The sequence below is a fragment of the Lepus europaeus genome, chromosome 3 (genome assembly GCF_033115175.1).
Source record: "Lepus europaeus isolate LE1 chromosome 3, mLepTim1.pri, whole genome shotgun sequence".
NCBI lineage: Eukaryota > Metazoa > Chordata > Mammalia > Lagomorpha > Leporidae > Lepus > Lepus europaeus.
The window spans coordinates 134,810,179-134,954,357 of NC_084829.1; positions in this window are offsets into that span (position 1 = coordinate 134,810,179).

Below are 144,179 nucleotides of genomic sequence, written 5' to 3' on the forward strand. Positions count from 1 at the left end.
GAGCACTACAAAACTTAGATCTTCATAGAAAGATGACAATAGGATTAAAATATTACTTTTCCATACCCTACTCCTTTGAACACATAATGGTGTGCCTGAAAAAGTCAGTGGCACAATTATTCTCAATGAATTGACTGCAGTAAAAGACCAAAGATGCTCATATTTAAGGTTTGTTAATCCCTGTCCCTATGCAACATTTAACACTGGCGTGAAATTTGAAAATTTTGCAAAATGATGAAATATTTAAAATAGTTTCCGTAGTTATTTGGATGCATTGCTTTTATAATTTCTTTCATATAATGGAAATGTGTCCTTTTCCAGGGCCATGGAAGCACCTGAAGAAAGGTCAATGTCAGGTTAACAGATTGTGGCATTTAGATTGGCCACCTAAACTATTTGAGGTCAGCATTCACACTAATCTTGAGTGTTTGCATCTGCTGTGGGGTAAGTCCACGTCCTCGGGCACTTTACAAGGTGTAGTTTGTGCACAGTTGGGAAGAAGGAGACTAGCTGGGTGACTCTTACCAACACAGTGAGCTTCTTCTCCATCTCCCTCAAGGGATGCTGTCCACCCACGATATTTTGTTTACATCAATAATAAAGACATGTGAGTCACCTTCTGCTTTTTAGCTTTGAATGAAGTGACCTCTGATGCCCTCTGACTGGGACTTATAAGCTGACACTATACACCAGGCTCTCAGAGTCCGCTCCACATTTCATACCGCTACTGAGTTTGGGAATCTTCTTCCCTATGGTCTTTCTCCATGTTAGATACCACCTCTTGACTTTCAGTTTTCCTTTTTTAGCAATGGTGGTTGCTAGCTCTGTTAAGAATCCTGTCACTGGGGTCACTGTTGTGGAGTAGTGTTGGTTTGTGTCCCAGCTGCTCCACTCCCGATCCAGCTCTCTACTAATAACCTGGGAAAAGCAGCAGAACATGGCACAAGTCTTTGGCACCCTGCCACCCGTGTGGGAGACCTGGATGAAGCTCCTGGTCCTGGCTCTTCGCTTCAGCCACGCCCAGCCCTAGCCATTGCAGCCATCTGGTGAATGAACCAGCTATGGAAGATCTCTCTCGATCTCTCTCTCTCTCTCTCTCTCTCTCTCTCTGTAAATCTGACTTTCTAACTAAATAAATCTTAAAAAAAAAAAAAAGGAATCCCATCATTGTTGGAAATCCAAGAATAAAAGTAATACATTTAAAGCTTTTCTTTCTTATATTTATGTCACGAGGTAGCTTCAAATTAGAATAACCATATAGCCCTAAGAGGGATAACGAGGAAAAGAGGGGTGAAGGGGAACAAAAAGGACAACGGAGACAAATCTTTATAAGAAAAGAACATGAATAGGAAATGGCACAAGAAAGGATTACACCCCATTACAGTTGGAACCTGATTTGCTCCCAAATCCAAGCAGGACATTTAAAACCCAGATCTGTAAGTTAACGGCATTAAGAGGGTGGAGACTTATTCCAGTCCTGGTGTTCAGGGATGGTCCTTGTGGGACATCTCGGGTTACTGGGGGCGTGCACTCAGAAGGTTGTTCTCATGAGAGCACTGGTTATAAAAGCCTGAGTCAGGCCCAGCTGCTCCGTCTCCTGCCCACTGTGTGATCCTGTCTCTGTGCGCATTCATCATCCACTGCCCTCCGAGGATGCCAGATCAATGGGCCACTCAATCCTGGCGCGTGAACCTCCACAGCCACGCGCTAAATGAACCTCTCTCAATAACCCTCTCTGTCCTTCATAAGTTGCTTATCTCAGGTGTTTTGTTATAGCTATTAAAGCTGACTAATGCCCTTCGATAAAAGAGCTTGCTGGTCACCTTGAGAGGATTATACAAATGTTAGACTTCATAAAAGGTACAAGTTACTCTCAAAATAAATGAAATACCAGTTAATAAGGAAACTTGCATCCTTCACCTAATTACTGGGTTATTGCTAGTCACTGTGGCGGGAACTAGGGATCTCGAGAGAGAGAGAATTGATTCCTGCAGTTCTAACCTCCTAGAATGACTGTTTAGCCTTAGAAGCAAAAGAGGAGTACTCACTGGCTTAGCCTATGTTTGTAAAAAGTGGACAAGTCATGGTCTCCAAAGAAGCTGACACCATGAGCAAATTTTATTTAAAAATGAGAAAAGTATAGCTGATTAATTCACTGTTTATTTCTCTTCAACTGTATCCTTTTATGGTTATAATTCTAGAGTGAAAACCAGGTCTGCCTAATACTGCTAGTTATGACACCAGTCTGGTAAGACATTGTGAATTATTTCCCTGTTTTCCTAACTGGTTAACAGTGTGTGTCCACTTTCTAATTTGTAATGTTAGACTTGGAAATCCTTTCAATCCTTCTGTGTAAAGTCTGCACTGAAGCATAAAATGCTCTCGTATTTTGGAATGCATGCTGCAGGTGCCAAAGGGGAATTAATAAAGGGTGGTGATTAATGCATCCCAAAATATTCTGGGAACTAGTCTTGTCTGGTTATTTCATCATACGTTAGCAGAATCACAATTAAGAGAGTTAGCCAAGAGAAGGAAGAATTAAGAAGGAATTTGGGTAGTGAGGGAAATAGGATCAAGGTAACAAGTTAACAGACCACATCAGGTCCTCTGTGGTTATTATCACTTGAAAAAGGCTCAAGTTCTCTGAAACTTCACCAAAGATTGCTATGGTTTGTGTAGGAAATGGCTCCCCAGATCATGCAGATGTTCAGTGCCCCAAATCTCATGTTTATGATACCAAGAGCATGGGAATGGAATCTAATTGTGGTGTTAGGAGGTGAGCCTAGAGCGAGGTCCTTAGGTCAAGGAGTTGTGGCTTCAGAAGAGTTCTCATGAGAAGGCTGATTGAGTGGGGCCCAGCCTCTGCCTGCCTCCCGACTCACCACCTGGCCCTTCCTCTGCACAGCTTCTACCACTGCCACCCTCTATGCTCTTCAGATAGCTGAACCAATGTGACCCACCAGTGAACCTCCAAAACTCTGAGCCGAAATAAAGCTCCTTCCATCATAAGCAGCTTTTCTCAGGCGTTGTATTACTGTGAGGAGAAGCTGATTCCTACAAGGATTTCCTCAGGTTTGCCAAATAAGAAATTGTTGAATACCACTTGAGAAAAATGAGCAAAGTAAGCAAATGTCTATCTAACTCACCCTTTGTGATTGTATAGTTCAAGATACTTTGAAAATCACAGTAAGTGCATCAAACTGACAATGAATTGCTTGATATTAAATTAAGAACATGAAATTATGGGCATTCAGAACATTTTAAAGTGACGTAAGGGCTTTACTTGGGAGCAGTAACAGTGCAATGGGACAAAACAGTCATGGGACAAAGACTGGAAGAGGAAGGAGAGCAGAGTATTGAGCGTGGTACTCCGGGGCCACTTTTCCCTATAAAATGATTGTCAGTTCCAATGCCAGACACGCCTTCACAGAGAATGAATTCCGTCTTTGAATCTTCTTAATCCCTGACTGATGTACAGTGATTTCAGAGAGCTAGTAACTCAAGCCTAGCCACTTGCTAAAAGCTAGCGGAGATCATCCTTAGAGAAAGATGAGCTCATAAGAGCTTAGAATTACTTTTAAAATTCTTCATATATAATGTCCATCACTCAGTCAGAAATACCTATGCATAAAAGTAAGCAAGTAAATTGCAAAAGCAAAGTAAATGATAGTTCATAGAACTAGACATGTATGGATCTTGAGTATGAACCTATCAGGCATTTATTTTTATATTTTTGGGTTTTTAATAGGTTCTGTATAGTTCATAGATATGACTCTAATAAAATAATGATATTCCTTTCCTCCATCTCTCTCTCCCATGCTCCCTCCCTCTCCCATTCTCCCTCCTTCTCCCTCTCTCTTTCATTGTAGAGATCTTTCTGGGTTAAATTTATTCCTAAGTATTTGATTATTTTTGTAGTATTGTGAATGGGATTTCTTTCTTGATTTCTCTTTCAGTGAGTTCATCATTAGCATATAAAAAACTGCTGACCTTTGTGTGTTTATTTTGTAACCTGCAAATTTCTGAAATGTTTTATCAGTTGTGAGAGGTTTTTGGTGGCCTGTTAAGGTTTTCTCATGCACATCAGGTCGTTTGCCAACACGGATATTTTTACTTCCTGTTTTCCAATTTTGATGCCATTCATTGCTTTCTCCTCCCTAATTATCCTTACTAGCACTTTCAGTACTATATTGAATTAGTTGTTCCAGTTCTGAGGGAGACATTTTATCAGCTTTTCTCGATTCAGTGTGGCTGTTGGTTTGTCATATGTAGCCTTTATACTTTTGAGGCATGATTCCTTGTATTCCTAATTTGTGGAGGGTTTTTATCATGAAAAGGTGTTGAATCTTATGAAATACTTTCTCTGCATCTGTTGAGATGACCATATGGTTTTTATTCTTCATTCTGTTGATTGTATTTATGATGCATATTGATTTGCATATATTGAACTGCCCTTGCATTTCTGGGATAAATCCCACTTGATCATGAGGTATGATTGTTGTGATGTGGTTTTGGATTCAGTTTGCTAAAATTTTGCTGAGGTTCTTTGCATCTATATTCATCAAGGATATAGGTCTTTAGTTTTCTTTTCATGCTGTGTCTTTATTCGGTTTTGGTATCAGAGTGATGCTGGCCTCATAAAAAGAGTTGAGCAGGTTTCCATTTGGTTCAATACTTTGGACTAGGTTGAAATGTATTGCAGTTAGTTCCTCTTCAATGTTTTGTATAATTCAGTAGTAAAGTCATCAGATCCTGGACTTTACCTTGATGGAAGGCTTTTGGTTATTACTTTAATCTCAAGCTTGTTATGGGTATATTTAGATTGTCTAAATAAATCTTCTTGATTTAACCTTGGCAGGTAATATGTATCCAGCAATTTATCCATTTCTTTGAGGTTTTCCAGTTTACTAGCATAAAGTTTTTCAGAGTAATTTCTTATTATCCATGGTATTTCAGTGGTGTCACTTTTAATGTCACCTTTCACCTTTAATTTTATTTATTTGATTTTTTTCTCACTTCTTAGTATGGCTAAACATTTATTTTATTTATCTTCTCGAAAAAATAACTTTTGCTTTGTTGTTTTTCTGTATATTTTAAGTTTCAGTTTAATTTATTTCTCTTGTGATCTTTATTATTTCTTGTCTCATGCTGATTTGGGGTTTTGTTTTTTTTCTCATTTTTCTAAGTCTTCAAGATGCATCATTAGATATTTTATTTGAGACATTTTTCTGTTTCATGTAAGCACTTAATGCCATAAACATCCCTCAATACTGCTTTTGCTATATCCCACAGGATTTTATGTATTATGTTTTCATTCTTATTTATTTCCAGAAAGTTTTTGATTTTCTTTTAATTTGTTCAATAACCCATTGTTCATTCAACATTGTGTTGTTTAATTTCCATGTATTTATGAGTGTTCTGTTGATCTTGTTATTGATTTCTAGTTTCATTCCTTTGTGGATACATGGTATGATGTTAATTTTTTTTTTATATTTACTGAGACTTGATTTGTGGCTTAATGTATGATCTATCCCAGAAAATGCTCCATATGCTCATGAGAAGACTATGTTCTGTAGCTGTTGGGTGAAATATTCTGTAAATGTCTGTTTGCTACACTTTCTTGATTGTATGTTTCAACTCTGATGTATTTTTATTGATGTTCTGATGATAATTTGTTTATTGATGAAGAGTGGGTTATCGAAGCCACCCACTATTATAGCATTGGTGCGTATCTCTCCCTTTAGGTCTGACAACATTTACTGTATATATCTGGGTAGTTTTGTGTTGTATGCATATTTATTTTTGATTACTCTGCTTTCTTGCTGAATTGAACTTTTTATCAAAAAGAAGGACAATTATATTGTCCTTCCAAATTATATTGTCCTTCTTTGTCTCTTTTTACAGTTTTTTTTTTTTAAGTAGACACTTATTTTTTAAAAAAGTTTTACTTATTTATTTTAGAGGTAGAATTACAAACACTGAGAGGGAGAGACAGAGAGAAAGTCTTCCACCCACTGGCTCACTCCCCAAATGACTGCAATGGCCAGAGCTGAGCTGATCTGAAGCCAGGAGCCAGGAGCTTCTTCCGGGTCTCCTACATGCATGCTGGGGCCCAAGCACTTGGTCCATCTTCCCCTCTTTCCCAGGCCACAGCAGAGAGCTGGATTGGAAAAGGAGCAGCCGGGACTAGAAAGGGCACCCATATGGGATGGTGACATCGAGGCGGATGATTAACCTACTTTGCTACAGTGCCAACACTTATTATTAAATACTACACTTATTAGGCTTAAAAAATTAAAGGACAAGCATAGAACTATGGAAGAGAACTGAACAGAAATTTTATAAATGAAGAAACATAGTACTCAAGATTAGAAATTAATGGATGAGTATAAATAAATTTTCCAGGTTTACTTGAGGAAAAAGCTGGTCCCAACACTTTATTATAATTATGATTCCATGTCAAAAACCATATAGAAAAATGTGCATACAGAAATATAGTTATCATTCAGTACTCATGAGGTTGTGGTGTCAGGAACCCCCTGGGTACCAAAATTCACAGATGTTTAAGTACTTTATACAAAATGCCATGGTATTTGCATATAGCCCATGAACTTTCTCCTGTTTATTTTAAATCTTTTCTAGATTACTTTTAATACCTCATACAATGTAAATATGTAAACACTTGATAGATTACACTGTTAGGGGAGTAATAACATTGAAAAAACATTTGTGATGTTAAGTATACATGCAAAATTTTTTCCTGAATATTTTCAATTTGTGGTTCATTGAAGATTCAGATGCAGAACCCATGGATATGGAAGGCAGACTTTATTGGACCTTAGCTGTTTTATAGCCAAATGAATAAATAATACATGCATTCAACTATGTAATTTAAACAAAGCTATTTAAATATTTCCAGGTAAATCCAGAAGCTATTGATTAAAACATATCTCTCTCTCTAAACAGTCATTCTAAGTTAATGAATAATTTGCATTATTTTTATTCTCTTACCTCAAAGTTAATGAATTCTTTTTCTTTCCCAGAGCCCAAAATTTATCAAATTTTTAAACTTAAATTTGTTTCTTTCCTCTTTCACAAAATGTTCCAGGGAAAATAACTTGAATCTGGGCTTTAATCTTATCTTTGACTATCTCTGACTGACTTGTCTAAATGGACCTTCATTTCTTTTGTTTTGTTTTTCATTTTTAAAGAATAGAAAGGTAACATAAGTATCTAATGTGTACAAAATATTTTGAAAACCATATGCATTGTGGAATAATTCTCATTAGTTATCATACGTACCAGTTCACATGGTTTATCATCTTTGTGATGAGAACACTTAACATCCAATGTTTTTGCATTTTTTAAGACTACAGTACATTGTCATTAACTGTGTCACCATGCTGTACGATAGATCTCTTGATCTTTTTCCTTCTACCTACTGCCATTATGTATTCTTTGACCAATACCTCCCCATTTCTAACTCAGCTCAGATTTCCCTGACCTCTGGTGAAAACAGGCATGTGCTCTCTGCTTCTATGAGATCAACTCTTTTAGGCCCCACATAGGAGTAAGAACGTACAATATTTGTCTTTCTGTGTCTAGCTTATTACACTTTGCATGATGTCTTCCAAGTTCATTGATCTTGTCGCAAAAGACAGAATTTCGTTCATTTTTATGACTAAATGTGTATGTGTACCTCAGTTTCTTTATCCATCCATTCAATGATGGACACCTAGGTTGATTCGGTATCTTGGCTATTGTGAATAAACTGTGGGAGTATAGATGATGACTCTTGGATTAGTTTGGAGATGATTTCATTTACTTGGAATATATAGACCCAGTAGTGAGATCGCTGGATCAGTCTCATCATTTGGAAAATGAAGAGATGTCTGTATGAGATCAAGTAATAACGGTTATTAGGTTTTGGTAGAAGGAAGGATGTTGGGCGGGGCGGGGGGGGGGGCAGAGGATTACACAGAAAGAAAAAAAAGCAAGAAAATCAAAAAGACTCCAGGGGAAAAAAAAGCAAAATATAATGCTTGCCATGAAAGGGCATTATAATTCACTCAGGTTAACCATGAGAAAACAAAACAGACAGACACTGACCAATTTTAATGTTTTCTAACAGGACAAATACACCTTTTCACACTGTGAGCTGGTTGCTTGCTGACCCTGAGGATTTTTGAGTGTGCAACAATAATTCTATTACTTAACACCTGCCCAGTGTTTTGAGTTCACAGATTCTCCATAGAGTACATGCATTTTGATCTTCCTAACAAGCCAATCTGGTATAAGTTGGGGTTTAGGAAAAGTGTAAGAATGACAAAAAGAGTCTGCTTTTTGTTCAGGATTGTGTTTAGGGTTGTGTTCTCATTTTGAGAGTGGCTTTCTGTTGAACTTACTTTCTCACTTATCTCTCTTGTGACTGAGATATTTAAAAGTTTTTAATGGTCAGGAATGCATCATGGGACAATACTTTTTAGGCCATATTGGAAGCCAACTGCGTTGTCCTATCTTGGATTAAAAGCTACACTTTGGCTCAAAAAGTATTCTCAGCATAACTTTAGTGTTTGAAAAGGAAGGATTTTTTAAAAAAAAATTTTTCTGTAGTATGTGTAATGCTATGCCCAGGATCTTGTATAGAAAAGATGCTCAGTTACCATTCACTGAAATTGACTCTTGAGTGAAACTAGCTTTCTGTGAGCATCATATCAATCTCTAGGATTTACTAGGTGAGTTGAAGACAAATTTATTATCTACATGTCCCTAGATGCAAGTATCTGAACTCATTCATATTTGGATTTGCCTATATGTTTTGTATAGATAAGGTTAGTTCGCAGTGGTCCTCCACATCTAAACTATTGGCTTAGTTTTGCTGCATGTAATTTAAACGGAATTCCTATTCTCTTTTTGGCTTGTCACACTGAATTATAGGGATTGATAACAGAAGAAAAGCAATCAACCAAATCAGAGGTGTTTCTGATCCTACACAGAACTTATTAAATACACATGATAGAATGATTGGTATGTCTTCTCCAAGAATTAGCATTTAAGAGGAGAATGGGGAGAAATTTTTTTATTGGTAAAAGGAATTTTTTATTAGAGAGAGAAAGAGACCAGACAAGAATGAGAATTTAAGATAAAGATGCCAAAGCCATTTTTGATAGAAACAGGATATCTGAATTTTTTTGATGTTGAAAGTTCAAATTTACTGATTTTTGTTTCATACTTTAATCACTCAATAATTTCATTGAAAATAACACTTCTTTGCATTTTATGACATTTTAATGAATAAAATAATAATAATAAAAATAATTATGTTTGTACTATTTTGCGTGACATATATAAGTAAGTAAATTTCTTGTTGTATAGACTCAGCACAACATTCCCTATTTTGCACCACTGTGTAGTGTGGAGTTTCTCCCTAGAATTGTATAATGTTCTTAATACAATGAATTTCTTTTCATTAAGAATCTTTACTTCTTTCTTTTTTTAAAAGATTTATTTATTTATTTGAAAGTCAGAGTTACACAGAGAGAGGAGAGGCAGAGAGAGAGAGAGGTCTTCCATCCGATGGTTCAGTTCCCAATTGGCTGCAACAGCTGGATCTGCACCAGTCTGAAGCCAGGAGCCAGGAGCTTCTTCCAGGTCTCCCACGCAGATGCAGGGGTCCAAGGACTTGGGCCATCTTCTTCTGCTTTCCCAGGCCATAGCAGAGAGTTGGATGGGAAGTGGAGCAGCCGGGTCTCAAACTGGCGTCCATATGGGATGCCGGCGCTTCAGGCCAGAGCGTTAACCTGCTGTGCCACAGGGCTGTCCCCAAGAACCTTTACATCTAAAAACATAAATACTTGGTGGCCAGCGACAAACAGAACGAGTGCACCTGTGCATTGGCATTAAGGGCCATCTGTCTTCTTTTCCCCAAACTCTTAGCAGAAGTGGTTTCTACTAGAAAAAGGAAGAAATTATAATAAGGTCACAGGAAAATGAAACATATTCTGCAAGAACCTAGCTACATGTCCTGAACACAGAAGATGCTCAGCCACTACTATTGACTCGAACTGCAAATTGATTCAGTATTTTTGACCAAATGAGAGTATCTCTCTATAAACTTGTCCACTTTGAGACTAATCAGTTTGGTTTTGGTTTGCTTGTGATGGGTTCTAACTGTTCCAGTTCTTTTATAAGCAGATACTTTCCCCATTATCTTTCCTCTCTTCTTTGTATTAACTTTCCTAGGACATACATAATCAATACATCTTATCACTTACACTAGAGACTGATTTTTAAAAACTGATGATGTTATTTTTCCTATCTGGGCACCAACTCCTCGGAGTCCGATGGAACCACAGCTACAGTCTTGACCTGCGGCCTCAGATCTACTGGGTCAGAGAACAGCTGAGTGCAGTGGTGTTTGGATTTTATGTTCATGCTTTATTTCTTGGCTTTATTTCGGATTCATTGGATCAGGATTTCTGGGGATGAATTTCAGACTTCTTTTTTAAACAACCCCTGGAAAGATTTGAGGACCAACAAATTATAGGATCCATTAGCCCAGAAAGTCCCTTCCAGTTTTCCTAGACTGTGATTGCTCTGACCAGAGTTGCTGACCAGTCTTTCTGTGAATGGTAACCAAGGTTGACGAAAGAGCAATTCTTGAAGGTTTTCAAGGCTTATGAATTTTTAAAGCACCTATATTTCACGTCATATGAGAAGGCACTGTAAAAATCTTAGATTTTGGAATAGATACAACTCTTCTAAAATGAGAAAAAGGGAAGGAAGCTAAGATAGATGACTTCATGGAGTTGGAAGAGAAACTAAGGAAAATACATGGCACTGTAACTGTATCTGTCCCTTGAAATCTTAGCTGCCATTAAGTTCACAGCCACGCAGAGGTGTTAGGCGTGCTTGTCTGAGACCGTGAGGCTTAATGGACCAAATGTGGCCAGAAGATCAAGAAACCTAATTTTAACTACAAATCATGAAATGGATATATATAATGATTTAAGCACTATTCTGCAAGTGAATAAACTTTCAAGCTAGAGCAGCTGGGTTTTTTTGGAGTAATTATGTGATCTTGTGCAGTTTTTATTTTAAAATTTGTTTTATCAAATGCAACTCTAATAAGGGCAACTTCTTCCTGACCAAAAACCCACATAGGAATGCCAATTAGGAATATACTTGGCTTCAAATAATAGAAAATGTGACATCATTAAGAGGGGGTTCTTTTTCTTAGATTTTTCTCTGGATCTCAATACCCTAAAGATGTTGGGATGATCATCTCCTGATTCCCTGGGCCTTAGCTTCCTGTTGGATGTCAGCTGTTGCAGCCTCTGAGATAATGCTCTTGTCTTTCCAGGCAGGAGTGAGAAAAGTCAGGGCTGACTGCCTTGCAATAGCCAAACCTGCTCACTCTGATGCCCAGCAAAATTCTGCTGACTTCTGGGCTGGAAAGATGGCCACCTTTAACTAAAAGAGATCTGTTGAATAGATGAGTTTTAAGTTTCAAATTACACTGCCTAGACTTTTTACTTTGTGTTCTTTGCCTTTCGTGCTCCCTCAACACCTCAAAAGGCTTTCTTTCTCTGCTTTGCCAAACTAAATTTTATAGTTCCTGGTGGCCTGCCTAGTAATTAACCCTGTAATGAAGTCTTCTCTGATTGTCTCCACATAATGAATTTCTCCTTTGCTAATCATTTGCATGCACATTCTGCACCAAATTAGCATGTATTTATACATCCACTGCAGTATCGGAGGCCTCTTTCTTTTTCATGGCTTATCTCCAAAAATAATTTATTCTTGTAACCCCTCAGTTTCTAGGACAGTTCTGTGCCTAATAACACGTGCTGAGCGGAAATGAGATAAATGGAGACTGTGTCGCTAATTCTCCAGTTTGCAGAGCACAACGTGCAAAGCTCTGCTGGCAGCCCAAAGCCTGCATGGCATTGCTGCCTTTGTGTGTGCAACAAACGTTTTCTGATGTTTTGCATGCTTTATATTCACATGAATTGCAAGGACCACAAATATGAATCACAATTGTAGGCTCTATGGATTTCAGTTATCTCCAGTGAAAGATTGGATTTGAGTGATCTGTACAGCATCCAAGAAATTTTCCTAAGGAAACTTGTGGTTAGCATGCAATGACAACAATTTACCTCTTAAAGAGCTGCAGGAAAGGAACATGCTAGAGGCATGAGAGTCGTGGGTACTGGTGGGCATGGATCCTGGAGACATGTGGCCTGCAGCCGCACTGGTGGAAGCCTATAGTACAGGCACTGGACGAACCCCTGAGCAGAAAGTGAATGACATGAGGGTTCATTTATGAGGGAAAGAATCAGCGAACACTTACTATGGGTCTTGCTCTCCCTCCCGCTCATCCTTCTGCTTCAAGCTATTTCTGTGCTCATCTCACACTTTCTGTCTTTTTCAGATGTGCGTTGACAAATTAGTGAGACAATTTTTACTGGCACTTGCGTATTTCTCCTGATGGAGATAGCCCTGAAACGTATGTGCAAAATACATTGGTTTGAAAACAACCACAAATGGTAAAATGGTGATTCAGGAAGCGTGGGGTCAAAAAATGAAGACAAGAAGGAAGAGTAAGGAGACAGAATTGAAAGCACAGTAAAAAGCTATGCAGATGCACATGGGAAGTGAGAAGAAACATGTTACACCGGGCAAATTGAAAAGTCAAAAATAAATCCTGTCTCTGTCTTCATGGCACAATTTATCAGTGTGGCACATCTTTATTCTTCAAGTCATAGCTATGTCTCCAATCATGGTTGAATCTGAGGGGGGGAAACACTACCAAAAATAACTCTGGGCCCATATGACTTAATTTTCACTTTTAACTACTTGGTGTCAAGTCAGGGGAGCTTATCACATGGATGAAAACATGATGTAGCCTTCCTCACGTGAATTATGTATTTCCCCACTCTTCATTGTCATTCATAAGAGACAAAGGGTCTTCTTGGTGGAAAAAGTGTTCACCATACCTGGTAAGTTGCCACGATCATCTCCCAAGGCAATGGGTTATTTTGGTCTTCAAGGCCTCATGGTCCTAGGAAGTGATTTGTAGTCCAACGAGAGGGCATTGCGATGTTTCCACTTTGACTACTGCAGATTTTTTTTTTTAGCTCTTTACAAGGAAGGATACATAAATGCAAATTTTGTTTCAGAAAAGTACTCCATAGGGAATAATCAGGGGAGGGCATCATTTTCATTTTTATAAAAAAGAGATCTGTTCAGATCTTTTCAATAACCAACAGTTTTTTATGGGTTGTAGGACTTTTTGCTAAAAGAGAGAGCAGATTATCCAAATTCCACACTTGTAGCCTAAGACTTCTTGATGCATTGTGGAAACCCAAGATTTTGTTTAACATTTAAATGCCAACTTGCATTTTTAAGATTTTAAAAGACACAAAATTATATACTCATGACCCAGAAATTTTACTACTAGTTATGTACCCAAGAGACATAACATGTCCACACAAAAATCGTGTGGGTATTCATAGTACCGTTATTCATAATTACCAAAAAGTGTACACAACTCAAGTGTCTGCCAACCAATAAGTGGATAAAAATGTGGCACATCCATATGATGGAATATCACACAGCATGGAATATCACGCAGCATAGAAAGAAATGAAGGAAGGGTTCAGACCACAGTGAAAACTGGCACCAGACAGGGATGCCCACTCTCACCATTGCTGTTCAATATAGTCCTAGAAGTGTTAGCCAGGGCCATCAGGCAAGAAAACGAAATTAAAGGGATACAAATGGGAAAGGAGGAAGTTAAACTATCCTTATTTGCAGATGACATGATACTATATATAGGGGACCTGATAAACTCCTATAAGAGACTATTGGAACTCATAGAAGAGTTTGGTAAAGTAGCAGGATACAAAGTCAGCGCTCAGAAATCAACAGCCTTTGTATACACAGATAATGCCAGGGCTGAGGAAGAACTTCTAAGATCAATCCCATTCACAATAGCCACAAAAACAATAAAGTATCTTGGAATAAACTTAACCAAGGACGTTAAAGATCTCTACTATGAAAATTACAAAACCTTAAAGAAAGAAATAGAAGAGGATACCAAAAAATGGAAAAATCTTCCATGCTCATGGATTGGAAGAATCAATATCATCAAAATGTCCATTCTCCAGAAAGCAATTTACAAGTTCAATGCAATACCAATCAAAATACCAAAGTCATTCTTCAAAGACCTAGAAAAAACGATGCTGAAATTCATATGGAGAAACAGGAGACCGAGAATAGCTAAAGCAATCGTTTACAACAAAAATAAGGCCGGAGGCATCACAATTCCAGACTTCAAGACATACTACAGGGCAGTTATAATCAAAACAGCCTGGTACTGGTACAAAAACAGAGGGATAGACCAATGGAATAGAATAGAAACACCGGAGATCAATCCAAACATCTATAACCAACTCATATTCGACAAAGGACCTAAAACCAACCCCTGGAATAAGGACAGCCTCTTCAACAAATGGTGCTGGGAAAACTGGATGTCCACATGTTGAAGTATGAAGCAAGACCCCTATCTTACACCTTATACAAAAATCCACTCAACATGGATCAAAGAACTAGAGATTCGCCGCGACACCATGAAACTAATTGAGAGCATAGGGGAAACCCTTCAAGATATTGGAACAGGCAAAGAATTCTTGGAGAAGACCCCAGAGGCACAGGTAATCAGAGATAAAATAAACAAATGGGATTACCTCAAATTGAAGAGTTTCTTTACAGCGAAGGAAACAGTCAGGAAAGTGAAGAGGCAAACATTATTCGCAAATTACACAACAGATAAAGGATTAACAACTAGAATCTACAAAATGATCAAAAAACACCACAGAATCAAAACAAACAACCCAATAAAAAGATGGGCCAAGGACCTTAGCAGACATTTTTCAAAAGAGGAAATCCAAATGGCCAACAGACACATGAGAAAATGCTTAGGATCCCTAGCCATCAGGGAAATGCAGATCAAAACCACAATGAGGTTTCACCTCACCCCGGTTAGATTGGCTTACATACAGAAATCAACCAACAACAGATGCTGGCGAGGATGTGGGGAAAAAGGGACACTAATCCACTGTTGGTGGGAATGCAAACTGGTAAAGCCACTATGGAAGACAGTTTGGAGAGTCCTCAGAAACCTGAATATAGCACTACCACAGGACCCAGCCATCCCACTCCTTGGAATTTACCCAAATGGAATTAAAGGGGAGAAAAAAAGAGCCATTTGCACCTTGATATTTGTTGCAGCTCAATTCACAATAGCTAAGACATGGAATCAACCTAAATGTCCATCAGCGGATGACTGGATAAAGAAACTATGGGATATGTACTCTATGGAACACTATACAGCAGTAAAAAACAATGAAATCCGGGCATTTACAACAAAATGGAGGAAGCTGGAAAACATCATGCTGAGTGAAATAAGCCAGTCCAAAAGGGACAAATATCATATGTTCTCCCTGATCGACGACAACTAAACAAGCATCTAAAATGATACCCATTGAAGTGAAATGGACACTATGAGAGACAATGACATGATCAGCCCTTGTCTAGACTGTTGAGGAACAACTTACTATTTTATTCCTTTTAGCATTTTTGTTGTTGTGATTGTGGTTGTTGTTGTTCTGTTTGTTCTACATAAGACCACTGGTTGAACTCTGTAATCAATGCACAACCATTCTTAGGCATTTAAAATTAACAGAAAAGTGATCTATATTAAACATAGGAGTGGGAATAAGAGAGGGAGGAGATATATAGGTTGGCACATGCTCACTCGGACTTACCTCCAATGGTGGCACTAGAAATGTGCCAGGGGATTTAAAATCAATCTTACCAAGGAGGCAGGTACCAATGCCAGCGCACTTGGTAAAGTGATAAGTATAAATACACAACCGATCAAAAAGATAAGGTATGTGTCAAAGAGATTTCACAAATAAGACCAGTGTAAGCAAATAATGAAGGATAGAATTAAAAGGGAGAGAATGATCCTGTGGGGGAAGCAGGACACACAGCAGACTCATAGAATGGCAAATGCCCAAAACAGAACTCCTGCCTCAGAATCAACCCTTGGGACATTCGGATCTGGCTAAAAGGTCCATGAGAGTCTCACAGGCATGGAAAGCCATGACACGATGGCAAAAAAACAATCTAAATGAAAGACCCTGGTGAACAAGACCCCAGCAGAAGGAACAGGCCATCAAGGAGAGAGGCGCCTTTCTCTGAAGGGAGGAAGGAACCTCCACTGTGACACAGCCTTGACTAAACAAGTTCAGAGTTGGTGACCTCAAGGGACTTCTGTAGCCTAGACAGCTCATAGCAAGAGTCTCGGGTGATTGCTGACGTCATAAATAAGAGTGCCAATTGTTAAATCAACAACGGGAATCACTGGGTACATGCTCCCCACGTAGGATCTCTGTCCTTAATGTGTTTTACTATGAAACTTAAAGACACTACTAGTCGAACAATACCCTATACCTTGTGCGGTTGTGTGAATGCAGCCTGATGAAATCCTTGCTTAGTATATACTAAGTTGCTCTTCAGTATATGAAGGTAATTGAAAATGAAACTTGATAAAGGGCGGGATGGGAGAGGGAGAGGGGAGGGCCACGGGAGGGAGGAAGGTTGGGGGGGAAGCCACAACAATACTAAAGGTGCACTTTGTAAATTCACATTTATGAAATAAAAATTTTAAAATTTAAAAAAAAACAATGATATATACAGAAAACTGTACAGAAAAAAAAGAAAGAATCCTGAAGACATTATTCTAAGTGAAATAAGTCAGACACAAAAGAACATGTGCTGTGTGATTCCATTTATATGAAATGTACAGGTTATACAAATCTATAGAGACATAAAGTAGATTAGTGGTTTCCAGAGGCTGAGAGGACATGGAGAATGGAGGCTGGAGTTTGACGGATGGTGAGGCTTTTTTTGAGGATGGTAGAAAAGTTCAATATCAGATAGTGGTTATGATTGCACAAGTTTGTGAGTATACTAAAGACTATTGAATTATACTCCTTAATGGTATTTGAACGTATCACAACAAAAAAAAAAACACACACACAAAAAGGTATTCTATTAGTATCAACTGACTTTTAACATAAAAGTTAGATTCCACATACATGAATTGAGATCAATTTCCCAAAGGTTACACAAGTTTTTAAAGGATAGATACCACAAAAGATCCTATTTCAATAGGGTAAAAATTTTTAATTAGGAAAAAAGCATTTGAATTTGTTGTTCTTTCAATATAGAGAGCTTCATTGTTTAGCTACTTAAAGCAACTAAAAGTAAATCAAAACTAAACAGATTCTCAGGACATATCTGTGGTTGGGAGCTGGTTGTCTCAACCTCTCCAGTCTCATTTCTGAAATTCCCTTCCCTTTTGCACACCTTGCAGGTACCCCATGGTTTTTTTTGTTTTTGTTTTTGTTTTTTTTGTTTTTTTTTTTTTTGACAGGCAGAGTGGACAGTGAGAGAGAGAGAGACAGAGATAAAGGTCTTCCTTTGGTTCACCCTCCAATGGCTGCCGCGGCCAGCGCACCACGCTGATCCGAAGGCAGGAGCCAGGTGCTTCTCCTGGTCTCCCATGGGGTGCAGGGCCCAAGCACTTGGGCCATCCTCCATTGCACTCCCGGGCTACAGCAGAGAGCTGGCCTGGAAGAAGGGCAACCAGGACAGAATCCGGCACCCCAACCAGGACTAGAACCCGGTGTGCCGGTGCCGCAAGGCGGAGGATTAGCCTATTGAGCCACGGCACCGACCTAATAAAGTTCTTAACTTTTCTTTCTCCATGCCTATGTCTGCCTCCACACTGCTCAACTTTGCCCATTTGAAATGTGGGATCCCCTGTTTCAGCTGCATCTGTTCACCCAAAGAATGACTGCCTGCAGGTGCAGCTTGAGGCCTCAGGTAGAGCCAAGCAGAGCCACCCAGAGACAGCAGGAAGACTCCTTGTGCTTATCAATGGAAGCACAGTGGGGACCACTGCCGGAGGACCCATTCTTAGTCCTCAGCATGGTTCCTGCTCTGTCTGGCAGCCTCCCTTAGCCATATCGCATGGTTATAAAGCTAGGTATTTGCTCCCTTTCTTGGAGAAATCTCCAGAAAGCTGAATTATAGGTGAAAGTCCTGGAAATTTTGGATTGATCAGTGAAAATTTCCTATGTTAAATCAGATACTATCCACTAAATTTTAGCTTCGAGTTGGCTGAGCTTCACATCATTATAAATGATAAAGTTAAGGGATGGACTCTATGCTGTCTTCACAATTCTCTGTTTAGCCAGAGAATGAGACTGCATTATGGAGTCAAGTTTCTCTCATCCTCCATTTAGATGTTTTCTGCTTAAGAGGCCGCTCAGTCCTTTGTGCGTATGGTTTCTCGCTAAAGATCCAGCTCTCACATCTAACATCAAATGGGCAAAAACCCAAATGGAAGCCCTCACTCTCCCCGTCCATGGTCTGCCCTTGCTGCTCTCCAGCCCTTCAACTTGAGGATCCTGCTGTTCACACATGTGTAAGTGGATATTGCAGCTCAAACACAGGCATGGAGTCAAGCCTTGTAAACCTACACAGTTTTTCTTGCAATATAGGACACATTTTTCAACCAAACTGTGATGCATGCAAATAGGTAAGAGGATCTCAAGTAATTCTCTTGTAAGAATAGGGCAGGAAATTCTCCACATCCAGGGTAAACCAGGTTTAGGTCTAGAAGAGACTTCTGTAGCCCATGCCCCTGCCCCTGTTCCACATGTGAGCAATTACTGGGCTCCTACAAGCTCTCACCAAGACACTCAGCAGGACTCAGGCATTAATGGATTTTTCTCACTTCTATTGTGCTGTAAAATTGAGTTTGTATTTATTAAAAACTTAAAGGGGTTTTTAATTCTGTGGGTGTAATTTAGAAATTGCTGTGAAGTGTAGTTGATTTTTATAAACATGCCTATAATATGCTTGCATTATTAAGCGTTTGTACAGTGATTTGCTTGTGTATGTGTGCCTGATATCTTTAAGATGGCTAATGAACAAAATGTGACAGTGTGTCTTCTAAAAAGCAGGATTTACTGCTTTCAATTTTTGCAAAATTGCCCCTTTTCTCAAAATGAAAACCACAGGAAGCTGCTGGAAAGATTTTTCAGAAAGAAAGATAAATTCAGCTCTTTCTTTATTCATGTCTCTTTCTTCCCAATATTACTTATCAGAAGTCAAAGAACTTGTTTGCTGCATGGCCACTGCTTTCTCTAATTAGTTCTATACATACATACAGAGAGAGGGAGAGAGAGAGAGAGAGATTTAGAGTGATCCTACTACGTATAATTAAGCAGGGCTGTGTCCTGGTCTCCAATCACCAGAAACTCCCTTTAGAGAAAAAGCTCCTGATATAACCACACAATTTATTCTACACTGTAATGCCCCCAGCGATACACCCTTCATTGGTAGAATAGTTTTCTCAGACAGACCAGAACAAATTATCAAGGAAAGAGTTTTTTTCTCGTAAGTCCCTCCTTTACCTTCTGTATGTCCATCAATTCCTCCTTTGTGTCTGCATCCAGACTGACTCCATCACTGACAGGACCAGGGTAAAAAAAAAAAAAAAAAAAAAAAAGAGGAATTAAAATAAATTAAAAATAATAATAAAAAACCCACATCAGAGTCTCTTGTTCAAAAAACAAGAAAGAATTCTTCCCTTTCTTTCTGTCTCTGCCTTGACCTGCCACAGTGATTTTTGTTTGCTATTTAACATGAAGCTCCCTCAGATACAAGGGTACTTGCGGGCTGAGTGCACACTCTCCCAGGTACCCCCAGGCCTGCTCAGCCACTTGGTGTCCAGGTAAGTACCAGCCTGCAACCCTCCCTGCACCTGTGCCCAAGTTCCCACCTGGCCAAATGGCTGTGGGGGTGGGGGTGGGAGGTTGCGGTGGGTGGATGAGCAAGCTGCTCTCACCCCTGTGCACCAAGCTGCCTTTGTATTTTGCTCCAAAACAAAAGCAGTTAGAGGATTAACACTTTTTTTTTTTTTTTTGACAGGCAGACTGGATAGTGAGAGAGAGAGAGAGACAGAGAGAAAGGTCTTCCTTTTGCCGTTGGTTCACCCTCCAATGGCCGCTGCGGCCAGCACATCGCGCCGATCCGAAGCCAGGAGCCAGGCGCTTATCCTGGTCTCTCATGTGGGTGCAGTGCCCAAGTACTTGGGCCATCCTCCACTGCCTTCCCGGGCCATAGCAGAGAGCTGGCCTGGAAGAGGGGCAACCGGGACTAGAACCCGGTGTGCCGGCGCCGCAAGGCGGAGGATTAGCCTGTTAAGCCACTGCGCTGGCTGGATTAACACTTTCAAGAGGTAGCTACATAGCATAGAACCCTAAGCATGGGGTACTCCATCTGAGCCTTTGCTGTACTGGGGGCAAACTCACTCTTTACCTCTTCTGTTTTCTCTAACACCCAGCTTGGAGATGAACCAGGGTAGACAGCCCGGAGTTATCAAAAGCTGCTGGACTCAAAATCACTGCTGTGGTCCCTTGGTGTAGGGGAGCATTGCCCATTAGATTATCCCTTGTCATATCCTTAACTGCCCTTCTGTAGGGGAAACACGGGGGCCGGCTGCCAGAGAAGGCTGTGTAATGTTGGCCCCAGGTTCAGGTGGCTCTGGTATCCATTATTCCTGTCCTTGGTGATCACTGGAGAGAAGAGGGACCAGCACAGGGTCACCTGCGTGCCCACTGCATGGCTTCCTTTGTCCTTGTAGTGCTGGGCAGAGCTGGGGAAGGGGAGGAGAGAAGGGATAGTTTCCAGGGTCATCCTGCATTCCTTAAGCAGGTGTAAACGTTAACCCTTTAGAGACACAAGCGCATCTGATTTACTGTTTGTGTTTTGATTTTATTTGTTTTATTTTCTCCATTTCATGGTCATACGAGCCTGCATCAGCTTTCTATCCTCAGACATAAAGTATGAAATTCTATTCCTCAGTTCAATGGCACAGCCTCTGTCATGTGATTTTTGAAATAACATCACTTTTTCCCCCAATGGAAAAGTTATGCACATTACAGAAAATGTGAAAAATTTAGAAGAGAAGTAAATGAACAATCACGAGAATTGTCATCTTGCCAACCAGAAATCATACTTAGCATGTTAGCAAGCGCCTTTTTGTTCTTTTTACATTTGTAGCTATGAGGCACATGTTATTCAGTCATTGTAAATACCCAACTTCCTTTATAACATATTTTATTAAAATATTTATTTTATGAAGACAGGGTGACAGAGAGAGAGAGGGAGAGACAGAAAGAGCTGGTTCACTCACCAACAGTCCACAACCGTGGGAGCTGAGGCAGACTGAAGCCAGGAGCCAGGAACTCCATCCACATCTCCCACGTAGGTGGCAGGGACCCAAGAACTTGAGCCATGAATGGCTGCTTCAAGGTTGTGCATCAGTGGTAAGCTGGAATTGGAACCAGGACTGGAACCCAGCACTCTGATCTGGGGTATGGGACTCCCAAGTGGCATCTTACCCTCGAGTATCAAACACCCACCCTACAATCTGTATTTCTATCAGGTTTCCCAGGGATGCTTACTCTGCTGACCCAGGGTCATCCTTTGCAAAGCATTCTGCTGAACATTGATCTGAGTGTTTCAAGTAAGTGACTGGAATTTTATAGCCATCTTTTACCGTAGAGGACTGACATTCAGAGGGTCCAAAGTCATGAAGCTAAAAATGGCAATGCTAGCATTTGAGTCGAAGTATGATTATTCAAACCCTGAAGAGTTTTCCGCAGGCGACCTGGTCTCTGTATTTTACTGCCCACAGATAAAACATTTTGACATCTTTAACAAATGCAAAAAGTTTCAATGCCATGCTCGTCCCACCCCCATCTAAAGGGGCCCATGAAGGAGGAGAGAGGCGAGAGCAGGTCAGGCTGAGAATCGTCCCAGGAGGAACTGGCTCCAGGGGCTGCATCTACTATTCAGAGCAATAGGTGCAGGTGTAATGGCACAGCAGGTTAAGCCTCCACTTAGGGTACCTGCTTCTGATCCCAGTACCCTGCTTCTGATCCAGTTTCCTGCTAATGTACCTGGGAGACAGTAGATGAAGGCTCAAGTATTTGAGTCCCTGTCACCTACATGAGAGACCCAGATGGAGTTCCAGGTTCCCGGCTTTGGACTGGCGTAGCCCTAGTGGTTGTAGGCATTTGGGGAGTGAATCAGGGTTTGGAAGATCTCTCTCTCTCTCTCTCTCTCTCTCTCTCTCTCTCTCTCTCTCGCATTTGCTTTGCATTTCAAGTAGATGGAAATAAGTAAACTTTTTTTTTAACTTAAAAAAAAGAGCAGTGGGCATGAAGGCCTCCCTCCCGGTCACCATGTGCGTCACTGAGCTGTGGAGGTGGAGAAGTTTTCACATCAGTTACTGCAGCCGCATAATAACGCTTCCCTGAAGACAGCTCAGCCTTCTCCAAAACCAGCCTCCTCCACACCATGGCCCAAACTCCACGTGTGCTCAGGCACCACAGAAAACAAATTGCGTCAGGCTCCAACACAAAGCACTCCTGTCTAACCGGTTGGTTCATGGTGCCCAGCAGAGCAAACACCCAGGGCTTGGCAGACCATGAGGCCAGGCTGGCTTCTACCCAACCCAGATGAAGAGGTGAACGTTTGCTCACCTGCACCCACGGTCACCGAATGAGTCAGACAGCTTTCACAACTGAAGAAACTCCAAGATCTCACGATGCCAACTGAAGCTGTTTGCTATCCTGGCTCTTGCCACTCGGCTCTCTTTCAGTGTGTTGATGGTTGTGTGTGTAGACTACTTATGCATGTGTTTCCCCGTTTGTTCATTCTGTGACCTGACGACTCCAGGGACAAATGGAGCACCATCCAAGTATGTATTTTTGGTACCGTCTGGTATAGTTCCATCGGACATAAATACCTCTGAATAATCCACTCTTCAACGGTTCAACTCCAGAATGGAAAATGCATCACTTCCATCCATGTTAAAGATAATTTCAGTCTGGGCTGTGTTCTCACATAAGACAAGGTGATGCATTCTAAGACTTGTTTTGCCCAGAGGTTATCAGGAACCTGGTACAGTCGGCTGCTTCATCATTCGCGGTAACTGCCTGATCGGGTAAGGAGAGGACTTGGGGAGAGGAGACCGGGGAAATCTGCTGTGGAAGAAAGAGTGAGTGGTCCTAATCTGAGTTCTCCAGGCCCCAAAACTGACACGAGGAAGTGGCTGCTTTGGTGGCAGAAGGATTTTGGTATTCAGAATTGTCGGACGAAGGAAGGGAGAACCCAAGGCAGAAGGGATTCCCTGTTATAGAAAGAATTAACATTCAGGCTGGGTTGTTACGTCAGCAAGTCTTTCAAAAACATCCCTTTGCTAGGTAAGATATTTGATTAGGTAGCTCTTTTAAAAATTATTCATATATTTATTCCACTTATTTGAAAGGCAGAGACAGAGATAGACAGAAACAGAGATTTCCCACCTGCTGGTCCACTCCCCAGATGCCTTCAACTTCCATGGCTGGTCCAGGCCAGGAGGTAGGAAATCAATCCGGGGCTCCCAGTTGGCAAGGACCCAACTGTTTGAGCTGTCGCTTGCTGCCTCCAACGGTGCCCATTAGAAGTAAAGTGCATTGGGAATAGAGCCAGGATTCCAACCCAGACACTCTGATAAGGATGCAGGCGTCCCAAGCAGCGTCTTCACTGGGATTAGCTGATTCTTAGGGATCTTCTTCTCCCCTTCCTGCTCCTCAGCCACCTTCTCCCTCTCCCTCTGTAGATGAGTGGGGATCGGGGAGACCAGAATCACACCTCCAAGGTAGTATCAGACTAGGGAGTGGGAGAGGGCTCAGGCTGTCAGGGAATGCTTATTTTATAAAAACCAGAGCATCTTCCTTTTACCAACAGTACATTCAGTTATTCAGTTTTATACTACACCTGATATCTTTCATTGTAGAGCCATTTCTCAAGCCCAACAAGTCACAAGTTATACATTTGTGGAATTTTTTGAACTATTAGTATGTAGTCAAATGTTATTAACTGGACTCCAATTAGCCAGAAGCACTTTGAAAATTCTGTATTTTAGAAAACTTTGGAAAATCACCTAAAACAAATCCATATTAATGACACTGGAAACATTTTCATGATATAGCAGCTTCAGTCCAACATATTTCTAGACAATGACCCTAGATAACTATAATGAATCTATAAGAAATGTTAACAACAAAAAACTGGCTTACCATTTTACTAAGAAAATGTGTACTAATATATTTCAGAAATATTTTCAGTAATAAAGATGAAAAAAGGAGTTTTCTAATTAGTATTGACATAGCCAGGAAATTTAATTAACAAATATACTCTGGTTTTATGGCATATGGAAAACACAACTCATTAAGTAGTAATCATATTATGAATGCTAAATACTGCTGACCAAATTAATATTAGGTAAATAAAAAATACAGCTGTTTACCTTTATCCAGTTTTGCTTTCTTTTTTTTTGGGGGGGGGAATTCCTGATTACTTTACTTTAGAAGATTTATTTATTTATTTTGTAAGTCAGAGTTCCAGACAGAGAGGGAGAAAGAGAGAGAGAGAGAGAGAGAGAGAGAGAGAGAGAGAGAGAGAGAAAGGTCTTCTATCTGCTGGTTTACTCTCCAGATGGCCACAATGGCCAACACTGGGTCAGGCCAAAGCCAGGAGCCAGGAGCCAGGAGCTTTATCTGGGGCTCCCACAGGGGTGGCAGGGACCCAAAACCTTGAATCATCTTCCACTGCTTTTCCTAGGCCATCATCAGAGAGCTGGACCAGAAGTGGAGCAGCCGGGACACAAACCAGTGCCCATATATGATGTCCATGTTGTAGGTGGTGGCTTTACCCACTGTACCACAGTGACAACCACCTAGCTGTACTTTCTGCAGTTTCAGTTGCTTGTGGTCGTCTGTGGTCTGAAAATGGTCACATGGAATATGAGAGAGTTGGTGTGGGGAGATCAAAGAGAGAACATTCACATAACATGTATTACGTATGTTATAATTGTTATATTTTATTATTCATTTTTGTTGTAAATGTCTTACTGTGCTTAACATAAAAATGAAACTTTATCATAGTTATGTATGCAGGGGCTTAAAAAATTTGTAGAAAAATAGAATTGGGGCCAGCACTGTGATGTAGCAGGTAAAGCCGCCTCCTGGGCGCTGGCATCTCATATGGGTGCCAGTTCGTGTCCTGGCTGCTCCACTTCCAGTTCACCTCCCTGTTAATGGCTTGGGAAAAGCAGCAGAAGATGACCTACGTGCTTGGGCCCCTGACATCCACATGGGAGACCTGGAAGAAGCTCCTGGCTCCTGGCATTGGCCTGGTCCAGTCCCAGCCATTATGGCCATATGGGGAGTGAACCAGTGGATGGAAGATCTGTTTTCTGTCTCTCTCTCTCTCTCTCTCTGTAACTTTGACTTTCAAATAAATCAGCCTTTAAAGAAAAAAAGGAAAGAACCATAGAATTAAAAATAATTCAGGGCAGGTATTTGGTCTAGTGGTTAAGACGCCTGAGTCACTCACATCGGAGTGTTTGGGTTCCCACCGCCAGAGTACGAGCTCCCAACTCCAGCTTCCTGCTAATGTAGACCCTGGGAATCAGCAGTGATGGTCATGGTGTTGGGTTACTGCCACCCACATGAGAGACTTGGATTGAATTCCCAGCTCATGGCTTTGGCCTTAGCCATAGCTGGAGTTTGGAGACTGAACCTGTGAATGGGAGCTTTCCCTTTATCTCCTTGTCCTCTCTCTCTCTCTCTCTCAAAAAAAAAAAAAAAAAGTACAATGTGAAATTTTCATTAACTATAGAAGCTCCCTAGTACATGTAGGAAACATAATATGTAAGGTTCAGTACTAGTCGCTACTTCAGGCTTCCACTGGAGATCTTGCAACATATTCCCCTTGCATGAAGAGGACTACTATATAGGCCTAAAAGTCCCAAATACAAGTGTTGAGCAATTTTTAGTGCATGTAAGCATCACATTTCACTACATATGTGTAAAGAGGACTGGATTAAATTCTTCTGGGGATGTCATAGCAATGTTTCTAGGAGTTAAAGTTATTTGGATTTGGGAAGCCGTGAAAAGCAATGCTGAAGATGTGGGCTCCTCTGTCTGGGCTCAGAATCTCTGCACTCCCGTACTTTTAGCTCTTTCCAGCTCCATGACTTTTGGGCAACTCATTTCTCAACCACCACCACCCCCACCCTTCCCCCACCCCGCACTTTGGAATTCTCTAAAGTAGTCAGGACAAGCACCAGGGGTGTATAGATGTGAAGATTTAGGGAGAGAACATGAATGAAAAGTGTTACATAGAGCCTGACAACGGAGAAAGCACCAGGAGTCTAAGCTATGATTTTACATTGCTCTTCCATTGCTTATGTATGAAGGTATAGCACTGCGGCTTTTTAAAAAATGTTTTTATTTATCTTCATTTATTTGAAAGGTAGAGAGGCAGACAGACAGGGAGAGATAACTTGCATCTGCTTGTTCACCACCCCCAAATGCCTGCAACAGCCAAGATTGGGCCAAGCTGAAGCCAGGGGCCTTGAACCTTGAGTGGGAGGGACCCTAGTCCTCACGTCACACAGCTGCTGCACCACGGTGTGCATTAGCAGGAAGCTGGAGTCAGGAGCGGAGCCAGCCTCAAACCCAGGCTCTCTGACCTGAGACAGGGCATCCCACGTGGCTTCTTAACGGCTGCACCAAATGCCCACCCCAGGTCTGTGCGTTTTTTTTCTTTAATTTAAAGAGAAACTATTATCATTTATAGCAATATCTATGTATTATTATTATTACTATGTAGTGCAGCATAAATATGAAAAAGAGAATGAGGCTAATAAAATATTGAAAACACAACAAGATAAAGTTATATGCACCTCATGATTCTAAAATGAAGTGTATAAAGTGCTAAAATAACTTCTTAAAAGGCTCAATAATATTTTACACACACCAAACTTATTGAAAACTCTCATTTTAAATATGTAAAAAAGCTATTTATATACAAGGGAGAAGACAGAAGCATACAAAAAAGATAAGATACAAATTAAAAGGTAAAAGTCCTCCTTACTTTTTCCAAGGCCCTTTGAGAAATTTTCATGCATCTGCAAGCATATGGATCTGTTTGTATGTATTTGCAATGAGAATCACATTGTACCCACTATTATCAATCTAGATATTTTTTGGCTAAAAAAATGCATCTCAAAGATATTCTCTTACTTTTGTCGAGTGCAAGACATCCTGTTTTATAGATATTTTATAATTACTAATGGTGATATCAGATTTCCCTTTTTTTCTCCTTACAAAGAGAACTAGCAAATGCGCCTTGTACATATATGTGAGTTTGTGTAGATAAATAAAGACAAATTCCTGACAAGGAAGACCTAGCAGGCCACCTTCACGGTACTTGAAAAGCAAGGTTGATCAGCTGTGCTGATCTGAAGCCAGGAGCCAGGTGCTTCTTCCTGGTCTCTCATGCGGTACAGGGGTCCAAGGACTTGGGCCATCCTCCACTGCTTTCGTGGGCCATAGCAAAGAGCTGGATTGGAAGAGGAGCAGCCGGGACTCAAACCAGCACCCACATGGAATGCTGGCGTTGCAAGTGGAAGATTAACCTACTGCGCCACAGCACCAGCCCTGAGATACACATTTAATAAGAGTACTCAGGGTGAGTCCTCCCAAGTCCTCCCCTTCTTCTCCTTGCTTGACATCATGCTTTGATAAAGATTAAGTTGGGGCTTGGTGCCTTGCAGCTCAGGTTTAAGACATTGAATCCTCACCATTTGCTAGTTAGTGAAGGGGCTTAAACTCTCCAGCTTGGTCATGCCTTCTGGGATTACTATGAGAAGCATACAAGAAGTGGAAAATAAATGCTGAGCTCAGTAGCATTTAACACGTGTGTCTTTGTCCATTCAGGGTGCTACACAACAAAAATGCCAAGACTGAGTGGCTTGTAAACAACAGAAATGCATTTCTCACAGGTCTGGAAGCCGGGTACTCCAAGGTCAAGGTGCTGGCAAATTCAGTGGCTAGACAGGGCCTGCTTGCTCCTCAGTGACACCTTCTCACTGTCCCTACACGCAGGAGGGGCAGGAGATTTCTCTGCACCTCTTTGATAGGGGCACTAATCCCATTCATGAGGACACTGCCATCATGACCTAATCACCACAATACCCCAATGTACCTCCTAACACCATCACTTTGGGTTTAGGATTTTAATATATGAACTGTAGGGTGGACATTCAGTCCATCGTCATTGGGAACCACTCAATAAACTATAGTAAAAAAGTACTTTCTAATCCTTATCTAGTGTTAATGATTTTGTTTTTAATGCATCAATTCGAAAGAGAGAGGAAGACAGACAGACAGAGATCCTATCCTCTGGTTCACTCCCCAAATGCCCACAACAACTAGGACACAACTGGGCTGAAGCTGAGAGCAGGGAACTCCACCCAGGTCTCCCGTGTGGGTGGCAGGAACTCAGTCACTTGAGCCCTCACTGTTACCTCCCAGGGTCTGCATTGACAGGAAGCTGAAGTCAGAAGCTGGAGCCAAGATTGAGTCGAGGCCCTGTGATACAGGGTGTGAGCATGTCAGCCAGCATCTTAGCCACTAGGCCAAATGCCTGCCCAATTTTTCCTAAGGAACTCCAGACCAGGGTTTCTCAAATTTCCACATTTTTAAAAAGATTTATTTATTTATTTGAAAGTCAGAGTTACACACAGAGAAAGAAGGAGAGGTAGAGAGAGAGAGAGTCTTCCATCTGCTGGTTCACTCCCCAGTTGGCTGCAATTGCCTGAGCTGTGCTGATCGGAAGCCAGGAGCCAGGAGCTTCTTCTGGGTCTCCCATTCAGGTGCAGGGGCCCAAGGACTTGGGCCATCTTCTATTACTTTCCCCGGCCATAGCAGAGAGCTGGATCAGAAGTATAGCAGCTGGGTTTCAAACCGGCGCCCCTTTGGGATGCCGGTGCCTCAGGCCAGGGCGTTAACCTGCTGCACCACAGCACTAGTTCCAAATTTCTACATTTTTAATAGTGACCTAAGTAATTTTAGTTATCTGTCATTTACTGGATATATGTTTCCCTCTATGCTTTGAGACTATTATTAATTTGTTTCTTGAAATTTTTTGATCTCTAGGTTTCAAACATCCTGTCATTTTCTCACAGAACTGTTTCTCAAACAGGAAGTAGTTTTCATGACCCTGGTTCATGGCTTTACCCCTTTGGGCATAAGATGGGATACACATTCCAGAAGAAACCTGATCTAGAACATGAAGACAGAGACAAAGAAAAGCAAATCCATTTTTTTGAACATCACATTGTTCACTACGTACTCACAAGTGGAGCACAGATCGCAGTCTGTCTGAAGATTCCTCCCATTTGGGGTGCTCCCAGCCTTTGGAGCAGCCTTTTGGGGCCTAGCTCTCCCAGTCTCTAGGCTCCTCTGCAGCCCGCTGCACACCGCCTGTCAGCTGTCGCAGGTGGGAAGAGGGAAGTGAAACGCAGGAGCTGTGTGAAATCCTTTATTTATTTATATTTTCTCAGGAGCTTCTGGCAGCAGGAGCAGAGGCTCCAGTGTCTGGTATCCGGTGTCTGGACTCGGGCCTGGACTTGAGCTGTCTCTGCCCAGCACCATGGCCATGGCAAGGGAAAAGGCCATGGGGACTTCCCTGGGGCAGTGCTGTGTGCTGCGTGGGCGGTGCTCTTGGCTGCGGTGCCTCCGAGGCTGCCTCGCTGGCACTCCTGCCACAGCCTCCAATGCTGCCACATACCTTCGCGGCTCGGATAGGCAGAATGAGCTGTTATTTATGACCAAGGGCCCCAAATCCTAATCTTCCCCAATGTCCTTCTCCTCCTATGTCTTCATGTTGGTGTGTGTGTCCTGCCAGTGGCTCAGGCCTAGCTAGGTCTCCACTGTTTTCTCTCAAAGGGAGCCACGTACTTGGTCTTCATGCTCTGTTTCCAGGTGTGTTGTTACACAGGTGCGTTGTTAGCACGCTGTTCTGATCTTCCAAAAAGTCAGCCAAATAAAGCTGCCCCTCTCCTTTCAAATCCTCTGATGGTCCTCAACTTCCTCCGGGTAAAGCTGATCCCACAGTGGCCTACAAGGCCCTGAGAGGGCTGCTCTTATGCTATCCTTCTTTGACTTTATCAAATAATCCCTCCCTCTTCACTCACTGCCCTCCACACACACTGGCTCCCAATGATCAGACTCCTCACTACGACCCCCGGCCTACTGCCCCTTTGTAAGTGTCTGAATGCCCCCATCTCCCAAGCACACATCACCACCACCACCTCAGGGCCTTCCCAATGGATCCCCTGTACCTGGAATCCCTTCCCTCCAAGGTATACATTCCCCATTCCTGCAAATGCCCTTTCCTAATCTACCTTGGCCACCCTGCCCAGCTCCTTACCTCTCCGACTGTGCTCTATTTCTTTCCATAACACTTCTTGTCTCCAAAATACATCTTTATTTGTTCATTCTTTTACTGTCTGTCCCTCTCCCCTCTAGAATATCAGCTCCATGAAGGCAGGGACTGTCTGATTCCCCAGGGTCTAGGATGTTATCTCACTCACAGTAAGTCCTCAAGGTTTATGTGTTGAATCATTAGATGAATGGGTGAATGAATATGGGTGAATATGCCATTCTCTATGCTTTGAGAGCTGATGAGCAAGTTATTATCAGTCACTCTAAGGAAAATTGTAAAGGCAGCAACATTGAAGCCTTGAAGGCAATGACTGATTTCATTGACATTCTTCATTTTAGTGAAAAACAAAAAGCAGCCGGTAAGATTTACTAAGGTCTGGTCAAAGACTTTTATAAGTTCAGAGATGTCTATTGTATGATTTAAGGAGTATTTTATGGAATCACCTGTCCAAACCCAAATCTTTGGTCTATCATAGTGTCAATGGAGTACAGACTTCTTCATATTCATTCTAAAAATATGTCAAGCCTTGTTCTAAAAAGTCTGGATGCAGCAGTCAACAAGTCAAAATGCTATCCTCAGGGAACTCATGATTCAGTCGGAAGCTAGCCATAAAGAATCATGTAGAAAGCAAGTGTCAGGCGGTGATCTGTGCTACAAGGAAAACGAGGACAATGAGGCAGAGACCGAGGGGGTACACATGGATGTGTGTGACTTTTTATACAGAGCAATTAGGGAAGTCAGTGAGTTGATATTTAAGGAGGGCTGGAATGAGGCATGGGAGGAAGCCATGCTGATGGTGTTCTTGTCCTTTTAAAGACATCTCAATGGGAAGAAAGCAAAGGTGACTTTTGGCTGCCTAGAAGACACAGGGTAGGCACCTGCATTACTCTTTTCTTAAGATTTATTTATTTACTTGAAAGAGTTACACAAAGAGAAGGAGAGGCAGAGAGAGAGAGAGAGAGAGAGAGAGAGAGAGAGAGAGAGAGGTTTTCTATCTGCTGGTTCACTCCCCAATTGGCTGCAACAGCCAGAGCTGAGCTGATCCAAAGCCAGGAGCCAGGAGCTTCCTCCAGGTCTCCCTCATGGGCACAGGGACCCAAGGATTTCCACCATCTTCTACTGCTTTCCCAGGCCATAGCAGAGAGCTGGAGTGGAAGTGGAACACCCAGGACTCGAACCAGCACCCGTATGGGATGCCGGCACTGCAGGCGGCAGCTTTGCCTGCTACACAACAGCGCTGGCCCCACGTGCAGTACTCTTAGTGTTTGTGTTTTAGTCTAAATTCTATGCACACTATTTACTGTAATGTATATGTTTTACTTTAAAAATAATTTGTGATGGCTGTGTAGAGCATGTAGAAACTGCGAGATGTTTCTTCAAATATCTCAAAACAATGCAGTTGTATTCTGCCTTCCTATATTGGTCTGTTTGTCTTTAGCCATGACAGAATAGCTGGAACTCATTTCTTTATAAAGAAAAAATATTCTGTTTACAGTTCTGGAGGCTGAAAGTCCAAGATTTGGTAGCCCGTCTGTTTGAGCTCTAGTGAGGGCCCCCTGGCTGTATCATAACCTGGCAAAGAAGTAGAAACAGAAAGGTCATATGCAGAAGCAGGCACACATATGGAGTAGCCTCACTTAAAACCACCTCTCTCTAGAGCTAACTCACTTGGCACAATCAGCATTAATCCTTTCCAAGGGTAGTGATCCCATGACCTAGGTACCTCTTAACATCTCCACACTGAAGACCAAGCTTCCAGTACCTGAATCTTGGGGGGCACACAATCGAACCATATTCAACTCATAGCACATGCCAATCATGGGTCAGGTGCCAGCCTCCAAGGGGAAGGCGCAGAGGGGTGCGCCAGAGACAATAGTTGGCAGCTACACTTTTTGTTGCTGTTAAAATGAATGTCAAAATGAAAAGCAGAGGTGCCAGAGTAAATAGCTAGAATTTATATTTCTCTCTACCTCCAGTGTTTCAAGTGCTAATTGTGGATTATAGCATTTTAGTTTATTGTAAAGATCCCTGGCTTCAGTTATGGTTATCCACTGATGTCTTTTTTTTTTAGGATGTTTGGATTTCTCTCCTGCCAACATTTGGCTGATTGGATGAATGTTATTATTTTGTACCAAAAAAGAATGTTTGGAAGTTAAAACTATCCAATGTCTTCATGGTAAATTTTTCCATCCACCAATTTGTGTGACTTTAAACAAGGAGCCCTAACCTAACCTGTGTTTCATTTATGCGACCTGTGAGAGAAGATAACAGCTGATGTGTATCTCTCTTAGAGCATAGCCCAGGTTCTCAGAGGGAAAATGACACATTGCATTTCAAATTTTATTAATCCAGTCACCTGAGCGTAATTTATTGTCAAAAGCTTTCCTGGGGGACTAAGATTATGGAAAAATGAGGAATGAGGAACTGTTGTGGTCTGCTGTGGGAAGAGACATTTGAGGGAACAGGTTCATCCTTGTTTTGATCTTTCTACATCGGCACTGAACATAGACAATATCACTGGAGCCATCTTTCCAGGAGGAGACATACTGAGGAAGAGAACAGCATAGCTGGAAGGTTCTAGATTCCAGACACTGGCTGTTTGCTATGCTTTCCCTCTACTGCCTCCTTCAAGTTTTCTCTCATGTGAGAAATAGAATTATTGTGTAAGCTATTATCATGTCAGTTTTTTCTACTATTGGTAGCCAAAACTAACCTTAAATAATGCATGCCTGTGGTTCGAAAATATTTTTGTGGGACTGGTGTTGTAGCATAGCAGGTTAACTGCCAACTGCAATGCCAGCATCCCACATGGATGCTGGTTTGATTCTCAGCTGCTCGACTTCTGATCCAGCTCTGTGCTAATGAGCCTGGGAAAGCATTGGAAGATGGTCACAAGCAAGACTTGGAAGAAGCTCCTGGTTCCTGGCTTCAGCCTGGCCCAGCCTTGGTGTTGTGCCCATCTGGGATGTGAGTCAGCTAATGGAAGACTCTCTCTCCCTCTCTCTGTAACTCTGCCTTTCAAATAAATAAATATTTTTTTTTAAAAAGTGTTTTCTGCTTTCAAAAACACAAATTATATTTTCTTACTTCACTTCTTTGACTAGTCCTAGGAAATACAACAAACAAGATTTGTCATTTCCATTGTTTAGTCAAACGCACTGATCTTTTAGTAAGTTAAAGGACTTGCATGGTCAGATAACAAGTAGGGCATCCACACCAAATAAAGGCTGAGTATCGCTGTGTGGCAAATCACATGTGTGCGCCTGTGCAGATCCACAAACACACTGCACAGATTTTGGAGTCGGACCTGATTTAGAATTCTGCTTGTTTTTTATTGCCTTGGGCCCATGACCTGTCATTTCTGATCCTCATCCCTGATGTTCAAGGTGAGTAAGCAATGTCTGTAGAGCAAATAGAGCTTTTGTGTTTGTCCTTCTCAATGTTCTTGAGGTGGGAGAATACAGAAATTGAAGGTGGAAGAAACGCTAGGGAGCCTGCTCTGGCTTCAAGTTTTATGTGGCTATAAAGAATTTGAAATATTTTGATTTATTTCTTGTTTAAAAGACAAGTGCCTGGGGTAACAAAGTTATTTGAGTCCTCTGAATATCCTTCAAGTATTTCTCCATATCCCTATTTGGGAGGAAATACCACAGGGAGAAAAAACTGAACTGTGTTTTTCTCTTTAGTTCCACATGACAATCAAGAGGATGGAGAAGCAGCCATTCCTATCTGATTTTTAAATTTCCTTGGAAGACATAGAGTAGCTTATTAAATTTTGTTCCTCAAGTATTGCTTAAATATGCTCTGCAAAATGTAGTGTTAGCAGGTAGTGATGGGATGGGATCTGAATATCTGTGAACTTCTAGAAGGGCCTGTTTGCACATTTCTTGAGTGGGCATGGTAGTCAGAAACAATAAGGCCTTGAGAGTTGAAACTTCCACAAGTGCAGTGAATATGCAAGGTGTTATGTGATCCAGGTTCTATATTAACTTAGATTCTATCCAGACTGCAAACTTGTTGGAGGGTCAGAGTAATAATGACACGAATCACCCTATGCTGCCAGATACTTGAAGTTTTCTGAACCCAACAGCAATAATAAGTGTTTTTCCTTGTTTTCTCGTTTTCAGACTCCACTTGGTAAGTTGATGTTTGCTTCCTTCTCATTCAGAGTCATTGCCTAGATCAAGAAATCACACCCTTTCTTTACTCCAGTATTACACAGAAATTAGATTACACAGGATTCTGACCATTCAATTTAATGTGTGCCACAGGCATCCCACCATGACACAGCAAGAGAGTCCAGAGAGCCTGCACTCTTCCTGCCCAAGTCTGATATTTCCAAAGTAGGATGAGTGCTAGCAACATGGAATTACGGGCATGGGGATGAGGTGCAGAGACGAGCAAATGCTGAGAAATAAATAACAAGGCAGAGAGGCAGCTTGCAGTACAATCCCTTCTCAAGTTATGGGAAGAAGGTAAAAGATCCTGCTGGAAGTGCCTTCTTGCACATGGGGTAGAAAAAGCACTTTCAAGCCTCCATCAGATTAGGATCCTTCATTGTATAGACATCTGCCTGTGTGGTTACCCTAAAGGGCCCAGCATCTCAGGAGACTCAAATTAACTACCAGAAATTTTCTGAGAAAACAGAATGAGAAATTCTATACTTACTTTTCTGCCATTTTGGATTCGAGTCATTTATTTCTTCCCCAACTTCAATCATGTTTCAGCAGTGACTCAAAGTGTAGCATACTCTAAGTTTCATATTCTCTTTGAAAAGAATTATTTATTTCTGCATATATTCTTTTTCTTTGTTTCTTTTCCTTGTAATTCATCACAAATCTGTAGCCATCTTTTTTTCCCTCAGATTCTTTCTCTTATGTAGGCTTAATGTCTATGAAAAGCTAAGCAATAGCAATAATAATATGTGCACATAATAACATGCATGAATATGTGTACTCTTTTGTAACCTACAAAGAACTTTCATGTGCATGATCTCATTTAATCCTGAGGACAGTAATAACATCCAAACATCTATCTCTTTCTCCTGGTTACCGTGAGTTCGGTGCAGTGTTAAGAGTTTCTGGTGCCATATCTCTAGAGAAGAAAGCGCTAAGGAAGACAAGCAATTAGGGGATGTATTTTGTTATATATAGGGAATCCTGACAGGTATTTGAATAAATGCTGTACTAGATATGATTACTTTCAGGAAGAATGGCAGCTCTGTCCTTATTTCTAGTGTCTGGCATTGAGCAAGTGAGCACCACTTCAGATTTTTGATCACACATATGCAAGATTAGATTAACATACACAGGCCCTGACTCCCTCAGAGAGTTACTGTAAGAATCAAACTAGGATTGCATTAAAATGGCAGAGTAGGGAGGGAGCTTACTGCTCCAGTCTAGGAGAAAATAGTTAAAAAACAGTGGAAAGAGTGCAATCTCAGGGAAGAGCTAGGGAGAAAACAACAGAGGAAACTACTTGAGGGACAAAGTGGACCTGTGTGTAAGACGAGGACACACACAACTCAAGACCCCAACAGCCAAGAACCTCCATACCAGCATTGGAGAGTGAGGTGAGCTCAGACTGCAGCAGCCCAAGCCACCGGCAAAAAAGCTGCAGGAAGAACCTAGAAGGAATCTGGCTTGGAGCCCTGTGTGGGGTAGTGTACCTGCCAAACTAGAGGAGAAAAAACAAAGTTGAGGGGAAACATCTTCTCTCCCCATGATCATCCTGCAACAATGTCCTGTAACAAGCTGAAAGAAGGCACCGATTTGGACATATGTAACAGCTGCACCAGCTTGTGTCCACACCCAGCAACCAGCCAAGTAGAGATTCTTGAGTTTGGTGGGGAGAACAGACAGGGGGCTGGGTGCTCATGACTGTTGGAGGCTTGTGTGCCAGGACTGTGAAAACACTGGGGCCGAGTGAGAGGACTCAGGGTATGGCTGGGACGGGCAGTCACTATGGGAGGCTCAACATGATCAGGGCTTCCTGGTTATCTGACAAGAGACACTGCTGGGGAATCTGACCCTCTACTGAGGACAGCACAGACCCTCTGTGTGGTCCCTGTGGCAGAGTGGAAGAATAATACACTCACTGGGACTAATGCCCAGGCACTGGTCTCTTGAGGAGAGGAGATCAGCTGAGTCTATACCAACAGACAAGAACAAACCTTCCCTCTGATAAAAAAAAAAGAGATTTACCACAAAAACCTGGGTATATCACCTCAGACACATCCTTCACCCTGGAGCACTGAACAGAGCTCTTTGGCCACACCCACCACACTCTTCTAGGTATTCCCTGAAAGCAGACACTCCATTAATCCACTCAGACATAATCCAAAGATAAAAGCCACCACAGCAAAGAAACAAAGAAGAAACCAACAAGTATCTCCACAAATGCCAATTAACAAGCACACCAACTCAAGAAACAAGAATAAGGAAGAGAACATGATGCCTTCAAAGGAACACAAACTTCAATACTATATTGTGAAGATGATAAGATTGAAAAAATGCCAGAAACGGAATTCAAAAAATGGATCATAGGATTACTTAGAAGTAATCAGAAGCAAATGTATGAACTACTGAAATCCATACATGACAAGAAAGAAAATTTCTCCCATGAAATTGAGGTCTTAAAGAGAAAGCAACATGAAATCTTGGAAATGAACAATTCAATAGAACAAATTAAAATATGCAGTGGAAAGCCTAAACAACATAATTAGTGAAGCAGAAGAAAGAATATACAGCTTAGAAGACAAAATGCAGGAAATTATACAGTCAGACCAAACACAAGAAGAGGAAATTAGAAAACTAAAAAACCCGGTTGGTAATCTATAGGATACTATCAAATGATTCAGTATATGGGTTATAGGAGTTCCTGAAGGTGTGGAAAGAGAGAAAGGATTAGAAGGCCTTTTTAGTGAAATAATAACAGAAAATTCCCCTAATTTGGAGAAAGGGACATCCAATACAGGAAGCACATAGAACTCCTAATAGACATGACTAGAAAAGATCTTCACCATGGCACACTGTAATCAAACTCTCCACAGTAAAACATAAAGAAAATATTGTAAAATGTGCACAAGAGAAACACCAGATTACTTTCAGAGAATCTCCAATTAGACTCACAGTGGACTTCTTATCAGAAACTCTACAGGCTAGGAGAGAATAGTGAGATATATTCCAAGTCTTAAGTGAAAAGAACTGTCAACCCAGAATACTTTACCCTGCAAAGCTCTCATTTATTAATGAAGCTCAAGTAAAGACCTGCCATGAAAAACATAAATTGAAAGAATTTGTCACCACCAATCCAGCCCTGCAGAAGGATGAGCTGCACACAGAAACACAGAAACATGGTCATTGCTACAAAAGAAGGTAAAGGAAGAAAATCTCCCAGTAAAAGTACAAAGGAAATCCAAAGTAAACAATAGGAACATTTATGGGAAAACAGCAGGGCCAAGTTGTTACTTACCAATAGTCACCTTGATTGTAAATGGCCTCAACTCTCCATTAAAAGATACAAAGTGGCTTAATGGATTAAAAAAACAAAACCCATCTATTTGCTGCCTGCAAGAAACACATTTCACCAACAAAGAAGCATGCAGACTGAAAGTGAAAGGATGGAAAAAGATATTCCATGCTAACAGAAACCAAAAAAGAGCTGGTGTAGCCATCCTAGTATCACACAAAATAGACTTTATTACAAACCTTTAAAAGAGATAAAGAAGGGCACTATGTAATGATTAAGGGATCAATTCAACAGTAAGATGTAACTATTATAAATGTATATGCACCTAATTACAGGGCACCTGGCTATTTAAAACAAATGATAATGGATGATTGAAAGGGAGACATAGAGTCAAATACAAAAGTAATGGGGGATTTCATACCCCACTTTCAGCAATGGGCAGATCAAACAGACAGAAAATCAGCAAGGAAATAGCAGAGTTAATCAATACTGTAGACCAAATGGACCTAACAAATATTTACAGAACATTTCATCCTACAGTTGCAGAATACACATTCTTCTTAGAAGTGCACAGAACTTTCTCTAGGATTGACCACAGGCTAGGCCATAAAAAAAGTCTCAGAAAATTCAAAAAACTCGAAATCATACCATGCATCTTCTTGGACCACAATGGAATGAAGCTGGAAATTAGCAACTCAGGAATCCCTAGAGCACATGCAAACACATGGAAAATGAAAAACGTGCTCCTGAATGAAAAGTATGTCATAGAAGAAATCAAAAAAGAAATAAAAATTCTGGAAACAAATGAAGATGACAATACACATATCAAAACTTATGGGATACAGCAAAAGCAGTGTTAAGAGAAATGTTTATAGCAATAGGTGCCTACATCAAAAAATTGGAAAGGAAAAAAATGAGATATCAATGCATCTCATGGAAATAAAAACAACAACAACAAACCAAAACCAAAACTACTAGGAGAAAATAAATAATTAAAATTAGAGAAGAAAACAACAAAATTGAAAAAATGCAAAAATCAGCAAAACAAAGAGCTGGCTTTTGGAAAAAAATAAATAAAATTGAGACAGCATTGGCCCAACTAACCAAAAAAAGGAGAGAGAAGACCCATGTCAATAAAAAAGGAAATTCAACAACAGACACCACAAAAATAAAAAGAATCATCAGAAATTATCAACAAGCTGAAAAATCTAGAAGAGATGGATGGATTCCTGGACACATACAACCTACCTAAATTGAGCCATGAAGACATAGAACCTAAACAGACCCATAACCAAGACAGAAATTGAATCTGTAATAAAGACCTTCCCAACAAAGAAGTATCCGGGACTGGGTGGCTTTACTGCTGAATTCTACCAGACATTTAAAGAAGAACTAACTCAAATTTTTTCAAGTTATTCAAAACAATTGAAATGGAGGGAATCATCCCAAATTCTTTCTATGAAGCTGGCATCATTTCATTCCTAAACCAGGAAAAGATGCAACAGAGAAAAACTACAGACCAAAGTCCCTGATGAACATAGATGCAAAAATTCTCAACAAAATTCTAGCCAATCAAAACTAGCAATATATAAGAAAGATCATTCACCCAGATCAAGTTGGATTTATCCCTGGTATGCAGGGATGGCTCAACATCCACAAATCAATCAATGTGATACATCACATTAATAAACTGAAAAACAAAACAACAAAAACATATGATTATCTCAATAAATGCAGAGAAAGCATTTGATAAAATACAACAACACTTCATGATAAAAAACTCTAAGCAAATTGGGTATGGAAGGAACATTCCTCAATACAATCAAAGCAGTCTATGACAAACCCATGGCCAGCATCCTATTGAATGGGGAAAAGCTGGAAGCATTCCTACTGATATCTAAACCAGACAAGGATGCTCACTCTCACTATTGCTATTCAATATTTTGCTGGAAGTTTTAGCCAGAACCATTAAGTAAGAAAAAGAAATCAAAGGGATACAAATTGGGAAAGAGGAAGTCAAACTATCCCTATTTGCAGATGTCATGATTCTATATATAGGGGATCTAAAGAACTCTACTAAGAGACTATTGGAACTCATAGAAGAGTTTGGTAAAGTTGCAGGACATAAAATCAGTACACAAAAGTCAACAGCCTTTTTACACACAGAAGAACCTTCTAAGATCAATCACATTCACAATAGCCACACAAAAATAAAATACCTTGGAATAAATTTATCCAATGATGTCAAAGATCTCTATGATGAGAATTACAAAACATTAAAGAAAAAAATAGAGGAAGATACAAAAAAATGGAAAAATCTTTCATGTTCATGGATTGAAAGAATTAATATCATCAAAATGTTCATACTAACAAAAGCAATTTACAGATTCAATGTGATACCAATCAAAATACCAAAGAAATTCTCCTCAGGTCTATAAAAATGATGCTGAAATTCAGATGCAAAGACAGGAGACCTTGAATAATTAAAGCAATCTTATACAACAAAAACAAAGCTCGAGACATTAAAATACCAGAATTCAAGTCATACTAAAGGCAGTTATAATCAAAACAGCTTGGTACTGGTACAAAAACAGATGGATAGACCAATGGAACAGAATAGAAATGCCAGAAATCAATCCAAGCATCTACAACCAACTTATATTTGACCAAGGAGCTAAAATCAATCATTGGAGCAAGGACAGTCTCTTCAAAAAATGGTGCCAGGAAAACTGGTTTTCCAAATGCAGAAGTATGAAGCAGAACCCCTACCTTCCACCTTACACAAAATTCCATTCAAAATGGATTAAAGACCTAAATCTATGACCTGATAACATCAAATTATTAAAAAACATTGGGAAAACTCTGCAAGATATTGGCATAGGCAGAGACTTCTTAGTAAGACTCCAGAAGCACAGGCAGTCAAAGCCAAAATTAACAATTGGGATTACATCAAATTGAGAAGCTTCTGTACTGCAAAAGAAATAGTCAGGAAAGTGAAGAGGCAACTGACAGCATGGGAGAAATTATTTGCAAACTATGCAACTGATAAAGGATTCATAACCAGAATATATAAAGAGATCAAGAAACTCCACAACAACAAAACAAACAACCCATTCAAGAAATGGGCAAAGAACTTAAACAGACGTTTTTCAAAAGAGGAAATCCAAATGGCCAACAGAAACATGAAAAAATGTTCAGGATCACTAGCCATCAGGGAAATGCAAATCAAAATCACAGTGAGATTCCCCGTCACCCCAGTTAGAATAGCTTTCATACAGAAATCAACAAATAAGTGCTGGTGAGGAGGTGAGGATAAAGGTATCCTAATCCACTGTTGGTGAGAATATAAACTGGTAAAACCACTATGGGGGCCAGCACTGTGGTATAGCAGGTAAAGCTGCTGCTTACAGTGCCGGCATCCCATATGGGTGCTGGTTCATGTCCTGGCTGCTCCATTTCTGATCCAGCTCTCTGCTATGGGCTGGGAAAGCAGTAGAAGATGGTCCAGCTCCTTGGGCCCCTGCACCCACATGGGAAGACTCGGAAGAAGCTCCTGGTTCCTAGCTTTGGGTCAGCTCAGTTCTGGCCATTGCAGCCAATTGGGGAGTGAACCAATGGATGGAAGACCTCTCTCTTTGCCTCTCTCTCTGCCTCTCCTTCTCTCTCTGTGTAACTCTGACTTTCAAATAAATAAATTAATTTAAAAAAACACTATGGAAGATATTTGGAGATACCCTAAAAATCTGAGTATAGACCTGCCATATGTCCTGGCCATCCTACTCCTGGGAATTTACTCAAGGGATATAAATTCAGCAAGTAAAATATTATATGCACCCCAATGTTTATTGCAGCTCAATTCACTTTAGCTAAGACATGGAATCAACCCAAATGAAGATTGGATAGAGAAATTATGGGATATATACTCTGTGGAATACTACACAATGGTTAAAAAAACCATGAAATCTCATCATTTTCAACAAAATGGAGTCACCTGGGAAACATCAAACTTAGTGAAATATACCAGTCCCAAGGGGACAAATATCATATGTTCTCTCTGATTTGTGATAACTAATAGGGCACCTAAAAGGAAATCTGTAAAAATGACATTGACACTTTGAGTATAAATGACTTGAACTGCACTTGTCTTGACTGTCAAAGAACAGTTTTTTTTCTTCTTCATACTATTTTTGAACTCTTTACTTAACATGGAGTTAATCATATGTGTATAAAGTCGATTGAAAATAGATCTCACAAAAAAATAAGAGTGAGAATAGGAGAGGGAGGAAGTTTTTAACTGTAAAGCTATATAGTTCTGCAAACATTCCTACAGACTTACTTCTAAGAGTATATTTTAAAAATTTGCCATAGGACCCCAAACCCCCTTAAGTTGGTTGGTAATAATACCATCTTTTTTTTTAACTTTTATTTAATAAATATAAATTTCCAAAGTACAGCTTTTGGATTGCAGTGGCTTTTTCCCCCATATAACTTCCCTCCCACCTGCTCCCACCTCCCACTCCCTCTCCCATTCCATTCACATCAAGATTCATTTTCAATATCTTTATATACAGAAGATCAATTTAGTATATATTAAGTAAAGATTTCAACAGTTTGCACCCACACAGAAACACAAAGTGTAAAGTACTGTTTGAGTACTAGTTATAGCATTAATTCACATTGTTCAACACATTAAGGACAGAGATTCTACATGGGGAGTAACTGCACAGTGACTCCTGTTGTTGATTTAACAATTGACACGCTTGTTTATGGCATCAGTAATCACCCTAGGCTCTTGTCATGAGTTCCCAAGGCTATGAAAGCCTTTTGAGTTTGCCAACTTCAATCTTACTTAGACAAGGCCATTGTCAAAGTGAACTCTTTAATTAACACACAATTAATCTTAGGTGTTTAAATTTAACTGAAGAGTGATCCCTGTTAAATATAAGAGTGGGAATAAGAGAGAGAGGGGCTGTACAGTTTGGCACATGCTCAGTCAGACTTGCCCCAAACGGTAGAGTTAGAAACATTCCAGGGAATTCCAATTCAATCCCATCAAGGTGGCATGTACCAATGCCATCTCACTAGTCAAAGTGGTCAGTTTCCCGTTCACAATTGATCATAATGATAGGATTAAGAGCCAAAGGGATCACATAAACAAGACTAGTGTATGAAAATACTAACTGATAGAATTAAAACATGGGAAGTGGGATACACAGCAGACTCATAGAATGGCAGATATCTTAAACAGCACTCTGGCCTCAGAATCAGCACTTAAGGCATTCGGATCTGGCTAAAAAGCCCACGACAGTATTTCAGGCATGGAAAGCGAAGACACTCCGGCAAAAAGAAAAAAAAAAAAACATAAATGAAAGATCTCTGTGAGTGAGATCCCAGTGGAAAGAATGGGCCATCAAGTAATGCCATCTTAAGTGTTAAAGTTTTCATATGGATAGGATTAAGTGTTAAAGTGATCATATAAATAGGATTAAGTGTTAAAGGGATCATATAAATAAGATCTAGTGTCTGGTATTAATGATAGATAGAATTAAAAAGGAGAGAATGTTCCAACATGGAAAGCAGTCCACAAAGCAGACTCATAGAATGGCAATTGCTTTAAGTAGCACTCTGACCTCAGAATCAGTCCTTAAGTCATTCCAGTCTGGCCGGAAAGTCCAGGGGGAGCATTTCATGCATGGAAAGCCAAGACACTGTGCCAAAAAAAAATGTCCTATATGAAGGATCTCTGTGAGAGAGCTCCCAGTGGAAAGAAGTGTCCATCAAAGAAGGATGTACTTCTCTCTGAAAGGAATAGAGAACTTCCATTTTGTTTATAGCCTTGTCTAAATACTGATGGAGATTGTGGATTCAAAAGCCTTCCATAGCCTTGGCAGCTCATGTCAAGAGCCTCAGGTGATCACTGATGTCATACCTAAGAATGTTAACTGTTAAATTAACAACAGGAGTCATTGTGCACTTAAGCTTCTCAAGCAGGTTTTCTATCCTAAATGAGTTGTATTTTGAGAATTAACTGTAAAACTTATTCTCAAATTGTGTGTGTGTGTGTGTGAAAATTGTTGAAATCTTTACTTAGTATAGAGTTGGTCTTCAGTGTGTAACATTAATTGAAAATGAGTCTTGGGGCCGGCGCCATGGCATAGTAGATTAATCCTCCACCTGCGGTGCCAGCATCCCATATGGTCTCTGGTTCTAGACCTGGTTGCTCCTATTCCAGTCTAGCTCTCTGCTATGGCTTGGGAAAGCAGTAGAAGATGGCCCAAGTGCTTGGGCCCCTGCACCCACATGGGAGACTGGGAAGAAGCATCTGACTCCTGGCTTCGGATCAGCACATCTCCAGCCGTTGCAGCCTTTTTGGGGAGTGAACCAACGGAAGGAAGACCTTTCTCTCTGTCTCTCCCTCTCACTGTCTGTAACTCTACCTCTCAAATAAATAAATAAAAATCTTTTTTTTAAAAAAAGAAAATGAATCTTAATGGAGAATGTGAGTAGGACTGGGAGAGGGAGGAGGAGGTGAGATGGGAGTGAGGGTGGGAGGATGGGTATGGTGGGAAGAATCGCTATATTACTAAAGCTGTACTTATTAAATTGGTACTCATTAAATGAAATATTTCTTTGGGAAAAAAATCAAATTAAACAATATAAGATAAATATTTAAATTTTTTGTTTGTCTTCACTTTTTTTTATTTGAAAGACCCACATCCACAGAGAGAGACAGAGAGATGATAGATGGTGGGGGAGGGATGGAAGGATAGAGGGGGAGCGAGCGAGTGAGCGAGAGAGAGAGAGAGAGAATCTTCCATTTACTGGGTCATGCTTTAAGTGCCCCAAACAGCTGGGGCCAGGCTGAAGCCAGGAGCCTGGAACTGAATCTGGGTTCCCCATGGTGTTGACAGGGACCCACCCATTTGAGCCATCATCTGCTGTACTTGGCATAGTTATACACATTCTGATTCTTGCACCCCACTTTTACCTACGAAATCAAAACCTCTGAGATTTACCCCCCAGGAATCTACCTTTTAAGGAAGGCCCACCAAGTGACAGTTACGGCCACGAGTCTAAGAACATAGAACTCATGGGCACAAATTTGCAACTTGTAAGAGAACATTTGCTCTTCATTTCTTCCAGCAGCAACAAGATTTCTCTATCAACATTCTATTAGAAACAGATACGAGTGCTTATGTGAAATAAAATCAGCATTCCATTTGTGTGCAAAATTTGACTTCAGTTTTTTGAAAGCACTTTGAAGTAATGTTTTTTCAGCTTTCCCTAATTGGATATCACATTTATAAGAGAACTTTGGAAAAAGCACTCCATTCCAGTGTTATATCTGGCCCTGTCTAAGAAAACAAACAATCTCATAAGCTGTCAAACTGATAACCAAACACTCACCTTCCAAATTAAGAAGAAGCCTCAATTCTTTTTAATTAATAATATGAAACATCTCGTATTAACAGTCTGTACTGTATGTTAAAATGCAAAAGATAGAGATTTTGCCTTTAGTGTTCAACAAATATGGAACAATGTGATTTCAGGAGATACTGGCATATTATTGACCAGCTTCATTGGACACAAATAGAAGGATTAATCATGACTAATTCAATATATATTTATCTGACAACCATGTGAGTTGCATTGGTCCGAGTCTAGGACTAGAAAAAGAAATAAAGCACACCAAGATTCCCTGGCATTTCCATTATAGCAAGGGAAGCAGAAAATAAAGAACAAGCAAAATGTTAATATTTCTCATAATTAAATAGCATATTAGAAGATGAAAATGGAAATAATGGAAAATATTTTACCCTGAATCCATTATGCAGGATTTTAAGATCATGGAAACTGCAAATCTGAGAAAGCAATCCACTTAATCACACCCATTTATGGTCACCTTTACATGATGGTAAACATCTGCTCACATAGTTAGAAATGATCTCCTTTTTAATCTGTGGCACAATGCTATCTCCCTGTCATTCCTGACTTCTTTCCCAATATTCTGCTATCTGCAATGATGCTCAGGAAAAACATCCAATCGAGAGATTTGCCTTCTATTCCTTTTTAACATTTCTAATTTAGGCAACCAAACCAGTCTGAACCAGATAGAGCAATAAGGCCATTCTTTGGAGTTCACCCAGGCTGCATGCATATTCAGTTGGCTTACAGGATGTAAACTAATACCCATGGGTTCCAGCCAAAACACTATCCTTTTCTTTGCTGTCTAATTCATATTTAGAATTATAATATGACTTCATCTGAATTCTGTTGCAAAAAAATTTTTGAAAAAGAAAATACAGCATAACTGTACCTCTGAAGTCCCTATGATTTGGAGGGAAATGAACAAGCAAAAGCAAAAACAGAACCACCAGCAACAGCAGCTATACCCATTCCTTTTAGAATCTAACATCATTTCTCTCAAAGTTGAGAGCCGTATTTTTTCATGGAGACCATGCTTCTTTTTGGATTAGAATGAATTTGGCAAGTATGTTTTGGGTTGGATTTAGCATTTTATATTTCTCTTTCTGCCTAAATATTTCCCTGGGGAAAACACATGTTAGGTTAAACTTCACAAGGATTACCCACAATTACAGCACTCAGCAATTTTTAATAAAAGAACACCAGGCACTCCATGCTAAGCTGATTCCATTTTTGTAATATTAATGTTATTCCACCAAACAGTGCTGTCAGACGAAATCTTAGAAGCAAACATGACACAAACTCTAGAGAAGTTGTGTGAAAATGACTTCTAATCATATCTGAGCACGAATGAGGACAAATACATCAAGGAAGGAACTCAACTTCTGATGACCCGAGGATGTCAACTTTAAAGCCAGATCAAAATCATGCAACTTGCAAAAGGAGTTACATAGCCACTGAGAGTAACAGCAAAGCCCACCATTTCTGGGAATACTGACCTATGCTAGAGGCATGGGAACTTGATTTTGAAATCCAGATCACATATTTCAGCTGGCCAGTGTTCCTGACTTCAGCTTCTTGGCAGGAACGCCAGCTGAGTGGGCACATAGCATAGGTGGATGATAGCAAACAACCCCAGGGCAAGCTGTGCACCTCCCAGCTGCAGACCAGTTGCTGCTTCTGAGGGCATCCGACCCAGATGGTGCCAAGGCAGATAGGCGTGATGCTAGGAGAGAGGACAGGCTGAGGTTTGGGGTTTTTGTCATTGTGCTTTGAAATGTCTAAGTGAATTTTTGATTTAGAGTTGGAGCTTCAGCTGACATTCATTATGAAGATATGGCATGGTAGCAATAAATAGCATCTCAGCCAGTGACTCTCAGAAAACTTAATTGGGGTAAAAATAACAACTTGGCTGAGGTTCCCATTCGCTGCCCTTCTCCTTTTGTGCTCCTCCTTTGTCCTGAGCTTGCTTTCCCAAACAAGCCACCCTTACACACTCTTTTATGGGAGAAGTAGCTGTTCACACGGAAGAGGGAACAGCCCTCAGAAGACAGCTGAGCCTCACTTAGCTGTCTTTGGAGGTGTGTTCTAGGGTTTTTGATGCTACAACAACAAAATTTGAGTCCAAAAAAATAGTTCTCTTCAGCCGCTTCATTGTAAAGAGTTACTTGAATTAGAAGACAAAACTTATAGGTCAACTTCTAGGTCTGAGTTTACCCCACTGCAGAAGAGGCCAAGAGTGACACAATCAGAGCAGTTTATGTACTCGCTTGCCTGAAACACTTTCATTTGGGAATATGCTCATCTTCTGTTAAACCAAGTGTCTCTCCCAGTCTGCAATGCTAAGCCTACGTTAGACTGGAATACACTGCTTGTGGTAGTCTTTTCCAAATAGAAGGTGTCTCTTATTATTTAAAATAAAATTTGGGACAGAGGAGATTATTTCACACAGAGCCATGGCCTTTCTGCAAATGCATTTTTGCATCTCAGTTTCAGGAATTTTAGAAGTTTCTCGACTCGTTGTCCATCGCCCTGGATTTGTGCCTCAGATGTTTTCATTCCATCAGCCAGTTCAAATCAGGAGTGAGATGCAACTGAGCTGGCCTTCTACTCTGCCAAGCACATAATCCCCCAAGGATCGGTCAGCATTTTCATCCCAGAGAGTTAAGATTGACCTTTCAGAAGCAGAGGCTGCTTTGCGTTTGTGCAAAATAGACTCCAAGACAGATAAAATCCCACTTTGGATCATCACGGTCCCCATCACTGCCTGCGATCCCTAACTTTGTTTTTCCAACAGAGACATGGCAACTATGTGACTTTTTAAAGTTGTATTTAGTTGCTAAAACATTTGGAGTTGGGGCAAAATTTGCATAATTCTATTAAAAGGTTTATACCTCAGCTTTGAAAAATATTTGAGAAAATGTGATTTGGCGAAAAGAAAGTCTTATCTTTTGGACCAGAAGGTGCTTTTCGGAACTAAGCCTGTTAATGTTAGGATTGCCTGGTAAGCATCAAAAACTGAAAAATAGAGACGAGAAGGGAGGTTCCTTTTATCTCTGCTTCAAGTCCACGGTGTTTGAAGCTTAACAGACAGAAGGACTTTCTGTTTCTTTCAGGTACTGCAGACTTGGAAATGGGAGTCTTAGTACGGCTATGGGAAACCCAGGTGCATTTCTGTGGATTTTAAAATGCGATTTGCTGGCTCCTTTCCATTGAGGCTAGTTCATTTTGGTATCGTTACGGACCTGGAGAAGATCTTCCCTACATCAAGTCTGAGGCCTTGTCATCATGCTTATTTTCATCATATGATGCTGACTGTCATTCACGGGTTGACAGCCAGTCTGGCACAGCTTTCTCATATTCAGCTTCTAAGACAGTACGTAGTGAACCAAACACCTCCAATCCTGTCAACGTTACAAAACTGATTGCAATTCAGATGTCTCCTAGGGATTCACCCAGTTCTCCATTAAAGCACCTACTGTTCCAGATGCTGACGGCTACGTGTTTGATGCTGCTGTCAGGAAAGTGCAAAGCTCAGCCCCCTTCCACAACCAACCAGAGCCTCAAGTTCTCCCTCCTCCACTAGCCCAATGTCTCATCCAAGAGGGTGAGCGTGTGGGGAGTCCTTGCATGTTCATTCCCCACCCTGCTGAATTGTGGTCAGGACCAGAATAAGACTTTCAGGGGCCCTAAGCTCTAAAGTTTGTAAATTAAAATATAATTTTCTTTTTTGTGAAGTAGCATGAAGTTTGCAAGTAGACTGACAGCAGAGTAGACTTTTCTTAGATGATTTATTGGTTATAAATGTCTGGATGGGGATGGGTACCTGACACAGTGGTTAAGATGCTGCCTGGGAGGCCGGCGCCGCGGCTCACTAGGCTAATCCTCCGCCTTGCGGCGCCGGCACACCGGGTTCTAGTCCTGGTCAGGGCACCGATCCTGTCCCGGTTGCCCCTCTTCCAGGCCAGCTCTCTGCTGTGGCCAGGGAGTGCAGTGGAGGATGGCCCAGGTACTTGGGCCCTGCACCCCATGGGAGACCAGGAGAAGCACCTGGCTCCTGCCATCAAATTGGCGCCGTGCGCCGGCCGCAGCGCGCCTACCGCGGCGGCCATTAGAGGGTGAAGCAACGGCAAAAGGAAGATCTTTCTCTCTGTCTCTCTCTCACTGTCCACTCTGCCTGTCAAAAAAAAAAAAAAAAAAAAAAAAAAAAAAAAAAAAAAAAAAGATGCTGCCTGGGTTGCTCACATCCCATATCAGAGTACTTCAGTTTGAGTCCCAGCTAAGCTGCCGATTCCAGCCTCCTGTCCATGTACATTCTGAGAGGCAGTGGGTGATGACTCAAGTATTTGGGTCACTGTCACCCACGTGGGAGATCCAGATTGAGTTCCTAGCACCTGGTTGCAGCCTTCCCAGCCCTGGCTGTTGTAAGCATGTAGATAGTGCATCAGTGCTTGGGCCATCTCTCTCTGTCATTCTATGTCTGTTTCTCTGCCTCTCAAATAAATAAAACAAATAAGTAAAAGTCAATTAAAAGTCTGGATGAACTGATTGAAGTAGAAATTTCCTGATGTATGTCTATTTGTTTCTCCGTGCTTACAGGGTAACCTGGCAGCTCCTGCGTGATAACATCTGGTGGCCATTCTCCCACCCCCTCCCACCACAATCTGTCCACCAGCATCATAAGACACCTCATAGTTGCTTTCCAAAGTTGAAGATTCCACTGGTCCACTTTATAACTAACGTGAAGCCCTTTCCCATGCAGGTTTGTAATCCTGCTTGTTCAACTGACCTTATGCTGCAATCTGTCTTCTTTTCCTTTTTTGTTTGAGAGGCAGCAAGACAGAGACAGGAACAGACGCATATACTGACACACACACACACACACACACAGAGTGACAGAGAGAGAGAAAGAGAAAGAGAGAGAACGCTCCTAACCACTGTTGACTCCCCAGATGTACTCAACAGCCAGTGCTAGGCCGGGACTAAAGCCAGGAGCAAAGAATGTACCACGTGTAATGTTTCCCACACGCACTCCCTTTACAGACCAGGGACCATCCTTCTGACCATCTGATTTCAAATTTCACGAAATAAATGTTTTAATTTATTCAGACATGTAAGAGAAGTAGAGGGCCAGCAATGTGGCATAGTAGGTTAAGCCTCTGTGTGTGGCACCAGTGTCCCATATGGATGCCTGTCGGTGTTCTGGATGCTCCTCTCTTATCCAGCTCTCTGCTAATGACCTGGGAAAGCAGTGGAAGATGGTCCAAGTGCTTGGACTCCTGCACCAGGATGGGAGACCCGGAAGAAGCTTCTGGCTCCTGGCTTCAGATTGGCCCAGTTCCGACTGTTGAGGCCCTCTGGGGAGTGAACCAGTGGATGGAAGACTTCTTTCTCTCTGTCTCTCCTCCTCTCTGCCTATAACTGCCTCTCAAATAAATAAATAAGTAAAAGAGAGAGAGAGAGAGATGTCTAAATCAACTTAAAGGAAATTTATTATTACCTTTCTAAAGAAATTTAGGCACTGTTTATATTTATTTAAATGTATATTTGTTATCCATATTATGTTACTTGCAGTTATTTACAGATTTTGCTTATATATTGAGGGAAATGTTTAGGTTATTTTTAAAAAGCAGCTATGGGACCACATATATGGCACAGCAGGTAAAACTGACACAGGTGATGCCAGCATCTTACCTTACACAGCTGGTTTGAGTCCTGACTCTTCTGTTCCCCATGCAGCTCCCTGCTAATGCGCCTGGGAAAGAAGAGGAAGATGACACAAATATCTGGGTTCCTGTCACCCACGTGGGACACCTGGATGGAGTTATGAGCAGCTGGCTTCATCCTGTCCCAGCCTCAGCTGCTGCAGCCGTTTGCTGAGTGATTTCTTTCTGATTCTGTCTCTCCCTTTCTCTGTCACTCTCCTTTACAACCAAAGTAAATCTATGAAAAAAACAACATAAGTTTGCCTGGAAATTGCTCTGGGAAAATATACACACCTGGCTGTGCACCCATAAATACACAAAGGTGCCATGCGCTATGTACAGTGTACAAGTAAAATTTGTAGGCTGAAAATGATTTTGACAGAAATGGACTGCTATCTAGAGTGGCCTTTTTTAGGATGAGAATCCGAGACTTGTCTTCTCATTATGTAATAACACAGCCTAAGTTATGTGACTGTACCTAGACACGAGGCAAAAACGCATAAAACTCAGCCAAAATCACCACCTGAGGACACAGAGAACAGAGAAACAAAACGTCCTAATCAGATTAGAGCTTAATGAGCCAGGCCCAAACCTGTTGTGAACTCATGAAATGCCACGTCATTCCAATGACTAAGCAGTGGAACAAAAATGCAGGACACAGAGCTTCCTTAATTATTTGCATTCCTTCAGCAGCTATAATGACAGCCTATTTTTCACTATCTGTTAGAACTTGTCTCCATGCTCCTGTGCTTTTAGGATGTGATTTTCTTCTCTGTTGTAAGATAGCGTGATCACTACATGGAAAATGTAGGCCAGGCTGTGGTAAAAATGAACCCTGAAATCTGTGTGGCTCAGCAAAAAAAAAGTGTATTTGTGGCAGTCTCACAGCCTGATGAAGGCTGGCAGGGGCTGACAGCGCGGGCTCATAATACCTGTGGTGTCGCCATCTCAACAGGGTGCCTTCCAAGGTTGCCACCAGAGGGGAAGAGCAGGGTGCAAAATCACACGAGCTCTTATCAGCCTTGGCCCAGACATGACACTTGCCTCTTGTGTTCCCAATCCCTGGGCCAGATTAGTGACATGGAGGCACACTGAGAAATGTCAGAAGCCCACGGATATCTGGTAACTGCTACTTTTGCCACATTATTCTGTGTCAAGTCAGACACAAATTGATAACTCATCTTAGTGACAAGAGTGGAATTATTATTGTTAATAATAACCCTAATAATCAAAATAATTATGCATAATCCTAATAATCAAGGAACTTATTAAGATCAGAAGACCTGGAGCAGCCAACGAGTGCACTAAGCTCTGAGAAGCAGAATGAGCTGCAGGGAGTGATGGCGTGGGAATGAACTGACCAAAATGGCCACTGCCTAGTGTTAGGCAGATGGCGGGAGACCAGATGGTTGTGGCCCATGAAGTCATAGCCTCACGCTCCTGTCTCAGATTCTTCAGTGTGGTTAACCTATTCACTCATTAGCTTCATTCAAGGAAGGTTAGAACATGTGGTGTTCTACCCTCACCTGAGACAATGGATCAGAATCTCCTGAAGAAAGTTCTTCATATTTTCTATTGAAAACACCCTTCCTGATTATTTGGACATAGTGAGCATACCCCTCATTTGTAGAGCAGGGTTTGCAATGCACTGCTGAGATGTCAAGGAGGCAGAAGATGCCCATAGAGTAAAGACCAATGAGAGAGTATGGCTTAGAAAGGCAGCAGGAAGAACCACACAAAAAGGGAGCCCAGTTTTGGTCCCAAGGTTAGGTTATGGTTAGCATCGCAATGAAAAATAAATCTTGGGGCCAGCGCCATGGTGCACTAGGTTAATCCTCCGGCTGCGGCGCCAGCATCCCATATGGGAGCCAGTTCTAGTCCCAGTTGCTCCTCTTCCAGTCCAGCTCTCTGCTGTGGCCTGGGAAGGCAGTGGAGGATGGCCCAAATGCTTGGTCCCCTGTACCTGCATGGGAGACCAGGAGGAAGCATCTGGCTCCTGGCTTCAGATTGGCATAGCTCCGGCTGTTGCGGCCCTTTGATGAGTGAACCAATGGAAGAAGACTTTTCTCTCTGTCTCTGTCTCTCACTGTCTGTAACTCTGCCTGTCAAATGAATAAATAAAATCTTTAAAAAAGAGAGAGCGAAAAAGAAAAAGAAATCTTGAGCTGAATCATGGTACCTGAAGTACCATTGGTTGGATACTAAGTACCCAATGGAGCCCACACTTCACAAGCCTGCCAGGTTACTCAGCTTCCTCTTGGTCAGGAAATTACTAAGTAGCAGAGCTACCACTAGGCAGAGGTGTCCGAAATCTTTAACCCATATCAATGTTTAAATCTTCACGAAGCACATGTGCAAAGTTTGACCTTTGGTGCATGGCTGGAGTTTTTACATGCCATATAGGTTTTTGCATGTGGCTTTCCCTAGCTAAGTCAGGATACAGCAAGACTAAAACCTGGAGTAAGCCCTGAAGAAGTAGTAGGTAAGTGTTAGGTTTACATTGAGAGTGGAGGGCGAAGCTTGCACTGATGTCAAGGTCAAGTAATAAATGCTCAACTATAAGGTCATACCGCTGAGGAACAAATGCAGAAAACCAGAGTTGTGAGATGGGACTCAAAATTAGGGCTAAGTAAAGATGTGGGTTAGGTGGAGTGATGAACTCAAGGAGGAAATGTGAACAGTCTCCATGAATTCTCATAGAAGTCCAGCTGGCTCATTGTCACTTTTATATCACTATAGCATGCCTTCCACATCCACATCTTTAAGCATGCTACCTGAAGTCCAACAGATTCTAGAATGTTCATGCTTAGCCTTGGTTTTTTTTCTCAAAGACTATGCCCATGCTTTAAGCAACTGCCACAGTTACGTTTCATTCAGTGTGCAGCAGTGGACCGTGAAAGTAATTCATTTGTTTTCTTGTACTTGACCTCTATAACTTGCTTAGGGGTCCTGGAGGCAGCTGGCTGGTAAGCAGGAAGAGTAGTTCAAGTGAGCCATGCTCCAGGGCATGTGCATATTTTTAGGCTAAATGAGAAAAGTCTAGTAGAAGGCATTCAGGGAGCCCTGTGCTGCTCCAAAGAAGCCAGTATTTTTAATTCCAAGGAGACAGGTGCAGCCTGTAATTTCTTAGACATCTGAACTATGCAACAATGACATTGGCTACCTGCACTGTTATTCAACTACTTCTGCTGTACCTTATTCTGAATATTGGGCTCCTTCGATTTCAGTGTGGGCCTCTCTTCTCTTCCTATACACTTTTTCTTCAGCACCTCAGCAAGTTCTACTGTTTTAACTGTGTATATGAGTGGCCCACACATTATCTTTCACTTCCATTTTCCACGTAATGAATCCATTTCTTTCTCCAGCTAAGTTTCCTCTATGGCCTTGTATCCAACTATTTCTATGGCTTCACATTTGTTTCATAAGCATCTAAAACATAGCAAATGAAAAATACAATTCTTCATTCCTCTTTTATTATATCCTGTCTCAAAGTCTTATTGACCCTGGCCTCCCTTAGCACAATCAGTGCTAATGCCATGTACCTGTTACTTAGTCCCGAACTCCTGGCCCATTTCTGCTTGCCACATTCAAACCACCTTATATCAGTTGCCTTCAGACTTGGAACAAGGAACTTAAGTGTATCATTCATTGGATTATATCAAACCAATGGCACACAATTAATAATGACTAAATATTTGATGAATGAATGAATAATGTAGAATGATCATCTGGAAAAAATAATAAAGACCACTATAATTTACTGAACATCCAGTATGCACTGCGTTCATTAAATACTGTAAAACTATTTCTAATGACAACCCTCTAAAGTGGGTGGGTAAGTAAAAAGTCTCATACAGCTAAGAGTTTTGTATGGCCTTCTTGTGAGTTTTATTGAGCACTTACTATGGCTTTGCATGATTGGTTCATGTCACAGGTAGACATAATGCTACATACTTTTATGTATTATCTCAGTTAATGCTTACCAATAACCTTGGGATAGGTTTTATGCATCCTTTTAATGATAAGACTAGCAGAAATTAGCAAGGCGACCTGGGCCAAACAGCCTAGACATGGTGAGACTGAACCCTTTGGCTTCTGCAGCTGAATATTTCCTTACTTTTTAGTGCAATCTCTAGCAGGAAGGCAATTGAAGAGATGCCAACATCTTATGCAAAGCTTCTTCAGATTAGTGTCTTCATAATCACCTTATATAATCCACTTCTCTACTTCTTTAGATAGCACTCCATTAGCCATCTTAGCACTCTAAAGATGATAACTTCCTAATTTTCATATAAGAGCTAGAAATGCTCTGAATTCACAAACAAATTGCACCTGGTATGCCAAATAGCTCTCTCTTTTTTGTATGTTTGAGCACATTTCAATATGGGATTCCTATTCTCCTACTACCTGGACCACATTAACCAGCCTGGAAACAATTCCCAATACCACCCTGGGAGACACACAGTGCCAGATGCCCTCCCAGGTCTGACTCACCCCACAGGGCACCCTGTGATTCAAGGAGTCTTGTTCTCAAAGATCTATATCTACCAAGATATTCTAAGTACTGCTTGAATAAAATAGATTTAACTGACAATTAGCATATCTTTAGAAAGAGAAATGTTGGAGCTAATATTCTCTGCCAATCTGTGTATAGCTCCTTTGATTTCTTGGTTCCATGACTTATTGTTCTACAATTGTATGGAAATCATTCCATACCAACTATTCCTTTCCACCTTCGTCTTTAAGAAGGAAGTTAATGAAGGTGCCCCACTTGACAAACTTCTGCTGAAGAGCACTAGTACGTTCAGGTACAATCACAGGGAGATTGAAGCAATGGGAAATGGTGTCAATTTTCTGAGCAGTTCAGACTGTGAGTAATAAGCCTGCATGTGAAGCCAGGAAATTGAGATTGAGGAAGAAGCAACAAGAAATCGTGACTCCTCTTTCTACCTAATACAAATGGCCTTGGAACTCGTAAGCATAAATATCACTTTTCCCCCCAGTAGGCCTGTATGAAGCTCTAATATGATCACTTCAAATTGCTCTGTAAATTCACAAGGCAGCAGCATTCTGAAACATTTCCAGAAATTATTTGTTCCCACATAATGAGAGCAGGTACTTATCTAGCGCCTACCTGATGCTGTTGTAAGTGGAGCTAGCATTTGAATTTCAGAAGTCTTGCCCCATACTGTGCTCTTACTCATTACACTCGGCTGTCACTCTGACAGGCTATTTTCCCAAGTCCCCCCAGATAGAAGAACACATCTGTTTTGCAGAAGGGGAGCAGAACATTAGATCAGGAACTGCCATGTGCACTCCTGACGTGGGGTCCTACTGTCACCAGTATCACTCCTGCCAGGCTGAACCCACAACTGTACACACTTTACAGGCTTGGCTCAGAGCAAGGGTGCCAGGGGAGTGACAACTTCCTCTGAGTGAAGGGGACCCCCTGCTTCTATGTCCTGGGAAGAGCATGTAATTGTAGAGAATGAATCTTGACTTGGGACTGAGTGATGAGAGTTTGAACTTTCCCATTCCTATTTTAGGAAGTTCCTTTAAAATTGTCCCTGCAGTGTTTTGGACTGAGTTAGGCCAAAGCTGGAAACTGGGGACTCAAGTCAGGTCTCCTTCCTCTCGCTGCTTTAGGAGAAAGCTAGAATCAATCAGGGGCTGGAGCTGAGACTCGAACCCATATACTTCAATATGGGATGCAGGCATCCCAACCTGCGATTTAACCTCTAGGCCAAATACCTGCTATTCACTTCCATCCCCCTTGGTGTTCCCTTTTGCTTGAACCTAGTCACAGGTGTTTTGGCTTTGTGCCAACTAAGTAGACAAGATGACCAGGGGAGGGAGATTTATTTACCCTACCCCTTTGCTTTGGTGGCTGCCATGTAGGGTCAAGTACCTACTGAGGAGATTAGAACTGCAAGCCAGGAGGTGTCTGAAGTACAAAAGAAGCAAGGCTAGAAGGGAGAGTGCTGGCAAGAGTGAGGTAACCATCGGTCCACGTCTGCAGGTTAGAGCTGGCTTCTGGAACTTGAATGTGCTTGTGATCACCTGGGGATCCTATCAACGTGCAGATTCTGGTTCAGTAGCATGGGAGTAGGGCCTGATGCTCTGCATTTCTCACAAGCTCCCTGGTGATGCTGAGGCTAAGGGTTATAGCAAGGAGCTGGAGGACATGCCTCTGGGAGGCAGAGGGACCGAACGCACCTGAGTTACATGTGTGTTTCCACTACCCTTCATTAGTCCTTCATGCTTCTGCTGCACACTGTGAGTCAAAGCAGACAGCCCTTTTATCTGGCTCTAGTGGCACCTAGCTTAGCCCTGGGACAGTTAGCTGTCCTTATGGCCAACCCAATGCCCTCCAGTGCTGTGAATAATAGATGATACAACCTAGGGAAGGATCACACTGGGGTCAAACCTGAAGGACAATGCCACTACTAGTGATTTTCTGGTCTGATTGCCCCAGAAAAGTCAGGATGCTGAAGCAAGCGGCATGGTGAGCACGTTCACTGCTCCAACTTCCCGAGCTTCTCCCGGGGAAGCTAGTAGGGGCGTGCACCCTTAGCAAGCATAAACTCTGAAGAGAAGAATGGCTTAGAAATCTTTGCCTGCTCGAAACATCAGCAAAGATGATGACTCTTTGGATTGTTCAAACTAAAAGAAGTGGAATGGAATTAGGAAACCTAAATTTAGATTGGGTGCAATGGAACAGTATTCCTGAGAGAGGGTAATTATAGAAAGACTTTTCAAAGAAAAGTGGAGAAAACACAAACACTTGCTAATGTATCCGGAGACCTTCAAAGGGTCAGGTTACAGGAATGGCCTGGGTAACCTATTAAAGTTTTCTTCCCCTAAGGCAATCCCTGACTTCAATAACTTCCATAGGGGGCCAAGACAATGAGTAGAGTCAGGCCTTGCTCAAGGCCAAGACAAACTGGGCTAATGCCTGACTGCTGGATGGCTTGATGCCCGGTCACCACCCCCAAGAGCATCACTGAGAAGCACGCCTTCCCAAGACCCTGCTCACCTTCTCAGACCAGCAAGATCCCCTCACTTGCTCCCCACACTCCACCCCATGGAACCACACCTAACAGGACAAAAGCCTTGAATACTTTACTAAATAGCATCTTGAACTTATTTTCCCATCACAAATATATTTTTAAACGTGATTCCAAAAATCACGACTATCTAAGGAGGTTCACTGACAAGTGTTTTTTCTTCTGTCCCATCATCCACCTTTCTCCTGAGTTTCTGTTTATCTTCACATTATTACATTATGCACATGGGAATAGATACCCTTATATCTCCTTTGTTATTTAGAAATGGGGTTTTCTGTTCTATGGATCACTTTTTCCCCTTTAATATGTAAAGAGCTTTCACCAGATAAAGATGTAGACCCAAATTCCTTATAGTTGCCAAGTATTTCAATACATGAATGTATCTTATTTCATTCAACCAGTTTTTGGACTCTTCAGTAGTCCCGTGTCTCTTCTATTATAAATGGTTCTTCGAGAAACATCTTTTTGCACATGCTATTTTGTATGTGAATAGGTGTAACTTGTGGTTTGTTTTTGAGACATGGTGTTATTGGCTGAAAGGAGCAATGCATCTGTAGTGTTGACGGATATTGTCAGTCTCCCTTCCTTAGGGGTTGTGACATTTTGTTCTCCTATAGTAATTGTAGGAGAGTACCTGTTTCTCCATAGCCTTGGCAAGTTTGTGTGTGTCACACCTCCAGATTTTGCAAAATCTGATATGATGATAAATGTTATCATACAGTAGTTTGAATATTTGATTGCTTATCATGAGTTTGACAAAATATTGTCATTTTTTTAAAAAGAATTTATTTATTTGAAAAGCAGGTTACAGAGACAGAGGGAGAGACAGAGAGAGAAAAAGAGAGCTTCCATCTGCTTGCTCACTCCCTAGATTGTCACCATTACCAGTGCTGGGCCAGGCCGAAGCCAGGTGTCTGGAACTCCATCAGGGTCTCAGATGTGGGTACACAGGCCCAAGCACCTGGGCCATCTTCTGCTGCTTTCCCAGGCATATTAATAGGGAGCTGGATTGGAGGTGGAGTTATGAAATATTTTAAACTAAATTATAATAAAACTGCAAAAATTTGTGGAATGCAGCTAAAATATGAGGAGACATCAAAAAGTTCCTGGAAATGTTCCCTCCAAAATGTGTGGGGAAATTTAATCCCCATTTTGAGGTACTAAGAACTGGGACCAGGTGGAACCACTAAGAGGTGATTAGATCAAAAGGGCTCTAACCTCATCCCAGGAATGGATTAGTTGATCAATTGGTTATCACAGCTTTGTGAGAAAAGCAAACTCTTTCTGGCTTGCTTGCTCTGTCTCAGCAGGTGATACGTATTCTTGCCACACTGGGATTCTTCAGAGTTCTCCCCAGCAACAAGGCTCTTACCCGCTGTGGTCCCTCAACCTGGGACTTCTCAGACTCAAACTACAAGAAGTACATTTCTTCTCTATATAAATTACCCAGTGTCAGATATTCTGTTGTAACAGCAGAAAATGAACTGAGGCAGCTTTTAAAATCTCTTTTGATCTAAAATCAATGATCTACATTTCAGCTTAATGAAATTAGAAAAAGAAGCAGAAATGTATGCCTTAATAAGCAGAAGGAAGGAACTAAAAAAGATACAAGCAGAAATCAATGAAATACAAATTGGAAAATAATAGAGGAAAAAAAGAGGCCATTCTTTGAAAACTTTAATGAAATTCATAAAACTTTGGCCAAAAGACATAATACACAAATTACTCACATCAAAAGGTCATTATTTTAAAATTTATAAACACTACAGTGATTATAACAGAAAATTATGTGAAATACTTGCTATAAATTTGACAATTTGGATGAAATGGACACATTTCTTGAGTGTTGACAAAGATTACCAAATCGGACTCAAACAGAAACAGAGAACTTAAGTATCCCTGTTTTAATTACAGAAACGGAATTCATAATTAAGGACTTTTGCACAAAGAAAATTCCAGTCCCAGAGATCTTCAGTGATGATTTTTGCTCAACGTTTATGGAGGAAATAAGACTGATCCTAAACAAACTTTCAGGAGACAGAGGGAGAGAGAACATTCAACTCATTTAAGGAGACTGTAATTATTCTAAAATGGCAAATATGGATATACTACATGAATTGATAAGCCACACAAATTGTTTGTGATACTTTTCCTAACAAAATTTTGGTAAACTGAGTCTAGCAATATGTAAAAGGGGATTGACCAACTGGGGTTACAACATTTGAAAGTAAATCAATGTATTTTACCATGTTAACAAAGATGAAAAACTATGATTATTTCAATTGATTACAAAGAAGCATCTCATGAAAATTCTATATCTATTTATGATAGAAACTCTTGGCAAATTAGGAACAGAAGATAATCTTTTTAAATCTATTTTAATATAGCTATGAATACTTACAGGTAATAACATACTTAACACTGAATGATGGAATGTTCTTTCTTAAAATAAAAAACAAGACAATGATATCCACTATTACTGTGTCTATTCAATATTTTACTGGAATATTCATCAATGTAACATGCAATAAAAAGGCATATAAACTGGAAAAGAAGAATTAAAGTTGCATTTTTTCTACATATAAAGAGTTAGTATACCTAGAAAATTGTAAATAATCTACAAAATATTATTAGAACTTTTAAGTGAATATCTCAATATTACAATATACAAGGTAAATAAATACAAGCCATTATATTTCTATATACTAACAATGAAGAATTTTAAACAATTTAAGAAAATATTCTATTTATGCTACCATAAAAATACTGGGGAATAAATTTATTAACTTTATGTCTTAATATATAGTACTTCTGTGCTGAAAATCACAAAACCTTACTGAAAACTGTAAAAACAGACCTAAGTGGATGGAGAAATGTTTGTGTAGAAGATTCAGTATTGTTAAGATGACAATTCTCCCTAAATTGATCAGAAGACTCAATGCAATACCAATCAAAATCCTAACAGCTTGAAAAGTTATTAAGTTGCTTATGAAACTTGGAGGAGAAATAAAGGGAAAGAGTAGCAATAATAATTTTGAAAATGAACAGAATCTGGAGGACTTACAAAACTTAATATCAAAAATTATTATGGGGCCAGTGCCTCTTGCACTAGCATCCCATATGAACTCTGGTTCTAGTCCCAGCTGCTCCTCTTCCAATCCAGCTCTCTGCTATGGCCTGGGAAAGCAGTAGAAGATGGCCCAAGTCCTTGGGCCCCTGCACCCACATGGGAGACTGGGAAGAAGCACCTGGCGCCTGGCTTCAGATTGGCCCAGGTTCGGCCATTGCGGCCATTTGGAGAGTGAACCAATGGAAGGAAGACCTTTCTCTCTGTCTCTCCCTCTCACCGTCTGTAACTATACCTCTCAAATAAATAAATAAAATCTTTAAAAAAAACTTATTATAAAACTACAGTATTCAAGGTAATGGTAAGATGGACAAATAGATCAATGGGGTAGAATAGACACTCTAGAAGTATGCCCACACTTATATAATCGATTGGTTTTCAATATAGGTGCCAAGGTAATCCAATGTGGGAAGGCTAGTCTTCTAAACAAAATGTGCTGAATTGATTATAGATCTATATGGATGTAAAGAAAATTAACCTTGACCCTTATCTTGGAGCACTGATCATATTTGAAAGGCAGGATTGGGGTGGGGGGAGAAAGAGAGAGAGGGAGAGAGACAGAGAGATTTTTCATATCTGTTGGTTCATTTCCCAAATGCCCAAATCAGCCAGGGATTGGTCAAGCCAAATCTAGGAGTCAGAAACTCAATCCAGGTCTTCCATATGGGTGACAGGGACTCAATTACTTGAGCCATCATCTGATGTCTCCTGGGATATGCATCAGCTGGAAACTGGAATTGGGAGAAGAGCAAGACACAAACCCAGGCACTCAAATATGGGATGAGAGATTTCCAAATATACACCAAATGCCTACCTGTAGAGCATTGATTATAAAAGATAACACTGAAGAAATGGACTTTAAATTTTAAAATGTATTTAAAAATTTAAAAATATTTAAAAATGTAAAATTTAAAATGTATTCTTTCAAAAATACAATGAAGGATATGAAAAGGCAAGCTATAGACTGGGAGAAAATATTTGCAAAGCATATGTCTGTCAAAGATCTTGTGTCCAGAATCTATAAAGAATTTTTATAATCCTGTGGTTAGCAGAAAAACACAAGAAAAAATTTGGCAAAAGTATATAAGCAAAATCTTTACACAAGGAAATAGGGAGATGGCAAGCAAGCATATGAGTTTCCTCAACACCTCTCGTCATCAAAGGAATGCAGATGAAAACCATCAGATCCTAATGCACCCTCACTAGAATGCCTAACATTAAAAAGACTGGCAATACCAAGTGCTGGTGAGGAATGTGGATTAACTAGAATTCTTATAATGGAAATGCAAATTATACTTTCTTTGGAAAACGTACATTCATCACGTTGACCCAGCAATAACTCCTAGGTTTTAAAGCAGGAAATTAAACATATGCTTATGTAGAGACTTATGTGAATGCTACTGCAGCATTCTTCTTAGGTCCATCCACCAGTGAGATCATACTGTGAAATGCTACTTGGCATTATAACGAAACACAATAGTAAAACAAATAACAAGAATGAATCTGAGAACATGCTAAGTGAAATAAGTCATACCAAAAGATTTTTGTGATTAAAAAACTCACAGCAAACTAGAAATTTCCTCAATCTGAAAACAAGCATCATTGAAACACTTGTGGTTGATAGCCTGTTCAAGGCAAAATATTCATGCTAAATGATAAAGCAGTCTTTTTGTATTGAAATTGAATTCATAATTAAAAATTTTCCTATAAAGAAATCCATAGACTCAGATGACTTAACTGGTAAACTCAATTAAATATTCAAGGGAGAAATAATAAACATTATGATGAGGCAGGGAAATGTGAGGATTTTTTTCTTTTTTCTCATGATCTGTAGAAAAAGCTAAAAAATCTACCAAAAAAACACCAAAAATCAAAAAACCACAAACCTACTAGAACTAACAAGTGAACTTAGCAAGTTTGCAAAATATACAAGCAGTATATAAAATCAATTCTATATACTAATAAAAATAATTGAAAAATTAAGATTTAAAATGAATTCCATGTATAATAGTATCAAAGTACATAAAACACTGAGATTTGAGTTTTTCAAAATAAATGTAAGATCTTTGTATTAAAAACTGTAAGAGTGCTGAGAAAAAGTACAAGCAGACTTAAATAAATTGAGACAGGGAGAGAAATACTACTTTTATAAGATATGAATTCTCCTCAAACCGATCTATAGAATTCATACAATCCTAATCAAAATCCCAATAGACTATTTTTCCCTCCAGAAATTGATAGATTGATTCCAAAACATATACACAAATGCAAAGACCCTAGCTAGAATAGCCAAAACAAATTTAAAAGGAAGAAGAAAGAGGACATACATCTTATTTAATTCCTTGTTTTTGAACTATAGTAATTAGAACTGTGATGTACTAGTGTAGGCTAGACAAACAAGACTCCAAAAAAACCATAGGTTTTTAAAATTTATTCTCAACAAAAATACCAATGCAATTAGTGAAGAATAAATTTTCTTTTGAACAAATGGTACTGGAACAATTAGATAAACATACAAGAAAAAGAAAAAAAAAACCTGAATCTCAATCTCTATTCACATCTTCACATCATACAAAAATTAGTTTAAGGGGGGCAGGTGCTTGGTACAGTGATTATAATGATTCCTAGGACTCCACATTGCATATCAGAGTGCCTGGTTCAAGTCCTGGGTCGTCCTCTTCCAATCCAGTTTCATGTTCATGCACACCCTGGGAGACAGCCCATGATGGCTCAAATGCTTGGATTCCGTCATGCATGTAAAAGACTTGGTCTAGGCTCCTGGCTTTTGTTTAGCCCAGCCCTGGTTGCTGCAGGCATTTGGGGAATGAACCAGTGGATGGAAGATCTGATTCCTTCTCTCTCTCTCTCTCTCTCTCTCTCTCTCTGATTCCTTCTCTCTCTCTCTCTCTGCCTTTCATGTGGAATGAAAAAAGACAAAAGATTTTTAAATTAATGTAAAATTAATTATAATATTAAATTAATATTAATGTCAAGGCCAAAACCATTAATACTTCCAAGATTCAAGTTTGCTAACTTGGGATAGGTAAAATTTGTCAAAATTAAAAGCTCTTACTCATTAAAAAAAACAACCTCTTAAAACAGTGGAAAAGCAAGTCTCTAACTTGTCTTGACAGAGTCATACATGACTTGCACATGATTATCATCCATGGTAAATAAAAAACACCTACAAGGAACTTTTTTTTTAAAGAGTGGCAGGCAAATGACTTTAACAGACACTTAACAAAAGAAGACATACTAATCTACAACGATCATGAAAAGCTGTTGAACAACATTAGTCATCAGAGAAATACAAATTAAAACCACAATGAGATGCCACTTTACTCCTTCCAAAAGAGAAAAAATAAAGTCAACAACCTCAAATATTGGCCAGGATTTGTGCAACTATAGCTCTCTTTAACTGCTGGTGGGAGGGTATAATGCTACAATTACTTTGGAAGACTGTTAGTTTCTTATAAAATTACCTATGCCTCTATGCCAGGATCTAGCAGTTCTATTGTGTGTATTTAACAGGAAAAACAGAAGGTTAAGTTTGCAAAAACACAGATGCAAGAATATTTATGGCAATTTTATTCATAATAGCCCCAAACTGGGAGGGGGGGAAGGGTCTGAATGTACATCAATAGGAGAAGGGATAAAAAAGTTCTGACATACTTATTCAAAAGAATACTACTAATATAAAATCAATGACTTATACACACAATGGTATGGATGAATCTCACAGACTAGTTATATGGTGTGCTAAAGATACATGATTCCATTTATGTGAAGTTCAAGGACAGGCATAATGCATTTATTGTGACAAAAATCAGAGCAGTTGTTGCCTACAGAGGAACTCACTAAAAGGTGCACAATAAAAACTTTCTTAAAGCTATTGAAATATTCTATGTGATGATTGAACTGTTGGTTACATGGATATTTAAATTTGTCAAGACTCATCAAACTGTACGCTTAAGAGCTGAATGAAAATCAAATATAATAAATTGAAGTATTACAGGAAGAAAAGAAAAAGAAGACATAGGGCATGGGGGAGATGTTCTCACTCATATGAATCAGATTTTTCCGTCTGCTTCAGAACTTGATCCTTTAGCCATGTCTTTTGTCTTTACTCCTTCCATCTTGTGCCAGGAAGTGTGCTTACTTAATTGGTAATCCCCTACGTTATTAGTATAAAGTCCTTTTTTTAAAAAAAATATTTATTTATTTCTTTGAAAGGCAAAGTTACACAGAGAGAGGAGAGACAGAGAGAGAGAGGGGTCTTCCATCCACTGGTTCACTCTCCAGATGGCTGCAATGGCCGAAGCTGTGCCGATCCAAAGCCAGGAGTCAGGAGCTTCTTCTAGGTCTCCCACATGGGTGCAGGGGCCCAAGTGTCTGGGCCATCTTCTACTGCTTTCCCAGGCCATAGCAAAGAGCTGGATTACAAGTGGAGCAGCCGAGAGTCAAACTGGCGCCCCTAGGGGATGCTGGCACTGAAAGTGGTGGCTTTACCCACTAAGCCACAGCGCTGGCTCCCTAAAATCCTTTTGTTGATTTGAACTAGTTGCCTTCATTCAGGATCAAAGTAAGCGTCAAGGGGCTGCAGTTCATACTTATTAGATTCTTAATTATCAGGCTCTTAATTATTAGATTAATATGCTTTAGAAAATATTGTAAGTACTCTGTGCAATATTTTAGTTAGCCTCACCAAAAAATAAATAAAAATAAAATACCTGCATGATGTTCCTTTTATTTATAGAATAGACAACTGAGGAATGGAGAGGTTAAATGACTCACTCAAAGGCACTTCATTGGTGTCAAAGTTAGACTAGAACTCAGTTCTCTGGGATTCTTTCCATTTTGCCCAATTCAGCTAACACTACAAAGAAACAACTACACCACCATCCTAACTGCCCACCCAGATCTTCATGTTCTTGTCTCTCCACCATCTCCTTTGGTTACCACATTGCTTGCTAGTTCACTAATTCTTGAAATCATTTGACAAGGGTCTACTGTATCAACTATCTATTCTGTGCCAGGAATGTATTAGGTGCTTACTGGGAACAAATTCAAAAATCAGTGTGAGACAGGAAAATAAACAAACTCTGACAAGATCTCACACTAAAGAAAAGTACACTGTAAGATGGGAGGAGCCTCCAGAGGTTTTTACAACAGCCAGTGGGACCAGTTGGGTTAGGTGAAAGAGGTGAACACCAAGCCAGCTGGGAAGGCTGATTCTTGCAGAGACAACAGCCCATGCCCAAACACCACATTATGGGAGAATGCGGTGCACAAACACCACATCATGGGAGAATGCGATCCTTTCTGGAGATGCAAGTCATTTTGTTCAACGTACAGGTTGAGATTCAGTGGTGATGGAATGAAAAGTGCAGGCTGGAAAGTGAATAGGGGTTGACTCATTTTAAGGCTTGCAGGATTGTTTAAAGTGTTTTCATTTTATCCTGAAGCAAGGGCAGGGCATTCAAGGAATCTAAGCTCCTTAAGCAAAGGGAATTTAGCATATTTGTGATTTGGAAAGATCACGCTAGCAGGATTAGGCAGAAGGGAGGAGGTGAGCTGCTGTTGCTATAATACAGCAGTGGCAGAACATGTGAGTGCCTTAAGCAAGACCGCCACAGTGAAGACAGTTGGGAAAGAGATGAGAAGGACAGTTCTGTCATACCTTTCCTCCTTCTAACTTCCCAGAAGCAGGTTTCTTTCTCTTGCCTCCTTCTGTTGGTATAAAGATAAGAAAGCATACAGCACTGATGGGGTCCACGCTGGACCTAAGTAGCCAGTGCTAGTGCTTACTGGGAGGACAATGTTAGAGGAGCAGGTCTATGTAGGCCTTCCTCCTTACCGTAGATATGACTCAAAGTTTATGCACCCCAGTTACTCCTAACACCAGTATGATAACACATATCTTGGTCAAATTGTTCTCTCTCACCTGTTAATTTTGCTGTTCTCCAACATGAGTATATTACACTTTTGCTAATTTTTCAGACTGTTGTTTCCTTATTAATAACTTCTGATGCAAATGTGCAGAAATCAGGCCACTGGCCAGATGGAATTTCTAGCAAAAATGATTTTCACTGGCTGGATGAATTACATTAGTGGAGCATTTGTCTGTAAGAGCAGGAAAGCATGCGTGTATTGTCTTTCTTTTCGTTTTCCCTTTTCCTTTCTGTTCCCTTTTCTCCACTTTTGTTCCTCCCCTTCCTTCCTCCCTGCTTCCATCCTTCCATCTTGCGAATCTGTGAGAACATTTTCTCCACACTCAAACTGATTGCCATGACTGATTCTAGCACAGACACGATGAACTCTACAATCTGATGGTAGATAGACATCGGATAAAAACTTGACATTTCCATGGAGCGTTCCATCAAATTTCCCTTCTTACCACCTCCTGCTCTTCCTGTGACCATGGTTTTGCTTCTGCAGGATGGATTATACTCTCTCCCCAGCTGGTATGCAGATGCCACCTCATGGAAAGAAGTTTAAAAATAATTGTAAACTCATTAGATGTGACAGTAGCCGAGCGAGAAGGAGGATCCTGGATAAGGGGCGAGTAGGCAAAGAAGAGACAGGGCACATGTTTCCACTTAAGAGAGGGATTTCAAACCATGCCAAGCAAAGCTGTTGGTGGACCAGTGTAGAGCGATCATATGAGCCTGCATCCCCACACCTGATGCTGCTGAAATACTTTGGCTACAGCAATGGAACCATCTTAAGCTAACCTTTTGAGGACTTTCAATCATTGCTCCATTGCAATCAACACTTGATATACAAAGCTGATGAAAAGAACAATATACTGGAAAGCCAGCCATGAACATAATTATGGGTTTTCCACTGACTTGTTAAACAAATTAAAGACTACTAACTTTTTAGGCGTCAATATTCTGATCCATCAATAAACAATACAGTAATTGCTATCTCACAAGTATTTATGGGACCATACTGAGATAGTGTCTGTGGAAAATTTCCCAATTTAAATTTATTTATTTTCATTTTTATTTATTGTTTTTATAATTTTAATTTATTATTATTTTTGAAAAACAGAGTCGGAAGATATTGAATTTTTAAAAAGCAACATACAAGAAAAACTCCTGAAAAAAATATTTTTGTATAAAATATTAATCTCTCCCTAAAGCTTTCAATAGAGCAATGAACATTTTAATCCTCAGTGGAGATATTACTGCAATGACATCTTTCTGCACAGACATATATTTGGTTTAGCTTTTGTGGAATAAACAACACTAGAATATCAGTTAATAAAAACCCCAAACTAACAAAACAGTTAGAAATGTCACCAAAGTCACATTTTGAAGTGGGGTGCATTTCGTGGCAGATACAGGAATGGTATTGGGTTTCTACTGTGATGGAATTACGCCAAAGATTTTTAAATTTTTACTTTTATAAAAATTTGATTATTTTTTTTAGCATGCATTCAACTGCTGGAAGCAATGTCATTGAATTTCATTTCATTCACCTAATTTCATTTTGCTTATGTCACTTAAGTAAAGATCATAATGTAGATGCAAATTTATGTAAAGCAAGGTCATGGAGAATCAAGACCTTTTCATGCTTTTATCACCAGATTGGAACTGTGACTACATTCTGACAGTAGATTTGGATAGTTTTCAAGTTTGGGACTTTGCTAATGAAAGTTGTTAAAGCAAACCAAAATCTCTGAATAAATTCTCTACATCCTAAGCCATTGCTCCAGGCAGGCAAATCTTGCTGGAAGAAGGTAACTGAGTAAGCAGTGAGCCCACGCTCACAGTCTACAAAACTAGACTGAGTCTAACAACATTCAAATATTAATAGAGCCAATAATAAGACATTTCCATTCCATAATGACGACTGGATCACAGAAGCATCATCAGTAATAACTCAGCAGTTTAATATTTAAAAAAAACCAATATGGAGAGATTCTTTTTCCCCGTAAGATATTACAACCTACTTAAGGGTTAACTCATTAGAGTCATCTACCTTGGCAATAAACTCGGACTTCACAAGCACGTGTACAGAGAAAGTCCTGCAGCTGTCACCCTCCATCATGAGCCATCTAGTTGGAGCAGAAGACCGTTAGCACAGACCCCTTTCCTGGGGCTTAATCAGGCTTCCTCTGGGAGATCCTACATATGATCTTTACTTTGGAGAGCTCAAAGGCAATGAGACCTCTAATTCAACCAGCAAGTCCCATGGACAAACAGCAGTACGTATTCTTATGTTAGAGACAAAGGAAGCAGTTTTACTCCCTCTGTTGTTATGGGTTAATATAATTTCATATCATAGAAAGAGATTGAAATGAAAAATATAGGAAAATGAAAACAGAGATGGAATTGAGAGTGAGTTTTGTTTTTATATTTTTGTTTTTAATTTTATTTGAATCTTCAAACTCCTGATAGAGTAACAAATCCTTAGCTGGACCAGCCTAAACAAGACTTGCTCATTTCTGTACCTTCTATGAAGGAGATGTGGAGTATTATTTTCACCCATTTCCATATACACCACACAGTAGGAATACGCAATCAAAATGCTTTGCAACCACAGACTTGTTAGAACTTAAAGTGACAGCTTTTTTATTAAGATTTATTTTATTTGAAAAGCAGAGTTACAGAAAGAGAGAAGTGTCTTCCATCTACTGGTTCACCCCCAAAATGGCCACAACAGCCAGAGCTGGGTCATTAAAGCCAGGAGCCAGGAGCTTCCTCTGGGTTTCTCACATCAGTGCAGGGGCTATACTCTGATTCTTTTACCAAGGGCATTTGCAGGGAGCTGAATCAGAAGTAGAGCAGTTGGGAATCGAAATAGCACCCACAGGGGTTGCCAATGTTGCAGACGGTGGCTTAACCCATTATGCCATAGCACTACCCCCCATACACACCTTTTTTAGATTTACTTCATTTATTTGAAAGTCAGAGTGACAGAGGGAGAGAGAAAGAAATCTCCCATCCACTGGTTCACTCTCCAAATGGCTACAATGGCTGAGGCTGGTCTAGACCAAAGCCAAGAGCTGGGAACTCCCTCTGGGTCTCCCATATGGGTGGCAAGATCCCAGGTACTTGGGCCATCATTACAGCTTCCCAAGGTGCACATTCCCAAGGTGCACAGCACCCATGACTTGAACCGGTGGTCATAAGGGATGCTGGCATCTCAGACAGCAGCTTAACCAACTGTACCACAATGCTGGTCCCTAAGTTATATTTTAATCATGAGATCATAAATAGTTGAAAGTGATATACTTGATTTTCTTTAAAAATCTCCTATAATTGAAGATTACCTAGCATGCTAACGCTAAGCTTTCACTTTCTTTTCCCCATACCCACGCTTACCTCATCTCCCATTACTGGGTCAGGTTCCTAAGACTTTGCTTCCTCATGACACTTGTGCTAAACACTTCAGAGACTTCCCTGAACACTTGTGATTTGCTCCCACTGCCCACTCTCCAAGGCTCTCTGTACTTTGTTCCTGTGCTTCTAACAGTCTTGTATTCTCTTCTAAATCCCCAATTTCTCTTACTTAAAGGTCCTCTCCTCTCTTCAACTTATTTACATCCTGTCTTGCCTTCCCATTTAGGTACAATTCAATAGTAAGAAGTCTTCCTTGAGAATTATAGCCATATTTGAAAAACCCGTATCAGAGAAGCTTGGGACCAGAAGAATTTCAGATTTTGTATTTTGTCATATTTTGGAATATTTGCAAATGCATAATAAGATATCTTGGGGATGGGACCCAGGTCTAAATACAAAATTCATTTCTTTCTTATACACCCTATATACATCATCTGAAGTGTTTTATATATTTCGAGTGCACCTGTGCTTTGAGGGGGACCTGTCACATTAGATCAGGTGTGGAATATTTCACTTTGGTGTCATGTTGGTGATTAAACATGTTCAGTTTTCAGAGCATTTTGGATTTCAAATTCTTGGATTAGGGATGCTCAATCTATATGTCTTTGTTCCCATGGAAATTTATTACATAATACTTCTATTATCATATAAGCAAAAAATCCCTTGGATTATTTTAAAATACTTCTATTTGTGTGTATATAAATACATATATATTTACCAGTTTTTTCTTATAACCATCTTTTATTATACTCACTTCATATCTTTTCTTGCATCTACTCTATACCCAAGAACTGTTAGGTTGTTTTAACACGTTCCAGAATAGACAATGAGTACTTGTTGCTTGAGTGAGGGTGGAGAATATTGTACCCAACCAGGAAGAAAGATTCTAGTTCTAATTTTGCTGCATTTTACCCAGAGTGCATTGGCTAGGTCTGTTGATATTTTTGGTTCTCCATTTTCTTATTTTTGGAAGGAGCCAGTGAAAGAGATGATCTTCTAGTTCATGCTTGTCCGGGAAATACCTCTCTCCTACCACCAAGCTTTTATCATGCTATCACCAGGCCTTTCCGTAAGCATCCTTGTCAGGGGTGATCTAAGAAAGTCAGCTCAGGGATGGGAATTCAGCATAGCGGTTAAAACGTCATGTCATCTGGGATGGCCATATGCCATAGTGGAGTCCTGAGTTTGTTTGAATGCTTGCTCCACTTCCAGTTGACACTTCCTACTGATGTGCACCCTGGGAAGCAGCATGTGATCACTCAAGTAGTTGAGTCCCTGCCACCCACCTGGGAGACCAGTTGGAGTTCTGGTCTCCTGGCTTCAGTCTGGCCTGGCCCTGGCTATTGCAGACATTTGGGGAGTGAACCAGCAGATAGAAAATCTCTCTGTGTATGTCTGTCTCCACTCCTCTGCCTTTCAAATAGAATGAAAATAAAAACCAAAATTGAAACTACCAGATGAATTAAATGGAGAGACACACATACATACACATAGGAATTTCTTTGTGTTGCCCCTTACTCAGTGTGCACAAGGGGAATTTGTTGAGACAACTTTTCCCTGTTATTTTTCTCTTAGTTTCAACTTCTTTCCTCTATCTGGAGACTTCTTGGAATCCCGAGTAGATAAATAACAGCAGCAGACTTTGGGAATAGGCAAGTGTAGACTGGCTCCAGGGAATCTGCCAGGCTGGCTGTGTGGCCAAGGTAACAGGCAGGCCAAGGCAGTGCTAGAGCTCAGAGCTGGAGGGTAAGTTATAAAACAAATGTAAGAACATTAAACTTTAGAGGAAGACAAGGTTGAATTCTCAGATGCAGGCCAAAGCCCAGATTCAAGCTCGTTGGCTGCTCTGAGAGTGCCCAGAGGTCAAAGATCAGCAGGAGCCAAAGTGTAGCTGTGCTCCTGGAGGTGGGATAGGGAGACACGTGTGGGAGGAGGTGCTTCAAGATCCAGCGAGCCCAGCTGTCTGGCACACACTTGGATGAGTCAAGATCAGGAACCTGGACAAATCAGACTGAAGTCTTAGGTGGTCCCAGCAGGCAAAGAGTGGGGCTCAGAGAGGCAGGTCAGGTAGCCAGGAAAGCAATGAAACAAGAGGTGGCCCCTGACTCTGCCAAGAGCCCTGTCAGACCAAGCCATGGTGCAGAGTGGAGCTGAGGGCGAAGGGGAGCATGGTTGTTCACAGCTTGCACAGAAAAGACAAGCGCTGATAGGTGTTCCAAGGTAGGAGTCTTCTAGGGCAGGGGCAGGCCCTGGCCTTTTAACAGAGCCCTGAAGGACACAATGTCCCCCAAAGCCCTCATGTGGCTGTTTGCTGACCGCAGTTAGTGCCAGCGGAGGAATGGCAAGTGAGGTGCCAGGGCATGCTGGAGGCAGACCGAATGCCTGCAAGGGCTCCTCAGGGCAAGCTCTGGATCCGCTGTGTGTAGCCCTCAGCAAAGCGTCTCTGGTGAAGACGGGGTCACCATCCACGCCCCGGGGGCAGCACCCAGCTATAGCACCCAGCACTGTTCCCAGACCACCAAGAACACGGCACTTGCTGTTGTCTGCTCCCTGCCTCCTGTGGAGGAGGAACTGGAGGCTGTGACGGGGTGGGGAATGTGGCAGGGCTCCTAACTTTCTTGCTTAAGGAAGTTCTGTACAAGTAGCCATCTGCCTTCAGGGAATGAAGCATAATTCATTTTCTTCTTTCCCATGCAGTTCTCATCACCAAATCCTGCCGTCAGCAATCTGTGCCCTGATGCTTTTCTCTCCTCAGCAACAGCATTTTCCCTGGGGACTGAGTTTCAAATGTTCTTTCCGAAATAATCCGTTAAGATGAAAAAGAATCCAGATACCCCCCACATGTTATTTCTTACTGAGTAATTGTAACATTTCTTTGGCTATTTCTATGTGTTCTCTGAGTCAGGTGAAGGAGATCATAATAGTTAATCAACAACAAGTAATTCTCGGGTACTTAACAGTATTCTAAGTACTTAATCATACTTAAAATTGACTATTAATGAAGCTTATAAACCCTTTTGCAACTCCAACAGGGAATTTCTATGCAGGCTTAGAGAGTATTAAGCCATTTGGATTGTACCAAACAAATATTATTCAGACTTAAATTCCTGGGAAAAAAGATTTAGAAATTGAGGTTAATGCTCCACTGTTCTTCCCTGAGCTTAACAATTCTATTTTCCATCCGGGACACTGTGGCCTCAGGTTAAACATTCTTCAAGTTATCCCCAACCTCAGAGAACATGAGTGACCTATTTCTTTATTATTATTTTTATTAGTACTAAAGAAAAGAATGAATGCAAATCAAAGACATTAAGGAATAGCTGTGCTTTCATGTAGACATTTAAGGTAAGTAGGTCACCTTTTCCTTTTTTTTTTTTTTTCAAGAATTACTGACCCATAGGAAAATGAATCAAAAGCAGACTACTGCATTTCAGTGCCATTATTTTTTTTAGGAAAAAAAAAAGAGGATTAACGTAAATTGCTTTCTTGCTTGTTTTTAAAATAAGAGACTGATTAATAGAACTTTTACAAATCCAAGCAGTGTAACAAAAGCCTTTAATTTGATAGTTAGAAAAAGTCGACACAGCAATTAAGAGAGGGAATCAGAAAGACGAATGTAAATATTCTCCTCTCTCCTAAGACAGGACTAATTTGGTTTTTAAAAATAACCCATTTTTAAAAAACATCAATTTTACTTATTTGATCATGAGAGCTATAAAAAGAGGGAGAGAGAGAGAGAGAGAAAGAGAGAGAGAGAGAAAGTCTTCCACCTACTGGTTCACTCCCCAAATGACCACAATGGCAGGGGCTTGGTCAGGCCAAAGCCAGGAACCAGGAGCTTCTTCTAGGGCTCCTACATGGGTACACGTGCCCAGGAACTTGCACCATCTTCCACCGCTTTCCCAGGCACACTAGCAGGGAGCTGGATCAGAAGTGGAGCAGCTGACTCCAACTAGCACCCATATTGGATGCTGACTCTGCAGACGGTGGCTTAACCCACTGTCCCACAGCGCTGGCACCGAAACCCATTCTTTAGAACAGAGATCTGCAAATTTTTTCTAGAAAGGGCCAGATAGTAATTATTTTGTAATATGCAAACCACCTACATCCTCTGTTTCATTTGTTTTTGTTTTCTTCTCCTGTTTTGTTTTTTTTTTTTAAACAGCCCTTTAAAAATGTTGAAAACATTTACAAAACCAGGCAGTGAGCTGATTTGACTCACAGGTGGAGCTGGCTGTTGTGTTAGGTTTTGGAATAATGTAGATGTCGCCAATATATGCTCACTGGTAATTTTATGTAAAGTGTGCAAGTAGAAATGTTCTTACTGGAATAGCAGCATAGTACAGCAGGTTAAGCCACTGCCTGTGACACTGGCATCCCACAATGGGCACCAGCTTGAATCCCAGCTGCTCTGCTTCCAACCCAGCTCCCTGCTAATACTCTCGGGAATGCAGAGGAAGATAATCTGAGTGCTTGGACCGCTGTAACCATGTGGGGGATCCAGAAGGAGTTCCTGGCTTTAGGCTGGCCTAGCCCTTTTCATTGTAGCCATTTGGGGAATGAACCAGTGGATGGAAGATCCCCCTCCCTCTCCCTCTCCCTCTCTGTCCCCGCCTCTCTCCCCCTCTCCCTCTTCCTATCCTTCCCTCCCTCTCTCCCTCCCTCTCTCCCCCTCTCCCTCTTCCTATCCTTCCCTCCCTCTCTCCCTCCCTCTCTCTCTTTCTCTCCCTCCCTCTCTCTCTTTCTCTCCCTCCCTCTCTCTTTCTCTCTCTCTCCCTCTCTCTTTCTCTCTCTCTCTGTCAAATCAATCAATCTTTCCAAAAAACAGTGTTCTTATCATGGAAACTTTGCTATCTTTGATAGAGATACACAGACGATTCCTTCTTGGAACGTGGGAATTAACGTTTGACAAGATAAAGGGCCTACTTTCAAGGAGTAGCCTGCCCATCGTCTGGCCTTTTAATTTTGGGTAGCTCTGAAAGCTTTGAAAAGCTTGCACTTTCCCAACCTCAGGGATAAAAGCACCTGTGAGACTCCCACCTCAGGCAAGAAATGTCCTGCAGCTTTCAGGTTCTTAATCTGAAACCTTGTTTTTTTTGTTGTTGTTGTTTGTTTGTTTTGTTTTAATCTTTTATTTAATGAATATAAATTTCCAAAGTACAGCTTATGGATTACAATGGCTTCCCCCTCCCCATAACTTCCCTCCCACCAGCAACCCTCCCTTTTCCTGCTCCCTCTCCCCTTCCATTCACATCAAGATTCATTTTCAATTCTCTTTATATACAGAAAATCAGTTTAGTATATATAAAGTAAAGATTTCAACAGTTTGCCCTCACATAGTCACACAAAGTGAAAAATACTGTTTGAGTACTAGTTATAGCATTAAATCACAGTGTACAGCACATTAATGACAGAGATCCTACATGATTTTTTTTAAAAAATTGATTAATTTTCTATGTAATTTCCAATTTAACACCAAGTTTTGTTTTTTTTTTTTTAATTATCTTTATATACAGGAGATCGATTCAGTATATACTAAGTAAAGATTTCATCAGTTTGCACCCACACAGAAACACAAAGTATAAAAATACTGTTTCAGTACTAGCTATAGCATTACTTCACATTGGACAACCCATTAAGGACAGATCCCACATGGGACGTAAGTACACAGTGACTCCTGTTGTTGACTTAACAATTTGACACTCTTGTTTATGGCGTCAGTAATCTCCCTAGGCTCTAGTCATGAGTTGCTGAGGCTCTGAAGCCTTGTTTGTTAAACTTGACTCTGAGGGCGCACCTACACAGTCACTCAAGATCTTGGCATATTTTTTTTAAGTTTTGTGTTTTCATTTCTAAAGTTGATAAAATTGGTCTGATCAAATTCAGGATCATCCGGGTGGTCACTGTCAAAATGGATCACATCACAGGAACTCAGCACCCACTGAATTCCAGAGCTCTGACCACTTGTCTTTGTTTGGGTTGCTGTAGCAAAATACCATGAACTAGATCGCTTACAAGCAGGATACGCTTGTTTCTCACAGATCTGAAGGCTGGCAAACCCCAGATCAAGGCAGATCCAGTATCTGGTGAGGGCACACTGCCTGAATGGTGACTTCTCACTGGATGGGAACAGCAGAGGGTCCCTCTCAGGACTGTTAGGCCCCTCCCCCTCACACTACCAACTTGAAGGTGAGGGAGTCAGCATATGACTTTGGAGGAGAAAACATGCAGACTGCAGTACTGCTGATAGGTGGCTCAGTGAAGAACAACAGTACCACAGTATCCTGTAGACAGGAAGGCTTGGATGCAATCTGATTAAAAGACAAAGCTGTGGGTGAACACAGTCATCAGACAGTTCTTCTGGAGTGGGCACCACAGGTTTCTACCAGTGCCTTAACTTCAAAGTCACATTCAACTCTCCTAGTTAAACTTGAATTTCAACGGACTTGGTGAAGGTAGTGAGCTTATGAATGTGTTCTATTTTTTTAACCTGTATAAACAGTCTTAATTGAAATAATAAAAACAGCAAGTCAGCACCACTGGTTGGTGAGAATCCGTGTTCTTGAGAAGACATCTGCTTGTTACTTGGTAAAAAAACATTCATCTGATTGCACCAAACAACATAAGTCTACGGGTCAGATACCAACTAAAATGAACATACGTAAATATACACAAAACCAATCTCAATAATGACGACATTTCAAGTCAGAGATGACAGCTTATTTCAGATATTTTGAAAAAAACTAGTTCTGGGAATGTAATAATTGGAAAGATCTTATCAAAATTTAGTTTATTGTAACTAACAAAACTTGACTGAAACTTAAGCTACCAACTTCACCAAAATATGATCTTTCTTATACGATGAAATGTTTTCAAGAAACAGTGAGCTCTTGATTGTTCTATAAATTTTAAAATTTAGCTTCTTTTGTTGTCTGCATATTGTAAATGAATATCAGCAGACAAACATGATCTATGTTAATTCTTGGCTCTTTTATAACTAAATACGGTGGCACTAAAGAGCACATACAGTTTTCACAATATGAGGAGTCTCTGGATTCAGAGTACATGAATTAGTTTGTGTGTGGAATAATTAGGCCTGTTGATGCACTGACTGTCTTAGTTTAAATATAACTTAATAGCTGATTCTGCAGCTGTAGGTTCTGCTGGGTTCCTAGCCAAAACGAAATCAGGATGGCAGAAACTATTTGGCTATGTGCTCCGGTACTTTCCATATGTGTAACTCAGAACTGTGGTCTCCACTGTAAATCAGAATTCCCCTTGAATATTTCTGCATTTTGGGGGCTGAGAATCTGTTTGGGTTTTTTTGTTTGTTTGTTTGTTATGCAGTATTAACACAAATACAGTCCCTCTTTAAAGTGATCTATTTTAAGAAGGTCGGGGTCAGAGTGCTTGGGTTCTAGTCCCGGCTCTGCTTCCGATTCCAGTAGATGAAAGTCTCAACTATTTGGGTCCCTGCCTGCCAGGTGGGAAACCCAGACTGGATTCCCAGATCCTGACTTCAGTCTGGCCCAGCTATGGCTGTGGTGAGCATTTAGGGAGTGAAACAGCAATTGGCAAATCTCTGGCTATATTTGTCTCTCTGCCTTTCAAATCGATGAAAAACAATTTTTAATTAATAAGATCAGTAAAAAGAAGGAAGAGGTTAAAGGCAGAAACTCATAGCTTGTTGTCTCAGGTTATCTTTATACTTTTAGACATTGTTGGGACCTGTGGTGCAGCATGTTAAAGCTCTTGCCTGCAGTGCCAGCATCCTATCAGGGCACCAGTTTGAGTCCCAGCCTGTCCTCTTCCGATCCAGCTCTCTGCTATGGCCTAGGAAAGCGGTGGAGGATGGCCCAAGTCCTTGGGCCCCTGCACCCAAATGGGAGACCTGGTAGAAGTTCCTGGCTCCTAGCTTCTGATTGGCCCAGCTCTGGCTGTTGCAGACATTTGAGGAGTGAAGACCTCTCTCTCTCTGTCTATACCTCTCTCTCTAACTCTGTCTTTCAAATAAGTAAAATAAATCTTTTTAAAAAAATTGTTGAGGAACTAAACAATAGTTTGTGTATGTGAATCATGTGTATTGCTATTTAATATATTTAAAACTAAAGCCAAAAAATTTAAAAATATTAGTACATTTAAGGTAAAAATAATAATTATAAGTTAACAAATTCTCCTAAACATAACTATTTCCCAAAACAAAAAATAGAGAGAATTGTGATTTTATTTTGCATTTTTTGATGTTCAGCTTAAAAGATGATAGCTGGATTTTCATATTTGTCTCTGCATTGAATTTGTTGTATCATGTTGTTTGGGTTGAAGTCCATGAAGAAAACTGGGCTTCACAAAGACATGCAGTTGGGAAAGGCTTTTCAGATAATTATGGATATTCTTCTTTGATACTAAACCAAAACTCAACAAGTGATAGTTTCTTAAAGGTTAGTGCAATATAAAATCTGAAAACATATCAATGAAATTTTCATACTGTGTTATGTTAAAATTCACTGCTTTAAACATTCATTTATTTATGTTGTATTTTACACTAATAATACATCACCCATGACTCTTATAAACTAGGTACTAGCCATCTAGAAAATTTGGTTCAATGAAATATGCAGATTTTTTACTGTTGACACATATTATTATACAGTATCAAAAAAAAACCCTCTCATATCACCACCACTCTCAGAACAACAACAAAAACAGTACTTCAGTTTTAGAATCAGTCAGATTTGCAGTGGTAGCTACTGATTTTCCAAATTCCTATTTTTCACTTGAAAGCTCAGATTTGTATCATTCACAATAAATATTGCCACACCTTTTTTTCTAAATGACATGCTCACTTTGTTCACTTTTAGGAAAATGTGCAATACCAAATGCAAATACCAAAGTCTGAAGAGCCACAGTTTGTCTGTCAGTTATTTTTTCAAAGAAAAATAGCGTTCCATGAAAAGCGAGTGACTACTTCAGCATGCTACTCAGTCATGTGAATGCTTTTCCTAGACAAGCAGCCACCACAATGCAATAGGCAGCAGAAGCGCCATCTGGCTAACTACCATTGTGCCACACTGAGCATTATCCTCAAACGCTGAGATGCAGTAAAACTAATAATATCTTTTGCTTTGTCTAGGACATTCTTCAGTGACACACTCACACACAACAATACATGTATATGGATGGCCGTGAGTAGATGGTCCAATGACCAGAACAGTTTGGTGCCATTGCTATGAGGCAGTCTAAGTCATCCCATTGACTTTTTACCAATGTCAGTTCAATTGTCAAACACTGAGAAAGGAAATCCTAAAATATGAAAATACTTTTGACTTCACAAGACTTTTGAAAGGATCTTAGGAAGCTTAGGGATCTGTAGACCACACTTTGAGAACTGCTATTTTTCAGTAAAAGAAAATAAAATCTAAAACTTCAGAAGAAGAAATACAAAATTAAAAATATTAAAATATTGTGAACTCTTGTAATTTCTTTCTGCCCAGATATTTCTGAAAATACTTGAAATGCTTTTCTTTTCAAATATTTCTTTAATTTATTCATGTAACAGATATTGAGTACTTCATGTGTCTCAGACCCTGAGCTAAGTCAGAGTTCTTTGATTTGATATAACTTACAGTCCAGATTGGAAAAAGTGGTAGGTGAATACAGTTATTCAAAAGACTGTTACTGGTTCTTTAATGAAAGTCAACTGTGTGGTAGTGAGTAACAGTTCTATAAAGTGACATGATCTGAGTCTTGATGTTGGTGAAGGCATTCACCAGACAGGAGGGATAAGGGTATGGCAGGCAAAGCTGGAGGGGAGGTGTCAGCTGAGGAGGAAATGAAGTGAGACTGAAGTGGCAGGAACCGAAGATTGTGGGGTTCATGAGCCATTTGCAGGAGTTAGTTCACTCGTGTGTGGGTGTCCAGGAGCCACGGACATGCAGACATGCATGGGGATAGCAAGACTACTTGGCAGTTTAGAAAGATGACTTGACATCTGGAAGATGGACAAGAGGGAGGATGCTGGAGATGACGGTCTCTTGGGGAACTATCATTGGCCTTCAAGTGGTTCAAGTATAGGCTGCCCCAAGATTGCTTTTCTTCAGCTCCTCCTCCTCAGAATTCTGTGGGCAGCAAACAGCACCTGTCTTTGTGTTAGCAGTGACCTCAGAGCCAGAAGCTCCACATTGCACTCTTCCCTGTGTTGTCTCCTCCTCCTTCACAAGAGTGAGGAGAGCACCTGCAGCTCCACCAACATCAACCACATATGGAGATACTGGTCTCTGCCCAAATCTCTCTAGGCCACCACAGTTGTCAACTGCATGTGTCAACTTGGAGGGTGCTTTTGGATGAAATTCCCATCTAAACTGCAGAGCTTTGAGTATGTAGATTGCCTTCCATCATTTGAGTGGGTCTCACCTAATCAACTGAAAGAAAAAATTACAGCCAAACAAGCAAAAGATGATTTTCCTGGGGAGCCTTCAGACTTCAGCTGCACCACTGGCTCTCCTGGATCTCAAGCTCACATTACAATTTTGGACTTGCCAGCACCTGTAATTATATGAGCCGAATCTTGTAACAAATAGACATCCTATTACTTCTGTTTCTGAGGAGAACCCTGGCTAATATAGCAGTGATCTTGGTGTCCCCTGGGCTAGGGGACATAGAACCACTTGCTAAGCCAGCAACGTTACTCCACCATCAATCCATATGTGGCTGCCAGATTTGCTCATATCTCTTTTAGTATTTCTAATGTAAGTTTATCCCCTTAGAATGTGGGCTATTTATTTCCTATTTTTTTTCATCACTAGAATGTAAGTCAAAATTCTAAGCAACTAAATAATCCCATTTAATAACATTTTATATGGTAAAAAAAAAAGCATACAGATAAGATACTTTAGATAATTATGTGACCTATTCAGTTGCAAAGAAGAGAGTTGTTCATGTTATTTCAAAAGATGGGATTAGGGTGTTATGTTCTGTAGAACAATACTTGTTAAAATAAATAAAACAGGAATTTTGACCATAGACTTAAAAAACAAAAACAAACAAAGAAAACACTTACAACCATGAATCACAAAACCTTTACTTTCTATGGAAACCAGAATACACTATATGTTCTAGATAGCAATTCAGGAGTCCACATGGTTCTAATACTGAGTTACACCCTCATCAATCTCTTGAATATTTGCTCTGGCTCTACATCACTCCAACTGTAGTCTTCTGCTATCACTTAGCTGATTTTCACTAGGTAACTTGAAGTCAAGGTCTCAAGAAAGAGGACTGGGTTGATCCAATTTATCACCACCATGCCTAGAAGGCAGAGCTTAGATGTCTGACTATGTCATAGGCTTTGGTTTGACAGGTTAGTTGTTTGGGTCTAGGTATGCACACTAGTTCAGTTGTCTATAGGTGGCAGACTGATGGGAGCAAAACTTGGCCACCTATGCCTAAAGAATTTTCTAAGGAACTTCCTCAGTAGGGGCCATGTATATTACAGTTTCTCTATGAAGAGGACTGTAGGCATGGTAGGCATTGTAAGGTCTGGTCTGTCTGAAAGATTGATATAACATAATGTAGACTTCAGGGGATCTTAGAAGTACAAGAAAATCCTCAATCTTCTCTTTTGAGAATCATTTCTCTTTAGTGTTTCTTATTATTCTTTGTATGGTCAGGTTATGTTGCCACACAACAAGATACTATGGACTAGGTGGTTCAAACAACAAGAATTTATTTCTATCAATTTTGGATAGTCAAGGTGTTATTCAAGTTTCCCCAGTGAGGATTCTCTTCCTGGTTTGTAGATGGCCACTTTCTTGCCATGTCCTCACATGGCAGAGACAGAAAAAGAGGAGGCAAGGTCTCTGGTGTCTCTTCTTATAAACATTCAGCTATCATGAGGGCCCCACCTTGCAACTTCATCTAAACCTAATTCTTTCTCCAAAGATCTCATTTCCAAACACAATCATATGGGGGTTAGGGCTGTAACATAAAGAATTTGGGAGAAGGATATAATCTAGTCCCTAGCACTCTTCCTCTATTCTCATCCATTTCTCCTGTGTTCGGTGCCCTGATCAGAGTTCCAGTTGTTAGTCACCCCACTCTGAACTATCCTAAGTTCTCTCTGCCACATACCTGTCCTCTGTTGGATTTATTTGTCCAGAAGACTGCTTTCTCTGATGGTAACTAATGAATCATTAATGAATTCATAAGAGTGTTACCAACAAAAGCCGGTGGGAGCTAAAGGTTCCCTTCTCGACATGGTGGATATCACTGCAGCTGCTGGCAGGCCTGTGCAGAGGGCCTTGAGAACAAGGAAATCTTGAATGGGGTTGCAGCACTGGGCAGGGAGCAGCAAAGCTTCAAATAACATCACACAAATAGCTCCTTAGTTCACTTAAGTAAAGAGCAGGCCCAGGTTGGGCCCAGAGAAATTTAAGAATTACCAGAAAACTCATTTATTAGTGTTACATTTGGAAGCAACTAGAAAACTGGTATCTTTTAGTTGTCCATTACGCCTCAGTTATTACTACTTTTCCAGAAACAATCTAATATACATATCATTTTTAAATCCATTGTTTTCTCCTTTTGTTATTTTAAATGATGGAATAAGGATAACATAACGAACTGCTTCATTGATCTAGCATTTAATAGAAACATGCAGAGAGCTATTAAGATTCTACTGGCAAGAAGAACAAACATTTAGCAATAGATGTGGATTTTCCCAATGAAGTGCAATGGATAGCCTGAGTTCTGTTGAAGATTACTATGGTGGTTATTGTTAATTCAGACCTGAAATCTACACACTTATTAAGATTTAGGTTATTATAAACAGAATAAGAATTTGTCCTGTGTCATTTGTAGATTTTGAGAGAGACCCAGGGAGAGCTATTATATTTGTGATAAAGGAGGCTACTGGCCTGTCACAACATTCAGCAGGTTTTTTCAAGTTCTCATTATTCTATAATATTCATTAGGAGCTCAAAAGAAAAAGAACAATTTCAAATTGCTAATGGAGCCCTCAAAGCTGCCTTCTGCTTTTTATAACAAAATTACAGATTCATTTACAAAAAAAAAAACCTGTAAACTTTTATCTATTTTTAATTTTTGAAATCCCTGAGTTCTGTATTAGACAAATTCGGACTTGAACCGCATAGTCACCAGCAAACGAAGCCTACGTGCGTTCTGGTGTCTCTCCAGGCCTTTGTTTCTTCAGATTGAGCTAACACTTGCCTGGGAAGGTTGTTAGGGAATTAGAGATAATGGCGGCGCCTGCTCCTCAAGTGCCTGGCACACGGCAAGCACTTCTTCTATTGTTATTTGGAGGAGAGCTGGGGCACACTGTTTACATTTAAGGGACATTGACATTCTCCGAGTTTGATGTTGCTTGAATGCCTTCTTTCCTGCCTGGTGGCTGACTTTCCCTTTTCTTATTGTTCTAAGAATACTCTTCCATTTGGGCTATTGTAAATAGTAACAATTGTTTGGTTCTTCCATCAGAGGGGAGAAGGCTTCCTGGAGCCTGGCGGACAGAGCTCCCTGTCTGATCTGTCTAGCAGCTTGAGACCTGGAGACAGAGCCCAGTGCTCTCACTTCCTCCTCCTGGTAAAGAACAGCGACTCCAACTAAAATAGAACCTCATCAGCTCACAAACACTACCCAGAATAAATACAAAGGAAACCAGAGTCAAAACCCACCTCAGGGGTTCTTAAGGGAGAATTCTCCCCTAAATATGCAGTTTTTAAAGTTTATAGGAGGCAGTAATGGTATGATGGCCCCTTGTTTCACCAACTCTAGACAATCTATTGAATAATATATGAAATGCAGGGTGATTCTTACTGCATTAATTGAACAGATATTTCATAGAGAAACATGCCTGTGCAGCTACATCTAAAAGCAAGGAAAGCTTAGTCAAAAGGCATAAATACTAAAATTGTCCATAGAGTTGAGTGAGAAATCAGTCAATATTTCTATTATTAATTTTGAAGCTTGAAACTAAAGCCATGTAATAATCCCTGCATCTTTAAAATGTTTGAAAATTAAAGTTGGATGCAAATTAATAATGAGGATTTGGGGTGGGAGATATGGCCCCAAAGGAAAACATTGCACACGAAGAGCAGCTACTTGAGCAGTAAGATTTTGACTGTGCAAACAATTTGTTACATTTGTTTCTATTTAGACAGGATAATGGTCTTAATCAGTCAAAAATTTGCTGTTTTTTTCCCTTAACTGGATAATTTTTGTCTTGTCCAGATGATGTCTAAAATTGAAGAAAATGTTCATTCTAATCCAAATATAGTCAACTCGCTGATCATATTATTTGGCAAATTTGAGGGGTGTCAGCTTTAATAACTTCAGATGTAAAAGGCTTCACATACTTGAAAAAGTCACAATCCTTCATTCATGAGGAAAACATCTTTTGAAAAGGCAGTCACCTGGTCTCCTAGAAAATCACTAGCTATATAGAGAAGAGGGGTTCCTAATGAAATTTATAATACTGTTTCAGAAATGACAAGGCTATCTCCTTCACTTAACAGATATTAAAACTGAAGCCACTGTAATCAAAGTAAAATTAGTGCTGGGGACTGGGGTAAGTACTTAGCCTACTGGGTAACCAACAGATTAGGATATCCACACCCTACATTTGAGTAACTGGTTCAATTTCAAGCTCTGGCTCCTGGTTCTAGCTTCCTGCTAATACGGACCTTGGGAAATAGCAGTTGACAGCTCAAGTAGTTGAGTTCCTGCCACTCACTTGGGAGACCTACACTGAGTTCTTGGCTCCTGGCTTTGTCCTGTTATGAGTATTTGGGGAGAAAGCTAGCTGATGGCAGTGCACCCCCAAACCCGCATTTCTCTCATCTCTCAAATAAATAAAACTATTTTGTAAAAGCAGAATGGTACTATAGAAATACAGATACAACAACAGAGAAACAGAGGGTCCAGGAATAGATCATGGGCCAGCATCCACTGCCTCCCAGGCACATTAATAGGAAGCTTGGTTGGAAGCAGAGCAGTCAGAACTCAAGGTGGTTCTCCAATAAGGGATGCCAGGCATCTCAAGCAGCAGCTGAACTCACTGTGCCACGCCAGCCCCAAGATGTACTTATCTTTGTGGTAAGATACTAATTTGACATATTGACCATGTATTTTCTTCTGCCAGCAGTTCATTCCTTACCTCCTTTTGCCATTACTTCCATTCAAGCACAAGGGCTGCTCTGGGCTTTTTTTTTTATTTCCCAATGAGGAAGGATCAACAAAGGAATCATGGCTAGCAACTATTTTCCCAAAAGCTAAACTTGCAAATATTTGAAGGTTTCAGAAGAGGGGCATTTCCCACTGTCAGACTGGAAAAGATCCTTGACAGAAATGCAAATATAAAACATGTGCACAGGGATATTTATTGATGGTTAGGGGGAAATGCACTCTGATTGAGGGGAGATGGGAGTTGATTAGAAGGAAAGCAATAAGAGTTGGAGGTGATACTGGGAGAAAGGGCCTATACCAAAACCACGAATAGAGCCCCAAGGAGTGACAAACACCAGCTAGGCTGGTGGGAACTAAAACCAGAAGAAAACTGGGCCTCAATTTCCCAGAAACTGGCAAGAGCCACAGAGGAAAAGGTACCCTAGTTAGCCAGGTCATGCTAAGGCAATGTGGTAGAGATGACCCTGGCTCAGACATGGCACAGGAAACACCAGACCTGGCAAGAGCTGACAAAGGGGCCAGGGCATGTGTGGGGGCCAGTGGCCAAGGCCCAGATATAATGAACAATATATCAATACCTCCATGGTTACCAAGGAACAGATGCTTCTCATGCCATACTGTCCCTCCACCACTTCCCATCACCCATTCTCGGCACTACACAAGCCCTTCTGAAATATAAGCATAATTACAGGGAAAGGAAGGGTATTCCAAATGAACTAAGAGTGAGTCTTCACCTAAATGATGAGATGGAGTCTCAAATAGAATTCTTTTTTAAGATTTACTTATTTATTTGAAAGGTAGAGTTACACACACACACACAGAGAGAGAGAGAGAGAGAGAAAGAGATCTTCCAGCAGCTGGTTCACCCCCAAATGGCCACAACAGCCAGAGCTGGGCCAATCTGAAGATAGGAGCCAGGAGCTTCTTCCAGGTCTCCTATGTGGGTGCAGGAGTTCAAGCACTTGAGCTAGCTTCTGCTGCTGTCCCAGGTGCATTAGCAGGGAGCTGGATCAGAAGTAGAACAGCCAGGACTCGTAGGGGATGCTGGCATTGCAGATGGCTGCTTTACCTGCCATGCCACACCACTGCTCCCTCAAACTGGAAATTAACTGAAAGGAAAAGTAACTTGTGTTTCTTCCTCATCAAAATTGTGGACCCATACCAGTTACTGTAATGTAACGTGAATTTTTTATATTTATATATGTATGACTAAAAAACAAATTGTTGAGTGTGGTTGTCTAGTAGGGACAGGCTATATAGCTGGAGAAAGAAAAACTAATAGTTTTACTTCACACATCTCTGTCATGAAATAGACCAAATTAAAAGGTAATTGACTGAAATAGTACAAATTGCTAAAGAAGATAGGACAGTTAAATTATTTTATAGTACATAAGTCAAAACTCAAAATGCTGATTTTGGGTAATCTATTTAGTATCTTCAAACATCAACTTGTAATTTATAAGAGGATTGGGGTAAGAGATTGAGACAGTCCTTTCCTTCTCTAAAAAAATTCTTTCAAGGCGCTGAGTCCCTTGTTCTTGAAAATGCACATCAGACATTGGAGAAAAGAGTCAAACTTGCAAAGGAACTTGAACAAGTAAAGATCCTTCTAACTTTATGTTCTAAAAATAACGACTACAGGAATTGTAGTGGAAAAACAGAATTGTTCCAAGAAACAGGTTATCAATCTCAGGTCTGCCAATTATTTTCTGCATGGCCTTGGGCAAGACGGTTTAAACACTTTGGGTTAGATTACATCTCTAAAGCAGAAGTTTCCAAACCTGGCTGTACATCAGAATCAGCTGAAGGATTGAAAAAAGAAAAGAAAACAAAACAAAACAAAAGCTATGCTATACACCCAACAGAAATGTCATCAAAAGAGATGGATAAGAATGTTTATGGCAGCACGATTTGTAATAACTGAAAACTAGAAACAATCTTATGTAATCAAGAGCGGAATGGATAAAGAGATGTTGCTGTGTCATGTGATCGAATTTTATAAGATAGGAGTTAACAAACTCTTCTGTGAAGGGTCAGAGAGTAACTGTTTTCACCCTTGCCAGCCCTACAGTTTATGTTGCAACTGAACCATGCCATTGTAGTGTAAAGGCAGTTCTAGAAAATACTGAAACAGTCCTGCCATCGGAACAGCGCGGTGCGCCGGCCGCAGCGCGCTACCGCGGCGGCCATTGGAGGGTGAACCAACGGCAAAGGAAGACCTTTCTCTCTGTCTCTCTCTCTCTCTCACTGTCCACTCTGCCTGTCAAAAATAAAAAAAATAAAAAATAAAATAAAATGTTATGGATAAAAAAGGAGATTGACCCTTCACTATAAAGCAATGGAAATAAACTATAATAATATGCAATAGCATGGATAAATTTTAGAAACCCACAGTTGAGTGACCGAAGTCAAATATAAAAGAACAGGCTGGGTGATTTCATTCATGTTAATTTCAGGACGAGGCAAAACATAAGCTATGATGTTGAAAGTCAGAATGTCGTGATTATATTGGAAGACTGGCACCTAGTAAGAGGCGCAATGGGGGTGTTTTCTGGGCTGGATCACTGTAGATCTTCATTTGATACTGTGTTAACTCTGTGAAAATTAATTTTCAGGATTTGTACTTTTTTGTGATATAACATTCACGTCAGTGAAAACTTTACCAAGAAATTTCATAGTCTCATTCTGTTGAATCTGAATTAGCTGGTCAGGAATGTGGCTTGAGGCTCTGTCCTAACACAGCCTAGCAGCCTCGAGGAGGTTAAGTGACCGGCTCAAGGTCACATTACTGGCAGAACTGACACAGAGCAGGAGCGTGGGGCATGGGGCAAGTCAGCCCTGTAGGAACAGAGGACACAGCACCTGTCCTTGAGAGCCAACTGGGAATTCACTCAAGGAAGCCAAGGTCACCTTTCAGACTTCAGCCTAGAGTGATATTTGCACTATCACCTGAGAAGTCTCATTGACTTCTACCACCTGGGTGGGCCCGGTTCAGGGCTTGGCAGATTGCTGGAAGAGCTGGGACGCTGCCAGAGGTTTTTCAGAACTCAACACGAGCACAACAGCCGGTGCTCAGAGTGGATGGTCTCCACTCTCCTCCCAGCTCCTGCTACTCTTTCAGGAAAGGCACTGCGGTGTAGCAGACCCAACCCCAACTTCAGGTTCAAACTGATACAACTTCACTTTCTGGTTTTGAAAATTGTCTGCAAAATACTGAATTATATCCAACCCCAATTTTTCTCATACATAGACATTCTCCCATCCCTCCCGTATACAATGAGGTTTTCTCTCTCTTTCTATTCAGTCTTCATTGAGAGCCAGCATTTATATGCCATGCATTATTTTGCATGGATTATCTCACTGAATCCTTTTCATTGAGAAAGGTTCATTCATTTTATAATGAAGAAACTAAGAATCAAAGAACCTGAAGTCACCAGTCCAAGGTCACACAGGTATTAAGAGGTGGACTCAGTTTCCCCCTGAGGAAGTCTTACCAGAAACCTGAGGTCTAAACCAGCACTTAAGACAATGATGATGCCTGACAATGCTTACCATCTCCGTTCCACAGATAAACTTTCTTTAATAGAAGTTAATTCTGCATTTTCTCTTTCCTCAAAGAGCTCTAGATTGGAACTGAAGCCTGGAAGTCAGAAAACCTGAATTATAGAGGCCTGAGAACCTCATCTCTTCTCTCTCTTTCTTTGTTTAAATTTTATTTATTTTAAAGGCAGAGTTACAGGAAGAGAGGGATACACACACAGACACACACACACATACACACACAGAGAGATCTTTCATCTACTGGTTCACTCTCCAATGGTTGCAATAGCTGAGGTTGGCTCAGGCCAAAGTCAGGAGCCTAGAACTCCATCTGGGTCTCAACGTGGGTGGCAGGGTCCCAAGCACTTGAGCCACCTTCTGCTGCTTTCCCAGGCACATTAGCAGGGAGCCGCATCAGCAATGGAGCAGCCAGGACTTGAACCAGTGCTGATATGCCAGTGCCTCAGGTGGCAGCTTAACCTACTGAGCCACAACAGCAGCCCCAACTTCTCTTTCTTTAGCTGCACTATAAAGGCATTTGATTAGGAAATTCTTAAGTGTTTTCTCTCAGGCTGAATGAATTATCCTCTGTATGGGTCTGAATGCTTCCTCCAAACAGAACAACTACAATATTTTTGTTTTAAAATTTTATGAAAAATCTGCAATTGTTTCCCTATCAGAGTTTGTTTGATAGTTAAACATAGATAATAAATTTATTATGAGCTAAACTCGGCTCTCTATATGTACATATACAAATACTCACCTCATTTCATGTTGCACTTCTTGCCTGTGCCTTTACTCCACACTCACCTACCCCATAGTTACACATCCCTCTGAACACCCTCAAAGGGGCGTTCTCAACTTAAAAGTAGAGATTTTCGTTGATTTCTTCAAGTCTCTGTACCTATACCATTATATAAATCTATTAATCTATGTGATATGGAAGCTGATGACAAAATTCTCCCCAGACTTGACATGAATCCCCCTTAAATTTATCAGGAAGTGAATCAGCCATCCTCATTCAAATACACAACTCACATGTCCTGCCCACCTGGCAGGTAATGCTGCATTTCCTATCAACTGAATTGTGGAGATGATGATGGGGTTGTTGGTGATGGTGCTGAAAAAATATAATCCTTTCTTCATAGGAAATTATTTCTTGTAAAAGGCAACAAAAATTACATATCAGATTTGGAAACCATTGGCAAACAAATACATCAGAAGGGAAGAATGCACAGCTCAGAGTAAACTAAGAGTTGTGAGCATATGCCTTATTTCTTTTATCATTTGCTCACATCTAAAACCCAATTAATATTCAACTTGTTAAAGTCACTTACAGAAATAAAGATGGACGTTAACTTTAATAAGCCAATATTTGCTTTTAACTTTGGGGAAATATTTAATAGAAGTTTTTATAGGAAGTGGGTAAATATTGGAACAATACATTTTAAAAACAATCAAAAGCCGTTCATTCTGGAAGACATATTAGCCAACTAGGTTTGAAAGATTTAGTGTTCCAGTAACAGGGGTTTAGAATTCCGAAACACAGAGAAACTGTCATTTTTATTGTTTAGCTTAGTTTGGTTTTATTCCAGGAAGTCAGGAGCCACTGGGCTAGACAGCATAGATGACAAGCATGATGACCGCTTCCTATCTATGAGACAGGAAACACTCCCAGACTCTGCACAGGACTCCTGCAAAGTGTGGTGCATCCTTTTGCTTCCTTAACTCTATGTGTTACGTTTAGATGAAACAGAAAACTGCAATTAGAGGACAATTGGCCAACCAAAGAAATGGCTCATATATGAAAAAGTCTTCAAAAAATTCATGAAAATCTGTGTTAAGAAAAAAAGCATGCATGGATTTCAACTTTTTTTAGCACCAAAATAGGCTCATCCTCTAATTCCATTTATCCAAAACTTTCTGGAGCACTCTCCTATTATCAAGGAACAAATGCAGGAGCTTGCCACTGATTTATGATGAGATATTTGGTATAAAATGAAAAACTTGCTATAGTAATCTTCCAAAGGTTACAAAATAAAGTGTTAGGTTATGCACACATATACATACATGACTGGTTTTTCAATTGATTTCAGATTTTTAAAAAAGCAACAGCCAACAACAACAAAAAAAGCCAATGACCAAAATTCCCTTTAAACAATGAAAACATTATGAGTTTGTGTTTTCTGAGTTCTTATCACTTGGGTCATCCAGCTCTTGGGAATTAAGAACCCAGAATATTTTTCATCACCATTTTAATACCAATAAACCTGTTTAAGAATCTTCCCACCTGTAAGCATCTGGACATTTCTCCTTAAAGGCAGGAGTTGATTTAGTTCAACATCAAATTCTCTGCAGTGTGACAAGAGATACGCTCTTAATGCTAAAAAAAAGAAAGTAAAAAGATGTCATGTATTTTAAAATTGCTGATTGGTACTCACTAATGCTTGCAAACTTATAGTAAAAATGAGCACAAAATTATGGCACAAGTCATCCTCCTATAAGTATCTCTGATAAAGTTATTGCAATGCTATTGCAAACCAGAGAATGATACAATTCAGCCAATTTGCTATACTACAGCTTTTATTACTGCCTTTTACTTTAGTTTCATTTTTAAGGTAATTATCTGGCCTCTGATTGAATCGATGGAATGTCAGCCCTTAGGATTTGGAAGTGAATTGAGTTGTGAGCAGGGCCACGCTGCCTTGGAATCCATAGGAGAGGATTCTTCCTCACCTCCACCAACTCATGGCAGCCTCAGGCCTCCTTGGTCTGCAGCAGCATAACTCTAATCTTGGCCGTGTGCCTAATCTTCCCTCTGTGTCTTTGTCTTCTCATAGTGTTATGTGTGTTTTCTCTCCTCTTCTTATTAGGACAGAAGACTTCTGGGATTAGGGATACACCTTACTCCTAGGACCTCATCTTAACTAATGATGTCTGGAACAATTCTCTTCCAAATAAGCTCATTCTGAGTACTGAGGGTAGGACATCAACATATCTTTTTGAAAGACACAATTTAACTCATAACACTCGCCAAGCACTGGGTGTTGGATTACAACGTGTGAATAAGACAAGGTTCAAGTTCTGCAAGGTCAGGGAGATTAACACTAAACAAACCAAAGGATACCAGTCAAGGTTAAGCGCTCCATGGGCAGTTATATAACAGGGCACCTACTTTGATGGAGGGGCAGAACGAACATGCAAGGGTGACCTGCAGGTTGAGCTCCCGAGACGAGACATGAGGAAGGTGGTCAGCCAGTGGTGGAGAAAAGAGGATTCCAGGACAAAAAAAACTAAGGCCTCAGGAGGCACAGAGCCTGCTCCTCTCCCACTGCTCCCAACAAAATCCATCAGCACACAGAGTGCTCTTTGCAACCTTGAATGTATGGTCAGCTTCACAGACAACTGTGGGCTGTTGTCTGTTGGGCTCATGGCAGGTGATTTTCTGTAAAGGTATGTACACGTGGAAGAGCAACCCAAGAATATGGACTTTTCATGCTCCCCCCCCTCAAAAAAAAGGCACTCATCTCTGGTTTTAAGAGAGCATATTGCTTTATGAACCAGGGGGCAATTTTTGCAGTTTGGCAGCTGCTTTCATTTCATTGGAAAATAGAGAACTTGTTAGTGATAACTCCTACTCTTATCTCCTTAAGTGATATCAGGTCCGGTTGGCATCTGTGCATTCATAAAAGGCACGACTATAATTGGCAAGGCAACCATTCTCAAATTGTCTTTCAATTAGGCCAGAAATAATTTAGAAACAGACATTTTGATGAAATACAGGTATATTTCACAGAAGCTGTCTTTTCTCCATTGATCTTTTTCCTTTGAAAATTCTATATATCTTATAGCATAAGACATAGTACTATATGACAATGAAAACTTGCAAAGAAGATGTAAGGGCCCAAATCTTTTGCACTTTTTCTATATCAAGTTTGAGTTTTCATTCCTAATACTCTTAGGGAGTTTTACAGTAAAAGCAGGGCAATTGTTCCTCTTTTGTGTTTGTAGACACGAGCATCGCTTACTCTCTTAACTTTTCCATATGCCTGTCAATTTGTAGAAACAGACCAAGACTTTGTAAAAAAACATATTGGAATCTGATTCAGAGAGAAAACAAAGGCACCCTAGGTCCCAGAATAATCCCAGGACTGGCCCAGTGATCTTGAATGACAAACTTTCTAAGAATACAAGAATACAGTTGCTTCACAGTAACTCTCCATGTATTCTCCCCAGCAAGATTCAACAAGGGCCAAGAGCTCTCTTAAAATAGTCAAACTTGAAAACTGCTCATTTTTTCACCCATTTTGAAGGGAAAAAATTCAAGTTACGAATCCTTAAATGCTTTTTGAAACAAACATTTCAAGAAATTACAGGACAGTTACACTTGCCCATTGAGTTATATTTCTAATAATTGCTTTAGAAGACAGTAGGAGACTAGACACAAAACTAAGTCTACTCAATTGCTTTGAGTCCATCCATGGTACCCTAAATACACTACAATAGTATTCATTCATTCGTTTGGGGGATGGTGAAAGCCAGTTCTTCCTCTTGTCTTGCCTCTCCACCTCTACCTGTGGTTCCTGGAGGCATTAGCTTCAGGTGTGGAGCATCCATGGGTACAGGCACTAAAAAGCCTGCAACTACCAGGCCTGATCACTATGGAAGCCAAAGGAGTGGATCAGTTGTTATTCAATTGGGTTTTCTGTTGCCTCTTAAATCTCCACAAAAACAATTATCAGAGGACTGAGTGACAGGCTGGTCCCTGCATGAGTTAACAAGTGAGCTATGTCTACATTACTAATATGGGCCTGCCAAATAATTAACTGAGGCTGGTAGAGTTAATATCCACATATAAATGAGCCATTCAAAGTGCCCTGGCTGTGCTTGCTGAGAATTAAGATTTCCTATACGGCTGTGAATCCAAAACAAAGAGGTGGAATTGACCACTTTCCTCAACCAACTATAGGAAATCTATGCTTTTTTCTTTCCTATGCTCTGATCAAAAAGAGGCCTCATTCCTTTGGTTCTAGAAGTGTGTTCTAAGAACAGGTGCCAGAGCCTGTTGGCTTTTTGCTTGGTGTGGGAATTTCTTTCATACTTCTCAAGCTTCACACACAAGAAAGTAAGTGAAGATTGAGACAGAAAAGATTTGCTCTTGAGGTAGCTTGCAGCTTCATGGAACAAAACAAATGTCAGCACAGGAAAGGAAATAGCAACTTACTGTCAAAGAAATGCAATCTGCTGTTGGAGGGGAAACAACTTGTTGATGCAGGTTAAGGAGTGCTTTCTGCACGTGAGAACACCACCACCCCTGTGGGGGGGCTTTTTCCTCCGGAGGCCTTTCATCGAGCCTCTGATTGCTACCGAGGCTGCCTGGACACGCTGACTCCAGTGAGTCCCAGGCACCAGAATAAAAATAAGGAAATAAACCTTTGCAAGTGTGGGTTATTGCAGAATAGTGGGGAAGAATGGTAGGGAGGTTGGAGGTCCTAGGAAAGGATCAATATTTTAAGCTAGATGTCCCTCAAGTTACCAGATGTTCTGCAGATTCAGTTTATGTGGTGAAAGACATTTCTTCCTTTTTAAAGCTTTGATTGAATAATTTATTTATCTGAGAGACCATTCCCATGCACTGGTCCACTCCTAAATGTCTGCAACTGCCTCAAGACCAAAACCAGGAGCCAGCCAGGAACCCGACCCAGGTTTTCCAAGCCATTCCCACTACCTCCTGGGGTCTGCATTAGCAGAGAGCTAGAGTCAGCAGCAGAGCCAGGAGCTGAACCCAGGTCCTTTGGAGTTGGAACCAGGCATCTTAACCAGCCTCTTAACTGTGAGGCCAAAACCTGCCCCCTCTTCTTCCGTCTTAATCTTCTTGTTTCTCCTCTTGATGGTCTCCCTGTTTGGACATTTCTTCTGCTGGTTTCTAAAGCAGTCAGCTCTGGTTCTGGGCACATCATGATGATACGGACTCAGCAAAGTATAGGAGTACATAAGGTGCTGTATTTCTGATAGAACTAACCTTTTGGTGAAGAAGACTAATCGGGGCGAGCAGGTCCTACCTTCTTTAAACCAGAACTCTACTTGGCTCGGATTCACTGAACAGCTGTTCACCTCTTTGCTGCTTTTGACCACAGTTCAAACAAATGTAAACACAGTTAAACAAAGGGGAGAGGTAGCATTGTCACCATAACCCAAGTAAAAAAAAATACCTTTCTCATCACAGTACTAATGAGTCAGTTACAGAAAATGGGGAATGTTCTGCATGGTCATTCTAAAATTCAAATCTTGCCATCCAGTGTAGGGGTCAGCAAACTATAGCCTGAAGGTCAAATCCAACTGCATCCTGGGAAACAAGAATTTTTTTTATTTTTCTAAGGGAGGAGAAGAATGAAGAGGAAGAGGAAGAGGTCAGTGAAGAGGGGGAAGGAGTGGAGTGGTAGGGTAGGAGGAGAAACAGCGGCAAGAACTTCATGCAGTCCACAAAGCCTAAAATATTTATTTTCTGACACTTGACAGGGAAACTTGCTGACCCATGATAGGGCTCTGCATTTCCCTAGGACCCTGAAGTGCCTCCATGGGTCTCTTGACCTTGCCAGCTGCCATGGAGGAGAGAAGAAAGGAGGAGTCTGTGGGCTGTGTCAGAACCAGGCTTGAAGGAGGAGTGCATCACATGGGCAGCACTCAGTCCCATTCACCTGCAAGGGAAAACAGGAAATCCTGTCAAGCTCACTGCCTAGGGAAGAAAGGAATCTGGTTGGTGAAAATGCAGGTTTACAGGCACACATGGTGAAGTGCCAGGAGCATTGAGCAGAAAGTTAAAAGTTCAGGATAGGACCAGAGTCCTCCAGATTGACAAGTGTGTGGCTCTGGCTTCCCCAAAGAGGTCAAACGATGATCCATCAGCAAGAGGGAGGGAAATGCAGTGAGTGGACTGAGATAATCATGGCCAGAGGTGGGAACCTAAGGCTTGCCCATGGCATCTGATTCCTGTTTAACAAGGAAAGCGGCCCCACAGGGGGAGTTCTGAGCAAGGATTGGGTTCAGGTAGTAAGAAGTCCTGAGTGGCAGGCCACAAACACAGAGGAACTTCAGAAAGTTCATGGGAAAGTGGAATTAACAAATTCATCAGGGTTGGTGTTGTAGCATAGTGGGTTAAGCCACGACCTGTAGGGCTGGTGTCCCACATGGTCTCTGGTTCGTGTTCTGGCTGTTCTACTTCCGATCCAGCTCCCTGCTATAGCCTGGGAAAGCAGCAGGGGATGGCCCAAGTGCTTGGGCCCCTCCACCCATGTGGGAGACCCAGAAAAAACTCTTGGCTCTTGGCTCTTGGCTCTGGCCTTGCCACTGCAGCCATTTGGAGAGTGAACCAGCGGACGGAATCTCTCTCTCTCTTTCTCTCTCTCTCTCTTTCTCTCTCGGTCTCTCTCCCTCTCTCTCCTTCTCTATAACTCTGCCTTTCAAGTAAATAAGATAAATTTTTTTAAAAAAGGCGAATTTCTTTTTGTGAAAAAAGTTTTAAAATCTATGCAGGATTTCTTCATAATACACATTTTCCATGAACTTTTTAAAAGACTTCATGTATATATAATTTCAGTTATATTTGAAGTATCCTCATATGGACACTGACTTAAAAAAGTCAACCAAGAATTATTTTTCAGACATCTGTTGTATTTTTTAGCTTGTTTTTCACTCTACATCAGCATTATCTATCAATCTGGAAACTCTGCATCTTGGGTTCTGGATAAAGGGCTATGCTCAGGAGACAGGCACCTACAGATTGCAGGAAATGAGGTGGAATGATGAAACAGACTCATTCCCTTTGGGAAAAATCAAGCATATGAAATACATGGACTATGTTAGAGAAAAATATATATAAATGCACGCTAAAAGGAACATATAATAACATTTATCCTAGCTTAAAGATAACAAAAGGAACACTCAGGCACCTGTCACCACTGGGACAGACACTGCCAGTATCTGACCCCCTCCGTCCTCCATCTCAATTCCATTTCTCCTACTTCCCTCTCCCAAGAAACAACTCTCCTGGGTTTTGTTTTCCCTTACTTTTTCTTTACAGCTTTGAGTGGCTTCTTCAAAATATGAGTTTAATTTTACCTGCTTTTGAACATTGTATAGCTGGAACCACATTATATACATTTGTCTGTGATTGGCTTTTGTTCAGTATTGTTTTTGAAATTCCTCCAACTTGCTGCGTGTTGCTGGAAGTTAATTCATTTATTCTATTGTGTGTTATCCCCTACTCCTGATGAACATTCTTGTTTACTTTAAGTTGGAGGAAATCTCTCTCTTCCAAGGAAGACAAAAAAATGAATACTGAAAAAAAAAAAAAAAAGCCAAACAAACCAGGAAGTTTGTGAAGTTTGTGAAGCTGGTGAAGGATGCACTGCCCTTTGTTTGAAGAACACTTAGAAGTCCAGTGGATCTCTGCTTGGAACTCCTTGTTCGTATATAGGGTTTGGCTTATCGTGTTCAACGTGATTTGCTGTGACATTTCTCTGTACTCATTTCTGTGGTTTGTTTTTTCAAATCACCAGTTCCTGCAGGTGATGGAAAGGTTCTAGCTACTTAAGAGACCACTCTGTCCCCTTGCCCTCACCCTGCCAGCTCAGGACATGTGGGGCACTTTCTCACTAACAGTTCTCAGATTATGTTTCCGGACATTTAGTCAATGATCTTCAAAGGAGAATTTCTTTGCATACCTCAGGCTATTAACATGACTTGGCTTTTATAATCCAGTTGTTCTGGATATAATTTAAGTTTGACGGTGGTCATTTTGTTTTTCCTATTCATTGTAAGATTTTGTTCTGGGGTCTATTAATGGGTCCATTTCCACTTCACGCCTATGATATCTGAAATGACCCCCTAAAATATATACAAAAATGTGGCCCCTTAAAGTTCCCCAGAAGTGCCATCTGGGATGTCACATATGTTACTGGAATTTGGGGTACCATACAATATCATATGCTTATTAATAAATCCCCAATATTAATAAGCCTGAGAGGGTTCTTGCCTAATATTTAGAGAAAAATTCTAAATACCAGCATAAATAAATGAGGCAGCATGGTACATTTTAGGCTTTTATTTAGTGAGAAAGATGCATAGGAGAGTGAGAGCTTTATCTAAAAGAGAAAGGTAAATCTGGGTTCATACTGAGCACCAGGAACCAGCCACGTGGAGGAGCATCTAGGCCAGGAAGCCTAGGGCGATGGCCCGAAGGCCACGTGCCCTGAGGGCACAGGGCCACAACCAGCTCCCTCCTGGCTAGAGGCCAGGGAAAAGAAGAGGAGAGATGTGGACACACTGTGTCCCAGGCTTTTAACCCACTTCCAAAGGGGAGTGGTTAATTAACCTGATTGGCTGGTGGGCACCCAGGTGTGGCCAGGTAGGGGCATGAGGTCACACAGGGGCATGGCAAAGGCGTGGTCTTCCAGCTCACAAACCAAATTGACTTTAACTTGTATGCCTGCCTACTTCACCTTGAACTTGGCTGAGTGAGCGTTTCTCAGCTCCTGTTGATACAGATTTCAAGAAATGAGGTGAAACGATAAAACAGACTCATTTCTTTTGAAAAAAAAAAAAATCAAGTATATGAAACACCACCCAGGAAAGTGTGGAGACTGTAATACATTATCACAGTTCATCAGTGCACAACCCCATGACAAAACCTCAGTTGTTCAATTCTCATTATCTACTACAATGTTCAGGAGTGTTCACAACCATCCGCTCACTTCCTACAGAGAGAGCCAGAAAACTAATCCTGAGAGTAGTGGAACATTTTGCTTCTCAAAAATTTCTCTAAGTTTCTCCTTTTTGTTGGACTTGTATATTTTGCAGGCAGGTTTCAGTTCTGATTAGCATCTGTTTGCCTCTCCAGAACAACCTGAGTTGCAAAAATTCATCTTTAAGCTTCTATGCTTAAAGCAATCGCTTACATAAATTATACATCTGTTACTTGGTATGCATTTTCCAATAGGTGGTTAAAGCCATCCCACATGAATACTCATTTTCACATTAAAGGTAGAAGAAGCCTAGAAGCTTCTTTTACTTTTTTTTTTTGCCAGGAGGCAGACAGCCTTCTTTTGAAAAGTCTGCTTATTCCTGGTGGGAAGTTTTATTTCTATCTTCAGTATCATCATTTTAGATGTGTATAATCAGTTCAGCAAACTGTTTCTTAAAGTGATAAATAAATATCAAATTAAACTTGCAATTAAAGTTTACCAAAAATATAGGTTGCTATAATTTTGTTGGAAATAAAAATACAGAAGTAGAAATGATTAATATGATTACTAATTATGCATCTGTGTTCGGAACACAGACGTCTATGGAGCCTTGACTTTTCAGCTAAATAAAGACTTTACCCATTGGAGGTCTCTGACTTAAAAAAAAAAATCAAAAAGACTTTACCCTAGGAAAAATCTTCCGGCCTAAATGTAGCTCATTTCTAATCAGTGGTTAACCTCCCCCGTGACCTCTTGACATTTAGCTTGACAAAAAGAATTAGAAAAACAGAGCCAGAATGGCCATCCCATCCCTTCTTTCTTCTGTTATTGTTATTTGTTGACTGTTAGATCTGAGCTATGTAAAAAATGCCATCAAGGTGAGAGATTTGAGGTATTAGTAACAGTGAAGAGAAGCACTTCTTGTGTAAAATTCTGGCTTATTTTCCTGAATTTTGGATATCTGTCTTGGCATTTCATGTTTAAAGTGGCTTATTGGTGAGGCTATGAAATCACTGAAAAATAGTCACTAAATATTTGGCTTACAGACAGCAGACTTGGGTCGGGAAACAGTCTCTATAATTTAAAGTAGGAAAATCTGCAAATTAGATAGTTCTCAATTTTTTTAACTGTATACCGTTTTTGATCAGCACAAAGATTACATTTCCCCATCTCTATCCTTCATTCCTGTAGAAAATTATTATTTTAGGAAAACAATTTTATAGATAACCCAAAAGAGACCCATAGAGGTTATGTGAAATTATAACATTTTAGACTTAGTTCTTTTTTAAAAAATTATTCATTTAAGAGGCAGAGAGAGAGAGAGAGAGAGAGCTCAGATCTGCTAGTTCACTCCTCCAATTGCCCACATGGACGCAAAGCTGAAGCCAGGAGCCAGGAACTTGATATTGGTCCCCCAAGTGGGTGGCACTGACCTGGTTACTTAGGCCATCACCACTACTTCCCAGGTCTCCATTAGTTGGAAGCAAGACTCAAGAGCAGAGCCAGGCACTGAACCCAAGCAGCCCAGTGCTGAGTTGTGGGTGAATGAACTGCTATGGAGTCAACAACAATAACAAAAACAGAAAGAAAATTTAAAAAAATAAAGAAATGAAACAGAGAGAGAAAAGTGAGAGAGAAAGAGGCATAAAGGGAGAAAAGGAGTGAGTGGGACAGATAAAGAGGGAAGAAGAGAGGAAAAATAGAGAAGTCTGTCATTGTTATGAATGCTATAACGGATATGTGTAAAAGTTGTTATCTAACAAGCATAGCTACTGAAACCACCAAACTATGGCCATTTAGCAGATATCTAACCTAAAAATTGTGGCATTAGGAAGACGCATATGACCCTTGTCCACAGCCTTTACTTAGTACGATGGAAAAAAAGAAACAAAAACAATCCAGTCTAGAGTTTGATGCTTCTATAGGAATCTGCTTCCACTACTGAAGTGCAGAGCAACCTTGGCCATGTTATATAACTTATTTAATTCTCCTTGCTTCATGTGAGAACTGACAGTAGAGAAAGCATTTGTCCTGCTCACCTCACAGGGTTACCTGAGGATCTGCTGAGATCGGTTTTGTGTAGGAGCTCTTTGAAAGTTGGAGAGCACAAAATACCGAAGAATGCAGGACCACAAGTAAACTCCATGCTGTTCTTCAGCCTGCCAGTTGGAAAGTCAAATGGAAAGGAAAATGAAGGAAATCAGTTATATCATCTTTAAGAAAAAGGCTGCAGTTCTATTATCCATACTCTGATTTTGGTTTGTTTTTTAAAATATTTTATTTGTTTATTTGAAAGGCAGAGTTAGCGAGAGAGAGAGAGAGGACAGATCTTCCATCTACTGGTTCCCTCCCCAAGTGGCCACAACAGCCAGAAGTGGGCCAGGGTGAAGCCGAGATCTCCCATGTGGGTGAAGGGGCCCAAGAACTTGGGCCATGTTCCACTGCTGTGCTTTGCCAAGCACATTAGCAGGGAATTGAAGTGGAAGTGGAGGAGCCAGGGCACAAACTGGTGCCCACAGGCATTTGCAGGCAGCAGCTTAATTGTCTATGGCACAATGCTGGCCCACACAGTCTGATTTTTAAGATCATCTATGATATTCTTTGAGTGCTTAACTTTGTTTAATTTTGTCATGAGCATGAGATTAGTTTTGTCTTTTTTTTTTTTTTTGAAAAAAACTACAGGGCTGGACAGGGCTGGCATTGTGGCTCAGCAGATTAAGATACTGCCTGTGACACCAGCATCCCTAAGAGCACCAGTTCAAGTTCCAGCTGCTCTGCTTCCAATCCAGCTCCCTGCTAATACACCTGGGAAAGCATCAGAAGATGGTCCAAGTACTTGGACCCCTGTCACCATGTGGGAGACCTGATGGAGTTCCAAGCTCCTGGCCTCACCCTTGCAGCCATTTGGGGAGCAAACCAGTGAATGGAAACTCTCTTTCTCTTTGAGTGTGTGTGTGTGTGTCCCTCTCTCTAACTCTTCCTTTAAAATAAATGAAATAAATCATAAGAAAAAAATAAAAAATAATTCAAGGAGGTGTTGGAGAAAGTAAAGAGGCAGTTTTATCTGAAACGTGTTCTCAGGGGAACCTCAGCCATTTGGCTCCCGGCTACAAAGAAGACAGCAAGAAACACAGCTCACAAGGGGCTTGCATGTGTCTTTGCCTGCCTGGTGCTTAGTGATGCAGACTGATCTGCAGAGCTGGAGAGACAGCATTAGCCGAGAGATCTTGCCTGATGGCCCCTCCTGAGGCAAGGCAGCCAAGCACCCTCCAGATGGCCGTGCTGCATGGACTTGGTTAGGACAAGGGCAGGGTAGGATAAGAGCTGCTGACATCTGACCTCTTGCTTTGCAAAACATAAGCTCACATGTCTGTGGCTCCAGGAAGGAAACAGACATTTGGAAATAGATACGACAAAAGGCTTTTCCCTTTAACTGCTCAGCACGTGGGTCTGAATTTTGGAGAATTAAAAACAACAAAAAAGGCAATCATTGTTTAACCCCTCTCAGGGGTTAGCAAGTACTTTATCAGATTTTTATAAAATACAGCCTTATCCCAGAAGCATTTTGTGCACGAGTGTACGTCCTGTTCATGAGTAGAATTAAATTTTTCCATTCAGTTCTATTTTGCCTTCCCGTTAAGCTGTTCAGGGTTTTTGTCCATTGTTCTAGCACCCACTAATCCTAAGGTTCAACTTTAGTTGAAATTTTAAAACTTCAAAGATCATAATGGTGGGAGGGGGGAAGCAGAATTCTTCTTGGATAGGACCAGTTACTTGCCCTGTGTCGATAGGATATTTCTTTCTGAGTCAATTAACAGATTGCATTTGTTAAATTGTTATTCAGCCAATATTATGTCAAAGACACTGTATATTTTCTAATTCTTCAATTCAGCAAATCAAGTGATAAGAACAATTTTGTCACTGAAATGAAAAAACTATTTGTCTTCCTAAGTCTCTCTCCCGCTCTCTTTGCCTTCTGGGTCTGAGCAGGTGTTGACAGTTGTTATTTGAAATGGGAATTTTTAGAAACACCAGCAATGTTGGGAGGACAAATGTCTTCATCAGGGAATCATGAATTTGTTTGAGATAAAGAAAGGCTGATTTGAAAACTGTCTTTCCCTTAGTCTCAGTTGTACTTTCTCTTCCTGTAGCTGCTCTCTGCACTAAAGTTCATCCTTCAAGGTCATGGCAAATCTTGGCATGCTGGCAGACACACACACACATACACACTCTTTCCTCATGCAGAGTAATGATCTCAACAGTTTCTAAGAAAAACTGAAGAAAGACTGAAGTTGATGTCAGCCCTTTCCTATTCAATAGACTTCAACAACAAAAGAAAACTGGTACTGCCTAAGCAGACACAGGCTCCACACTGAGACACTCCACAAATCCAGGACAGCCAATTCTGCAACCTTAATGGTCATCGCCAGCACCATAATTATCAGTACTCCAAGACGCTTGGAGAGCAACTTGTGAGGCTCCCTTCTCATTGCAGTTCAAAAGCCTATCGCACTGCCTTTTGCTGGCAGCACGTTTTTAACTTAAAAGCAAGCTCTAATTCTTTGAAGACTACCAAACATTCAAAAAAAATTTCAAACATAAACAAATTTTAGTCTCCCTGGAAAAGCAATTGATAAATAAAACACTCAATCTGTGAAAATAACTTCACAGTGTTAAGTATTGGTTTATTAAAGAATAATGTATTTCTGGAAACATCTCTCTTTTGATAATTATCCTGGAGCCAGAATATTAACACACGTATTCTGTGGACTCAATGCTTTGTAGTGAGAGAAAAAGTTTTGCCAGATCATTCTCCAGGAAAGATTATGCCAGGGTTGGCCTTCTACTAAAAAGAACTGGATTCTCTACCCTATCATAATTTACCATGCATGATGTTTGTTAGCATGTAATGGTTAGCCTGAATAGGATGAACTACATTTCCCAGAATCCCTGGTCCTCTGTGTTCTTGATAAATGGGAGAGGCAGGAGGGTGGAAGTGAAGCAGTGGCCACATGTCAGCTGTGGCTCACCTGCTGACTCATTTCATCAGGGTGAGGCGGCAGCTACAGTTGCAACTGCTTCATCTTGCCCTGGGTCCTACTTCAGCTCCTCTGATTCCTCTCTGTTAAGTAGAAAGCAGCAGCTTCTCTAGACACGGGTGTTTGCATGTCCTGCAAAGACCTAGAGGTCTAGTCTGAGACATGTGCTACCCTTTTGGAACCATTTACTGTTCGGCTCCAAAAGATACTGATTACAGCTAGGGCCCAGGACAAGAGAAGGTTCTACAAGTGCAGACTGCCCAGAAAGTAGCCTTGCCGTTAGGATCGGATGATCCAGGAGATCCAATGATGCTGGAAAGTCAGTGACAGATAGGGATGTCGTCAGAGCTTTCTTCAGGATGCTATAAGTGGATCACAGCACAAACCTTTAGGATTTTAGAATAAAGCCCCCGCATGTTCTATGAATAACAATTCTTTTTTAAATTAATTTTTATTTGAAAGACAGAGAGACAGAGAGGCAGAGTAAGTGAAGAGAGAGAGAAAGAGAGCTGCAGAGACAGATGAAAGATTGTTCATTTGATGGCTCACTACCCAAATGCCTACTACATCTGGGTTCAGTGAGGCTAAAACCAGGAGTCTGGGACTCAATCCAGGTCTCCCATTTGGTCAGAGACCCAAGTAATTTGGTCATCATTTACTGCCTTCCCAGGGTAGGCAATGGCAGGAAAACAGAACTGGAAGTGAAGCCTGGACTTGAACCCAGGCACTCCAATATGGGATGCAGGCTTCTCAAAGTAGTATCTTAATCAATACACCAAATGTCTGCCCTAATAATTTTTTTTATGAAATAGCTTTTGTCTTGCTATTAAGCCTTGGCAGAGGTTGAATTTGTGGCCGTGGGCCACCAAATTACTACGTGATCCAAGCATCTCATTGGTAGGGCTGTCTGACCCACCAGGCCAGGAGGTTGGGCACCCCAGCAGCGCTCTGTTACCAAGTGGAAATAGTGTATGTGAAACTGAGCTTGACCAGAGCCTAAAGGTACAAACATGCTGCATGAGCATGTGACCTACATTCACATGGCCCTTATTCCTGCTACACTGCTTTCGTTCTATCAGTTTGTATTTACAATCTCCCGGGGAGCTTATGTTCAACTGATAGAGAAATAAAAAGACTCAGACCTACTTTAAAAATGAGTCTGCTCCTCAATCAGATGCCACTCAACAGAGGGCAGTTAAAGACAAAAGGGACAGCTCAAACACAGTAGCCCCTCTCTGGAATGGCCCCGAAGGACAGTGACAGAGAAGCATCTCTCCAGTGTACAGAACTTTGAGCCATGCATCTGCTTTTTTATTTTGCATGGAAGGAGAGGTGTCCAGAAGCAGACAACTGTCTTAATTCATGGGCTGGAGCTCCTATTTGGCTGAATGCTTGGAGATTTGGAAGGAACATCTGATTGGAAAATTGGTGATAGGAAATCTGGTGGAGAGGTAGAGCTGATAGACCTCTCCGAACGGGCACAGTGTGTAAAGTGTACAAAGATATTTATGCTCCAGGTGAATGCTCACCGAAGGATGAACTCAACAGAAAAGTATTTTAGCCATCAAGTGGATAAGATGAACCATTCTTTGAGCATCAGTCAACTTCCTTCCCCTACAACACATGTCATTACCCAAATGGATCATGAAAAGGTAATGATGATGGAGGATAGAAGGTAACTGACTCACAGCGTGGACTTATACTTAGTGAGGCCCATCTAGCTGTAACTACTGCTGGGTGCCCAATCTTCTGGCAGCAGAGACCAACAGAGAGCCCCTGATATGGCGCCATTTCCAGCTACTAGCCAGCCACCTGTTGGAAGATTGGTTACATTACATCACTTCCCTCATGAAAGGGACAGTGTTTTGCTCTTATTAGAAGAGGTATTTACTGTGGATATGCACTTGGCATCCCTGCCCATAATGCTTCTGCTAAATCCATTAAGAAAACCACACACAGAATGACTTGTTCCCAACTGTGGTGTTTCACAGAGCATCACTTCTGACCAAAGAACTTATTCTTCAGCAAATGAGGTACAGCAATGGGTTCATGCACTCCACTGGCCTGACAAAATGAGGGGAATGGCTTTCTGAGGACTCACATTCCCTTAGGATGCAATGTGTGCTTCTTCTGTAGCCAGGAACCACAGGCCTAGGAAAGGGGAGAGGCTTCTCCTATTGTCCCTACAGATCCATTAACGAAATTTTGCTTCCTATCTCTGTGACATCAGGCTCTTCCATCAGGAAGAATGATTCACCAGGGGACACATGATGATTCTGTTGGACTGGAGTGTCACCTGACCACTTTGACGTATGCGGTTGACTCAACAGGCAAAGAAAGATGTGATTGAACATGGGCTTCTTCTATACAAATAGAATAAGGAGGAGTGCATTTCAAATGCCAAAGATCTTCTAGGTTCCCTGCTAGTACTCCCATATCCTCTGATTAAAGTCAATAGAAAACTGCACCACCTCACTTAGAAGCAATTCTAATGGCCCAGACTCATGGGAAATGAAGATTTGATTTATCCCATAGGCAAGGAGCCACAAGTAGCTAAAGTGCCTACTGAGGACAAAAGAAACATGGAATAGATAGTGTATTGAAGCAATAATAAATACTTGCAATAATCAAATGACCAGCTGCAGACACAAGTACTAGAATAATTATGAGTATTTCTTCACTTTGATATGACCATCTATACACATAACTACAAATGTGCATATGCAGTTATATGTGCACACATATATTTATTTAACCAATTATCTTTGCATTTGCTTTCATTCTCATTTTCTTATCGACCAACATAATATATGGCAATGCTACATAACTAAAATCTCAGTATGTATGCTAAAGGCTCTCAAAGGGAAAGTAGGCATCAGACAGGAAAAGGATGGAAATCTCCCAGAGTCAAAAAAGAACACAGATCCTCTTCTAGGGAAAAAGTTAGTGTGTTTTTTACTGTACTTGGTTACTTGGGATAGATGTCTCACGTTAGGTGAAGTAATGACTGTGTTATTGCCTTTATTTGGAGATTAAATATGGTTTAAAGAGATGTGCAGGAATGCCAAGTTGTTAAGGGATGGCTTTGTACATGGTGAATTTGACTAGGCTGAACTCTATTTCCCAGAATCCCCTTTCCTGTATGTTTCTGATTACGATGGGTCACAAGAGAGATTTCTGGGCAAGATTTGCATGGGGAAATAAAGCAGTAGCCATCTTATAGCTCCTCCATGTCGTCCCTCTCTGCTGCTCGGCTCGTGCCTGAGGCTTCCACCATCCCCTTTTGTTGATGGATCCTCCTTAGGCTTCTCCAGTTCCTGGGTGAGATGTGGGTGCTGTGTCCTGTAGTGAAGGGCCTTCCTTCTGCAAAAACCACACAATCCAGGTCAGAGACACTAAGAACTGACAAATTTTGGTCTTTGGTTATGAGCGCTAGCTGTGCTTGAGGTTCCAGCTTTTTTCTGGCTCTTCTCCACTTCATATCCATCTTCTTTTCCTGACAACTTGTCATTGGACTTCAGGCCTTAGTACTGCGATGATGTGAAGACAATAGCATTGCAGAGAAGGCCTAACTATACCCCACAATTATGTAAGGTACAATTCCTCTAATTATATGATACATACACACACACACACACATCCTAGCATTTTTCTTCTCTTACTGAACGCTGATTAATACAGCATTTTTGTGTACATTTAAAAGGTTTATAATCTTTAGAAAAATAGATTTATTAAGGTATATTTAACACACAATAGACTACATGCATTTAAATTGTATGAATTTGATGTTTTGACATATGCATATACCTATGAAAACAGCACTATAATCAAATGAGTGAACATATGCATTTCACTCAAAGGTTTATTCCCTCTTTGAAAGGCAGGGAAGCAGAGAGAAAGAGGGAGAGGAAGGAGGAGGAGAGGGAAGGGGAAGGAGGGAGAGGGAGAAAGGGAGGGTGAAGGAGAAGGAGGGATAGGGAGAGGGAGAGGGAGAGGGGTAGGGAGAGGGAGAGTGATAGGGATAGGGATAGGGGAGACAGATTGAGAGAGAGAGAGGGAGCACATGCATTGTTCACACCCGAAATGCTCACAATGGCTGGAGCTGAGCTGAGGTTGGGGTCCAGAACCAGGAACTCAATCCAAGCCTCTACACGAGAGGCAGTTACCAATTTACTTAACCCATAACTGCTGCCTCCTGGGGTCTGAAGCAGCAGGAAGCTGGAATCAGGTGGGCATCTTAACTGCGAGGCTCACCAGCACTCTCTGTTCCCCTCCCTAATCCTCCTTTTGGGCCTCTCCTTCCCCACCTCTCTAGATAATCACGGATCTGCTTTCTCTTTATTTTCTAGAGCTTTATGTAAGTGGAATTATACAGTATGTACTTTTTTGGCCTGGTTTCTTTCATTTGGTGGAATTATTTTGAAATCCTATGCTGTTCTGTGTTCAGTTTTAAGATACTTTATTCTAAGAGGTTAAATTCTTAGTGAACAACCTTCTGCTGAAGTTGTAGGTCAATCACAAGCATTGAGGTGCATTGTAACTGGGCTTATTTCAGAGAAACAAAAATCCAGGCAATCAGAAGTGATAGGTTGGGAGCATTTCCTCGTAGGGGGCAGATCTAGAGATAGTGGCATTACATCAGCCTCACGGCTACGTAGAAAGAAGCTTAGTTGGAAAGGGCTTCCAAAGACTAGATTCTTATAAAGCAGAAATCTTTGCTGCTGGAGCCGTGCTAGACAGCAGCCATCTCCAGAGGTTTTTGGGAAACCTGAGGAAGGGGTAGGGCATCACCCACCGAATTTTGAGTATGGCGTCTTCGGAGAGAAACATGGGATGACATTACCCTGAATTAAGATGAATCAGTTTTGTTCTTACTTTTCATAAACACCATCAACGTGTGAATTAAGCGGCCCCAGAGTTCCTCCTTTCGCTACTTTTGCTGTGGCACAGTTTGCTCTCACATTGCCCAGCAGAGCCAGGAGTGACAGATTGCTCCACAGGGCGCCTCAAGGCCTCTGAGCATGAGTCACAGGAAGCAACATAGGGGGGTGAGCCTGGGACTGAGAATCGGGAAATCTGGATTTTAATTCAGAGCTGTCATTTATTTATTAGCTCTGTGACCACAGATACATCCAATTTCTTTATGAGTCTCTTTACTTAACTGTAAATGGAAAGAGCTGGACTACATGATCTTGAAAATTTTTTGAAATGAATTTAAGAGTAGGATAATGAAAGCCCAGGGGATTAGTAGGCACAGGCAAAACCATGAAGACAGCTTGAACAAATCAGCATTTTTAACTGTGCTGGGTACCACAGCATAGCCATCCAAATATCCACTCATCCATCCATCCTCCCATCCATCCATCCATTCACCATGCATCCATCCATTCACCATGCATCCATCTAATAAATCTTTATGGTACAGTAATACTTGCAAGAAATTGTGCTGGACCCTGGGAACAGGGAGATGACTATGATCTGGCTTCTTTTCTCAAGATGCTCACAGTTCGCTAAGGGAGGACAAATTGAGATATAATTACAATTTGTGATCATTTCAATAATCATATTCAGAGCAGAGATGATCATATCTTGACATTAAGAATCCTGTTCAAAGTTAGAGAGGTATCGTTATCTTTTGCTGAAGTAATAAATAAATATGAAAACATTCAGGCCAAAGGACATTTCAGAAAGTATTACATGGAGACATGGGCAGGAGGGATTGAAATTGTTCCTTTAGGAAACTCATTGTTACCCTTTTTCCTTGACATACTCATAGCCAGTGATATATTTCTTGTAGGTACTACTTGCTGCACTAGCCTTTAGGAAGAAAAAGAGGAAAGAGAAGAAAATCCAAATTCTATTCTTCATCTAACTGAATAGGTAACCATTAATTTCCCCTTATTGGAAAAGACCATGAACTTCTTAAGCAAAGGTGATACCATCTAGAATTCACTGACCTTGATTAATCTACTATTACTGACTTACATCAAATATAAATTTCATCATTTAAAATGTCATCCTCGTGAAACAAGTATATAGTTTTAAGGTTTATGTCATAAACACTATTGTGTTTATACACGAGTATTGGCATCTAAATTTTCTAGGGATGGTGTTATTAAATTTCTGTTTTCAAGACATTTCTTGGTTCTTTATTTCATCTGAATCAAACAACTATAGGTGAAAAGAGAAGGAAAAACAGTTTGTACCAATAGAGAAACCCTGAATGTCACTCCTGTTTTTTGGTCTTGTACAATTAAAGATATTATTCAATAAACAGCATATGCATATTTTAGTAGTTAAACTTTAAAAGTTTAGCTATTCAACACTCAGTAAACTGGGTGAAGTTTGCTCTTCTCCCTGACTTCCGTGCAGCCAGCAAGCTGGGTCATGTGGCTGGCTGACCTCCCAGCACCACCTACCTCCAAGTCCATGAGATGCCATCAGATCCCACCCAAAGGAGCCAGTCGTCCCCATGAAACAATGAGCAATTCTTATAAGACACAACTGGAGCTCTGTTGCTGTGGCACAGGAAGGCTTGATAAGATCTCCCAGCCACAGCATTCTTTTGTGTCAGCAGACGCAAGTGGGATGTTCCCTCTGCAGCTCTTACAGAGCAAGAGGAAGCAGGCTTTGAAACACAATGTTCATTGAAATCGCCTTTCATCTGAGGAATCCCAGGGTGCCTCCTGCTCCGAGATGTGCATTCTGTCTGCAGCTGAGCTCCCCTGATGCATTTCCGTTGTTTGTTCTGGGGGGAAGACAGCACCTTTATGAGACTCCCCCTTGTACTAGGTAAAGGGCATCGCATTGTGCTGGGCAGAGCATTAAGTGTCAGGATGTCTCCAGTGAGTCTGGAGCCTAGAAGGAGCATTAAAAATAAAATTAAGACAACAATCAAGTCCTGGCTCTCTGGGGGAACAAAGTTATGTTAGGAGAGGAGCACAACCCCACTCCAGCGGCCCTGATGAGTGTCTGCTTGCATGATGACCTTGAGCACAGGAAGTCATCTGTTGCTCCAGTTGCTACACTGGGCACAATGCCGCAGGCCACAGAAGGTGGCAATGAGCTTAGGTTTGGGTGTCAGCCAAATAGAGCTTGCCCAGAAGTAGGTTCCATGATCCAATGTGGAGCAAATTTGGCTCTGATGGGGCAAAAGTAGGGTAGAGGAAGTAATCCACATGTCAAAGCTTAAGTGAGAAGTCTCTCATCCCATTGTCCTAGTGTTATGAGTTAATACTTCAACTTCTTTTCAGGAGAAACCCTTCCGTATCCAGAAAAGTTTTTCTTGGATTCAAAAAAGGTCTAAATCACTACATGGAGAATTAAATCAATACTGTTTAATCCATCTTTTCTTGCTAGAAGCGTCCTCTTATCTATCACTGCCTTTCCTTCTCTCTTTCACCCCATCTGGGTCAGCAGTTTATAATACAAAGGTAGACAGCAAATTAACTTTCAATATAAATAGAAGAGCGAACACATGAGCGAAAGATGTGGCACAATGGATTAAGCCATTGCTCAGTGTATTTGGATCTCATATTGGCATTCTAGTTAGAGTCCCTGTTACTCTGCTTCTAATCCAGCTCTCTGCTGATGTGTCTGGTAAAGCAGCAGAAGATGGCTCAAGTACATGAGTCTCTGTCATCTACATGGGCGACCTGGATGGAGCTTCTGCCTCCTTGCTCCTGCCTGGCCCAGCCCCAGCTCCTGTGGCCATTTTGGGAGTGACCCAGCAGATGGAAGATCTCTCTATGATTCTTCCTCTCTCTCCCACTCTGTCTTTCAAATAAATCGTAAAAAGAAAATGGCAAAAGAAGAGAAAAGCAGAGAAAGGAAAGGAAAGGAAAGGAAAGGAAAGGAAAGGAAAGGAAAGGAAAGGAAAGGAAAGGAAAGGAAAAGAAAAGAAAAGAAAGAAAAGAAAAGAAATAAAAGAAAAGAAAAGAAAAGAAAAGAAAAGAAAAGAAAAGAAAAGAAAAGAAAAGAAAAGAAAAGAAAAGAAAAGAAAGAAAGAAAAAGCAAACAATACTTTTTACCTCTATGGAACTTTTGACTCTGCTTGTATTTATTGTATTTGACTTTCAAAATAGCTGCCAAAGTGAAGTAGGCTTTATCTCTTTTCAGCAGTAAAAGGAGTCAGTAGAGACTGAATCTCCTAGGAAGCTAGTAGCAGAGCATGGAGAAAAAAAATTCATGTGCTAGGTTCCCAGCTCACTCTTTGCTCATCAGGTCAGAGGTCCTGAGAATTCAGACAAGTGATCACTCTTAAGTTGAGCATAAAGTTCAGATTTCATCACTACCAAAGGGCTAAAGTTCCACATATATTCATGTGTTCATGAAAAAGTAGATGTGACCGATATGCAAAAAGATACCAATACTGGAAAACTGGAAAATCTTGGGCATTGTTTCTTGGAATCCAGTGCACTTGTTCTAGTCCAAAAGAACAGATGTCCTATAAACTGGCACAGGACATCAGTGAAAGTGATGATCTGTATAATTAGCTTTCCTAAGAATGAAATGAACTGAAAATGTACCAAGAAGTCAAAATTCTAGCTAAAACCTATGACGACATCCCCAAACTGATCTCTAGATCCCTTATCTTTAGCTGAACTAGTAACAGATCTCTTGAATTTTGCGGAATATTGTAGGGATATTCTTGGGAAATGATTGCCCATATCTATGTATAGCAAGTTTCTGATGATGTTTGACCTACCTTTGACTTGAATAGCTTATCCTTGATTGCAACAGATTCGGAATAAGAAAATTTACATGAGAACTTGGCTTTGAGTATACGGATGTGTAAAGTGTCTCTTCCTCATCATCTTCTTTCCTCAACTCTGGTTAAAGGAATACAATGAAATTAAATAAATTGGATCAACATGTCCAAAATGTTGTCAAGGATATTCCTGAATTGAGTGGAATATCCTGACATTCTTTTTAAGATTTTATGACTTTAACATCCTAGGGGAATAATATGGAAGCATATAATTTTTAAATATATATTTATACACATGTATATATATATATATTCATTTTATTCTCTGGGTCAGAACCATATAAATTATGTATAGAAATCACATAGTATGCTAGAGTATATCTAATTCAGTTCATTTAAATTCAGACAAAAATGTGTTAAATGCCTACTGTGTAACTTGGAACAAATAAAAATATGCCTTTCATCACTCAAGGATGTCACAGGGTGGTCTGAAGGCAATGCTATGAACAGGTGGTTTCCATGCAATATGCCGAGATACAGTGATCCCAAGGCAGAAAGGCCCTTAAGTGAAGAGGACAAGGAAGGAGATTCCAGACAGAGTGACTAATGTGAGAAAAGGCAAGGGGGCCTGGAACCCAAGGCATATTTGAAGAACTGCAAGTAGCTTTATCATTTCCTGAAAAGTTAAGAGCAAGGTAGTGACGGGGCGAGGCAAGAACATATGAAGATTGTCCTGAAATATTAAAGCTCCTTTACATATGAAGAAATCAGGGCAAGATTTAGGTCTCAGCACTTTCTGATACTAAGATTCAAGGAATTAGACAGTGTGAGGTAAGGGATAAAAGCAATTAAATTCATTACAGCTGGAATTTTGCTCAAATCAAAATATGTACTTGAAGGTGTTGAGGAAAACGCAGAGTTGAAGGCTGGGGTAGACCATTACTGACACCTCATTGTTGATGGCCTCTTAGGGGAACTTTAAAAAGCCCTAGCTCTCTGACTCCTCTTTCTCTCAGTCACCAAGAGACACCAGCAAAGGCCTAGGCCCTATCTACAATTCTGTGTACCTAAGAATAAATGGAAAAAACCAGGTCATGAGAAAAAAGGGAGAAGGAGAGGATCAGATATGTATACTGACCTCAAATTAGGAGATTAAAAATGGAATGTAAAGGAAATCGTTTTAAAGGTAGATGGTTGAATACAGGCTCTGGAACTTGCTCTGTGCTAAGCAAGGGTAGCATGGAGGGCAAGTTTAACAAAGAGCATTGTATATTTAGGAATCAGAAAGGAGAAAGAATGTTGGGACCTTAGGAAAGCATATCGAAACTACTCTTAATTAATATAATTTCAATTAAGGCAAAAAAGACCTTTATTTAAAAAATGAAAGAATCTGCAGGGCCTCAGGAAGGGGCTGAAGCATTGCTCAGTGCTTTGCCTCACCTTCCGCTCTTCTCAAACCCAGCTCTTAACAACCAGCAAGATGAAGGAGCAGCAGCTCTATAGGAACCAGGTCAGCCAGACTGCTGCAATTTGCAGGGCCCAGAACAAATGAAAATGAAGAATTTCTTATTCAAAAAGCACAAAGTAATGTGCTGTCTAAAATATAAAGCTTTTTCCTTCACCAGTCTTTCTCTTGACTTGTTATGGAATTATAATGTCATTCTAAATTTTAAAAATAAAATTGTAAATTGCTAGCATGAAAATTTCATTTTTATATGGTGCAGATGAAAAATTCTAACTCATGTGGACTCTTCAAAATCATGCAATTCATATTTTATGCTTATACATGTATATGTATGACTAGAACAAAAATGATGCAGAACACTAATACACATACATTTTACCAATACCCCCTATCTTTGACTTACTTATAGGTAAGGAAGGCAAGTTAACTATGGATTACTCGATCTTTCTCTTTCCTTTATGTTATGATTTCTAACAAATGTGATTGGCTATACAGGGAAGTGACATTAATAAGAAAAGATACGATATAGTTCCTTGCTTATTTCTATACTTGATCTTAGCCAAAAGGCCGAGAAGCGATAGTTCTTTCCTTATTTCTTAGAACTCCTTGGCCTTCTATTTGCATCCAAAGCAAGTTCTCGTTCCAAAGGAAAGTGTGGCCTCTTGGGGTTGTCAGATTATGTTCCCTCCTTACTCATAGAACTAACATACTTACATCCATTTGTGTTAAGTCAGTGAGCACCACTCATCTTGGGTACACTGTTCATGTGCCATGTGGAAATGCTGTACGTGGACAGGGCAGCAAGAAATCACAACTGCATATATCATGTATTCTCTTTGCTCCTGGGCATGCTCCTTTGTCCCTCTTGACTCAGAACAAATGAGTTCACAGAAAAATTATCAATATTTTTAAGACAGCAATAATAAGCCACAAAGCCAAGAACAAAGGCCTCCTGGGCATCTATAGGACTGCACAGCATGCAGGACCGTTGGGCCAGCCCCAGGAGAAATGGACTGATAAGGCTAACACTGTTAACTGGTGTCTGGAGAAACTGCTTCTCCCCAATTATTATTTCTTATTTTTATCGTAGAGCTTTTACAGAAAATCAGTTTAGATCAGCAAAGTCTCCAACAGTGCAACCTATACCCCAGCCTCATAGAAACTAGGCAGTAATGCCTTTTTCCTTTTCTTCTCCTTCAGGAATCCCTCTATTATGAATATTTGAATATTGTTTATGGCCATTGACTATTTCCCTGTTGGAGTACTGTCTTCTGAATTTATATTTATTGAACTCTTTATTTCAAAGTCATTAAACCTTGACTATAATGTAAACTTAAAGTATGTGATCTTTTTTTTTTAACTTTTATTTAATGAATATAAATTTCCAGTGTACAGTTTATGGATTACAATGGCTTCCCCCTCCCATAACTTCCCTCCCACCCACAACCCTCCCCTTTCCCGCTCCCTCTCCCCTTCCATTCACATCAAGATTCATTTGCAATTCTCTTTATATACAGAAGATCAATTTAGTATAAAGATTTCAACAGTTTGCACCCACATAGAAACACAAAGTGAAACATACTGTTTGAGAACTAGTTATAGCATTAAATCAAAATGTACAGCACATTATGGACATAGATCCCACATGAGGAGCAAGTGCACAGTGACTCCTGTTGTTAACCCAACAAATTGACACTCTAGTTTATGGTGCCAGTAATCACCCTAGGCTGTCGTCATGAGTTGTAAATTATAAATATAAAGTTAAAAAAAGGAAACTAGACAACAAGACTAATCAATTACAGAGAAACACACCTGGAGAAATCATTTAACTCAGCCAAATATTTTTTTTATTCATTAGAGATAAGGGTTTACATGATGCAAGTAAATATTTTGATGACTGTTGCAAAGTTACCACACTCACTCAAGATCTACAGTCATCTCTTAGCTGGCCCATTGTCTATTTTTAGTCTTGGGCAAAGGAAGTTCAAGCCCAGGGAGCTCTCTTGTTTACCAGGAAGCACGATAAAGCAGCGCAGTAGGAACAAGGTTAGTGTTGTCTTTGGGTTCTTCAATATCGGGGTTAAGGCATTGGGACACAAGGGATTTTGATAGGAGAAACTCAAAGTATATAAGGATTGCTTTCCTTCCTTTTCTTTTCTTCTTTTGCCTTCTTTGAGTTGCAACACCACAATTTTTTGAAATAATGCCTTGAAATATGAATCATATTAAAGAAATTTCCTAATGATAGTAACTATCTTATACAGCTTTCTTACATAGTTTCACTAGCATCTATGAATTTATATATCTTGTTAGAATGACATGATGACACAGAGGTAATATTGAAGTGCCCAGCAGAAGGCAAGCTGGACACATTTCCTTACCAGAAAAAATACAGGAAGACACTCCTCCAGGAACTCATCCATGACACTGCTGGGATGGACTGGCAGTTTTGGCCTCGGCATCTGGAGAGTTATTTATAGCCAGATCTTGATAATCAGTGGTAGAGGCAATAAATGAAAGAATAGATTATTGAAAACCATGAGTCATTCACAAACGTGATGCTAAACAGCTGTTTTTAACTGCCACATTTCCATGAAAATTTCAACCAGATATATTAACAAAGAGTCAATTTACAACCTAGCATTTAATATGTTTTTTGTGTCATCTACTGACCCTCAGGAATAAATGTCAAAGCCTGGGTCAGAGCACTGTTGGGTAGCCACAAACAAATGACACCACAGGAAGGGACCACTGGTGTGAAAACACAAGGGAGCTACTCTGATCCGACATGATCATATCATACAACTGTTGGAGCTTGCACAGAATAAAACCTGAGCTGTAAGTTTAAGAACTCATATCCTGGGGGCCCAGCTATGTGGCACAGTAGGTTAATCTTCCACCTGCAGCACCAGCATCCCATATAGGCGCTGGTTCAAGTCCCGGTTGCTCCTCTTCCAGTCCAGCTCTCTGCTGTGGCCTGGGAAAGCAGCGGAGGATGGCCCAAGTCCTTGGGCCCCTGCACCCACATGGGAGACCTGGAAGAAGCTCCTGGCTCCAGTTAAATATTAAAAAAAAAAAAAAAAAAAAACAAACAAACAAAAAAAAAACAACCTTGTATCCTGAAAGAATATCTCTAATAATACAGAAAAAGAAACCAAAACATTGGCACATCTGTGGGGAAAGAAATGTAGGGAAATTGATGGAGAATAACAAAAATGAGGTGATGAGCCTCCAAAAAGAGATGGTCCTTATCACAGGCATGCTTGAGAAGACCCTGGGATGTTTTTATTGGGCTATGTGTTGGTCGTTACTGCTACTACTTACTTCCTTACAATTGCACCTGAGAGTAGATCCTTCCCACTGTAAAAAATCAACTCTATTTCTTACTTCTGTTTCCTGATTCTTATTCCCTATTCTTGTTCTTAATCAGTTCTGGTTAAAATGAACCGCTATGGGCCGGTGCTGTGGCAGGCCCCTGCACCTGCATGGGAGACCCGGAAGAAGCTCCTGGCTCCTGGCTGCAGATCAGCACAGCTCTGACTATTGTGGCCAACTGGGGAGTGAACCAGCAGATAAAAGACCTCTCTCTCTGCCTCTCCTTCTCTTCCTTGTAACTCTGACTTTCAAATAAGCAAATACATCTTTAATAAAATAAAATAAAATGAATCTCTAATCTAGCCTATAGTGTCAATGTCAACATACCAGTCCTTGGAAAGAGTTAATCTCTAGTTAATAAATTCATAAGCTCATCACAAAATGGACTAGATTCTCATCATGGAATCTCTTGTCAAAAACTCTGGGTTTGTGTCCATCCAACAGGACTGTCTGTCCAGTTGGCACCATTAATACTGGGATATTTATCTCATGAAAAATAAAAGCTTTCAAGTTTTCAGGTTTGAGACCTTTCTCTGGCATGCTATTTTCTATCCAAACCAAGAAAAAAAGGAAAGGATACAAATTATAGGTCTTGCAATTTCGATGAGATAAACACATCTTGAAGCATAATATTTAGGAGAGTGAAGCTCCTTTGTGAAAATACATTTTTGACTTGAGAAAATAAAATAGAATTGAGTAGCTCACGATGTCTGAATGTATTAGTATTTTAACTATTGTTCCCTCTCTGCACATAGATACAATCCTAAGCTATTTGTTTGGAAAGTGAACTATAAAGTAGGCGATTTTAGTACATTCTCCCACTCAGAAACTCTGTTAAAAACAGAAGCAGAGAGGTTTGAGAGTGAGCCTTATGTTTGTATGTAAGCTTTTATTCATTGAATTGACTACACAAGCTTGTTTAAAAAATATAACCCATATTTCCTTCGAATCCATAGATTCTGAAGTTGTTTTTGGTAAAAGAGCATGAGTGATCAGTGTATCAGATTATTTTGAATTTATGTTGGACAATATTTTAAACTACAAAAAAGATACACTTCTAAGATCAAAGGGGTTGAACCTGAATTACTAAGAAAAAAACTAACTTGAATATTGGACAACATTTAGTGGTTATAGTAATACTATCATTTAAATGTGAAAGTATCTTCCTCTTGTTCATACCTACCCCAGCATCCGAGGTGACTTGTTTCAACTTTACATCCTCTGTGTTATTAAATGATAAAATTTAGTAAAGTCAGATTTCATTGTGGCTGACAATATCTTATGAGTACAGAGCTTAACAAAACAAAGCTGCAGTAAGAGTTTTGGCTTTGCTTCATATTCCATTTCCTGTCCAGAGTTTATTGTTTACAAGGATGGGGAGCTTTTTGACATTCTTTAGAATATAGAATTCATTTACCATTCATAGACATTTATGCAAGAGTGAGTGAACAACACTGCAGTTCTTAACAAAAATAAAGTAGCCCATTTAAAAGTCTTCCCTTCATTTACTTGGAATAAGTAACTTACGCTTGACTTACATTAGCTCGATAATACCATACATTTGATTCAATTTTTATTGCATTTTGACATTTAAATATGCATAAGATTTTTTCAATTATTCTACCTAACATCAAAGATTACCTAATTCAAGGATGAAATTTTTGATGAAGTCAAAGTGAAGGTTGAAGGGCTATGGTCACCTGAAAGAACACTGGGTTGTTAGGATTTTGTTATTTGCTTCTTTTAAAAAAGCATTGGCTGGATTTTGAAATGTATTTTCCATTTATACACACATATACATACAAAGCATTTATGGAAAAATCACATTCCTATGGGGAAAAGAAAATTAACTAACTACAATTTCATCATTGATACACAGAAAGATAGAGGGGGAAAATTCATTAATTCTCTGGCTATAATCAGGGAAGCTAAGAGAATTAGACTGAGCAATATTTTAGTTCTTAAAAAAGAGAAAAGGGGCAGAGTTTAAAGGATTTACTTCCCATGTAAAAGTCAGCTGCATGCCTGCAACAGCTGAACCACGCTCCCAACTAGATTCTGATGGCAGGTCTAGAACTTCAGCTGTGATTCCTGACTATGAAAAACTCTGCTACATTTATTGTTAATCCAGATACATGCAACTCTCCTCCAATTTCTTAGCAAAACAATGTTCTTGGCCTGCGCCGCGGCTTACTAGGCTAATCCTCCGCCTGCAGCACCAGCACTCCGGGTTCTAGTCTGGGTTGGGGCGCCAGTTCTGTCCTGGTTGCTCCTCTTCCAGTCCAGCTCTCTGCTGTGGCCCGGGAGTGCAGTGGAGGATGGCCCGAGTGCTTGGGCCCTGCACCCGCATGGGAGACCAGGAGAAGCACCTGGCTCCTGGCTTTGGATCAGCGCAGTGCCGGCCGTAGCCATTTGTGGGGTGAACCAACGGAAGGAAGACCTTTCTCTCTGTCGCTCTCTCTCTCACTGTCTAATTCTGCCTGTCAAAAAAAAAATGTTCTTGCTCATTATATTTTTTAACTGAATGATAAACTTATGATACTTGTAGGTTAGAACATAACCACTCCCTCTTACCTGAATTAATAAGTCTCTTTAGAAATCAAAACAGACAGGCCGGCAACGTGGCTCAGTAGGCTAATCCTCCGTCTTGCGGCGCTGGCACACCGGGTTCTAGTCCCGGTCGGGGCACCGATCCTGTCCCGGTTGCCCCTCTTCCAGGCCAGCTCTCTGCTGTGGCCAGGGAGTGCAGTGGAGGATGGCCCAAGTGCTTGGGCCCTGCACCCCATGGGAGACCAGGAGAAGCACCTGGCTCCTGGCTTCGGATCAGCGCGGTGCGCCAGTCGCAGCGCACCTACCGCGGCGGCCATTGGAGGGTGAACCAACGGCAAAAAGGAAGACCTTTCTCTCTGTCTCTCTCTCTCACTGTCCACTCTGCCTGCCAAAAAAAAAGAAAAAGAAAAAGAAAAGAAAGAAATCAAAACAGACAACTACCACAAACATCATGAAATTAATGATATGTGAATACATATAAAGGTACATTTGTGCTTCAAAATGGTATTTTTAAGACTTTGTTCAACAGCCATACTCCTAGGGTTTGTTCCACAGTTTCAAGGTCAAATACAAGTATACTCAGATGTCTTGAGATATTTAAGAATAATTATGATTAGGTCATTGTATACTTTATTGGTGAGAATTGCATAAATTGGTGTGCCATTTGGAGGACCATTTGGCAATATCTATCAAAATATCTCCTTTGCCAGTCTTGCAGTTTCAGCTCTGTTGTATAAAGACCTTAGAAGCCATTTGTATGATGAAAATCATACAGATAAGCAGAAAATCAATGAATCTGGGGGGACCCATCAGAGAAGTAAGGGGCACCCCAAATCTTGAATCCATAGGTGAATGCAGTGAGATCTCACGGGAGCAGTACTAGCTAAGAAAGCTTAATGTAACTTTGATGAACTGTTAGAGATTGAGTGTGGACTAGTCTGTGGATGAGAAATTCCGAGGTGCCATAGCTTTCACACTGAAAGATGCAGTGCAATCTCTCTGGTAAGAAGAGTACTTGGAGAAGCCAAAATTCAAGAGGCAGGTGTGGACAAAGCAACCAGAGGAATTAGAAGACTGGTACCTGGGGTTACTTCAGACATTCAGCATGGTCCACTTTCCGGTAGATTAACATAAAACCTCACACAACAAGCTCACTTACCTCAGTACATTCTTCTTTTAAAAATAAAAGATGTATTTATGTATTAAATTGATTATGCCATTTGCAGAGAACCAGATTAGAAGAGGAGCAGCCAGGGCACCACCTGGCACCCATGTGGGATTCAGCACCACAGGGAGAGGCTTAGCCTACTAAGTAACAGTGCCGGCCTCTACCTCAGTTCTTATTACTCAGTGTAACAAGTCCATCATCTTGGTTTAGCCATCAAGCCTTGCAAGGCACATTAGCGGGGAGCTGGATTGGAAATGGAGGAGCTGAAACTTGAACAAGGCACTCAAACATGAGTTGTAGGCATCCCAAGCAGAAGCTTAAGTCACTGAACCACGCCAGCCCCAACTAGTATACATTTTTTGCTGTTGAATATTTTGGTTTCCAATTGTCTTCTGCTACCTACATCTGTAGGTTTTCTAATTTTTTTTCAATTTGTTTTTTGTGTTTTAGCCCTTTATATTTTTAATTTTTTTATATATATGGGGAACTAATTTCTTACATTCTATATAACACAGATTTAAAAGCAAAATGATACTTCCTGCCCTATCCTCCTTGCTTCCTTTCTTATTTTTAAAAATTTTTACAATAACATAACTCTCCATTATAATCACAAGCTTAAAACTGTACTAAGTAAAGAATACAACAAGTACTAAATAGAAAAACCACAGTTCTTCAAGAATCCTTGGTTATTTTCAGACTCTGTTCTTATTTATGGATGTGATGCTACAAAAATTAATCAGTTGACTCTACTGTAGATAATCAGATTTTTATTTGGGTGCATATTGTCCAAATTCTCACTATTTTTCTCTTAAGCTAAACATTTTTTTCCTGGGGGAAATTTTCCAAACTCTGTATTTCTGAAGCCAATGAATGAGAGATTGAGAACTCCCCACTGAAGCTATTCCTATGCCTCAACCAGACCTGGTCTCCAAGCCCAGATGCTTTTGTTTTAACATTTTCCAAGAGTGAATGTCTACCCTCATGCTTGACATGGGCAGGGATCTGGAACACTTGCAGTATTTCTTATATAGATGTCAACTGTCTCTACGGTTCCAGCATCATTTGCTCTTTTGTTTTTAGATGTACCAAGTTCCTTCAAGTGCTAAGAATCTATGGGGTTCTATCTAGGAACTGTGCTTCTGGTTAGGCATTAACTTAAGATCCGGGCCCTTCATTGTTTTCCTGGGTGTTTCTGGTTTGCAGAGTTTATTTATCCATCAATCTTCCAGTTTTAAACTGAATTCTGGATTTCTGTTCTCTTTTCTTTACCTGGAAATGGAACCAAATTTCAGGAGAACTAAAGTTTATATAATTCTGAATACAAAGTTAGATCCAAAATTAAATGTTGATCTTGAATAAGAAAATAAATCTAAATAAATGTGAACTTTTCAAATTTTACAAGAAAAATCCCAAAATTTTATTAATGACCTGAAAGATCTTCTTATGAATCATATCTTGGAAGATTTTCATAAAAAAAAATATATGTTAAATATGAAATCCAATTATTCACTTACAGTTTTTTTTTCTTTCTTTTTTTTTTTTTTTAATTATGTGATTATTTTATGTGAGAGGCAGAAAGAGAAAGAGAGCTCCCGGCTGGTGCCACGGCTCAATAGGCTAATCCTCCGCCTTGCGGCGCCGGCACACCGGGTTCTAGTCCCAGGCGGGGCGCCAGATTCTGTCCTGGTTGCCCCTCTTCCAGGCCAGCTCTCTGCTGTGGCCTGGGAGTGCAGTGGAGGATGGCCCAAGTGCTTGGGCCCTGCACCCCATGGGAGACCAGGAGAAGCACCTGGCTCCTGCCTTCGGATCAGCGCAGTGCGCCGGCTGTGGCGGCCATTGGAGAGTGAACCAACGGAAAAAAGGAAGACCTTTCTCTCTGTCTCTCTCTCTCTCTCTCTCTTCCCTCTGCCTGTCAAAAAAAAAAAAAAAAAAAAGAGCTCCCATTCCTGGTTCTCTCCTCACATGTCTGTAATGGCTAGCCAGCATCCAAGTCTCCCACAGGAGAGGCAGGGACCCAGCTACTTGAGCCATTGCTTCTGCTTGCATAGCAGCAGGAAGCTGGAATTGGGAGCAAAGCCTGGACTCAAACTCAGGAACTTTGGTATGAGATGCAGGTGTCTCAACCAGAATCTTACATCAAGTGCTTACCCCATTTACAGTTTTATAAATGGCACAGAACAATCTTCCAGACATTAGTTTTTGGCTTTATACATGTCAACTCTTACTCCTCCTGCACTGGTTGCACACTGATGCCTAGTACCACAAGAAACAATCATTTATCACAAAGAAACCCCTGAGCCCGAGTGTTTGCATTATGATGGCTCATGTGTTGGTAAAAACGGATAGCAGAAATATTCTTGGGAATAACTATCACTAGTAGGATTTCTTGCAATGTACCTATACACAGGAATAATTGCACACAACATACATACATCCTTCTAGAAGAAACCTTAATGTGTGCCTAAACAGAATTCCCTTAGCCAGATCTCAAAAATAATTATAGCCCTTGGAATGTAAGGTAAACTGTGATGACGGAGAAGTCGGAGTGGACATACATAGCATTAGTAACTAATTATGGTTACAGAGGCTTACCTTGCAATGTTACAGAAATATGCAACCATGTGAACACAGTGATAGGGCCCTTCCCCGAGCCCCAGGAGGCATCTGTGCAAATGGCCAGGGGCTCAGAGCTTCAGTTTCACCAACTAACTATCTAAGACTACCAATGTTCTTTGTCCTTGGAGTTTATGCTCTTTGTGCTTTTGATTTATCTCTGGCTATTATGAATAAAGTTGCTCCAAAAGTAGAGGTTTTCGTGTATACTTAAGTTTGCATCTCAGGGATAAATGCCCAAGATGATAATGGCCAGGTTGTCTGACAAGTATATGTTCAGCTTATAAGAAATAACCATAATATTTTCCAGAGAAGCTGTACCATTTTGTATTCCCATCAGTTTCTCCACATCCTCACCAGGATTTGGCATTATCATCATTTTTGTGGTTTAGCCACTCTGATAGGGCTACATTTATAGCACACTGAGGTTTTAATTTCTATTATCTAATGCCTAATGATATATTCGTTTGCTATCTTTGTATCTTCTTCAGCGAAATGTTTATTCATGTCTTCAGCCTATTGTTTAATTCTATTGTTTGTTTTTACTGTTCAACTTTGCCACTTCTTTATGGTGTGTATTTTAGATACTAGACCTTTGTTGGATGTGTGGTTTGCAAATATTTTCTCTGAGTCTGCAGTTTGTCTTTTTATTCTCTTTGAAGAGTCTAGCAAGGAAAAAAAAACTTGGTTGTTTTCATTTTCTTTTGGAAGGAATCCAAATATCAATCAGTGGCTGAATAGTTATGCTATGACACACATATGCCATGAGCTGCTTACTATTCAGCATAAAAAAAAATGAACTACTTACACACGTCAAAACTGGATGGATCTCAGTGGCATTATGTTAGATGAAGAAGTCAACCTCAAAACATTACACACTGCATGAATTCACTTATACACAGTTCTTGAAATGACAAAATTGTAGAGGTAGCAAGCTGATGAGTTGCTGTCAGAGACTGGCAAGGAGAGAGATGACTGTGACTATGAAAGGATAGCACACAGCCACCTTGTACTAGAATTCTGTATCATCACAGTGGTGCTTACACACAGATACGCAGGGACAAACTTGCATAAAGCTAAACTTACAAGTGAGTGTAGGAAAAATTGATGAATCTGGAAAAGACACATGGATTACAACAATGTCAATTTCAGTTATGCAAGATGTTATTATTGAGGGCAATTGAGTGAAGGCTTTAAAATCACTCATAAGTTGTTCAACATTTAAAAATTTGAAAATTCCCTTTGTTGTCAGTTTTGAAGGGTTTCAACAGAGAATGACGAGCAAATGTGGGGCGTTGCACTACTGTGCTCACTGGAAGTCTGCAAAACATAATCTTTAAAGGAATACACTCACATTTTGGAATCTTCATAAGAGCAGACAAAGCTTTCAAGGATAATAAGCAAGACTGAGTTATATGCTGCCCATGAAAAGCTACTTTAAATGTAAAATTGGAGGGTGAACCAATGGCAAAGGAAGACCTTTCTCTCTGTCTCTCTCACTGTCCACTCTGCCTGTCAAAAAAAAAAAAAAAAGTAAGAAAACAAAGTAAACAAACAGAAAAAGCTATACTATGCTAAAAAATAGTCCAAAGAAGCTGGAGTGGCTATATTAACATCAGAAGAAGTCAATTTGAGAGCAAAGACTATTCCCAGAGATAATAAAGGTCATTTTATTATGATAAAGACATGTACTACTCAAGTGGATGATGGTCATACTCACTAGTGATTTAAGTGTTCATCCTTGCAGAGTTTCTGTGAAAACAGTGATTGAAGACAAATGACCCCACTTAACACTTCATACCTTTGCTTTTTGCAAGTCACCCTTCACTGTGTTGCCTTGACAAATCATTTAAATTCTTTGAATCACAACTTTCTTGACTATGAAATGTACATAGTAGTACCAGCCTACTGAAAAAGTTGATCTGTACACAGTGAGACATTAGGAATAATAATTTATGCTACAGAGTAGCACTGTCTACTTTCTTCAAGGATAAACAGTTCACTATTTTATCCAACAGAATGTTTATGCAATAGAATACCACTATTGACTACTGAGCATTTGAAGTATGGCTACTTGGGAAACTGAGTTTTTAAAAGTTTTATTCAGGGGGGCTGGCGCCGTGGCTCACTTGGTTAATCCTCCACCTGCGGCACCAGCAACCCATATGGGTGCCGGGTTCTAGTCCCGGTTGCTCCTCTTCCAGTACAGCTCTCTGCTGTAGCCCGGGAAGGCAGTGGAGGATGGCCCAAGTGCTCCCGCATGGGAGACCAGGAAGAAGCACCTGGCTCCTGGCTTCGGATCGGCGTAGCTCTGGCCATAGCAATGGAAAGAAGACCTTTCTCTCTCTCTCTAATTCTGTCAAATAAATTTTTAAAAAAGGTTTTATTCATTTATTTTTATTTTAAAGAAACAGCAAGAGAGAAAAAAAAAAAACTCTTCCATCTGCTGGTTTACTCTGCAAAAGTTCAGAAGAGCTGGAGCCAGGCCAGGCTGAAGCCAGGAGCCCAGAACTCCATCCACATTTCCAACACTGGTAGCAGGGACTCAACTTGAGCCATCACCTGCTGCATCCAGGGTCCCATGAGCAGGGAGCTGAGTAGGAAGCAGCGTAGTCAGGATCTAAATCAGAATGTAGGCATCCAAATCAGCAAGTTAATCCCTCAAGGACACAACACCTGCCCTCAATTTTAACTAATTTAAATTTAAATAGTCACATGTGGCTAGTGCCTACCATATGGGGCAACATAGTTATAGAGCTAAGGAAACAATTTCCAATGCATTGTTTTATGAATCCTGTCTCACATGCAGTTATTATCAGAAAATCCACAATCAGAGCTATGCTAGCTTCTATCTATACAAAGAAATAGAAAAATATCTGGCTTTCAACTTCCTGACTTGCATCCAGAAAACAGAAGTGCTTTGTCATGTAGCTGCCGTGAGGGGTTTCTGATATTTTTCTTACAGCTCCAAGGTCAGCAACAATATCTTGGACACAGTCACCCTGTCACTCTCAGAATAAATAAGGACATGAAGGTCATCACTAACAGGCTGTACCTGGAAGGGAAAGCCATTTCTGAGCAGGTCCCTAAGGGACGTACTCGGATGCCTTTCCTTGACAGTGTTAAATGTAGCCCCTAATGGCTCAGGAATGGTTCCAACAAAAGACAAATAAATAAAATGATAGTCCTCCAAGTCGATTAAGTAGCTGCCAAGTTTCCAGAAAAGTTAGTTTGACTGAGTCATGTTAACTCTTGCCCCGGATTTTATTGGAATGTACTGAAATATTTCACCTGGGCCTTCGATTTTCAGCCATTTGTGTGGGTGTGTTCTTATTTCAGATCATGTCAGTGGGATAATTTCCACGTGATTTGAAAACCCTTGGCTGAGTGCAAGGAAAACAGATATCCAGCAAGGATAAAGCGAACTATCCGATCTGTGCTTCTATGCTCCTTTTCTCTTGCCCTTAAAAAAAGAGAAAGTGAAACCTTCTTTTTTATTTAATAATGTAGAAATAAGAAAACCTGAGTATACACATGAGCAAGTCACAAGACCTCCGAATTACCTTTCCTGTGCGTATGCAGCTAGGATTTTAGCTCCTATCTGGCATCTAGTCCAGATATTCGGTGTCAGGTGACTAAATCATTCAAAAAACCAACTCCCTTTTCAACTTTTATCCAGATAATATGGAAAGAATCTGTCTGGGATTGATAGCAAGTTGAATTTCAAAGCTTTGCATGGTGATAAATTATTCCATTTACTTTGATACTTTCAAACTGGGAAAGAAAATGCACTGTGCTTTTCTCAACCTTTCCACTTATGGTTGTTGCTTCTTAGTGTTTGCTCCCCTTTCCAACATTCATAAATGCTGCAATGCAAGCAAGTCTACCAGCATTCAAATTTTCCTTTACCGAAGATTCTTGGCAATTGCTTCCTGTGTTACTGTATGTGTTTACCTCATTAAATAACTACACTGTTCTATTGTTTATTATATTTTTATACCTAAAAAATAAAAAACCATGTTGGAAGTTGAGGAGGTGGTGATTAGCACATATAATCTATAAGTAATTTAGGTAATAGATTGGTGAATTTTCTTTGAGGTAATTTTTTTAAACTTTTATTTAATGAATATAAATTTCCAAAGTACAGCTTATGGATTACAATGGCTTCCCCTTCCCCCATAACTTCCCTCCCACCCGCAACCCTCCCCTTTCCCGCTCCCTCTCCCCTTCCATTCACATCAAGATTCATTTTCAATTCTCTTTATATACAGAAGATCAGTTTAGTATATATAAAGTAAAGATTTCAACCGTTTGCCCTCACATAGCAACACCAAGTGAAAAAATACTGTTGGAGTACTAGTTATAGCATTAAATAACAGTGTACAGCACATTAATGACAGAGATCCTACATGATATTTTTTTAAAAATTGATTAATTTTGTATGCAATTTCCAATTTAACACCAGGTTTTTTTTTTTTTTCATTTTCAACTATCTTTATATACAGAAGATTGATTCAGTATATGCTAAGTAAAGATTTCATCAGTTCACACCCACACAGAAACACAAGTGTAAAAATACTGTTTGAGAACTAGTTATAGCATCACTTCACATTGGACAACACATTAAGGACAGATCCCACATGAGATGTAAGTACACAGTGACTTCTGTTGTTGATTTAACAATTTGACACTCTTGTTTATGGCGTCAGTAATCTCCCTAGGCTCTAGTCATGAGTTGCCAAGGCTATGGAAGCCTTTAGGGTTTGCCAACTTTGATCTTATTCTGATAGGGTCGTAGTCAAAGTGGAAGTTCTCTCCTCCCTTCAGAGAAAAGTACCTCCTTCTTTGATGGCCCTGTTCTTTCCACTGGGATCTCACTTGCAGAGATCTTTCATTTAGGTCTTTTTTTTTTTCCCAGAGTATCTTGGCTTTCCATGCCTACAATACTCTCATGGGTTCTTCAGCCAGATCCGAATGCCTTAAGGGCTGATTCTGAGGCCAGAGTGCTATTTAGGACACCTGCCATTCTATGAGTCTGCTGTGTATTCCGCTTCCCATGTTGGATTGTTTTTTCCCTTTATGATTCTATCAGTTAGTATTAGCAGATACTAGTCTTGTTTGTGTGATCCCTTTGACTCTTAGACCTATCAGAGTGATCAATTTTAAGATTTATTTATTTGAAAGGCAGAGTGACACAGAGAGAGAGAGAGGTATCTACCATCTGCTTGTTCACTCCCCCAAATCTCCAAAAGGCCACAACAGCTGAGGCTGGGCCAGGCCAAAGCCAGAAGGAGCCTGGAACTCCATCCCAGTCTCCTACGTGAGGAACAAAAGCCCAAGTATTTGGGCCATCTTCCACTGCCTTCCCAAGCACATTATCAGGAAGCCAGTTTGGAAGCAGAGGTTCTGGGATGTGAATTGGCACTCCTTATGGGATGTTGGTGTCACAAACAGTGGCTTAACCTGCTACCCCACAACTCTAGCTCCTGCAGTGTTTTCAGGGACATTTCTCTTTTGGAATATCTTTGCTCTTAGAGCTATTCAACTAAAACACAGTCTCCCTTTTTCTATTTTATAAAAATGTCATGACAGACTCTAATATTTCCTTGAAGATTCATTGGCATTGCAGCATTGGTGTATCTTTTCCTGTGAGATAAGAGCTACTCTAGCTCCAAATACATTTTAACAAGCTGACCAGAAAGGTCACATTTGGAGATAATGTTACTGATAGAGACAATGTTTCTGGCACTCTATGGTTCACAGAAAATGGATCATGTTGAAGACAGAAACTCTCAAATCAAGGACTCATGAAAGCAATGATAAAAATATTTCTCAGATCACGTTCTCAGGTGTCTAAAGTGTAAATCTTGCTTCACTGTGGAATATTTCCCCACAAACCTACCCTCCCCCCTGACACACACACACCTTTAACTACCAAAGTTTTCCACCATATTTTTTCTGATACCTAGCAATAGAGTTAGCCTAATCATCTCAAATAAAAAAATAGCTGTTGTGGTCATAATACAGGTAAGGTAGGGGTCAAAGCTGATCAGTTATGGGGCATTAATGGCCCACTAGGAAGCACTGCCTTTACAATCTCTTCAGATTTGGCAGGACTCATTCACTGTATGCCATAACACCTCACTGTTCAGTCATGTAATCATCTCCAGAATGCTTATTAACAAGAGAACAGCTTCATGTAATTGATCCCAATTCTTAAAGTAAAGCCAGTTTTCAGACCAAATTCTTAGATTCCTCTATGAACACATAAACCTGTAAGACCTTTTGGAATCACTGGGCAGGAAACAGCACGCTGCTGGCAGAATCCTATTCTTCACCTTCCAAGACCACACACAGAAAATAATTATAACTGTCACTGATCAAATCCTATGTCTCATGTTTTCTCCACTGGATTTATATTATTCAGTGTGGGACCCAAGGATAAACTATCAGAAATATCTAAAGTATTTAGAAAAGTGCCTTTTTTTGATTCTCTGAATTTTTTTGTGATCCAAATTAAGCCTTGGTTTTTCTCTAAGATACGCCATAACTTAACTGTTGCTCATATGTGTTCCAAGTGATTCCTGATCCAAAGTAGGGCTTCTCCTTTTCAATCAATCAAATGTGCCCACTGAAGGAATTTCTCATTATTCCTGTATTCTCTACCTTTGACTCCTATGTTATTCTCACCTAGGACTAGTTCAACAGCTCAAAGGCAACCTTGGGGGATGAAGCTATTCTTGAGAGAAGAAAGAAACGTGACTTGTTTGGGTTCATTGATGCTAGGAAAAGCAAATCAAATTCTTCCATTTTAATGAATGGTTCATTCCCAACAGAGAGCTGAGTGGCAAAGATAGGAGTGAGATACCTTATAGAACATTCTTAAAGAGTTAGCACTCTCCTTACTATTTTAGTAGCATGCATATCTTGTCTTTGCTGTGTAAGGAGGAGTGTGCCAATGAATCAAGTTCTCTTTATGAGATTTGCCAAACCTGGCAGAATGACAAACTTCTGCTATGGGACAAAGATCACTTGATGACTTTTAATCTAGGAGCATTACTGCCTGGTGGATCACGGTCTTAGAATCTGTAGAATACCTCAAGGCATACAGAAGAAGAAAGCTTGTTTTATTTGCTTTCATGACAGGTAAACTGAGGCATTTCTTGATTTTTTCCAAGTTTTAAGAATCACAGTCCACTTTAAAAGACAGAGACTAGATGTTTTGTAGAAAATAATGTGTGAGGTGTGATATTATCGTGGCTAAACAGGTTTCGATCGAGTTGCAAATAGGCTGAGCGATGACTTGAATGCACTTGTTCTTCACAGACTCCTCTACAAAAATAGCCAGTAGCAAAGAGGTGTGGTCTTGTCTGAAGTTAGCCCTACACAATAGAAGGAAACTAAAAAATTACAGGGAAATGCAGACTGGGGAAAAGGACGAAAGACATGTGCTCTTTGGGGTTAGCAAACGTGTTTACTTGCCATCTCTTTTCTATAATCCAATGAAAGTATTGGCAAGGTGTTTGGTATTTGAGGCACAGTAGTGGGAGTACTGTCACGATGTAACTAAAGATGGTAGGAAAACCAGTTTGAATAGAATGAGATCCAACTTGAACCTTTCCCTGTGCCAGAAACTCAAACCAAGTCAACCCACTGCTAAGTGTCAAAAAGTTGAGTCATTAGCCTCCTTTTTGGTTCATCTGTTTCTGAATATCTGTATGTGATTGCTTTTTTTTTTAGTATTCAAAAAATAGACTTCCTTGTGGCATTTAGGAGGCAATCCTCAGTTTATTACATCATCATGAAATGTAAAGGGATGAGTGTTAAATGAAAATTCTCATTAAAACGTATTTATGACTTTAGATTGATTTTTTATTCCTGAAAGCACTTTTTTTGTGTGTAGCAATTCTGGAAACAGTCAAAGGTTGTGAAATTGGCTTTAGTAGGTTTTATTTCAGAGAACTTCAGGAAATGGGAATGTGAAACATTTGAGTATCAGTCCCAAAGTCGGTCATCTTTTCATCTTTGAGTGAGCACTAATTGTTCAGCACTGCAGGGTGAAGTCTAGGTTTTTAGCTCATCTCATTTTGTCTCTCTCCTCGCTTCTGTTATCTGAGAAAAGTGCTTTTTGAGCTTTCGTTCACATTGGAACACTTTGGAGAAGCAAACTACCTCAATCTATCCTAGTTTCTAAAAATCACTGCTATAACAACCTTTTCCAGAATTCATGGAGAGAACTGAACTGTGCCAGAGAGGATGTTAAAGGGAAAATGATTGATTCGTGTCAAAAATAGAATTGCAGTCATTGACATACTATATCCCGGAATATACTAAGTAGCCTGTCCATTAACCATCTGGATGAAGCTCCCTGAGAACATACTGTCTACCAGAAGAATGACTACATATTCTAGAAAAGGGAAGGTATAAAAGATTTAGAAGGTTAGAGGGGCTCATTTCATTTTATGAAAATAGGACCAATATAGAAACTGCCAATTTTATTTTCAGTAAATCAATATACATTACAACACCATTTCTGTCCTCTGCCTGCCCCCACCCAGCCACCACCAATTTTCAATGTTTCTTAGACAAAAAGAGTTGAGAAAATTGTTTGTGAAACCTTCTCTGAGTGCCCCAGGCAGAATTTGTTGTTCCCTCCTCTGTATTTTCTTTTTTTTAAAAAAACTTTTATTTAATGAATATAAATACAAAGTATAGCTTATGGATTACAATGGTTCCCCCCTCCCATAACTTTCCTCCCACCCGCAACCCTCCCCTTTCCCTCGCTCTCTCCCCTTCCATTCACATCAAGATTCATTTTCAATTCTCTTTATATACAGAAGATCAGCTTAGTATATATTAAGTAAAGATTTCAACAGTTTGCCCTCACATAGCAACACCAAGTGAAAAATACTGTTGGAGTACTAGTTATAGCATTAAATTACAATGTACAGCACATTAAGGACAGAGATCCTACATGATATTTTTTTAAGAATTGATTTTCTATGCAATTTCCAATTTAACACCAAGTTTTTTTTTCATTTTCAATTATCTTTATATACAGAAGATCAATTCAGTATATGCTAAGTAAAGATTTCATCAGTTTGCACCCACACAGAAATACAAGGTGTAAAAATACTGTTTGAGTACTAGTTATAGCATCACTTCACATTGGACAACACATTAAGGATAGATCCCACATGGATGTAAGTATACAGTGACTCCTGTTGTTGATTTAACAATTTGACACTCTTGTTTAGGGTGTCAGTAATCTCCCTAGGCTCTATTCAAGAGTTACCAAGGCTATGGAAGCCTGTAGGGTTCGCCGACTTCGATCTTATTCCGACAGGGTCATAGTCAAACCATCCTCTGTATTTTCTTAAGTTTTCAGTTATATCTCCCCTGTGGAACTTACATTTTTATATTATGATTTGCTATTACATTTCTGTCCCATTTATTTCCAAGTAGACCATGAAAGCATAGCCCCTATCATATTCACATTTATTCTTTAATGTGTATCAATATGCTCAGTACATAGTAAATGTTCAATAAATGTTTAAAGTGTGTACAAATGAATGAATGAAGTAGGAGAATTCCTATTAATCAGAATAGCTATCCCTGGGTTCTCTTAAAAATCTTCCAAACTAAAATAAAACAAAAAAAACAAACAATCTTCCAAACTATCCAGTTTGAACCTGCAATTGAAGATACTGCTTTGTACCTATAACATTTGTCATTATTTGATTTTCTTTTGGTTGAAGGAGACTCATTTAAAGCAAGGGTGAATGGATTGCATTTCTCTGACTACGTCAAAGACAGCCAGTGGCTTAAAGATGATATAGATAACAACAATTAATCTTTACATTTTACTCTTCATAGAGGAATTCTTTACCTCCAAATCTGAAAGCTAAAAATTAATTACTCTTTTTTTAAAGAGTTATTTATTTATTTGAAAGGCAGAGTTACAGAGAGGCAGAGGCAAAGAGAGAGAGGTCTTCCATCTTCTGGTTCACTCCCCAGATGGCTGCAATGGCCGAAGCTGTGCTGATCTGAAGCCAGGAGCCAGGAGCTTCTTCCAGGTCCCCCACATGGGTGCAGGGGTCCAAGAAGTTGGTCCATCCTCCACTGGTTTCCCAGTCCACAGCAGAGAGCTGGATCGGAAGTGGAGCAGCTGGAACTCAAAAGGGGACCCAGATGGGACGCCAGCACTGCAGGCAGCAGCCTCACCTGCTATGCCACAGTGCCGGCCCTTAATTACTTTTTTTTTTTAATTTTTTATTTTTGACAGGCAGAGTGGACAGTGAGAGAGAGACAGAGAGAAAGGTCTTCCTTTTGCCGTTGGTTCACCCTCCAATGGCCGCCGTGGTAGGCGCGCTGCGGCCAGTGCACCGCGCTGATCCGATGGCAGGAGCCAGGTGCTTCTCCTGGTCTCCCATGGGGTGCAGGGCCCAAGCACTTGGGCCATCCTCCACTGCACTCCCTGGCCACAGCAGAGAGCTGGCCTGGAAGAGGGGCAACCGGGACAGGATCGGTGCCCCGACCGGGACTAAAACCCGGTGTGCCGGCGCCGCAAGGCGGAGGATTAGCCTAGTGAGCCGCGGCGCCGGCCTAATTACTTTTTAATACATGAGAAACTTAAACCTCGGAAAAAGTGAACTCTTTTCCCACATTGCATAGTATGTGAGAGTGGAGCCGTCATTAGAACCTAGACCTCTAGCTCCAACTCCCATCATCTTTCCTGACAACATCTCATCTAATCTAGTTGGTGAGAGAACAAACAGGAAAGCCACAGGTGTACTTCAGACTCCCAGACCCAGGTTGTCACTAAAATCTCCCAAGTGGTTCTCATGGCAGGTAGGCTGAGACCATGTCCAGGAAGGTATTTTAGAGTCAACACACCCTGTCTATGCACAAAATCCCACACCCTCATGGAAACAAAACAATCTATTCATTCTGGCTTCATTAAGAAAGATATTGGGGAGTCTACTTGTTACGAAAGTATGCAATATCCATGTCTAGAATTTTATTATGTGGAATTCTCATCTTTACACTTCAATAAAGACACAACAGAGCTTTGAATGACCCAAATCACAAAAGTCGCCAAGGGAATGACTGGTTTCTACAGACAGGAAGCTTCCCAAGTTTCTTCATACTAGATGTCATTCTCTAAGGTTGAAAGTCAACATGTTGTTAATTGAAAGAAAACTTTATATTTCATGTAATAATAAGAATTTGGGATACGTTATCCTGAAAAACAGAGAAATGAGACATATAAACAGTCTTCAAAGGAAGTGGTAAAATCAGGAGTGCCATATTATAAAAGAAGTCAGGGACAATACCTTCATTCTTTGAGTTCATGGAAAGAAGTTCCAGTATGGTGCTGTCTACCATACTGAAAGATGGGCTATTTACCCAACGTGATGCTTTCAAAGTACCTCTTTCTTACCTAATAATCAGAGATTCTCTTATGCCTTGCCCAGATATTTTTCTAATGAAAGAATGAGAGGAAGACCAGCACAATTTTTTATTAGATACCCTTGGTTCTTTTTGTGTTGCCTGCACACCTGAGCTTTTCCCTTTCCATCAGTTCAATCTTTCTGTCGGAATTGACAACTCAGCAAGAAGCCCAGAGCAAAGTAGTCAGTTCTTGGCTTTGGGGTTTCAATACCTAGACAGTAAACATGGGAAAATATTCAATGCATGAGAAGAAAACTTTCTGAGTTCTCAGGATTCCGGTGAAGGACTTTGATTGATTGAGGGATGGAGGAAAGGGACGGAGACATTGGACACTCCTAAGAAAGATGTGTCCTCTGCCTAGTGGCCTGCCAAAGGCCAAACTCTGGGGAGGAAAGACACTAAGACCTCAGATAGATGTGTGGTTTCCTGGACTAGAGAGATGTGAGTTTTCTTCCTTCATGTTGCCCCCAGGGCAGGGAGCAAGAGCAAAGAAGATCCAACTGCCTGATGAGCATAGAAAAAGAAGACCCTAGACCTCTCAGCATTTTGGATCCACTTTGGATGGAGCAACATGATTTGAGTAAGGCATGAAGTAGTGCAGACTTCAGAGAGTTTAACAGTCCCTCCACATCCCAGAGTGATTTATGACTGAGATGTTTTGTGCATGGGAGGGCAGTCCTGAGGTAGGCTGATCATGGACAGGCTCAGAGAATTCCCAAAAGCCAAGAAAGTCCAGAAACAGCCACAGGAACCCTCTGCCCCCTACAGGGCCTTGGTAGTGTCTATAGAGAGCTAATGTAATGTGACTTTGCATTTGGGAACCATCAATCAGTATGGAACTGTAAAGAACAATGATGAAAGTACAGTAGGACAACGGTTGTTTCAGAGGACACTGGCAGGAGAAGATGTCCCAACAGCCAAATGCCACCATGATCCTAATTCTTTGGCCAGGAAAAAGCAACACACCCAGGACAATGGGGACTGGAAATAGACCTTAAATCAATATATATAGGAAAATGAAATTATTTCTGCACACCTGACTTTAAGGACTTCTAAACTACCATTTGCCATAAACAATATTTTAAAGAATAATGTCTGCTTTAGTAGGACTGTTTAACCTGATCAAAAGCAGAGAGAGACATGGACCGTTCACAAGCCTCCAATCATGCAGAATTCTTCTGGGTCTGTCTCTGTCATATCTACCAAGTTCAGTACCTTAATTTGAGAAACTTGAATGTTCAATGATAATCAACTTTAGCACTTTCTAAAACATCTGCAATGACATCTCTATTTTTTTATATAGATTGCTTATCTTCTAAAATGAGAGCTGCAAATATATATTTCTTATTTTTACAATTCATCCTATTATACAAGAAGTAGAGAGTGAGAATTACAGATATTATGGGCTGTTTTTCTTGTGGCGATAGAGATTTTGTTCTGTACACAAGGGAAAAGATTTGGCTTGCAACAAACCGATCTGCAGTCGAGAACACTTTATCACAGAGTTGCATTGTATTCGGAAATGGAGATCACTAATAAAGGCACCAACAGAAACTATTCAATCTCCTGTTCAAATATTTTCTAAATTATCGTTCTCTCTGTGAGAACATTTTTCCTCTGGTATAAACAGTGGCTATGAATAGGATGAGTGTTTGGATAGCACAAAAGTACCAGGTTTCTTCCTAGTACCCAAACAGCAATAAACCCCGATGGCACAACACCCTACACAGCCGCCCATGCCAGACAACGGAGCCTACACACAAGGGCCTGAGACATTCAGTTCTCTGATAACATGAATGTCCAGTACCAGCTGGGGAGACACCAACAGCCAAAGCAAATAGTTGCAAAAGAGCCATTGAAAAAAATTGGGAAGGCTTCCTTTCCCTCCTCAGCCGTTGCAGAATGCAACGGAGCTTCCTCTGTGTGGCTGGGAATGAATCATGACATTGTATCAAGGAGCTGAGCATGTGCTCAGATACCCTTGCCCACCCCCACAACCTCTGTGCAAGGACCTTGTCTTATTTGGATTTATCTTTTCAGGGCCACTGGTATCTGTACTTGTCCGTGTCAATGAACAAGAACAAATTGACCTGCACCAGGAGTGAGGTCAAACCAAATATAAAACGGATGTTCTTCAGTAATTTTGAAGAACTAAAGGGCAGCAATGATGGTTTACATATCTTTGAAGTGTGTTAATTATTTAGAAATATCTTTCTAAAATGTAATATAGGTTAGCACATTTCAGAGGTAATTGATTTTTCCCCCATTTTTCAAATGAGAAATCTTAGCAACCAAGTTATAAAACTAAAAGTTCTGGGGGGGGGGGGGGCTGAAATACCAGCTCAGGTGTGTCTGGTTCTTGATTCTTTTGGGAATTACAACGATGATAACTAAAAGAGTGCCTTTCACATGTTTTTGCCTACAGTTCATAAGAAGGAATTCATTTTCCACTGAGACTTAGCAAACAATTTGTGTGTGTCTGAAAATAACAAAAGTTTCATGAAATAATACATATCGTCCATGTTGGATGAGAATATTAATATTTTCTGTTTTATTGCCTTTAAAAGGAAAACACAGTGATAAATTAAGTTAATTTCATTGTGTCATGCTCAAACTGGTGATGAGCCAGAGTTTGAGAAAGACTTAACTACCTCCACCAAATACTCCCATGGTCCTTGTTGGAACACCCTACTACAAGAATCTGAATTCATCCATAATTGTTCATTTATTTCTGGACATTTCTGTGCCTGCATACGATGTCTTTGTTACCTCTAATACAGCTTTCCAGTCCCCGGGCATGACTATCAAATCTCTCATGAGTCATCTCTTGTTCAAATTGTTTTTTTGTGACACGATACCCCTTCTGTCCACTCCGAAGACAAAGGGTCTTCAACAAGTTTATGGAAAATGCATGTTGTAAAAACATATGCATGAATTCTAAGAAAATTTTGTACCAAAATAAATGCATCTTTTAATTTCATGTTTCAACAGAAACTTTGGAAGTACTAATGCACATCCTACTTTAACATGTCACAGCAGTGTGAGACAGACTGGAACCACAATCCTTTATCTTAAATGTCAAACCTAGATACTGGTGTGTAAAACCCAGCGCTGTATGTTTGCAGTTTAAAGACACTAACCCTATCAGATTGCTATCTTCACACGTTGGTACTTAATAAGCTCAGTTAGGTACAACCAGAAAGTCATTTTCTCATGATAATCAAACTCTGTAGCCTGATGCCAATCTGATGTAATTGTCTATGATCTTTAGATATTGTCAGATTCTCTACTCACACAGAAAAGTCAAGAGGGACAAAGGACAATCCACTATCCATTAATTACCTCACTTTTCTGAAAATTATTTATTTATTTCAAGAGGAGAAAAAACAGGGACAGTGAGTGCCCGTCTGATGGTTTACTGTCCAAATACTCACAGTAGCTGGGACTTGGCCAGGCAGAATCTGGGAGCTTGCACATGGATGGTAAGGACATGACTACTTGAGCCCACCTGCTGCCTCCTAGGACAAGCCATCAGGAGGAACCTGAAATCAGGAGCGGAGCCAGGACTCAATTCCTTGCACTCCGACATGGACTGTGGTCATTCCAGCTGGTGTCTTAGCTGCTGGACCAAATTCCCTCCTCCCAATTACCTTCTTTTTGAGGTAAAATAGTGCATCAGATTGATAAGTTAATATCTGCTATTCACACTATGTCTTTGTAGCACAACTATGCATTATTTCTATACAAATGTACTTTTCAAAAAAAGAAAACTAACACTTTTTTACCTGAATTTACTTTTTTCTTTATAAAATTGTTGTTACTAAAGAAATTTTACTAATCGCTAATCAGTTGTTTTTATTTTGAGATTCCAACAGTGTCTAGATATCTTGTTTCAGGGATCATGCTTTGGTTTATGACTACCTGTGGTTAATTTATATGCTAGTTACTTCCCAAACCTGTGAGACTGCTTCCCAGCAGACTTTCCCTTTTCTATTAAAAAATTTCTTTTTTTCTGCTTTCAGTATGACAATGTTTGCAACAAGTAATGAGGCATCGATATGCTCTGAATATATAGGGCACGTGCTTTGTGAACTTCTTTGATTTAAATCAGAGGCTCTCAGGATGAAGTTTATTAAAGTGGTACCAAAGGGTGCTGTTGGATAGACATTGCAGAAAGACAAAGTTTGACGGTAACCCCTCCCCCACCCCCCAAAAAAGAGAAAGAGCTAGCCAAAGATAGAATGCTCTGTTCTGAGAGTGAGTTTTATTCTTGGCAGGTGGGCAGCTGTATGACATGGACTTTAATGAAGGGGAAAGCAGTCGGTAGCTGGACTAGGCTGACATTTTTAAAACTCTGTTGTCAGCAGGAACTGGGTGCCAGGGGCAGGGAGGGAGCCATGCAGCAGAGTTCCAGGCCCAATATACCTCCCTCATTATCCAAAGCTGCTCCTTTGGGTCTGTTTCCTGTATGAGGGGACTTCACAAAGCTCATGCAAAAATGGAATTAAAAGATAAGTTTGTTTTGATGAAAGAAAATTTGAAACCCATGCAGTTTTTTCATAATACACACTTTTCACAAACTTTTGAAGATGCCTCGAACATTGTTTCCAAGATTTTTTGCATCAACATAAACTTAACTTTCAATTTAATTTTTCTACAAACATCTTGAAGTATCCTTATGGGTACTTCTTTGTAAACTGGTTCCTCATGGCTAAGAGAAGTTTCCAAAATGAGATGGTGTTTTAACTGCTCTTCAGCCTAGCATTGTAAACAGTTTCTGTTTGGGTGCTATTTTGTAAATGGTGAATTAACCTGCTCTAGGACAGGAAAAAAAAATGCATGCAAAGGTAAGGTATTTTTACTCCTCAAAGACAAAAAAAAAGTGAATAATAAATAAAATTAGAGTAAAATAACAATAAATAGCAAATGAAAATAATAAATAATTAAAGTGAGTTTTACTAAACCATGTCAGAAAGATTCTGCAAGGACAGCAAAAGACCAAGTTTAGAAAAACTAACTCCAGGGGTTGGCACTGTGGAGTAGCTTGTAAAGCATCCCATAGGAGTACCAGTTCAAGTCCCTGCTATTCCACTTCCAATCCAGCTCCCTGCTAAGTGCCTGGAAGGACAATAGAAGATGGCCCAAGTGCTTGGGCCCCTGCACCCACATGAGAAACCCAGAAGAATCTCCTGGCTCCAGACTTCTGACCTGCCCAGCTCCAGCCATTGTGGCCATTTGGGGAGTAACCCAGTGAATGGAAGTGCGCGCGCTCTCTCTCTCTCTCCGCTTCTCTATAACTCCACCTTTCAAATACATAAATAAATCTTCAAAAAAAAGAGTAAAGTTTGAAAAAATATAAAAGAAAAGCTTACTCCACATAGAATGGAGTAGATTTATTCACAGCTGACTTAAGGATACTAATTTGGCAAACTGGCACATATTGGTATATGAGTGTGTGTTAGCTACCAGCTGCCCCCTTTGCCTTACTCCTTTGTTTCTCTGCCACCCCACTTTCCCAGGAGACTCTCAGTCCCACCTACACTCATCAGCTTTAGTCACTGAATGAATCCTCTGAATCTGGCAGGTGAACTTCAGCTCTTACTTGGAATGTTGATTATCTTTTGTGCTGGGCTGACATTGAAGTAGGACCTTACTGACCACTAGACTCTTAGGGCAGATCTCCCACTCTACAGCACCTGTCTATGTCTGGGCCCATTTGGAGGGGCTCTCTGATTCTAGCCAAACTCTCCTCTTGCCAAGACCTTGCCTTGCTCTTAAACTGCCTTTGTGACTGAGGGCCCATTGCTCTACCCAAGAGTGTCTGGCTGCTTTGCCTCTGGGGGTCATGGCCCTGGGAACTGCTCCTTTCCTGGCTGGCTGTCCCTTTCTCCCCCCACAGGTAATGGTGCTCTTATTGTTGCTGGTGGTGGTAGTAGTGGTGGTTTGTCCTGTTTCATCTATGAACAACAGTCAGAAAACAACCTCTGAGCCTATTTTGGTTCTGTTGCAGGTCATCTCTTTTCTACTCTAATTCTGTCTGTTGTCCACTTTGAGTGCTTCCTCCTCCCATATCCCATTGCCTATTCCAGGTGCAAATAAAAGTCCATCACATCACCCCCTACCCACAGCCAGAGCTCACATCAGACAAAGTGTAGGAACCAACAGATACTGGTTCACTTACACTTCACCACCAACCTGGGAGTTGGAGATCATAGCTCATTGTTTGAATGGAAAGACTGAGTTTCAGAAAGCTGAAGTTGCATTTTCAAAGAAAGAAAATGTATAAGTGGTGGAGCTGGAATTATAATCTATATCTGAATCTTCAAGTCCATGACATTTCACTCTGTATCTCTTTGAAACCATCAGCATTTTACAGTGCTTTTAACTTTTAGGCAGTATAGTTCACATGAAGACCAAAATCCATAACCTTCTCTATCCATGGTAAAATGCATTCCTGAGTAGAAATGATAAGGCTGTGGGGCCCAGCAACATCCCCAGCAGTCCTTGACCCTAATACTAAAACTTTCTCTCTGAGTGGCATCTTTAGAGCAACAACTCTGAATCTGGGTAATTTGTTTATGAAAAAAAAAGTTCTCAAATTTGCTTGTCACCCATCTCACAGTTGATAGAAACACAGGAGTTTGTCATGACATTAGGATTGACAGGTTAGGAAGTAATGAGCCAGTTGATTTTTTTAAAGGATTTATTTATTTGTTTATTTGAAAGGCAGAGTTACAGAGAGGCAGAAGCAGAGAGAGGGAGATGTTCTCCATCCACTGGTTCACTCCCCAAATGGCAGCAACAGCCGGAGCTGGGCTGCTCTGAAGCAAGGGCCAGGAGCTTCCTCCAGGTCTCTCATGTGGGTGCAGAGGCCCAAGGACTTGGGCCATCCTCTACTTCTTTCCCAGGCCATAGCAGAGAGTTGGATCAGAAGTGGAGCAGCCAGGACTCGGACCAGCACCCAAACTGGGATGCTTGTACTATAGGTGACAGCTTTAGCCATTACACCACAGTGCCAGCCCCAAGCCAGGTGATTTTTACTGGTTAAATCTGACTACATGTATTGGGCACACATTGAATATGTACCAGTCATTGTTCTGTGCTCAGTTCATGGTCAGTCCTGTCTAAGATCCAGATAACTGTAAATCCTCCCTTGGCTCCTGTGCAGGAGACTCCCCATTCTACCTCATCCCATTCTATAAAATAAAGGGAACACGTCTGTCCCACCCTCACTCCATGCCATGATCCCATTTCATGGGACCTAGAATTCTCTGTTTAAATGCCTCAAGCCTCCTCCTGGGATGTTCAATCTCTTCCAGGTTTATAGCACCTCTGGAATGCATGGTCCTAGGCCCACGGGATGGCCAAGAGGTAACTTTTTGCAGGATAAGTGGAGGAGGGTGGATTTTTGGACAGATCTTGAATGTGCTCTCACAACAAAGAAAGGAATCAAGGGCTGGGAAGAGAAGGGGAGTGAGTTGGGCTATGAAGCTACTTTTCTTCCTATGGTTGACCAGTCCTGGCCTCCTGGGAATTCAGAACAATAAATATACCTGCCAGAAAGGCAGACACATAAAAAGGTAATGTTAGTACAACATTAGTTAGTACAACAGTGAACCCAATGCTTAGGAGTCTTGGAGACATCGAGGGAAGCTCATTTAGGTCAGCCTGGCATGAGGATGGAGAAGCTGACTAGGTAGGATGAATCTTGAAATAATGAACAAAGTCAACTAAGAAAAAAAGGATTGGGGGGAAAGGGAAAATAGGAAGGCAGGATGGAAAGGAATGCTGCCTGTTGAAATCCTTGCTTAGTATATACTAAGTTGATCTTCAGTATATGAAGGTAATTGAAAATGAAACTCGATAAAGGGCGGGATGGGAGAGGGAGAGGGGAGGGCCACAGGAGGGAGGGAGGCTGGGGCGGGGGGGAGCCACAACAATACAAAAGTTGCACTTTGTAAATTCACATTTATGAAATAAAAATAAATAAATAAATAAAATAATAAAAAGAAAAAAAAAAAAAGAAGGGAATGCTGCCTGCTGGGGAGGCACTGAGACGTGAGCAGGCGGCTTTTTTACCCTGAAAGACATGACTCAGGGTCCTCCATCTATGCCCTCCTATCTCACAAAACATCCCGCACCTACGAGTAGAAGGTGAATACACGTGTGTTTACCTGACACACTCATAGTGCGGAAGAGAGATTTGCAAATAGTGTTCTTCAAACAAACAAACAAACAAACAATCCTAGGTGGAGAGAGTATCCTGAGTTGGGATAGAGAGATTGGCAAGTCTCAGGAGATGTTGCATCTGACACCAAGGAGGGTTAACCTTATTTTAGAAATGACAGCCGGCGCCGCAGCTCAATAGGCTAATCCTCCGCCTGCGGCGCCGGCACACCGAGTTCTAGTCCCAGTAGGGGCGCCAGATTCTGTCCCGGATGCTCCTCTTCCAGTCCAGCTCTCTGCTGTGGCCCGGGAGTGAAGGGGAGGATGGCCGAAGTGCTTGGGCCCTGCACCCCATGGGAGACCAGGAGAAGCACCTGGCTCCTGGCTTCGGATCAGCATGGTGCGCCGGCCGAAGCACGTCGGCCGCAGCAGCCATTAGGGGGTGAACCAAAAGAAAAGGAAGACCTTTCTCTCTCTCTCTCTCTCACTGTCTATTCTGCCTGCCAAGAAAAAAAA